This window comes from Crassostrea angulata, chromosome 9 (assembly GCF_025612915.1).
Source record: "Crassostrea angulata isolate pt1a10 chromosome 9, ASM2561291v2, whole genome shotgun sequence".
NCBI lineage: Eukaryota > Metazoa > Mollusca > Bivalvia > Ostreida > Ostreidae > Magallana > Magallana angulata.
Window position 1 is genome coordinate 6,394,104 of NC_069119.1, and position 144,179 is coordinate 6,538,282.

Below are 144,179 nucleotides of genomic sequence, written 5' to 3' on the forward strand. Positions count from 1 at the left end.
AATAACCATGCATCAGATTTATCAAAAAAGTTATAATTTGATTAGCTATGAACTATCACTGAGTATAGAAAAATTCCATAAATTTGAGCATTTAGATTTGGGTTTATTCCCATATATTTGAACAGGGCTCTTCTTCTAAAGGAGATTAATACAGTCTAAAAATGGCCCCAGCCATCCAGCCCTCTTAAAGATAGTAAACTTCATTTGGATATAATCCGAATTTTGTTTATTTCATAAAGATAAGTATGTATCTTGCATGTTTAATAAATTGTAAAGAGTAGTAAAAATTGCAATTTGAAAAAAGTACTGTATATTTCGAAATATTGCAATTACAGCGAACACGCTTTTCCAATCGAACACACTCTCTCTCTCTCTCTCTCTCTCTCTCTCTCTCTCTCTCTCTCTCTCTCTCTCTCTCTCTCTCTCTCTCTCTCTCTCTCTGTAGGCCAGCAAGTGTTGTTTTATCATGCTTTATCAACAGAGCTTTCGAAGGTTAGACGTGTATTAATGTCTAAGTTTTTATTCCCATCATCTAGATAGTTTCTCGAAATCTTTAAACATTATATTGAATTTCTAGTTATTTGGATAATCTAACCTTTGTGACTTGCAATCACGATATGCCAATTAAAAATAGAGTAAGACTTTGAAACAGACCATGCTTGTCAAATGTTTTGTTTCTCTTTCCGTTTATCGAAGATCCGATCTTGTGTTTATTTCTTTGCTTTTACGACTACTTATCATTTTGATATAGAAAAATATCCCAGCCCTAATTTTTCAATTTTCAAAATCTCCTGAATTTCGACCACAGGTGCTTGTGGACAAGAACGTGCACCCCCCCCCCCCAGGGGGGGGGGGGGGACGCATGTCAATATAAAATGCCACAGAGTTGTGATATTTCTGTTATTTTTCGACTTGAGACATATATAAGGGGTTGTTAATGATATTAAATTAAAAAAAAATTAAAAAAAATATAGAAAAAAACTAGAGCAAAGCTCGTTGCAAAGCAACGAGTGGGTCTTCCGTTAATGTCCGAGGTAAAGCTGGAAGTTCCTGTAAGAAGCAGATCTCTTAAACCAACAAGAAGAGTAACTAAAATAAAAAAATCGAATTATTCCTGGTACGACTTAACAAAATACGAATGATTTTAAGTACGACTTAACAAAAACTTTTCCGATTTCAAGAAAGACTTAACAAAAAAATCCGAATGTGTTACAGTACGACTTAACAATTATTTTTAGTACGAGTTAATTTTACTTTGAACATTACGCTATGTTTTAAACCAAGGACGCGGAATCAAAATTTCCGGAAAAATCAATTTTTAAACCCCGATATCTCTTTAATGCATCGTCCGATTTCCAAACGGATTTCAGATTTGAATTCACCATGGCAAGAACTATAAGATTGTAATATTGCCCTATTTTGTTCAAAAAAATGAAAATTTCCAAAAATTGGAACTGCTTCCGGTTTTGAGCAAAATTGATGAACAAAATTTTAAACCCCCCAGTACATTATAGAATTGATACATCTATCATCAGTGAAAATTTCAAAGCGATATCTTTAAAGTTTACGGAGATTTCTTCCGGACAAAATCACTTTTTTAAAATTTAAAAATGTCCGTCAAATTTGAACGGAAGTGACGTAAATGCTGAAACTTTAATATCTTTGAGGCACGGTTACTTTACAAAAGCTCTGAAAATTTCATTGAAATCGGATGAAAACTTTTTGAGATATAAAGCCGAGAAGGAGTCAGAAAAAAAATAAAAAATAAAATAATAATAAAAAGAAACCGAAGAAAAACAAGAGGGTCTTCCGTTGGAAACGGAAGACCCTAAAAATGGAAAAGAGGGGGGAGGGGTAGTACACGGTCCTATCCACAGGCACCTGTGATTTTGACGTGAAGGTGAAAGTAGTGTTATAGTGGAATATTACCTCGTCTGATCTGTGTTTAGTGTGGTCCGCGCTACGTTTTACTATACGGTAATAATAAAAAAGAGGTACGTGTAATAGAGAATCCGAGGAAACGAAAATCGACCAAAATAAAAGCGTGTCCAAAGTGTGTAAAAAGCGAGCAAATCGTTTCCTGCGATAATCGTTTCGTGTAAACCGTTCAGCGTTTCGTGTAAATCGCTTCAAAGCGTTTCGGACAAAGCGTGGAGCGTTTCGTGTAAACCGTTCAGCGCTAGCGTTTCGTGTGAACCGTTTAGCGAGCGTGTAGCGAGCGTGTGGTGTAGTAGTGCGTTTTAAATTTTAAATTTAAATTAAAGAGCGTTATTGTAAATATCATTAGTATTGTGTTAGGAGTTACTACCTGTCGGTCTATTGTCATTCTTCTAGATATCAGTTTAGATTCATTGGTATTGTTTATCAAAATTACAAATATTTGCAAGTTTCAAAATAATTTATTTAACGTTAACTAATTCAAAACCATAAAAATACATTTATAAAACCTCATTGATTTTTTTTTATCTTTCTCTGGACATGAAAATATTTGAAGAACTTGAATTACATAAGATATAATCTAATAATGGAATTCAGGTTCTTTTACTAGGAAAACATTTCATAATTTTGGTAAAATGATCGCATCGAACACCCATTCGTCTTATCTATGCTTCTTCAATTCTTTACTGGCATTTGATACACTGACATTATGATATGAGGTAAAATATGATCCACGAATTTGATTTTAGAGATTTATAGTTGAATATCCCTGAGCATGAAGGAATTTGTTGATATAATCAAATTATTTCCCTGATACTTTTTTTTCAGTTGATGATTTAGTTACTTGCACTTGGAATAACATATTACCATTAAGCCCAAGTGGTTCCTTCATTACCAAATCATTACCAACGGCCTGCGATCGATATTGTTTTAAAAGGCACCAGCCTTTTACAATTCGATCTTGATAGAAATCTAGTTTCGTTTAAATTCTTGAGATATGCTTTAGAAGATTTCCTTCGTGAATTTTTTTTAACCAGACATGTTCAACTTTACATGCAATAAATTTTTTATCCGCTTATCTTTTCTTCCTCAGATAGAGATAAGCTAAGAGTTCTTTTGGCATGTTTAAAGAGCCATAAAATCTAAATCGTATTTTGATGTAAAAAAAAAATTACTCATTAAATCAAAGTTCAGTGTTACACTGCAGTATTTGACCTTCGTTTCTAGTATCATTATTATACAAAATCTCTCATCAAGTATTTTGAAAATTTAAAGACAGATCTTTTTGAAATAAAAATTCTAAAAGCATTCATGATGGCATAAACTTATTTTCTGTTATCGTGTATAATATACGAAGCAACGTTCATGCGCGGATTTGGGGGAGGGGGTGTTTGGATCTAACCCCCCCCCCCCTGAAAATTTCAATTTTTTTTAAATGTAGATGGTAAAATTACCGAAAATATGCCTTGGACATCACTAATAACTAACTAATATATGTACATGTACCTCCATTATATATTTCACCCTGTCCTACCTTTGAAGTCAGTTTAGAGACTCGTAGTATTTTTTTTTTCTATATCACGTTAACTCCCACAGAAACTCAATGGGAGATTAAACCCAAAAGCTTTATAATATATCATTTTAAGAATGATAAGCTCTAAATAAAACCCTTCATCATTTTCCGGAAAAATACTTTGTCAAACTTAATGCAGGGTTACTTGAAAGAAAAATGTTTAAAATGTAAAATAGAAAAAGTAATGTATATATCTAAAGTCAAATTACTCTGTAAAAACTTTTATTAGTTTATGTACTAGATTTGTTTTTAAATTTACAAGCCATTTACAAAATTAACGGTAAAAGTGGAATTTTACTGCATTGATTTAGCTTAAGGTGTCAGTTGAATCATAAAGGTAGAACGAGAGAGAGAGAGAGAGAGAGAGAGAGAGAGAGAGAGAGAGAGAGAGAGAGAGAGAGAGAGAGAGAATAAATACATCAGTGGGGAATCTTTCCAAAAACATAAAACCCTTTCTGTATAATTGTACAGAAGATGGGGGAAGCTAGAAAAGTTTAAATTGAAACAATTAGCAAAAAGTCGACTCGTGAAGCTAGCTACTGGCAGCGTTAATTTGTTGGAATGGCAACCATTCAAATCAAAGTGCGATCCCAATTAAATATTATTGTTTTAATTGGATTCAGGTTTCCCTGACTTGGGCTGCGATGTTTCTTTCAATTATTGCCCCCTTTTCACCTAGATTTCATTGATTATTGAGTACTTATAACAGCGGGCTATATAACTAGAAATCATTTTTTTGTTATAATCTTGGCTTCACTCGGATTCAATAATACATCTCTACATTCTGTCGATATCTTATATGATAACCATTATGTACAGATATTATCATTACATTCCAGTGCATTTAATTTAAAACAGTCGAAAGCATCATCGCCATCTCTTCTTAAATGATTCTCTCTCTCTCTCTCTCTCTCTCTCTCTCTCTCTCTCTCTCTCTCTCTCTCACACACACACACACACACACACACACACACACACACACAGTCATTCAGTCCTCATTTGTTTATCATTTCGTGTATTGTGTTTTGCGTACTTGAAAACGATGCAATTCTACTTAATAACCATCGGTGGGCGTCTATTATATAGCCTTGTAGATATTGTCAGCTTTATCTTAAGCTGTACATCTGATGTGTGTGGGTGTGTGCCAGTTTTGATTTTATTGAATAGACGGTGTAAACAACATAATCTTATACAATATACGTATGTGTTCATCTGCGTGTACAGTCTATCTATACTGTTATAAGATTAAAAGGGAAGAAAATATCTACAACACGTACATAAACAAATCAATAGAATAGGCAATATAAAGTATATACAAATCAGTCAGTCAATATACAAATTACTAGTACATCGAATACTCAATGTATACATGTATCTATCAATTTTCCAATCTCTGGATATTGATTAATCAATCGATCAGTCAAAATATCGACCAATCGGCCAATTTATAGACAGATTAGTTAATACAATAAATCCACTAATCAAAAAATCGTTCTAATAAAATTGAAAACCAAATATCATTTTCATACTGATTTGAAACTAAATTTATTATCAGAAAACGGAGTCTGCATGCATTTTTGGGGGTTGTTTTCCCCATTTTATTAGATCCGCCGAGTTGGTTTTTTACAGGAGCCGTAGAATACGGCTCTCGTCTGTCGATACGTAAAGTACAGGGCTGATTTTATCATGTTTTATCAAACTTCCAATAGATACAAGCACCTGTTGCGTCCATCAGAATCTGTTTTATAAATAAAACTCCATCTCCATGGTTGAACTGAAGATTGATTCTCTCTCTCTCTCTCTCTCTCTCTCTCTCTCTCTCTCTCTCTCTGAAGATAAAAGCTGACATTCATTTCTGTACTATCTCAAGATAGTGATAGTAGCTTGCATTCTGGAAGATTAATTTGCCTAGCTAAATACAAGTGTCTTTCTTACGTATATTTAACAGCAAATCATATGCCATGTCGTAGTTCTAGAAGGTGTACCAAGCTGAAACAGAAAATTTAACCCAACCCTTAGACCCCACCCATTCAGATAGCGAAATATTTCATCTCTGTCACTGCAGTGACAACACAGAAAAACAAAGTGATCAAAATTTGCTATGGAAATACCCCTTAAACAATTTCCTCATTTTTTTTTAACTGACAGATAAACGCCACATAAAATTCAGAATACTTCTAAGTCTTCAAGTAAATAAACTATCAGCTACTTTGGTTCTGAATGTCATTATAGTATTTACCTTCTCCCATGCATACTGCAAAGTAAATGTCCAACATAAATAAATAAATAATTCGCAGCATCTTTCTATCCTCTCCTTCCACTGGAACCCACAGAAGATAAACACAATTTTCCAATAAACACTTGTTGATGTTGATAATTTTTGGAGTTGCGTGCTTATATATTTTTTCGGCTTCTACTTGCAGACGTTATTTTCGCATCACGTGACTTTAGTGTGAGCGATGAAATATGCATGCTTTTTTCTCCCTCTTCTCTATTTTAGCGCTGATCTTTACATAATCAGTGGGTTTATCTCAATAACACTTGTGGGGTTTTTAAGATATGGGGGAAACATTTTAAAGCAATGAATCTGAAGAATTTTGTACTGTGAATTTTCAGACAGCAATGTCCGGTTTAATTTTGAATCACATCAGCTTGCGGTTTTATCGCCGTTTTGGTTTATTGTCCGTTTCCGGAAATAGTTCTTGGGTGACAAAACTTTATTTTCTCATACAAGCCCCTAAATCCCGTCATGTCATGAAAGCATTCTCAGACAGTGTGACCATGCACAATGTATTCATTTGAGCCTATTGTGCACGATAAAAAATCGCCTTCAAATCCTGTTACATTTGATTCACAGGCACGTAGCATCGTTTTTGAAAGAGGGTAGGGGGCAGACTCATCCAAAAAATCTTGACAAGCAAAAAAAAAAAAAGGGAAAAAAGGTTAGTTAACAAAATCCTGAAAAGCCTAATCCGTGTGTGTGTGGGGGGGGGGGGGGGGGGTATACTTCAGCTAAAATTTATTTTATATGGTCCCATAAAAGTGGGGGGGGGGGCAACTTCATGTTAATTCATTTTTTTTTTTGTAAATTTAAGAAAAATCTTTGCTGCGCAAAAAAAAGGGGGGGGGCAGCCCACCTGCCCCCTCCTCCTGATACTACAATAAAATGGTAAAAATTTATTCTGTGCATGAGCTAGCCTGGTTCCTGTGCGTAATGGGTAGCTCAGGGAACCAGGCTAGCACCTAAGTTCAAAGGCGCTGTAATATGTAACGTTGTCGGTAAACAGTACCGAAACAATGAATTCCTTTTAAAGAAATGATCGGCATGTGATATGAACTATCAGTATTATGAAATAAGTTAATGTTACGCCGAAACTACAACAGGCATCAAATAGCATAATTTGCAATGTTTTGATGTTTTCCGAATACACAGTGGTCTGTCCTCCATGAGTTTCACTTTGTATAACTTTTCCTAACTCTATAACCTTTATATTAATATATGTTTACCTCTGACCAATTTATATGTATATTTTAATGTTATTAAATGTTTAATGTTATTTTTGTCCTCATGTACCATGTGCTTGAAATGGTTTTGAGCGAATAAATGAACTTGAACTTGAACTTGGTAGCTTAACTTTACTTTAATAGTTGGCGAGGCTAGAGTACTTCCCAATGAAAATTTTTGAGCATTTAAGTATGATTGAATAATTATGTGACTGTATATAATATATGATTGAATAATTATGTCACTGTATGAAAGTTAAAATCTCAAGAACAATGCATCAAAGTGTGAAATTAATTTACACAAAGCTGTCACTGCATAGTTAAACAAACTAGTGCGAAGCGTAATGTGTGCGCAAATAGTAGAATTCGCCGAATGCCTGATACTATACATGCCATCTTCATTAATATAGATCATAATCATTTTAGAAGTATGAACCCTTTAAATTCTGAGATAAAATGTCAGGGCTATACATATACGTAATACAACGCACAAATTTAGTGGTTAAAAACAGGGGCCTTGAGTCGGTGGAATCTCTGATAATTTTAAGGCTTTCACGTTTTCGTTGGAAACACATGCAAATGGTCCACGTATTGCAGTCCTTTTCTAATGACAATGAATAAATAATTTGTCAAAATCCCTAGTTCTTTGCATCGAACTTATTTCACTGATAAAAAACATATAATTGTAAAATTTGTATAGCCAGGGAATAAATACATTGCATAAACAGGGTGTATGCAACCCGGGGTTAACCCCCGTACAGTCTTGATTGGACCTGGATAACTAATAATATAAATAATATGTAATCTATTGACCGGTCCCAGATAACCAGGTAACGAATGATTAAATTATATGTTCCAAGTTTCTCCTTCTATCACATTTCATATGAATCATATGAATCGCAGGAGAGAGAGAGAGAGAGAGAGAGAGAGAGAGAGAGAGAGAGAGAATCAATACATAGCGAAAATTCCAATAATTCCTTTTTCACACTAGCTCTAACTTTTTCCATCTACGCGGAAATATCAAGTTTACAGGAACGAAGAAAATATTACAGAATTTTGTAACGGGAATCTGACATCTTTTATCCTTTTGAAAATTCTCAGAACCCTTCAACCATTTTTTAATCATCTGGGTACTTAACTGTGCTTTAAAACATGAATTTATAGAGTGGTCTTCCACACACCTGAGAAAAGTTCTGAATACAAGCCCATTCTTCTAAGTTTCTTAATGCTATATATGGATTTATAGCTTATTAAGATCGAGTATCCAAAATCCATCCATTCGTGGACCCTAAATTGATAAACAATACCTACAATAATTTATTCAGAGAAAAGGGGTTCTCTTTCTGCAATATTTTGCATTAAAAATGACGAAGTTCAACAGCTTTTATTTTTGGCATAAATTATAAAAAATCAAAATCCAAGTAATATGCACATCCCTGATATATGTACATGTACAACTGATTTGCACTGATCTGCAAAACAAAAATATTTTATCCTGAAAACTGTAGGAAGAGTTCCCGTACAATAGGGGTACCGGTACCCTATATGCAATATTCTGCCAAAACAATGTCTATAAGTTCAACAGTTATGTGAATATGCACACTCTCTTGAAAACGTTATACGTACAAAAAAGGGTACCCTATGTGCAGTATCATTTTTTAAATAAAAAGGGGGAGGCTTTAATTCGAGTGCGCATGACTGTGTGTCTTTCTTTTTTTTCGTGCACTCGTTGGTGCGAAGTTGCGTTTTTCTTTTGTATTGTGTTTTTTATTCTAAATCAACGAAAAAGAGATCCCTGTTGCCAAAATACAAAAATGTGTAAATTTGGCGCTTTCCCGGCAAATTCCAACTTTAAAAACTATAAAAATTGAAAAACTTTGAGACGACCCCAAATGGAATCGGGATGGTAATGAATGATTTTCTTATCCTAATCTAACTAGTTTATATGATAAGATAAAACTTCGTGCAGGAAATGTCATCAAAATATCTAGGGTATAAAAAATAATACTCGATCTCGTTTGACCAAAATGAGTTTTAGATAAATTACATGTAGGTTTTTAAAAATATTTGACTGCATGAGGAATCATAGATGACGTCATCATCACTGGACTTTGACCTATATATAACCTTGATCTACGATTTTAAAATTTAAAGTGGTTTAAAAAATGCATACTTGTAATGCATACTGATAACTATACATGTCCAAATCATATTCTTTACAGTAAAATTAAAACAGCTGCATATTCTTTAATGATTTATGAAGAGTATACCTATACTTCCAACTTAATTCCACAAATTTTTTTTCACAATCATGAATTTCTTAATCCGGGGGGGGGGGGGGGGGGGGGGGGGGCTAGTATGCTTCTGAATCCAACTTCTCAAACTTTCAAGGTAATTTTAGGAACAATAATCTTTCCTGCGAGAAAAAGTGGGTGGCTGAACCCTTTATCATGCTATGTTTCTATAATGGTTAGGTATAACTTTGCAAAAAAAGTGGGGGGGGGGGCTAAGCCCCCCCCCCCCCTAGCCCCCCGGTTCCGACGCCTATGCAGTGTGTTAGAGTTCAGATATACATGTATGTCATTCCTACTATATGTAGCTAGTGGGTTAACCCTTTAGTTCGATCGGTAGAGTGCTGGACTGGCGTGCCAGAGGACCCGGATTCAAATCACCAGCATAGGTAATAAGTGTCTATGTTACACTTATATTTATATAAAGATTACCATTAATTGCATGCATCCTGTACTTGATAAAAAATATTTTAAAAAAAAATAATTTTAGATATGTTTGTTACTGGTTTAATCGTTGATCGCTGTTTGTGAGGGACAATTTGTGCGCAGCATTATTTGTCAGAGATAAATTGGAAAAGAATGAGCATCATGACTATGAGCCCTCGGTTTACTATATAAATGTTCCAAAGTAAATGTATAAACATGTATATAAGCATTTCTAAACGATGACAAATATTTACAGATTTTGCGAAAAAATTTGACGTGAGTACTTGTGTTACATTAAAGTTTTAAAATTCAGAGAATTTAAAACTATCTATAACAAAAATTTATTGTTATAGATAGTTTTAAATTCTCTGAATTTTAAAACATTAATGTAACACTTGTATCAAAAATCCTCTACCTAAACCTTTCTCTCGTTATTGAAATGTTATTATTGATACTAACTTATTAGATTCTGTCTCGCACTATATTTGAAAAATTCTTATATATAGCTGGACAATGTTGGCAGCAGTCGCAGTTAACGGAGTGACCCAGGTAATCTAAAAAATGAAAGATGAAAAATTACTGACATCTAATTTTATTCACATTACACTTGTTCAGAAGAGAGCACCTTTCATTACACTGAATCGATTTGAAAGAGCATAACTTTGGCAAGGTTGAATGATTAATTTTTAGGAAATTCGAAATTTGACATTGCAGAAATAAACAAAAATCGGTAGGAGTTTTTTCTCTTGGTTTTTACGTATTATGTATAAACGAGTTGTCGTTCGTAGAACACAACTCCTCCTGGGAAAAATCGTGTGTGTGTGTGTGTGTATATATATATATATATATATATATATATATATATATATATATATATATATATATATATATATATATATATACCCCTTCCCCTTGCCATCGGAACCCCAGGGCTATCCTAGATCCACGCATCTACTTTAAGTTACTTCTAAAATCCTTGATAGAAAAATATAAAATAGGAACAACTTATAACTTTTATTCTTGTACAGTTTACGATTATAGTAACTCACATTTACCTATTTCGTACGTATTCTCTCTTGAGTCTAGGGTGATAGGTAGATATAATGATAGAAACATTTTGTTTTAATTGTTGGTACTTTGGGTGAATGCAGAGAAGGGAAGAGAGAAATAAAGAGAGGGAAAAGAGAGAGAGAGAAAATATATTATGATCTAGTTTCGGTGTATTGGAAACATTGATGAGATGAAGAGGGAGGGATGTGTGAAAAACCCAGGGAGTTCCTGATGTAGTACGTATTTAATTTGTTGGTAACGAGGCCGTGAATGGTGGGATCCACTTGATGTGGCACTGATTTGTGACCTTTATATATATATATATATATATATATATATATATATATATATATATATATATATATATATATATATATATATATATATATATATATATATATATATATATATATATACACACACATATATATATATATATATATATATATTTATATATACATGCAGTTATATTCATATAAAATAAAATCTCAGCCAATCTTGGCTAAGATTTACCTCAGTGTGTATGCATTTTGATAGACACTTTCAACGTTTATTTAGCCGAGGCAATCCTTTTTTTTTTCTTTTACAACTTATAGAATGTAGATTTGTCAATTCTTTTATAAGGGTACATGTATATTCTGAATTTTATTTCGTTTTTCGTCCAATTTTTGTCAAAAATCTTGGAACAAATTTAATAGTTTATCTTTCAAAATTTCATTTGATTCGATGCCAATTTATTTATCCTGATCTATTCAAAGTCTATTATTCGGCATATTCAATGCTTCGAATATAGCTTTTCTCTCAGCTTCATTTTCTATTTACATTTAAAAATAGACTCTTGAAGGAGTCACCCCCCTCGCCAACTTTTTGGATCATTTATAATAAAATTTACTGAAATTATCGACATTAACGTAAGATTAAAGATTTGGGGACTGAGCCCCCCCCCCCCCCCCCTTCTTCCCCACACATCCACACACAACGAATTTGGATTTTAAAAATTGCCAATTATGGGTGGTGTTTTTTTATTTTGTCTTGGTCAAGATTTCGGATTAGTCTGCTCCTTTCGATCAAAACCGATGCCAAGTGCCTGCCGAAAGTTGAAAAGCACCGTCCATACATGTATATCGGAAGACGCCTGGCCATACATCCAAAAAGTTCCACGACGCATTGGAGGAGAAAAAACCCACTCAACGATGCACCGTCACATCACGCCAACGCGCTAACGCAACAACTGTGTGTACACACAACACACCATTGCGCAATGACAACATTATACATCACGCCGTTGTGCTGTTGACAATTCAACCTCGTACAACGCGCAATCGCGCAAACACTGATAACTTTGCACAAAACGCCGTCGGGCTATCACACAACGCCTCACTTCTACTATGCTTGCTTTCGCGCTGTCGCGCAGTTATACGAGTTTTCACAACGCGCCGTTGCCACAATACGTAATCGCGTTATACAATACACAGCAACGACATGTTCGTTTTTTTAAGACGACGGGCACAATTCAAGATTTCGCACCTTTGCGCAGAAATCCGTGCATATGCTATGAATATGACTGTCATAACTACGTACATCAGAATAAGAGAAAATAATAAAATTTTCATTCCACTTAACATAATTTGTGATGTCGAAATATTTAAAGAGGAGAAAATTTAAGAGAAAAAATAGTCCTAATTTTCTCTGTTTGCGACAAGTTTATATTGTTATTATCTGGTAGATATTGAATTTATATCTTAACCTGGCAATATTTATGTATACAGAAGTTAATGTAACGTCAGGGAATAAATTATTATGTCCTTTTTCAATGATATTTCTAAAGAAAAATTAACCATGCAGCTTTGATACAACCCCTCAAAAATTTTAGGTCGATGGCCTACAATGTACATTTTTCTGTTCATCGGTAAGCTAAGTGACTTCTTAATATTACAAATTAATAAGAGTATAAAATCAATCGCAGAATTTCAAATATCAGTTTTTATACCACACCCCAGAAAATTCCCATTACTTTCTTTAATATCTGGATTTTCGTTCCCAAATTTTACATTCTTCCAGTAAAATAAGGAAGTCGATGATAATGTAATTTTTCATTGATTTTCACTCGCCATTAACTGATTAACATTATATAAAAATTTAAATAAAAAATCTATTGTGGAAATGAATTGGGTCTGCCGTCCTTAAAAGAAGTTGTCTTAGCGCGTTGGCGTGTTGTACGTGTCAAAAAGCGCGATGGCGAGTTAAATTGTGTGCAGTTGTGTTAGAACATTTGCGAGTTATGTGCAGTTGTGTTAGCGCAATAGCGAGTTATGTGATGTTAAGTAGTGCTATATTGAAAGTTCTGCTAAGCTGTGTCAGCGTAGTGATGAGTTGTGTTAAGTTTTAATAATAAGTACTGTGGCAGATTGAGTGATGTTGTGTTAGCGCAATGATAAGCAATGTTTAGCTGTGTAAGCCAAACGGCGAGTTATGTGAAGTGGAGTTGTGTGAGGTTGTGTTAATTAGCGCTATGGCTAGTCGCGTTAAGTTGTGCTAATTAGCGCTATTGCGAGTTCCGTGAAGTTTAACGCGTTGGCGTAATTTGTGAAGTTGTGTAAGTACACATAAAAATTTAATGCAAATATGTTATTGTACCTCACATGTCATCAACCATTGTAAGTTAATGGTTTGAGAGAATAAATTAATTTGAATTGTGAAGTTGTTTTAGCTTTGAGAGAATAAATTAATTTGAATTGTGAAGTTGTGTTAGCGCTATGGTGAGTTGTGTGAAGTATAAGTGCAATGGCAATTAAGTTGTGTAAATTAGTTGTGTTAGCGCGATGGCGTGTTGTGTAAATAAATGACGTCCTGTTTTGTGACAGGACTTTTTATTTTAACAGAATGCGCTGTTGGACTTCTACATTTGTCCTATCCAGGAATCATAAGAAACCGGGTCCGCTGCATGTTCGCAGGTTCCCGACAATGTATGCTGGTGCTCGTTATAGTCGAAGTCTAATATTGATACTATTTCAGGCTAGCACCGTTATACAATGCTTGCACGATCTGTCACTCTGGTCGGATTATTAAAATTAATTTCATGTAACAGTCTGCAATGTCCAATCAATTATCGCTTTGAAAAACGATACGTTTACAATATGATTAAACTACATCGGTAATATATCTGTACACGCAATCTGTCATTAGGTAGCTCAAATTACTCTCTTTTTCTCTCTCAATCACTTCGTTTAGTTAATATCTCTCCCTCTCTCTTTCTCTCTTTCTCTCTCTCTCTCTCTCTCTCTCTCTCTCTCTCTCTCTCTCTCTCTCTCTCTCTCTCTTGAATGCTAAATGTGCTAAAGGTGCTGATAATTTATTCGCAAATGTGACCAAATGGTTTCTACTTTATTTCAAATTGCTCTGCATGTCTATCATTAAGGCAGAAATTGTAAAAAGATCGAGAGAACGAGGACAGGTTGGGAGTGAAAGACGGGAAATGTTTTCTTACGTAATAAGAAAGTCGGCATTTTCTTAGACAATGAATATATCCAATGTTTATATTGGTTATGTAAAAGTTACTTCAGGGAATCGATTCTGTTGTTTATTAATTAGCCTAAAGAATTAAAATACCCAACCGTATTTTCGTTTTCAAATCTTGGCTCTAAAGGGGTAACAAAGTAGTTTTTTAAGTGTTTGTGTAAGATTGTTATATACATTTGTATGTACAATGTAAAATAATATTTTTTCAAAAATCATAATAAAGAATTAATTATATATCTTTGTAGATAGTGTTTTTTAATCATATATTTATGTATAGTGGGACTCTCGTTGAAAGAACCCACATCATTTAGAAATCGAATTTTGCACGCGCTTGAGACAACGCGTGAAAGAGAGAGAGAGAGAGAGAGAGAGAGAGAGAGAGAGAGAGAGAGAGAGAGGCTGTGGAGAGCAGCTCTATACATCGATCGGAAGTGGCTCTGTGTAGATCGATATCTCCCTTTACAAAACAAACCGCTGCTGTACAGGCGCGCTTCTATATGTAGCGACCTGGAAGTGATCAGACATTAAAATCATACGGCACCGACACCCACGGCTCTATCTCTCCCTCCCTCCCCCTCTGGCTCACCAGATGGAATAACGTGTCTCAATTCCCGCGAGAGAACCCCCGAGGGCGGTGAAAGCAGGGCCGATATTTGGAGGGGAAAAGTTGCAGTGGTGCATGCTTTGTATGGTTCGATTTTTTTCTTCCTCACATTTTTACATTTTGTAAACACGTTCGGATGATATTGTCAGCATCTTGACTTTCTTGTGAACGTGTGTGCGTGGGAGTGTGTACAAAAAACACGCGCGCTCTGGTCGTGATTTGTTAAAGAAGAAAAATATATATACATAATCCAAAATCTCGCTACCATGGGATAAAGAAAGACGTTCAACTGAGCTGCTGGATTCAGCGATTGCACCCTAGGAGCTTTCAGAATGCCTGTCAGGAGAGGGCATGTGGCCCCACCAAATATCTTCATTGACACCATAATCCGGAAATTTGACGGTCAAAGTAAGTGGGGTTTTGTCAAATAGAATAACACTTTCATTCAATGCTAAAAGTATCCCATGAACATGTGCATTGAATGATTGATTTAAAGTCAAAGAAGAAACTATAGTGTATCAATTTGTTTTTGGGCAGAGCCAGGTAACTTAACAAATATTAGTTAAGGAAGAATTTAGGGAGTTTTTAGAGTATGGAAGGTTGTTAAGTGGCTATGGCACTCCTACCCCCCCCCCCCCCCATTTCAAATAATTATTGAAGACATGTAACGTGAATTCTTTTCTGGTTAAACCCATGACTTGAAAAAAAATATATAGATAACACATTGACCTGATATCAAGGGCAATTCAGTTGTCACCGATAAAATGACCTAATGCACGGTTCAAGAATTTTTTTTTGGCCGGGGGGGGGGGGGGGGGATCAGTTTACCAGAGGATGCCCGATGTCATTTATGGAAATCTTAATATGTAACTTTAAATCAATTATTTTTTTGTGTGTGGTGGTGGTGGTGGGGAGGGGGGGGGGGGCGCTTAGACCAACCCAACAATCTTTGATCCATGCATGTAGTGTCCATGTCTATGTCTATACCTGATACCAATTAAAACATGCTTTACTTTTTTTAGAAGAACAATGAATGAATTTGCTGAGTCATTATTAGAAGGGACCGCTTTTAGATAGCTTGAAAAAATCTTTTTGATGATTAGCTGATTCTAATTATCCTCGTATAAAATTTTACCTTTTAATAAAATTTTCTTGGGCTTCAAAAATCAAAATGATTGAAAATGTGCTTTATTATAACGGTATATTGTCATGATTGATATTCGCCTGATTAAGATTCAAGGTATTTTATTGATTTATGTACATGATTGTTCTTTACCTGTTTTTATTTTGAATGGGGGTGATAATAAATTACTAGTAAAAAGTAATTTATAATTTACTGGTACAATCTTTTACACAAACTGTTAATATAATTGAAGATTGTGACTTTGTTTTAATAGAAAGATTTAGGGGGACGAGCAGAATTTATTTAGATTAAGCTGTTTTCATGTATTACCATCTTCCAATGCAAGAACCATTGATTTGCAAACAACAAAGAAAATTCTTTACTTGATTTGTTTTTTTTATACCATTATAAACTTCGTTACATAAAAGACAATAGATTAACCTAATTATTTGAGATAGTTAAATCATACTTGCACCATAGGAAAAGCTGCCTCTGAATGCCTTGAGTTGATCAAAGTTATTTGTAAGCTGTCTTAATTTACTATCATGTCAACAAATGACAGACTACATGTATGAAATTAATTGATCTATAACGATTCTACATGATTAGGTTAATTACTGTAAAACAGCTTTTACTTGCCACAACTTCATTTCACCATCAACCCAAGACAAACTCACTCAGGTTTGCAGCGACTAATTTTTGCAACCTTGCCACATATGTTTTGTCATTACAATCGTATGCTAAGGACTGGTTCGCAGCGAGATGATGATGAGACTCTTGCGAACCTCGCAAATATTTCTTCCAAGTGAATAAAAGTTTATTTACAGTACTGTAAACCAACTTTTATTCATGTGTGAAAATTTTCGCTAAGCTTTTATGAGCCATTGTCAAAAATATTTCTTGCCGCATTAAACCAGTTATTGTTGTATGGTTGAAATAACAAAATAGGTCAAAATAAGGCTGCAGGGTATCGAAAAGTTGCCACCAGCTTATCTCTGTAAATAGTTAAAAGGTTGGTTACTTTTTCCCTTTCAAATCAACTCTTTCAATTTGGATGCATTTTAGGCTGTCTTGATGGTTCTTTTGTTGTTAAAATTTAAACAAAAAAGTGTTAGCAGCCACGATTAAGATTTTTGTGCTTTTATTACGAACATGCATAATACCCCGTAAAAAAAGAATTTTGAAGATAAAGAGATTTTATAGATCTATGTATTCTACCAAAAACTAAGAATTGAGGGAGAATTGTAAAATGTGGCAATAAGGTCAATTATAATAGCTATAGATATTATATTCCCTTGATTTGTTCATGCAGACACCAATTTTTCAGAGGATGTTTGATAAAGATGATATTTTTAACTGTTTCCCAGCATAACCCCTTTGTTGAGGAAGTTGCAAAGGTTAATTTGATAACGCCAGACTTTGGCATGAATCATACTCTATTACTTACGAGGCCTTTCTTGTTTTCTTTGATCCAATTTCTTCTCTTTATACTAATGTCATTGATGGTATCATACAAGTATATCGATCATATTTACCCCCCCCCCCCCCCTCCCACCCCCTTCCCTTTGATATAAAATTGCACAAATATTAAACTGGATATTATAAGCAATTAAAGTGAGCATTAGAATTTAGGGTTTGATTGCTTAAATTTTGAAATTTTCGATAAAAAATATTAGACCAAAATAAAAAAAAGATGATAGAATTATATGTACAGCAATAAAGAGTTCAAAATGTGTGAAAATTCTGTAGTCTGTCATAATTGTACATGCAGCCAAACCAGTCAGTAAAATGACACCTCATGAAAATCTTAGGCAAATGTGTATTGGTTATAATTGTATTAACCAGTGAAATCTTTGTACTGTGGGAGTATTTGATACTTTGCAGTAATGCTGTATAAGGCCATCCTTAAATCAAAGTACTGAAGTACTGACGGGAGTTGATTTTATCAATTTTTATTTATTTTAAAATTAACAATATGCTATTTTGCAAAGCATGTAATTTCTAATCTGTATTTGAATTACGCACATTTTTATCATATGAATTCTTGGACTTTTCCGACAAGAATTAAAAAAAAACCCATGTGAATCATGTTGAGTAATATTTAGAGATAGAATTAATTCCAGCAAACTATGTATTAGAAATCGAAATATTTCTGGAAAATTGTATGGATCCAAACAATATTGAACTCTAGTCTTCTTCAACCCGACGCTAATGGCTGTCTCTGTAATCTTCAGCAACAAGAGAGACTCTCTGCTTGTCGGAGATTCACGGAGACAGTCGAGCTTTGGGTTGAATGAGACTTTATTAAACTCGGAGGTAGGAATGCATGAAAAATATCTAAATTGTTCGTACCATTAAAAATCTGACTATTTTCTAGGTATTCATAAATATGTGTTCTTGAAAAACAATGATTCAGCATACATTACATCAAAGAACTAGGTACGGTATATGCCAAAAATGGCCCTATCTCTAAATCGAACGATATTTTACTAAAAGGTAGACATTAATATGTAACTTCATAAAATAGAACAGTTTTGATAATTTCTTCATAATTTTTGTGTGTGCCACTGCTCAAATAGTGTGTCATTTTAGTCATGTTATAATGACGTCGCATTTAGCATCGTAACGTTATACACGTAAGCAACGGGATTCATATGAATCATCCCTCATAATAGTAACGTTAAATAAGACGTTAAGTTGTATTATGATCATTGTTATATTCAGTAGTATATTCTCACTATATAACTCTATATAAACGAATAGTCAATAATTGTAATATCAGCTCCTCCGAAAAATATTGACCGGTCAATATTTTTTAGATATTGACCGGCTAGGAATAATATCTAGAGAACATTCCCTCTATTTCAAATAATCGCCTCTGATTTGTTGATTCGTAAACGGTGACGTAAATAATTCTTCGCGACTCCAAAACAAGGTGACGTCATAATAGACAGTCAGTCAAGGCAAGTAAACAACGAACGCGCAATGCAACGGTTTGCTATCATAACGGATATAAGGATTTGCGAATTACTGTGAAGTAAAATCAGGTAGAACACCTGTCTGATAATTCTTACGATCGGCAGAATATCACAAGTGACCGTTTGATGCTGAGGATATTTTGGAAATGAACTTTGCACAAAATTGAATTCGTGAATTCTTTGTTGAGCTGAGAAAATTACGGCGATCTGTTTTCAATTAATTTCTTAAATTTTGGTTTGTTTCTTCATATAACAAAACAAATGTTGACTGTGTTTTCGGGCAACATTGATTATATTAGCCCCCTTGGGACAAAAATATTGCCCTCCGCTTCGCGTCGGGCAATATTTCGTCCCTCGGGGGCTAATATAATCAATGTTGCCCTCAACCCCAGTCAATATTTGTATATTATTATGTACATATAATTATTAACTTATATATATTCACGGTAAATGAAAAGTTCAATATCTCGTGTGCTTCTGGAAAGCTCAAATTATAGTGCTCCATATATAAATCAATGTTAACACATCTGCCTTTAGAATTACGTTACATCATTTATACATTCTCTTTTGAAATGGTTGATATCTTTTTTAAAAGAAATAAATATTGTAAATTATTATAGTCTTTAGCAATTAAACATAATCTGATTAATTTCCGTATTTCAATTTGCATCCAAACTAGTTATGTTAGGATTAGGGCTCGCAGTGTGGTTTCAAAATACGAAATCGGGATTTTCTTGATAAGGTAACAACTTATTTTTGTTATTGGGTGTTTGTGTCATCGCATTCGCCAGCATCAACGATGAGTTTTGATTGAGATATGCATGCCTGAAATCGTTGCGTATAAATACATTTATGCCATAAACAATCCGCTTGTTTTTTTCATCTTGTATTTTCCCATCATATTCCGAATTTTTGTGTCCCCTGAAAATATAAAGCGTTGCCGTAATCGATTTACCTTAACGGGTTTTTAAAGGTTTTTTTTTTGTTATTTCCGAAAGGCAAACAAAGTTGCGATCAGTAGTTACCGTTGGTATTTCTATATCATTTGAATTAACACTTACCTGCGGAAACCATTACACATATTTTAAAAACAAAGGGTTTTGGTAAAAAATTGAAAAATACATTTGCATGCAGATTTACATGTACCGAATATTTCGGGATTATCATTATATAACAAAACCTCAAAAGTCAGTAGCTAAATACTGTTTATTGTACCTTCATATTAAATACTTAAATCTGTATGGTTTAGACGCAGTTGATAATCCGTTCTATTACACTCAGCGTTGGCAACACACTTGGCAACGGGTAACACAACGAATTTTTACATGCGCGTAAATTATGTGCGTACAGTTCGCTGTAGAATTCACGTCATTTTTATATAAAAGTAGAAAAATGTTCTCTAAAATTAAGACATTCAGTATAATAAAAAAAAGTGCCTGTTTGGGAGGGTAACAGTTGAAATTGACACCCCTCGAACATCATTGTCAACCTCTGCATTGCGTTGACAATGGTTTTCTCGGGTGTCAATTTCATCTGTTACCCTCCTAAACAGGCGCTTTTAAAGGAATGTTCTTAATGAAACTCGAGGAATTAATTTCCGCGTAAAATCACAAAAAGCACATATCGCGGGTTTTAAAATCTCGCTTTTATTTTTCGGACATATGTCAACTAATTGAGACTATGATAAAAGTTTGGCGTTTGTGATTTTATATTCTCGCCATTTGATTCAAAACAGTTGAGTCGCGGAATGAAGTACTCACGTAAATAAGGAATATAAAGTATGTGACACAAAATGTAAGGAAAAACGGTACAATACATACTCTTGATTTATAAAAGTAGTACATTCAGTTTATTTATTCAATGAATTAACTGAATAGCGTTACCCTTTTGATAACATTTACCGTTATCAAAACTAAAGACATGATCACAGACAGTTGTTCTTTCTTCAAGAGAATGATATAAAGTTTCGTATATTTAGAATGAGTTTAAATATTTGTTTTCTTTATTACTTACATGTGATGTACAATTTTTACCGCGCGCCGTATAATATTTTAGGTTTCATTTGTCCAAGAAACAAACGAACGATTTCATTAGTTTTTGATAAATGATAGTCATTTTACTCTCAAAGGTGCAATACATTGATATGAAATACTTTTAAATCTTTATAATTAACCATAGATAATACACACTGTGGTTTAATCGATCCATCCAACAGTCAATCACCTGTCAATCAAATCAGTCTGCGAGCTGCATCATGTGCTCTTCCATTTTCGTTCAATTGTTTTTCATTTCAAGAAACATGCGTCTAACAATAACGTATTTTGCAGTATTTGTGATGTTTGATGTTATGATTTTAGTGCCTCTGTGAAGATTAATTCTTACATACACTACGTTGTTTAAACTCTCTCTCTCTCTCTCTCTCTCTCTCTCTCTCTCTCTCTCTCTCTTATGTTTGTGCAAACAATACAGAAGTAATAGTCTTGTTTGCATAAATTTTATTCATTTTTAATACTAATGGTAAGTATAGCGCTTTCAACGCATGAATATACATTTGTAGACTATCATCGGCTTTATCGGTAAAAATACTATTTGTACATATCAAAACATAAAGTAAATGAACCTGTGCTTGCAAAACAATTTATTCACTGATGCAGAAAAATAGTAAAACTAACAAAATGAAAAATATATACATGTACATTTGACTAAACGGCAAACGCACGACATGATCGCGGCAAGGTGTGAATATCAGACCGTAGGCCTATAGAACCTCTATATCGTTATCATCAATTACTTGTCCTCTTGAATTAATTTAAGCATTGAAGATTTGTCATGTAAACTTATTTTAAATATTTTATTGTATATCACGGTCTACATCAGCAACCTTTAGTTTGATGTCGGGAGTCCTCTAACAATGTCGAGTAAAAAAAAATCGCTAAGCTTAACGTTAATTTCTTTCACTTACGACCCACCTTACTCAGAGAATGTGACGTCAAGTAAACAAACTTGTTCTGTACATGCGTTTGAAATGTTTCAAATGAAATTTACTGATATTTTCTGAGTGAATGGATCATTCACCGAACACTTCTATAAAAATATGGGACTTATTGTAGAAGTAATGATGTTTTCTTGTGTTGTGTAAACAAATATGAATATTATGCGGTGGAAAAAAGTGCTACTTTGTTACCGAAGGCGTTTCAAGAGCTCGAGAATGAAGTATGGCGAATATATATATTTGATTTTAATCATTTGCCAAGTCGAAGAATCGTTTCAAGAAGCTCACAGTATGTAGTGTGAATGAGGAAAAAACTATACAAAACCTACAAGTACGTGGAAAACAAAGGAAACATGACTCAACAGTATACGGTAGGCCTTAAATACAGTTGACGGAAGACCTAAAGTGAAAACAAAAATGATCACGTTCTATATTCACTATCATGATAATAATTTATCAGAACTTATTATAGATACCATTTTTTTGTAATGAAAATTACTGAAGATAAATTCATCTTATATTGTCTGATTTTCGTCATCGATAATTGATTATACAGCGAATATAACCGCATCTGCCTGACTGAATCCACCACTAAAACTCGTCACAAAACGGGAAATTTAACTATCAGCGCAGGCCTCGAGCAAAATGTAATCATGTTTAAATATTTTCTCTTTTTAATCATATTTTAATAAATTATGTTTCGTTTTGCTCGAGGACTGCGCTCTATATACATTTTCAAATTTTATAGTAAAAATTGCCTTGAATATGTTAATTTCCGGTAAACATCGTGCATTTAGCGGATGCTAGTGTTGCTTAGCAACGCTTTGCACGATTTTTTTTACGGATTTATCGCTTACACTTGACATCATATTTGTAATTATGCATTTATTTACTTTTCATAAACAACTTGAAAAATGTTGGAATTTTAGGCATTAATACCTAGTTCTTTATCAATTATTTTCAAGTATGACGTCTTGTCAGCGGTGATGATTTGTGCTTAGGTCCGAACACTGTTTTATTTCAGTTTGCCAGAGTAACTGCATAAGAGAGTTGATTAAACTCAACTCCCAAAAATTTTGTTTGGAATTGCCGCCTGGGGGTTTCTAAGACCAGGAGAAAGGGAGGGAATTTTTTTTTCTAACTTGAATTTTAATTGATTAAAAACTGGTTTAAAAATCTATATTTAAGAAAATTAAGTTCATTATATTTTAATTGCTAATAAAAAAATTTTTAGCGAGGGTATTTCAGTGAGGCGGGAGGCTATTCCAAACAAACAATAATTTTATTTTGGCCCTACTGTGTAGGATTTGATTCTCAGCAGTAATGCTGTATAATCTGTCAAACTCTACAGTGTGACCTGAATAGCTAATGACACCCCAATGTAATATGTCTTTGCTGAGTAATGAATTAAACCTAAAATTCTATTTAGATACAGCTGCTTTATTTTGATATTAAATATGTATAGTAACGCAATAATCTGTCTTACTCTGCAAAGAAATATCTGTCTATAATGTGGTAATATATCATACTCCAATGAAATACTATAATCAGTCCAACTATTATAACAGTGTGACCTGGATAAGTTGACACCTCAATATCTGTCAATGTAGAGTCTTTAATTTGGCTCTATATATCCATTAAGATATTGATAGTGTATGTGATATTCAATACATACGGTACATATTACAATAATTCGTCTCAGCTTTTCATTGAAATCTGTCAAACTTGACACCTGTTTAATGCAAAATTGAGACCAATCTGACATTATCAGACATAAGTCTATTGAATTAGTCTCTCAGTTCAATGGATTATGCATGTCAGTTTTGTTGAAATTATGTTAGTACCAAAAACAAGGCATTGCATTGCAAATTGAGAGCTTGATTTGATAGAAACAAATAAAATTTAATGATAAAGAATTGAGAATTAATATACATTCCTTGTTCAGAATTCATAGTATCTTGTTCTTGTGTGGATTTCATTTGATAAGAGCGTAGGGTTTGTAAATTGTTATTGTGGCATGAACTTGTGTATTGTGTATGTGTATACTTAGGTTGTGAGCTCTAATTTGGTTGGATTTTCATGTAAGCAAAAAAAATAAGAGATTCTCTACAGTCATTTCAATTAGTTCATAAATGATCTCTATAAGTTCTTAAGCATAGAAGAGCTGTGTGGTTGGATCTTTGTTTTAGAGCAGGCCTCTGAATCTGGAGGTTGTGAGAAGTGTGTAACCTTTATCTGATCAGGGCGTGTAAGTAACATGGAATAGAAGTGTGTGACCTGATGTGACCTCAGGGAGGCATGTAGAGAGAGAGAGAGAGAGAGAAAAAGAGAGAGAGAGAGAGAGAGAGAGAGAGAGAGAGAGAGAGAGAGAGAGAGAGAGAGAGAGGGAGGGTGTGTAAGTAACATGGAATAGAAGTGTGTGACCTGATGTGACCTCAGAGAGGCATGTAGAGAGAGAGAGAGAGAGAGAGAGAGAGAGAGAGAGAGAAATGGAAAAGAAGAAAACATTATTGGAAGATCAGGCCTAAGTATCACACCGTTGGAGAGAGAGATTAAGAGGAAGAGACAGAAAGAACAATCGATCATGATTAAGACAGATGGTCCAGCTACTAGGAATGTTATTTAATGAGATAGCTAGGTAGAAAGAGACAGAAAAAAATCTTCAAAGAGAGAAACATACAGAGAAAAATGGGAGAAAGGAGCTAGAACAACCAATAAAAAGATGCAATATGAGAGTCTTAGACTCCATTAAGAACTGGGAGATCATAGCTATGTGAGATCAGAGTTCTATGTTATTTGTGACGAGGATATTTTGCTGAATGGGAGATATATTCTGTTTATCATCCGATACACATTGGAATAGGAATTACCATGGTGTAATACCTCAATTAAAAAAAATAAGGTTCCTCTTCTGCTAATTATAGATGCATATCAAAGGGAGTTGGGCGTTTGAGATAATGGGGAGGTCATAATGACGATGTTACCTGGTGCGATACCACTAGATATTGTGGAGTTATAATATTGCGTAGCATTTGTAAAGATAATATACTCTTTTTTTTTCTCTCAATCTCCAGTTTTTTTCCCTCTTTGCTCTGAAAACATGATTACTGCTTCTTACAGAATTAACCTTGCTGTTATCTTGTTTATCTTGACTGAGATTTTAAGAAACAGAATGTTGATCTGAATTATAATGAAAAGGCCCTGATATTATTATTTTCAATACACACATGTACAATTGCTATACATGTTACTATATACAGGGAAATATTCACCCCCGTTTTATTTTCGCCCCTATCACCCTCGGTGTCAGTGGACGAATTTACGACCTGGTTAATTCCAATGTCTCCTTTAACACAAATTGAGGGCGAATTCAAGTCTGGGCAAAACTGTTTGGAAGTGTATTAAGAAAGGCCAAAATTACACATGCAAAATAACCCTGTAAAAAGTATTCCAAAAAGAAAGCTTAAGTAAATTATTTTGATAATGTATTATGAGTGGCTCAGGGCTTGTAATCTATAGATTGATTAAGAAATCTGCAGTCACAATAGTCATGTAATACTGCTGATGATGAATTGAATTTCTTAATTTGCATGTCCTCTGAAATCAGATATGGTTATATAAATCTTCATGGACATTAAATTATCAATATGTTCACTTGAGTCAGTATTAAGGTTCTAAATCATAAAAACAACCAACTGTGCATGATAAAAAAAAAATTAGCTGATTTTTTTACTTTGGGAAAAGACTGAGAAAAATCTCTGACTGAGGTTTGTTGTATCTGAAACAATTATCAGGAAAGGTTGAGTGAGAGATATTTTTATTTCTGAAAGTCACACACTGATATCTTTTGCTGTAGATGGACAAATGACAGAGAGGGGCATTTTATACAATTTAAAATGGAAAAATTTATTTGGAGATCATAGGTCAAGGTCCCGAATTGGAACATTGTAATGTATGATGTTATTTAATTAAGAATGATATTGCAGGCTTCCTTCAAGCTCTTTTCAATTTAGTGATGTTCTCGATCTTTAATTTAGATAAGATCCCTTTTTGGTATTTTGGCTAAATGATCAAAGTCAAAGGTAAATAGTTCATACAAAATTCTATCAGATATTTTTTGGCAGTATTATTAAGCGCTTCATACTCAATTTTATCATTCTAGCTAGGTTATTTTCTACCATGAGTTATGTTTTTTCAAAGTCTTCTTCACATTATTGTCCTTAATTTCAATAAATTAGTTTGCTGTCTATTCTATTGAGTGGAGCTCATGGCTGACAGTGGTGACATAATTAGGCATTTAGACAGCTTAGGTACTGTAAACCAACTTTTATTTGCGTGCGAGAAATTTTCGCGAGAGCCTCCTCATCGCAAATATTTCGCTCCACGAACCAGTCTTTATCAAATAACAAAATACGGGTCTGGATAAGGCTTGGTTGCAAATATTTGTCGTCGCGAACCAGTTTATTGGAAGTAAATTGCGAAATAATTTCGCTGCGAATAAATGTTGGTTTACAGTATCCGAAAGGTCCCTGGTTCAAACCCTGCTGTGTTCACTTGATGTGTGTGTTGTGTTCTTAGGTATTAGGCTTTTTTCTTAAACTTTGTTTCCGTCCATCCAGCTGAAATTGGGTATCGGCTAAATACGCTGGGAGGTAACCTTCGATAGACTGCTACGTGTCCCATCCTGTGGGGGTATCAATGACTCTCATCTGCTTTAAGCACCACAGAAACTGGGAATGAGCACTGGCCTTATACACCTTCATGACAGAGAAGGATTTAACTTATTCTATTAAAAGATGCGTTATTGGCAATAACGATGATTCATACAAGTTTACAAACTAGTTTCTCAGGAAGTCGGTTATTGCACCAAAGTCTTCCAAGGTGCAACTTTCTAACTGTGATTTCATTACAAAGTTGAAAAATGATACGTGCATTTCACAAAATATTTCCAAAATGTGCTGCTTGGGGTACTTGCACCATAATTAAATATCTGCACCTTTTTTCATCAGTATATTGCATTGCGTGGTGCATTTACAAGCATGACCCTTTCCAAGGCGCTTCTAATAACATTACCAAATAACACTGTTCAAAGATTTCAGTTTGAGAAAGTTAATATAGAGGTAGGACGTATATATAAGCCCACCTAGTGAAAAATTAAAATTCAGCAGAGGATTTTCCAAGGACAAAATTAATTGCCTTGCATCTCCAGGTGTTGCTGATTGCTGTGAAAGCAATGAAAAGCAGCATAAAACCCAGCAACACACTTATAACCCAGTTGGAGAAAGCATTTACTCGGAATTTAAAAGAGCATGTTATGCACTTACTGTCCCTCTTTTACACCCACTCTAGAATTTGTCATCAGCATTTTGTTGGAAAGAGCTACTGGTTGGAAGATTGGGGTCTGGGGTGTTAGCAAGCAGTAAGAAGGGTGGTGGAGAAATGATTGAAATCTAAAACCATTCACATACATACACTGTATATTCATGCCTTAACATTACCCATTCACAATATCAATATTACCAGTAGAATTTCTCTGTTTGAACATTAATCGAAAATATGATGCTTTTCTTGTAATATTTTCTCCAAAAGACAAATTACCAAGCAGTAATGATCATATTGCGCATGATGCCTGTGAAATTGTTATTTTGTTTGGAACGGTTAATTATTCTAGAGGAGGAGGGGGAGAGACAGGAACAATTTTAAGATGAGGAATGGAGAAAGGGTAGGATGCAAGGATGTGTTATATGGGTGATGGAAATCAGATTTCAATGAAAAGTCCATGATGGTAAACACAAGTTGGTAATGTAGGAGTTATTTGCTCTGATAAGTGCAATGACCCGCAATAAAAGATTCTTTCGCATTATAAAGGATTGCTGTGGGCTTTCCCGTTCAGAGTTGAAGGTAACAAAATACATAGCACTGTTTACATTTCAACATCACAGTTGATGTATTTATCATCTTGTTTGTATTCTGCATAAAATCAGTTGGATTTGTAGATTCGACTCCTTGAAATTCGGAATCCTCAAACTCATGCCATGGTCATCTGCTTGCAGATTAGTTATTTTAGCTGATGGTAAATATACATGGTATACAAAGGATTCTCATTTCTCTGAATCAGACGGGCTTTGAATTAGAAGGCATGCTAGGCAGTTGTAATTGATACATGTACAGTTAAATTACTTACTCTCTCACTGTATATGTTAGATTTAAATGAAATCATGAATATACATGTAGGAATGAAAGTTCTGTGGAATCCCCTAGTTATAAAATCCTTTGCCAATCTTTGCTTTATTGTAAATATTGCAAACTCCAACAGAATGAATTTATGAAAGTAGCAAATTAATTTGATTTAGTCCTGAAGAATTATATAGGTACAATGTATAATGAGATTAACATATCTGAAAATTCTTTGATTATAACCATTTCTGTTAATAATTCTGATTTGCATTTTACTATATTGATTTAATTTTGTTGGAATACCAATTCTTATAAATAATTCCATGTACTTTTTGCATTCCAAAGAAGGATTTGAAGTTGTCGATACATGGTTTAATATTTTATTTCATCAAATAGCTTATCACAATGAATTAGGGATATAACAAATGGACTTAATAAAGTACAAGTATAGAATAAATACTATAACCAATATATTTTTTTGAAACATACTAAAACAGTAAATTTTCTTGCTTTCTTTTTTTTTTAATTTACAAAGCTCTGAAAATTTAAAATCTGTACAAAATACCTGAAATTACTTGTTTTCTTTGGGTTTGTCTCATATGACAGACATTGTGCTGTAAACCTCTTAGCAGCTTTGGAAAAGGAGCTGTCAGAGTGTGATCATCTTGGGGGGATAGAGCAGCAACTTGCTCTATTGGACTTATGGAATGAAGCAATACTAATTGAAGTGCTAAAAAGACTGATCCTTGTCTGACCACGAGAGTATTTGTTTCTTAGTTTGTTTTGATCAGACAGTAAGGATTGGGGACCTTTGATATTAAAGAGAGATGTTAGTTTTAAAGTTTTACGGTAATATTACAATGGTGTCAGTTTAGTTTAAGTGTTAATTAATAGCTGGAATGAATCTCAGTTTAGCAAGTGGTAGGTGGGGGGAGAGGGTGTCACAACTTTTAAGATTTTTAACAAACTTCTGATCTATTAAGAAACTTAAAATCTCTGCAAAATATCATGTATCAATTAGTAAGTCATGAGGTCTTATTAATGTTGGTCACTAAAATTTTCATTTAAAAAATGCAATTTTAATCCAAACATTAAACAGTTGCTGTGTCTTAAATAATTTGGATTGATTAAGAGACATATATGGTTTAACATGTTAAATAGCAAATGTTATGTGGTTCTGATTAATGTTAATGTATATTTGTTCTGTAATAATGCTATAATTGTACCGTGAATTTTAAAGGAAAAAACCACAATTTAATGTTACTTTTTTTTGCATGACCCTAATAGTAATGTAGGCCTTATTTTTCCTTAGTTAGCAAAAACGGTAAATAAATCCAATGAACAATAAATAATTTCTCAATATAATTGCAGGCTCAAATTCCTAATTAGTCAAAAAAAGGTCTGGTTATTGAAAGAAAGAAGTGTACTTATATTACTGCCAATACTGTGTTCTTAAGTCGCCACTCTATATATTTAAGACCTCCATATATAATTAAGGTATAAAGCACACACAGAGAGAACTCAGAAAGTAAAGAGTGACTTTTTAACGTTATGAATATAAACACACTCTATTCGCAGATTAATTTGCCGCACACAAAAGCAAAATAGACGAGTGCGTGTTTGTTTATTAGCTATGTAAACAGACTACGTAATTCTTTTTACTTTGTTAACTCTGTCATCTTTAAGTTTCCCAACACGCAAAACAGCTGTTGATTCCGATCCTAGTTCCCAAATAAAGATCTATTTTTATCTTTTCATAATTTGGTTTTTTTTCTTCGTTTAATAATTAAGAAAATTAAATCCATAGTTTGTATTGATTTTAGTTTTTTAAAGAAAAGAAATTTTGATGTACATTCAATGGTTTTTGTTGTTGAAATTTAAAAAACAAATTCATTGAGAAAATGCCAGTCAGCTTGATCGAGTTATTCTTGAAAGAATTTATTGACTTTTATTTTACATGTATATTGAAATGAAGTTTAATCATTATATATCAACTAGCTTTCTTCAATGAAATATTTATATTAAATGTATTCTTTAGAAATTACTTGAGAATGTTATTCTTATTTAATTTGTACATATTATAATGAAATATGCACTAACCTTTCAAAAATGAAATCTTCTGCCTTGAAAAGATTTCATCTTATAAGTAATTGAATGCATCTGTAAAAAAAATAATGCTTTGACATTTGATATTGATCAATTGATTCATCAGCTGCACAGTCATATTTGATCATTATTTTGTTTTTTAAATGTATCGTTTTTCATTTAAAAACTGCATGAATAGTAAATAACTAAATCGTTGAGTATTTGCATGGTTTGACAGTCCATTCAGTTCATTGGCATTTTTTTTTTCTTTTCGGGAATGTGAAAATTGAGAAGCAAACTTATCAAATAAAATAAGTCAGGTGCATTGAATTCAGAGCATACTGAAATGCTAATTATGAATGAGAATGTCAAGTTGAGTCGAGTTTGTTGAGATGCAGATTCGTACTCTGATTGAGTGATTCTCATTCATAATTAATCGAATATAAATGTCAAATAGATTTAATGTGCAAGACCAAAACCCTGTCGGGGACTCACTAAATAGAGATGCAAAATGTAGTACATGTATGATTACATTTAAAATACAGTCAAACTTCGTTATCTCGAACTAGATAAGACTGTTTAAAACCTTCAAGATTTCCGATTATTTGAGATATTTAGGGTAAAATACTTTAAAAATAAGTGGTTTAGACTTACAAATCACTTCGACTTATCCATTGTAATTGAGATATCAGTGTTCGAGATATCGAAGTTCAACTGTATCTGAAAATAAGATATAAATATATGGCATGGGTTAAATTAATTAGTAACATTCCAGTCTAACTGCTGCTGAAATAATAATTACCAAAAGGACCTTATGAGATTTTATTTTCATAGATTATATTGATGAATGAAACAAGGAATGAGATTGAGATATTTGAGGAAACTCAGAGATTAAGACTGTTTGCTCAATTAAGTTAACAATAGGGCATGTAATATTTGAGTCTAAGGAAGTATTAGATTGCTAGAGCTCTCTTATGCAGAAATTGAATAACTTGAGAGTGATAACAACATTGAGAAATAATTATTGGCATGCTCCCTTAAGGTAATATACATGCATATGATAATTACTGGATGTGGGGCTCGGGGATGAAGATATACTTTCTGAATATGCTGAATTATAATGTCTGCCTGGCTGTGAGTGATATTTGAAAGGTGCACATTGAACTAGAGCAGTGTGTGAGATTCTAGAAGCTAATTAGAAAATATAATATAAAATATACTCACATAGAATAAAAGATTTAAGTAATATTATGATAAATGACAAAGATTACTAATGTAATGTTCCCTGACCAATAATGTCTTAGAGATGGAGATTGTTAGCATAGTTTGAATCCTTACACAGACAATATTGTAATACAAGGAGACTATTGTAGATCACGATGGTAATTTATGTACTGTTAAAACTCAATCAGCATCATCATTCAAGCAACTCTGGCCAAAGGAATGGATGGATGAGTTCATGCAGATTTAAAGTTTTTTGTTTAAGATTACATAGATGTAAAAGTGGTCTAATCCTTAAACACGGGGTATATGACATGTCTGAAATAAACCGGTAATGCTATGCTAGTCAGAAGTCTTAATGATTGAATCCAGAGAGACCTGCATTGACAACTAAATATGCAATGGCAGGGCTAGAGACTGAGATTATCTTGCAAATTGAGGGCCACAAATTTTATACTGTACAGTCACCATTGGACAGGATTTGATTTTGTTTCGACCTTGTTAACTCTCTGGCCAAAATCCTGTAAAGTATTGAAGCTTGCACAGCATTCTAACACACTTTAAACAAACGCTGCCATGGAAATTGGTTTCTATTAATATCTCCTAGATTTGGGAGTGGTTGCCATGGAAACTGATTGAATTTTGTGTGATTAATTATTGTTTGAATGCAGCAAGAGACCTCTATTTGGGAGGGAGCTTAAATTAATTTGCAACGGTCAGACGGGAAATTGGCAGGCGGAATCTTTGTTCATGGTTCAATGTAAATTTGTTTAACCTTCAGTCTTGAAGGTTAGAACTTGGCACTATTGGTGCAATAAGCCATTAATTATGATTACTAGATGTATCTCTGTGAATTTTCGTTTTGTTTTGTCTTTTAAAAACGGATAGTCAAGATTTGCTGATATGTGTAGCTCACAATGGATCGGTTTTAACATTTGTTTGTAATGTTGTGTTTCATAGGGTCTGATCACGTGGTTTTTATATATAGGGATGATTTATTATTGACAGTATTGAATATAGTTGAAAAGTGTGTTGCACATATGTTGCAGTGCAAATGTAAATTGTTCCTAGCATGCTCATATATCCATGTTTTCTAGCACTTCATAGGAATCTGTGATAACATTGCACTGAAGCATCATGAAATTGTGTGCGTCCCTTTAAAGGGGCATGGACCGCATGGTCACTATTTTAGTCATTATTTCTGTTTTATTATTTACAGTGCTTGAGGAATACATTTCTAATGATTAAATAAAGTTTGAGAGTCAGTCATAGTCTGATTATAAGTAGAGTTTCTTTGTCATGTAAACAAGGCTCATGCCCTGTCTTTGTTTTCATTACAGGTTCAATAACACCAGTAAAAAAAAATTTTCAAGCTAATTTGTCTAATCTTCTTATTCATTTTAAAGGGGCATGGTCACGATTTTGGTCAAAAATTATTTTTCAAATTTTAATGTTTACAATGCTTTGGTAAGACATTTTTAATAAGCAACCAACATTTTAGTGTCATTTATTGAGTTATGAGCAAGTTACAGAGCTTACAATTCTCTGGAATGTAAACAAAACGTTTGTTTACATTTTGAATGTTAAAGTGAAAATTCCACATTTAGACCTTAAATGAATGTGTTAAACATTAAAAACTTTTTATTTATCCTAAAAATGAATAAGAAGATAGACAAATCAGCTTGAAAAAGATGTTTTACTTGTATTTTGATCCTATGTAAACAAAACAGCGCACGAGCCTTGTTTACATGACAAAGAATTGTAAGCTCTGTATCATGCTTATTATGTAACAACTGACTCTGAAATTTCATTTGATCATTAAAAATGCATCCGTAAAGCATTGTAAATAATAAAAACAGAAAAATAGAATTTCATCAAAATCCTGACAATTTAAGCATATTGAATATTCAGTTCCTAATTTAACATTTAAAGCGTTCATTTAATTTAGCTCAAAACTGGAATTTTTGACTAGATTCAACATTCAAAATGCAAACAATTTATCGAAGACATTGTTTACATTGCGAAGGATTATAAGCTCTGTAACTCGCTTATAGCCCAACAGAATTTTGGTGGCATATTAAAACTGCCTTACTGAAGCATTGCAAACATTAAAACCGGCAAAATGATTTTTCATTTTAATCATGTATTACCATGCCCCTTTAAATGAAATAATAGAGTTATAAAGAAAATTGACTATTTTTGTTAACCTATAAACAAACACTTCAGTTCGATCTTTATTTGTTCTGGTGTTTCTACAGAAGGTATGCCTGTATTGATTCCAGTATACAGGAAAATATTCGCCCCTTTTTATTTTCACCCCTTTCACCCTTTCACCTGAATTTAAGACTGGGCGAATTCCAAGGTCTTAAATTATCTCTTTTTAAACAAGAAACCTATGTCTGGGCGAATTCAAGACAGGGCAAAATTTTGCAAGCGAAAATAAAACAGGGCGAAAATAACCCTGTATATATACTGTAGTAATTTTGTTTGTATTGTGAGACCCATATGATTGTATATCTATTACAAATAATTCAACTGCAATACTCCGTAGAGCAAATTTATATTCAAAACTGAAGTATGATCAGAATTCTATTGTTACAGTATAACAAGTTTTTAACTCAACTGAACTGTCAATCATTTAAAGGTTCAATGAGCTTTTCTGACTACCTGAAAGGCTTCTACTTGAACTTTTTCAGTACTTTTTTATAAGTTGGTAGGAGTTGAAAAGGTTACTTTTTAAATTATTAAGTTAAATAATGTCTTCGCCAATAGTAGAATAAGGTGATTTGATAAATAAATAGTTAGATCTAAACTATTAACTAACAGAATAAGGTGAATGTAAAATGTATAATGTTAGAAAAAAAATATCTCTGTTTTTTGGAGCATCTTAATGTATTGCTCAACATTTTCATTCATTTTACTGCGTACATCACCTGTGGCTAAAATAGACTGTAGAATAATGTCATTGAGTGATCAGATCTATCTGCTAATTAATGGGAATGTCTGTAAATCACCTGTCACTGAAAGAATGGAATCGTGTGGAAAAATTGTGTACATCATCGGCATGTCAAAAACTTGTGTTGGAACCATTCATTCTCTATGCGTATTGATTGAATATAGTATACCACCGTCCTAACGGGTGTTATTTTACAGTTATGTCTACGACATACCATTCAATGACCCTGCTATATACCAGTGAAGACCTGAATTGAACTGCTGTATAAGGACTTATTTTATGCGAGTACTGTTAAGATTCCTCATTAAACGCAAGGAATTAATATCTGCGTAAATAATGACAAGAAGCTTCCCTGCCGTAATGCAGTGATCTCAAAATCTTGCTTTTATTTTCTTTTATAGCTGTATATACTGTATGGAATCATAACAAAAGTTCAATGCGTAGAATTTTATGATATTGTTGATATTGTGATTCGATACAAGATTCAGATGCAAAATTAACTATTCGCATAGAATTAGGAGTTATTTATAAATATATATAAATATATCATTGGTTTATATCAAATTGCAACATATAAAGACTTAGCGAGCATAAAACTTTTGTGATTGTTATATGCATCATAAAACATTAAATGTTTTTGAAGTTAAAATATATAATTTTTATACATAATTATATGTAATGTACAAAATTGAAAAAGGCAGAGCAATTACATTTTTAGATAAAATAACAATTTAAAAAAATTAAGATATTTCATGCAGAAAATAAACTCTGTTGGTCAGCTGAAGCCATTAGCTACATATATATTGACTTAATAGCCTGTAAATTATATTACTACTAGTACCCAAGAAGAAGAAAATATGAAAATTTGATCATTTTTATGCATTCAGATGATGATAGATGAAAACGATGATTAAAATAATGATGACGATAAATGATTAATAAATGATAGTGACATAAGAAATGATGATAATTTCGAGATAGCAGACAACAATATTGATGTCAGATCGATCATAGTGGTTGAATTATGTGAGATTAGGTGTAAATTTTACACCCATCTCTCTTTCTCTCTATCTCTCTCTCTCATGAAAAAAGCTATCATTGATCATATTGATTGTGGTAAAAAAAATTTAGTACATGGAAAATCTCTATTGCACTCGCAGCAAAAAGTAAAAAGAAAATGAGGTTATTACTTTTTTCATGTATAAGTTTCTTGCCAGTTGATTCAATCAATACGGATGAGATGAATCAGTGCACGCTTCTCCAACATTTGAGTCAGTGTGCATTGAAGAAAATAGACAACATAAATGCAGATTTTCCACGGGAAAAAACCATTTACTTCTTAATAAATCTGCACGTTATTGGTCTGTAACGAGATGGGAAGTTAGTCTCAGGGAGACTTATGGCTTCTGTAATGGACCATTTTGCATCATGGTGTATTAAACGTTTGTTTCTGTAGTGGGCTGAAGTTGCAGTTTTTTTGACAGCACTCAAACACTTGAGTGAGACAGATTTACGGCAAATTGATGCTTCAGATATTATCAGTGTTGTATGAAGGTATTGATTAGATGTAACTTTATTATATTGTCTAGAAAAAACTATCAACCCAAAACTCTCTGTCTTAAAAATGTTTTAGATTGTAGCTAGACTCTCCTGTATAAGTCGAGATTCAAATCATATATATGATTATTGATATGACTCATTTCTGTTGATGGGTTTCATTTTGCACTTTAAAGACTCCTAGTTTGTACAATTATGATAAATCAATTGATAAACTGTAAATCACCTTTTATTCATGCACAAGAAAATTTCATGAGAAATATAGGAACCTATATGTGTCATTGCAAATCTTTTGTATTTGTTATTTTTACCGAAAAAAGCTCAACTGTGAAAAATATTTGTTACAAACATTTTTATCACCATTAAATAGCTAAATAAAATTGCCTCAATAAAAATTTGATTAATTAAGTTGCGTGACAATTAAATAAAATCAAAGACAAAGTAAGATATTACCTTCAGTTGTTACCATGGTTACTCCAGGGAACCAGAATATTACACACTGATGATAATGAGGCCTGCAATCTATAGCTTGTATGGTCAGCAATAAAATAAGTTTACATTAAAAATCTGTTAATTCCACATTTTTTCAAAGGCATGTTCCTCTGAACGTTGAATAAATGAGACCTTTGCTTCCTTGATATTAAAATAATTTAAGCTAACGAAAATAAAGCTTGACCATTTATGATTCCAAGAAGAAAAAAATATGTGAAAAACTTTGTATTCATTTTCCATTTAGAACAATTACTGGTTTTTCAGAGTTCTATGGATACCCTGTAATTCAGACTTAAATCATTGTCTGGAACATGAACATTATTACAGTCTGAACAATTCTCACTTTCAGTACTTTGATTTTTAAATTTTTTTTATATTTTACAGATCGGAATTTTGTGATTGCCAATGCTCAAATCGAGACATATCCCATCATCTTTTGTAATGATGGTTTCTGTGAGCTCACCGGTTTTTCGCGGGCGGAAGTTATGCAGAAGTCGTGTTTGTGCGAGTTCCTCCATTGTTCATCTACCAGTACCTACTCAGTTCTACAAATTAAGGAGGCTCTGCAGGGGACGGAAGAAAAACAGGTGGAAATCATGTACAGTCGCAAAGATGGTAAGGGTTAGTTGTTGTTGAGTTTGCTTTAACCTCATCTATTTGATCGATAGAATGCTTTATTTGGTGTTTTATAAGGGTATAGCTATGAACGTAGAGAGCATATAATTAGCTTACAAAAAATATTTCACTTTTGTGATTAGGCTTATTTACATTTTTTTGGCTTTGATGGCTTCCTTCCATCTTTGCTAGCCAAGGGTGACAATCCATGGTGTTTCTCTATTTTATATGAATATTCACCGTGGATCATCATGCATCCTTGGCTACTGAAGATGGCTACCTTCCTTAAGTCTGCCTTACATGAAGTCTATTGTAATATCTATACCTTTCTCCTAATTTTTTTCAAATTATCTATAAGAATGAAGGAAAATACATTATTGTTTTGTTGATCAGCAGATAACACATATTGAACAGCCAATTCTTCCATTTGTGTAAAGGTTACCATGATGACTTCAAAGAGAGAAACATAAACAGTTGGGAAATGCTTTTTTTGGTCTTAATTTCTTAGTGGAGGTAGCAATCGATCAACAGTTCGATAAACAGTTTTGCTTTATTTTGAATCCTCAGATGTCCGTATTAAAAAGGGTAAACTGTTCATTTTTTAACCAAGTTAATATGAGTATAAGTTGGTTAACTAGGGAATTTATATCTTATAAATTAATTTTCTACCATTAATTGCAGGAAAAAGAAGGATTTTTCCTTTTAAAAATACAATGAATTGTTTAAAATTAAGTTATATAATATGATATGTGGAATGAAACGTTTTTGATGAAAACCATTTTGTGATAATTTGTGACGATTTGGCAAAGGTTTTTATACAAATCAAACAATTATTTCAGCCAATCAAACAGTGTGATATGGGACAGAATTGAATTACTGTCTTTCAGAAAGCAAAAACTATTTGATCACTGTAAATGCAACTTGCGTGCTTTGAGTTTTGATAAATGATTGACAGCTTCCAAGTTAAAAAGAATCGGTTGAAAGCAATTCCATAATCAAATTTAAACTGCATGCAGTGTTATTTTATCAACCTGCTTAATAAAAGCAGATTGAAAAGTACACAAAAAAGATCTGATTCTGAATGCTGCATTTGAAAGCTTCATTATTAGACCCTGTGTTTTAGATTTGTCAATAATGAATATCTCAGCCACTGGGTTTTTAACGGCCCTCTTTGCTCACTTTAATTCAGAAGTAGAATATGTAAAATATGTGAAGGTCATAAGTTTGAGAAATTGCTTCTAGAAAGACTCTAATTCTAAGCTTCTATTTATCTAACATTAAACACTGGTAATAAATTAAATCACACTAAATCTTGTGACTTATAATGGGCTATATAGATAATTTGATCTCTTTTTTTTTTTTACATTGGTACAATTTCATAAGTTTGTGTTTTGCTCAGATGTGATATATTTTTCACAGTTCTGATAATCACTTTAAAATGCAAGCAGTTTTGAGCACCAAGTGTTTTTTTTCTATTATTTCCAATTGATTGATTTATTGTTGTTTCATCTCCTTTCAAGAATATTGCACTTTTAGAGATAAAGTCAACTATCTAATTTTTTGGAGACCCTTAGGTTTGGTGGTTTTATTTGTCCTGGGCAAACCTTGATACTGTAGATTCCTAATTAAATGCAAGGAATTAATATCCGCATAAAATTAAGAGAACCACCCTTCGCCAATTTTAAAATCTCCCCATATTTTTTTGAGAGTTGAGAACTATAAGAAATAAGTTGAAAAGTTTCGCATTCGCGATTTTGTATTCTCGCGATTTGATTCAAAACAGCAGGATCGCGGAATTAAGTACTCGCATTTTATAAGGAATTTACAGTAATGGCACTAGTCAGTCACAGGCCTTAAAAGGAAATTTTAAAGACATGTAAATTTAAGAAACCAGTGACTGCATACTTGGGTGAAGAAAATTACTGCATGTAAACCAGGTTTTATTCACACACAAAATATCATGTGCAAAAATTTTTCGCAAGATTCACAGTGTTTCGTCATGAGTATTTCTTGCTGCAAACCTGTCAATAGTGAAATAAAGTCACCATGAATAAAAATTAGTTTACAGTAGTAATTTCCATGGCAACACTGCTGCTGTGAGGAACCACTGCTTCAGTGTTGTATGGATATCAATCATATCATTAACCTTGACACAAGGTTGTTATTGTCTGTATCCTTCCTGACAGCCTGCACTGTGGTTTTCTTGATTTCATATCTATAAACTGTGCTGTGATTCTGATGTTACATGTTAATGCTCCACCTCGAATTCACATGCTCTGATTATTGTCTTGATACTGCACATCATCAGAAACTTTTATCAAAACTTCACATGCACGTTCTGTCGCAATATAAATTAAAGGATAAACCTGAGAAATCAAATCGGAACAGAACGAATTGAACAGATAGAACAGCGCAGCGTTTTATTTGTATCAGAGTGACATTTAGTGCTCTGTTCATCAGTCTTTAGGGCTATAATGGTTCCTGCTCTTTGGACAATGAATGGCGCAGTGAAGTGGCATTTACGATGCAGCATTCACAGCTCTTTGACAAGCTCTGGTAGATTACTCAACATCACTAAAAGACATTCATTTCAAGAAGATGCATGGATTCTTTGATACAGATCAGCCTTTTACATGTTTAGGAGTTCCTTTTATTGGCTTAAGAAAGAAGAATGGGGTTTTGAATGTGCTGGGTTTTGAATGTGCGGTGTGGATTTTAATGTTTAGAATATAAAAATATTTCACTTCTATGGCTGATTAATGTTTTAATAAGAAAAGATAAAATTGTTTATTGTTAAGAGAGAGAAAGAGAGAGAGAGAGAGAGAGAGAGAGTGAGAGAGAGAGAGAGAGAGAGAGAGAGATGAATGGACAGAGGATGGATAGACAGATGGATGGATGGACACAAATATAAGTGATCAAAAATGAAAGAAGGAGGGTCATTGACACTACAAGTTTGGTTTTATGTGAAACATAGAAGCTGTTCCTTCTTCTTTGAGTGTTTTGGAGTGATTGACAATTAAGTCTGAGAGATCTCTATCGGCGGAAATATTGACGTGTTTACATTTTTCATAAAGAAGCCTCTATCAGATCATATTTTTGGTCGTAAAAAAACAAAACTGTCATTTCTCATGCATAAAAATCTGGGTCTGGGAGACATTTTATTATACATGGGTTAGTTGATTTCATAAAGAGGATAATATTTTTTAACATACAGTCTCGTCAGTTCAGTTCAGTTCTGCCGTCTGCTGCATGTCACAGAATTTGGTAACGACCTTATGACGTTACTGTAATCAAATAACCATTAGTTAAAAATGAGGTTACGATATTAACATGTAAAGTTTTGCCCATTAAATATCATAAGGTCACATACATTACAGCTGCATTGCAAGGTTTTCAAAAACTGATCTATGTAGGGGTCATAAATGTTTTTGACATTTACCATGAAGACAGACCTCATGCACTTATGATACAGATGATAAGAACCATGCAGGTCCCTTAATAACAAGACTTCAATCCTCAAATGTCATAGATGTCAATTATATAATTATAAAAGATGCCAAATATACTCAGTTCATTCCAACAAACTTGCACATTTTGTCATATTTAATGAAATAATTAATTGTGCAAATAAAACTCATGACCAAAATTATTCAATATTGCATTATCTTAATGTTTATTTTGCTAGTTAAATTACATAAAACATAAATTCAGCTACTGAATATAATACTGTTAATTTAACACGCTGTTTAAGTCAATAGATTATTACTGGGTATATTTAAACAATAAAATGCTTTCTTTGGTAATTCTTTCGGGATATGAAGGTGGCAACATTGCAGAAAAAATACATAATCTGCGTTAAATATGTTAGCTCTCCTGTGAGACTGAGTCTGACATCATCATGATTATTTCGTGCAGTCTGTGATTTTTCTTGGGTCACTGTAGGTTTCGACCAATCGATAGAGGGTCTGGCGTATCAATTTCAGTCCTGTTAGTTTCAGCCGCTGTAGATTTTGACCAATTGATAAACAGGGCGTGTAGATATCACTCTGTCTGACTGTTTCTATAGAGCTTTGTAATATGTTCTACGGTGCCACCATTGTGGCGGGCACAGCAAGAATTACACATACCTTGCATCATTGTCAACTTAGTTTTATTTAGTTATCAACATAAGTCAAAGAAGTTTTAGAGAGAGAGAGAGAGAGAGAGAGAGAGATTATTATATAATATTTCTAAGTTTAAAAAAAGATTCTTACAAAATACATAGACTTTTTCCCCCTAAAACTGTTCTTTACTTTTGGAGAGAATCGATCAGTCTGTAAAATAAATTCCTGTTTCATAATTTTTTTTTATTTGTTTATTTTTTGCATTCTTATTACATAGATTATCGGTGCCCCGGTCCCTGTTTGCATCGTAGATCATGTGCGTAAATACTGCATAAAGTACTATTTATGATATGGGCCTAAAATGGCCCCCTAAAATGAACATTGTCATTTTACTGTAATTCTTTGTTTTCTTTGTACAGATATATATGTGATGTATTTACATTATGTTCATTTTGATTCAAGTGCCCACAATTTAGAAATGTGATATCATATAGACAACATTTTCCTGCCGTTTTTGCTTTTTAGCATAAACAGCTTGTTTTCAAGCAGTTTTTCTGTCAGAAAACATAGAGCGCATGCTTGAACAAACAAAATATTTTAATCAGAGATGTAACTAGCCAAGACTAATAACTGACAAAAAAATTTTCCTTGTTCAAGCATGCACTCCATTTCCCATTCGTAAAAAGATTTAAAAAATGTCAATTTTCGACTTATTTTGATTGAGTTATAGAAATAGCGTCACTTCTGACGTCATGTACTGCAAGTAAATGCAAATCAAATAGGTTTTACAGGATAAAGCTTTTCCATTCAGTCAACTGAATGTGGACTGAAAGGTCTGGGAAGAGGGTCACTTAATGGAAGAGCTATGTCATTCATTTATCCTCCAGTTACCTTTCAGTCACATTTCAGTTTACTGAATGGCACAGTTTCATCCTGTGGTTGCATTTACCTTTGATATCTCGAATATTCGGATATCTCGAAGTTTTTTTAAACAGTCCCATCTAGTTCGAGATAACAAAGTTTGACTCTAGCATATGGTCCTTTATATAGTCTCAACATATAAAACTACAATTGAATTGGCATTTTATTGGCATGTTAGTAATTTCTAGAAAGGATATGTATCAACACTTTGATTAAGTTTTGATTGATAAAGTCAATTTTTATGACTAGTACCGGTACGTTCTAATATATATCTATATTTATCACAGGTAATTTTAGTAGTTATTGTAGGTAAATGCATTTGGATCTCAGTTTAATATGATTATGATCCTTTTTTCACAGGTAGCCGTTTCCTCTGTAGTGTGCTGTTTGCACCTGTAAAGAATGAGCAGGGAGAAATCATTATGTTCATTATTAACTATGAAGACATCACCGATGCTCCCCTGCGGAATGAACTGGCCAAAAATTTTAAAAATAGTAAGTATCATTAAACGTAGTCTGATTTAAACCACCCCCTTCTTCTTACACTTGTCAGGGTACGGAGAAGGGGGATGGTTTTTATCTAACTGATTCAAAAAAAAAAAACCCAATGAAAATGATAGAACATACAAAAAAAACCCCAATGTACACAAATAAAAATGATAAAAAAACAACCTTGTGAACCATTTGTAGAAGAAATACAAATGAACTCAGTAACTCGGTCAAACCTGATGTTTTGTATCATCTATAAACATCTGGTGCAATTCATTCTTAACACCAAATGTTTCAAAATCCAAGTAAATCTTATGATCTGTTGCAATGTCTTCCTAACAGAACCAGGCAGCAGAATCCGGCTATATACCTAGTTTATTCGAATCACTACGAAATGTTACAGAATTATAGTAAATGTCACACATGAACACTATATATAAGCTTCAATGTAAGAACCTTAAGAGAATTATACATGGCTTAGAACAATGCTAATTCCTCTCTCTCTCTCTCTCTCTCTCTCTCTCTCTCTCTCTCTCTCTCTCTCTCTCAGAATTATAAGAGACTGAGCAGTCAGCATTAGTAAAAGTCAGAAAGGATACATGCAGGGTTTAGTTTTCTCTCTGTCTCTGTCTTTCTCTGTCTCTCTCTCTCTGTCTGTCTCTCTCTCTCAATCAAAAGAGAGACTGAGCAGTCAGCATTAGTAAAAGTCAGAAAGGATACATGCAGGGTTTAGTCTCTCTCTCTCTCTCTCTCTCTCTCTCTCTCTCTCTCTCTCTCTGTCTCTCTCTCTCTCAATCAAAAGAGAGACTGAGCAGTCAGCATTAGTAAAAGTCAGAAAGGTTACATACAGGTTTTAGTTTTCTTTGTATATAATCAAGATCTTGAGCGTCTGTTGCATTAAGTGTAGAATTAGACACAGCCATGGTGAGATTTGTGTATTACAGTTCCGTGAGGCGATTGGCAGGCCAGACACCAGGGATAAATATTGTTAATGAAGTATGAACTGCAGGGATCGCGGTGTTTAGCAGGTGTTGATGGGTCTGTTAAATGGGTGTGAAGATTCTGGCCCAGTGTCAGGTTTCTACTGTTACAGTCAGACAAACTCAAACACAGAAGGTTAATGTTTTATGTTTAAATGTTTTCGTGGGCAAATTGTTTGTGTTCAAGAAAATATGGTTTTGTTTTTTTGTTTTCAAAAAGAGGGTAGTCTTGTGAAAACTACTGTATAAAGGGAAATATTTGCCCCTGTTTTATTTTCACCCCTTTCGCCCTCGTTGTCATTGGGTGAATTTAAGACTGGGCGAATTCCAATGTCTCAGATCATCTCATGGAAAACACAAATGTGTCTTGGTGAATTCAAGATGGGGCAAAACTGTTTGCAATGTGTTGAAGGGTAAAAAATTACACAGGCGAAAATAACCAAGTATACCGTATATTTGTTACAGATAAATGATATTGTTACAGATAAACGATATTGTTGTGCTGTTGTTTTCCATTTTTATATGTACATGTATGATGTAGACAAAATATTAACTTTTTGTGAACAGAGGATTTTTTTTGGTGTTTGCATTTAGAATATTGGGGTTATCAAAGAATTAGTATTGATTTTATAAACATTTGTTACAGTAAATAAATGTTTGGAAAAATTCAAAATTTATCCCTGATAAATAACTGGACACTTGGTTACAATACTGAAACTGTCTTTACCCCAATACAGAAACTGTCTTTACCCCAATACAGAAACTGTCTTTACCCCAATACAGAAATTGTTTTTACTCCAATACAGAAACTGTTTTTACTCAAAAACAATAACTTTCAACAATGAATAGGCTTATAAGTAATGTCACTCTGATTCAGGTATGCAAGTAATACTATGGGAACAACATTGAGAATCCTAATAAGGGACTCCAAAATTTAAAGCAGATCGATTCTCTTATAATATGGACACCTTGGTCCGTATTCAACCTGTGCAATATAATAAAGCATTAAAAATATTTGTTCTCACTAAAATTTGTTTGAAAAGAAAAGCATTTGAATTGTTAGCATTGCTGTACATCAAGGCATATGAGGCCAGTCCAGATTTTAGGACCCGCCGCTCCGTCTCTGCGGATTATCGGTGGATTGGTGTCTGGTGCAGGGAATCAAATCCGAGTGAATCAGACGGTGTAATGTACTGTTTTATCAGATCCGCTGTTCAGGTGTTTAATAAAGGGGCCGGCAATGGCACATAACTCAACCAGTGATGAGATTTGACCTCTTGACATTATTTTGAACAAAAGGCTCTCTGAAATCAATTCTGTGTTAGATGTTTCCAAAAAAATTAGAACTTTTAATTTAGTACAATATATATAATATTATCAAAACAAAAATTATATGGTTAAGTGAAGTTTGTTGAAGAGACATTTTATTGTCTTAATTGTTTATAAATAAAGAAAGTAATAAGATAAATAAAATGAAAAGTTATGAGATAAAAATCCAATTTGAAAGTATAAAAAATCACATAAAGGCAACCCTAGCTAATATCCTTTAATATATATTACAGAATATGGATTAAACATTTGCTGATTTTGTGAATTGAAATTTTAACAGATTGATTAAAAAAGAAAGGAGTTTATAAATTCCAATTTCTATGAAAACTATGGGCTAAGATTGATGTTAAACCTAAAATTAACTTTGGATAGCCTATTTGGTGAAGTAAAGATATTATGTTCATGCACGATGGCTAATGTTAAAACTTTGCAATTGTACTTGATGATTTTCTTTTGTAAGTGAATTTTGTTGTATAGGTAATTTAATATAATTTGAAAACATCCTTAGTTCTGTATGAATACAGTAAAACATGCTTATAACGAAGTCCCAGGGACAGGTAATTTTACTTCGTTATAATCGTAATTCGTTATATCGGTCAAGTTTACAACATGTAATAAAGTCACGGGGAATGAAAATCAGTTCGATGTAAGCGTCAATTCATTAAAAGTGTGTTCGCTATAACCATGTTTTACTGTACATGTGACTTGTTTCAGATTGCTGTGCTGGATCATCCTCTGGTAATACTTCGTCAATAATTTCCCACACTTAGTTATTAATCTCTGTGTCTACCATACGTCTGCCTTAATAATTCACAATGATCTAATTTTTAATATTTTGCAATCATTGTAATATCTTCCCCCAAAAAAGAGAAATTGTGTTGCTTATTGTGTTCTTTATTAAGATTTTCAAACAAACAAAAAACCAAAAAGTTGTGCTAACAATAAAATGACATTTTTGCCAAACTTACTTCATTTGAATAACAAAACAAACAACCAGGATACTGTATCAAAGCTTGTCTCTAAATCCTCTCTTTGAGACAGCTAGCCCATAACTTACCTATGCAATATGGGACTGAAGTTAAATTTACAGGTCAAATTCATTCATAAGAGTTTATGGTTAAATGCTTAAGAACTTAGTATTTCAATTAACATCCCCATCAAAAGCTGATGAATGAAGAAGATAATTGAATGTTTTTCACTTTTTTCATTGCTATCATTGGAGATGAGATAAAGGGGAAAAACTCTTGCTGAATAAGTTGCCTTTGGCTAAAATATAAGGGACTGCAGTGAGTTTTAGTATTCAACAGTCTCTTAATTAATTACTGGAAAATGTATACTAATTGTTACATGTATATTCATCAAGATATGCTTAGTTTATTACTTGTACAAATGTACATGAAGATATTTCCATAGAGCAAGAACAGAAGGCAGAGTATACTGAAGTAAAGCGGTGTGTTTATGTCTAGCAATTGATCATGGCAGACGTGAGGGTTTTATTGCCCTGACTGGGATTGTTATTGCCCTGACTGGGATTGTTACTGCAGCTTTAACACTGTGATACAATGTCAGTGTGTCAGCTCTGTTCAGTGTGGGGAACCATTATTGTTTCTTAATGAAATAGTACAGTTTAAGGTCCCTCACTAAATGAAATAGTACAGTTTAAGGTGCCTCACTAAATGAAATAGTACAGTTTAAGGTCCCTCACTAAATAATCATCCTTATACATCTGTTTGTACGATAGTCCTCACTAATAATTGTCTGTTAATGCATTTACTAGTATATGTGAATAAGACAGTATAATTTCACTAAAATCCTCACAGTCTTTCCTAATAGATCTTCATTAATGCTGTAAACGAGCTGTATTTAGTGCGACATACAATATTTGGCAGAAATTGATTCTTCAATAGTTATATTTAGTAAGCATGGATTTGATTTAGTGTATTTCTGAATGTACCTATTCTTAAACATATATTTATGACCTTTAGCAATGAATGTAGCTGATTTAGCAGAAGTTGCTTAATTAATTGTGTGACCAAAAACACTAAATAGCATACACAGCCAAAAGTAATACATTTACAATTACAGTAGTCCCCACATCTGACTATGAATCAATTCTCTACTATTTGTCTGCATTTTTCAGGTCGACATCGCAGCTTCAAACTTCGCCTGCCCTCCATTCGCCGCGACATCACGTGTAGAAATAAGTGTATCAATGGCAAGGATCCAGAGGATCCCAGGGAAAGGGAAGACCACTCAGGCTCCCAGCAGCCGACTCCAAGGAGCTCCCTACCCCCAAACTCACCCCTCACCTCAGCCCGGACTGGGGAGGGTCAGAAAGAGATGGGTATCCCCCGACGGGCCTCATCCATGGAGGCCCTGGATAAACAAGGGGTGGGGAAATCTGAGTCGCAGAACTCTGTGGGTAAGTATTAGAGGCTGTGTCATCTATCTACTGTGTGTGAGTTAGTCAAATACTGTAAATTCCTTATTTTACGCAAGTACTTAATTCTGTGATTCCACTTTTGTATCAAGTCGCAAGAAGATAAAATTGCGAGCAACAATTTTTTGTCATAATTTACTATAGTTCAAAACTGCCTAAAAATGAAAGCGAGAATTTAAAATCTGCGACTTGGGTTGCTCCTCGTGATTTTACGCAAATATTAATTCCTCACATGAATCTACAGTAGTTTTCATACTTTTACAGGTTATATTGTTTACTGATCAGTTGACCTGGAATGAGTAAATTATTTGGATAGATATCCCAGAAATCTTGTAGGAATACATCCAAGAATAGATATCCCAGTAATCTTGTAATATAATATCTGAGGATGGATATCCTAGAAATTTTTTAGTGAGACATCAAAGGATAGATATCCCTTATATAAATAATCAAGAACTCTTCTTTAAAGTGTCTCAAAACTTTGCAGTTACATTTTAGAACAATTCCAGAAAGACTGGGACACCATATATTAAGTACATATAATTCCACAATGCTAAAAGTAGTCCAGAATTTTATAATAGGGGGCTCACAAATTGTAAAGAGGTGTCCAGTTGTCACTGGGTAAGAACTGCAAAAATATGATAGATTAAGGATTCAACATAACAATAATGATGTCTGATTCAAATGCTTTAAATTTGAATTATGATCAAATTACAAAAATAATTTTGCTCATATTTATTAAAAGTACATGTAGGTTATGTGCATGAAATTAGATGCTGCTTTCTTTGGAGTCTTAGATAAGGCTTTTAGTGATAGCAAAGCTACAGTAGAATAGATTATGTAGGATTGGAAACTCTCCTAGTCTAAATATTTCCAGTTTCTATACTAACAATGTTACTGGACTGTAGGATTAAACTGGTTCTGGGCTGGCTTTTTGACTGGTTCCTCTTTCTGAATATTTATATAGTCTTTCAAAGAAGTATTTTGAGTTAAAGCAGTTAAAATTAAAAAAAAAAAAAAAAATTTCATTCTTTTATACTATATGTACCTAATTAGCATTTATGCAGTAGCCGTTAGAAAAACCTCAACAGGATATTTAACAACAAATCACCAATCAATTTCTGAATGAAGTCAATATTGCTGGTCAACTTTGCAGATGGACTTAGTATTGATTGAAAACCAGCAACCAAAACATTCAGGAACCAACTCCATTTCATTGCAGACACTTATGAAACCTAGTTGGGTTTTTTTTTAATAAATTCTATATATGAAGTCTAAACTTTTGGTACATTTGATAGGATTGTGAGTGAAGATGAGGTTGCTATGTTGATTTGGTTCTTGGTTCTAAACATGAAGAAGGACTTTGTACATAAACGTCAAGGAACCTTAACTTTAAGATGAAAAATATGAAAGTTTTGAAGGAAACAGCTGTGCAATTGTCCTGAAATTAGCATCAGAAGTACATATTTAGTTTGCAGGTCTTTTGGAGTAAGATTCCATAAAATGTTGGGCCAAGAAAGATCCACACAATGGCAGCATCCTTCAATAAGAAAGTAGAGACCTGTATTTGCATCAGTTGACATCTTGCTGACTTATGGAGGTTGAATAGTCAACAAATTAACCATCAGATCTTCCTATCATTTCAAGATAATGATTTGTTTAGCGATAAACTATTACTTAGTGAAGAAAAGATCCATATATTTTACCTTTTAAATTTGGGTATTTTAGTATATTTTTAGCTCTTCTTCTAGGGAGATCAATGGAGTCTAAAAATGGCCACAACCATCGAACCCTCTTAATTAATGTATCTTTTTCAAGGAAGTGATTGAATTTGAAAACCTAAAACTAATAGACATAATTCTGGATGGTCAGTAGTTTTTTGATATAATTAGTTTTGCAGTGTGTGATGTTGAAACAGGTTCAGAGTCTGAGACATGAAGTAAAGGGAATGTCCATTCTAAGGAATTAGCAAACCATAATTTGGCTGCTTTTTTGTGAAAATAAACATGTTTTTTTTGCAGATGGTAGTCGCCGAAAACTTCGCCGCCCTAGAGCTAATACAATTTGTTCATGTGAGTAAGGACAGACCCCCCCCCCCCCCCTTACCCGTACCCTCACCCAACATGTTGCCCCCCTAAAACCTAACTCCAGTGTTACACATTGCAGACACAGCCTGTTTTTTGACTCCTAGTTAAAAGAGTACCTGTTTTATAGAGAGTGCAAGGAGATTTGCAAAGAGTATTGAATATTATGAAGATTAAAGAAAGATAACTCTTGTTCAGCATATTTTAGAGTACACTAAATTCAGAGTTATAATCCTTGATTAAAATATGAATAATTTACATAAATTACTATTGGTTTTAATGATAATATTATTCTATAAAATGTAAATTAAAAACAAAACAATCTCATTTTACCTCTTATTTTTAAAAGATAAAAAATGTTATTTTATATTTCTTTGTATTTCTCCTAAATTATGCATTTTGATGCATCCATTGAATACATGCACAACTATATTACGACAACAGTACAGGTTAATTGACCATGGTTTCTATATCAACCAGGTATATTTAACTTTTACAGTTTGGTTTTCATGTTTTCTCTATAGCAATCAACAAAGTATGTATGCAAAATCTGATCTTGAGTGATTATATATATCAGATGAGGAAAATATTGCTATTTTGTGCATAATGTTCTAATACTACTCATATAGTTCTGTTTCATGGTGCATGGGTGCATTTGATTTACTGTCACTTGCATTAATTAATATATATGTAAGTAGTTTTACTTATACTCAACAACTTATTTTTCCATGCCTTGAATTTTTTCCTCAACACATGTTTAAAGTGAGGTAACTCTTGTAGGACAAATTTATACTTTATATTCAAACAAAAAAAAACAAACAAGAATTTTCTCAAGTTTGATATCGTTCCATCACTATTTTCTATTGTCCAACCAAGAAGGATTTAAACAATAGGATATGATTCACTCACAAAAGGATAATTACTTAAGCTTAATTAAGGATTAATGCACAATATATAACAGGATAATTAATGCATAATGCCACAAGATTGATTAATGATATGAAAGAACAAAATAATTTTCAGGATAAATGTAACTTTAATTCCTTTAACATGATACATACAACAAAAATTGCCCCCCCCCCCCTTTTCTGTAGTCGTCCCCCCCCCCCCCCCCCCCCCCCCCCAATTCCTATCTACTCTGAAGACCCACCAAATGGATGACTTCTATATCTCAATTTCCAAGATATCCAAAAATTGTGGACTTTTTTATTCCCCCTCAAAAAAGCAAAAAAACCTATGACTCAATCACCATGCATCTTCTTTCAGATCATTTAGTCGAAATGTTATGCCATCCTTGAAAAAAAGATGTTTGTTTGCCATTCTAGACCAACCCATGAAAATTTACCCATCACAAGATATTTTCTTTTTTAAAAGATTTAAATCAAATTATTTGCATGCAGTACTAATTAATTTTCGTTCAATTTTGTCAAACTGAATAGCAATTACTCTATACCTACCGAACTATGAACATTAAACAGGAAGGCAAACAAACAATTTTTTTTTCGAAGGTTGAATTTCTAGCTTCCAGAATTAATATGTGTTCTTCATTTCCTTTATGAGACTTTTCCTCTGTCCCAGGGTTTTCTTTTGAAATTAGGTGACTGAATTCTACATGCATTATTGCAGCATTGAACTAATTCTGTGATTTATGGAATAATGGGATATATATACGTAATATACATGTACATTTAAATTCTCTTCTTCAGGCTTTTGAATTGCATTTTGTATATCTCTCTGATCTTATATATTGCAATTAATTAATCCATATCTTAAAAATTTTTATTCCATAACGTAACTTAAGGTTTATGAAGTTTTTATTTGAAATGAACTCTCAGTATCTTGAAAATTATAACTATATCTATTGTATACTGAATAAGGAAAATTATATAATTATAGATAAGGGACATGCAATTTAATTGAATCTCATCTACTCAATGCTAAAATAATCTTTTAAATTGCAAAAATATAACTCATATTTCTTTACATTGAATTGCTTTAATAATTATTTTGGCAAAATATGCAATGCTAATAAATACCTGTATATAAATATAATTATATATATACAGTTGAACTTCCATATCTCCAACACCGATATCTCGAAGACAATGGATATGTCGAAAAGATTTTTAAGTCCCAACCACCTATTTTTTAAGTATTTTACCCTCGATATCTTGAATACTCTGATATCTTGACGTTCGAGATAACGAAGTTTGACTGTATATTATTAATTAGATATACTGAATGTACTTGTGGCAAAGTATAAGGATATTCAGATTACTTGGAGACTTAATGTAAGGACATAATTTTGTTAATACTGTAAAAGTGGTCATTTATGTTAGTGGCTATGTACTGTAAAAGTGGTCATTTATGTTAGTGGCTATGTACTCGTTTTCTATATGGTCTAACACATGGGAATTAAATACTGTAAACCAACTTTTATTCGCGACAACTTTATTTCACGATTTACTCATGCAAAAATGGTTCACATTGACTAATGTTCGCGATCAAGCCATATCCAGATCCGTTTTGTTATAACAACCAGACGACAATTCACGGCGAGAAATATTTGCGACGACGAGGCCCTCGCGAACCCCGCAAAAATTTCTGGCATGCGAATAAAAGTTGGTTAACAGTATTAAATACACTGATGTGTGATTTACCACACTAAAGTTTTGAGATTTTTACCATACGCATGGGGTTATTTTATGTGGTTCTAAGTTAATCGCTTAATTAGTGTAAATTTCTTCCACACATAAATGACCACTTTTACAGTAATAAGATGTCGCAGGGTCTTGTATGAATAAATAACGCTGGTACTGATTTCAGCTACATGTATTCACTGGTTCTTTATTTCGAGGATTGTATATTATCAAATAAAACCTATAAGTACAAACACACTCACACTCACAATTCATACGCAACATCGCACGGTAATTTAGAATATTTGAATAAAATGAATTAAAAGTAATTTACAATTAATATATTTCAATTACAAGGTAAACGGAAGCTTACCAGGTATCCAGAACTATGAGTTAACAAAATATATGAAATATCTTGTACAGGTAAGGTAAAGATACACTTCACTGTGTCTACCATGAAGGTAAAAGTCGTGGGGTTGGGGAATTGGCGGGATTTTTGCTATTTATAGTGAGTTAGTAAAGTCATGCATATTAATGAATTCAGTCGTAAACTTCTATTGGTCAGCTGTAGTATAGTAGTAAAGAATAAACACGTGGTCAACATACACCTGTAAACAAAATCCTCACGTGACTAACCCAAAACTCATTCATACGTTCACTCATTCATCTCTCATACACGCTCCATTGGCAATGCGCGCCAAATATAAATATGCAAAGTATGAAACTTTTATATGACAACTGCGACATTCTCCCCTGCTTGGGAAAATGGCTCCTGACATTTTAAACACAATACAAACACGAAAATTAAACAAGACCTTATTAAAACACTTCTATGACATTCTCCCCTGCAAAATTCAAACATAGTACACCTCTGATGTTACTTGATGAGAGACCCAGTCTCCATACCTGTCTGGGGGTTTTATCTGTCTCCGTGGTCGAACATAAGTACTATCAAATGATACATTCCTATTCAAGGATGATGGAGTACAAGTATCAGCAGGGCTGTAAAAAGTACTTTTCTCAAAATTATTGGCTGTACCATGTATAACACTGGAAGCTGAGTTTTGAACAGTGTCATGACCTACCCTTCTCTGTGGAATCACATATGCATGATCACTGTCAGAAGACTCAGAATCTGAAGATGAATCAGAATCATATAACACCATTTGGTTTGGACTAGGGGTCTCATCAGATTCATGTACCTGCTCTATACCTGGGTTGGGCTTAACACTTTTGTTGGACTGAGACTGCTCTACATCTGAGAAATTGGGGATGTATGAAATGGGTAATAACATATTTCTGTGGAGAACTTTTGTTTTCCCCTGACCATATTCTTTCTTAACTCTAAACACTGGAATTTCTGAATTGGGCTGACTGACAACTATGTACGGGTCTCTGGCCCACTTATCAGCCAGTTTTTGCTTACCTTTTAGACCTACGTTGCGTATTAATACTCGGTCTCCAACACGCACAGAAGTCTCGCGAACTTTTCTGTCGAAACGATGCTTATGCCGAACAGCACTATTGTCAGCTTCACGAGAAGCAATCTTATATGCAAATTCTAATCGTTTTTCAAGTTTCTTTGCATAATTGTCATAACTGTTGGATTTTTCAGTATTGTCGTTATCGAGACATAAATACGCGTCAATCGACAACCGCGGGTGTCTACCAAACATTAAATAGAAAGGGGTATAGCCGGTGCTGTCATGTTTGGTTGCATTGTATGCATGGACGAGACTACTTACATGGGATTTCCAATCCTCTTTCTGTTTGTTGTTTAAGGTACCGATCATATGGATAAGTGTCTGGTTAAACCGCTCAACCATACCATTTCCCATCGGATGGTAGGGAGTAGTGCGAGACTGCTGCACTCCAGCTAACTTGCATAGCTCTTTGATAACATGACTGGTGAAATTTCTGCCCTGGTCACTGTGAAGTCTAGTAGGAAAGCCATTGTGTACTATAAATTCTTCAAAAAGTATTTTAGCAGTAGTTTTAGCAGTTTGGTTTCTAGTAGGAAAAGCTTGAGCATACCTAGTGAAGTGATCTGTTATTACTAAAATATTTTCATAACCACCTTTGCTCTTTTCAAGTGACAAAAAATCAATGCATACTAAATCTAAAGCTTGATAAGATTTGATGTTGACAAGTTCTGATGAAAATTTTTCAGGAGTTTTAAACTTCACACATCTGTCACAATTTCTAATTCTTTCACCTATATCTTGTTCTAGACCAGGCCAGTAGAACCTCTCTCTGATGAGATGTAGAGTTCTATCTCTGCCAAAATGTCCCAAGTTGGTATGGAGGAGCTTGAAAACAATATCTCTGTAATGTACTGGTAAAACAAGTTGTTTGACATTATTATTATTCAACACAGATTTTCTATACAATACACCGTTCTGTAAATACAACTTGTCAGATTCCCTGAAATATTTACAAACATCTGCAGATTCAGATTTTAGTTCTGTGCTTGAGGGTAGATAATCTCCCTGTAACAGATCAATAACCCTTCTAATTGTTTTGTCTCTATGCTGTTCTTTGGCCCAATTGACATCAGATAGTAAACATGTATCTTCTATCTGAACTGTTTCATTATTTTGGACTAAAGAAGAAGGGGAATGTGCATTTCTGTCTGCATTGCTATGAACAAGTGCACTTACCGAATTACAAGTTGGTGTAAATGTTGGAAGAAATATGTTTTCCAGATAAGGACAATTGCTTCTGTCTATGGTGCAGGCACTACAGATGGAACTGACAACATCAGGAGTGACCTCCATTATGTCCTGTGGTCGTCTAGATAAACCATCAGCATCTGCATTGTGCGCACCTTTACGGTAGCGAAGAGAGAAGTTGTAGTTGCTCAATGAAGCTAACCATCTATGGCCGGTTGCGTCAAGTTTGGCTGAGGTGAGAACATATGTGAGTGGGTTGTTGTCGGTAACAACTTCAAATGAATTTCCATACAGGTATTCATGAAATTTTTCTGTCACTGCCCACTTCAGGGAAAGGAATTCCAATTTGTGTGCTGGATAGTTCCGCTCACTGTTCTTCAGTCCTCGACTGGCATAGGCGATGACTCTCTTCTGGCCATTCTGTAATTGGTAAAGGACAGCTCCAAGTCCTTGTGAAGAAGCATCTGTATGGAGAACAAATGGAACATCAAAGTCAGCGTAAGCTAAAATTGGTGGGGAAGACAGTCTCTCCTTAATAAGCTGAAAAGCTTCTTCTTCTTCCTGACCCCATTTCCAGTCTGGTGGCTTGCCTTTAGGCTTCCCTTTCTGTGTAGAGTGACCTTTCAAAAGGTCATTCAAAGGTTTGACTATCTTTGAGTAGTTTTGTACATACCTTCGATAATATCCTGCAAAGCCCAGAAAGGTCCTCAGAGTCTTAATGTTGTAGGGTACTGGCCAAGTTGTGATGGCCTTGGTCTTCTCAGGATCAGTAGCTACTCCTACATCACTTACCACATGACCAAGATAGGTAACACTTTTCTTTAAGAACTCACATTTCTTAGCTTTAAGTTTTAGACAATGTTTTTCAAGTCTTTCAAATACAGCTGTCAGTCTGTCAAGATGTTCGTCAAATGTCTTTGAAAAGATTAAGATGTCATCCAAAAATACTAAACAGTCTCTAAGGTTTAACTCACCCATACAGCGTTCCATAAGTCGTTGAAAAGTTGCTGGGGCATTGGTGAGGCCAAATCCCATTCTGTTACACTCAAAATGTCCAATACCACTTACTGAAAAGGCTGTCTTTTCTTTGTCTTCTTCCTCTAATTCTACCTGCCAATAAGAGCTGGTCAAATCTAACTTTGAAAAATATTTTGATCCAACAAGTCGGTCAATGGTGTCATCTATCCTAGGGAGATTGTAAGCATCTTTGATGGTCCTTGAATTGAGCTTTCTATAGTCAATGCAGAAGCGAAGGCTACCATCCTTCTTCCTTACCAAGACAATGTTGGAAGAATATGGACTCTGTGAGGGACGAATAGCCTCTACATCTAACATCTCTTGCACATGCTGACGTACCTCGGCAAACATTCCAGGTGGTATTCGTCTGTAAGGTTCCTTGAATGGAGTGTTGTCGGTCAGTTTGATGCTATGCTTCAGCAGATTGGTCTTCCCAATGTCTGTGGGGCCATCTGAAAACAAGTGCGTCCAGTGGGAAAGAAATTCCCTTGTTTTACTTACTTGATCTGGGGTAAGATGATCCTCTGCAATTGTGATGTCCAAATCCTTCAGTGACACTTTGGGCTTCTTTCCTGCTTCTGATGAGTCAGGAGTCCATGTATCTACTATTTTAACTCCATGTACAGAACATAATAATGATCTAGGAGGGATTCGCACAACAGAAGCAGACAAATTGCACACAAGAACAGGGATTGTAACTGAATTTCTACCCTTTCCAAGGGGAACAACTCTTGGACAGACTACAATACTTCCAGATAAAGTAGTATCTGTCTGTTCAGTTAAAGCATAGTCAATATTGTGAACATTTCTTACAATACCTCTGATCACCTTGGTCTCATTTGGAGCAATCTGAACAGTGTGATTGTTTGCTGCCTTAACTGGTGTTTCATCACACATACTGTCAAAAGCAAGCTTCCATTCATCTGGTACATCTATCTCGGGGAACTGCGAGTCGTCGTAAACATCCCTACAAATACGAATAAAATTAGTACCAATAATGACAGGAACACTTTTTGAATAGTTTGTTTGTGGTACCACAAGAGCAGGAATACAGTGTGTACCGTTATGTAGACATGGTACACATATGTCTAATTCAATGTATCCTCTGTAGGGTAATTCACCCCCATTAGCACTATGTACACTTAATCCAAATTCTGTAATACTGAAAAGTTCTGGCTTTGGGTGTAATGAATTATAAAATTCTTCTGATATACAAGTAACAACTGAGCCAGAGTCAATAAGTGCTTTTGTCTTTACTCCAGAAACAATGATGTCTGATTCGTTAGAACCACCAACTAGTCTGTCCAACAAATTTCCATTTTGTGGTTTTGTTGAGTAAGGGCTTTTCTTGAATTTATCTCCTGTTCGCCCTGCAACAGAAGATGAAACTAGTTTAAAGGTTTACCTCTTTGGTTGTTACTATAACCTCTGTTATTACCAGACTGTTGTCGGAAACTTCCTCTTCCTCGAAAACGCTGGTCACTTTTCCTGTAGCCATAGGAATTGCCCCTATTTCCACTAAAGGAATTCTGAGTTTGTGTCTGAAAAGAATCTCTATTAGCATTAGATAAATTCTCATGATCTTGTTCCAACCTACTCATTCGTGCATCAAGTTTTTTCATCTGACCAAGTAATTCAGTAAGTTGCTCTTTCAAATCAAAGTTTGACACATGATCTTCAATTTCAGTACACACAGTATTGCTCTGAACAGGCTTTGTGGTTTCTATTTTCAAGTTTTTCTCTTCATGTTCAATCTGTCTAATTTCTCTTAAAAGAGAATGAAAATCTTTCACAGTTTCATATTTGTTTCGTGTTGCATTTCTTAACTCATGATTTCTTAATCCTGACCAAAACTTTGATCGTAACATTGCATCCTTTGCAACCTCATCAATGTGTCCAAATCTAATTGCTCTAGAAACTGTTTGTTCTAATCTTGACCCAAAAGTAACAATACTCTCACCTTCTCTTTGGTAATCACTGTAGAAACTCTGCATAATGTTTTCTGCAGTGTAGACGTTTCCGTAAAAGTCATCAAGTTTCTGAAGAATGATGTCAACTGTCGCTGTTTCTCCGAGAGGAATCAGCATCTCCCTGGCAGTACCTTTCAAAGAGCTTCTAACAGACTGTAAAATAACACTTTCAGGATACTGAGTTTTTAAACATCTAACTTCATATGACCACACGTCAAAACTTACTTCACCCTTTTGAATTTGTTCTCCACTAAATGTAGGGAGTTTTACAGGGGTTGGGTTGGGGTTCTGGTATGTAGAGAGATTCACAGGGTTTGAATTGGGGTTCTGATATAGAGCAGATGTATTAAGTAACCCAGGGGTTGGTAAGGATACTCTAGGTGAAAAGGACTATGTGCGGTATGGTCAAATATCTGCCCCCGATTTCAACCAATTTTTAAATAGTATCGTATGAAAATGAAATCTTCACAAATCATTGTAAAGAGGATGCCTATAACTTTAATCTTGATTTTAGTCATCATTGCTCACTCGCTGTTTATCTATGACGTCACTTAAATGACCTAATTCCCGCAAATTTGCAAACAAATGAAAATATTCTCATTTTTGCACTATATTTTGCATTCGGAAATATAGAGCGCAGGTCTGCTCAAGTGCGATTTTAACATATGTTTTTCTTCAGATAGTTATACATATTATACTAAAAAATGGTACTTGAGCAAGCCTGCGCTCGATGTTTCCCAGTCGAAACACCATCGGAAAACACCCATATTTTTCTACAAAACATCAATTTATCAAAATAATGCAATATTCATGACGTCATTTCTACATTATGACGTCACTGTGGTGATAACCTTTTACACCTTTATTTCCAATATGATTTTAACTATCTTTCACCTTATTTTAAAGCTCTTTCTAAAACTTTGATTTTGGGGGGCAAAAATTGCATAAAACCGCACTTAGTCCTTTAGGCTTAGCACCAATACCTAAATGAGCAAAGGGAGCCCTAGGGGTACTTGTTATGGGAGGCTTAGTCGACATGTGACTGTTCTTAACTAACATCTCATACTCATCTTTCGGAATCACTCTGTAATGTGGTTCTGAGTTGATTTGATCAATGAGAACCTGTAGTTCTTTCCTACTTTCAGGATTTTCTCCCTTCCCTGCACCTTCTGCCATCTTACAACCACAATGATTCAAAAATTGAAAACAAATCGCAAGCCAAATAAAAGCAATTATCGCAAAGCGCATCTGTCGGGAATGAAACACATACACTCTCTATCAAACTTTGTCAAAATATCAATCAAACACATGCATACAATCTCATGATCAACCTGTACAACATTCAAATAATTGACCACAGTGCAAACTCTGATTAAAGAAAACAAACCTTAGCAACAACACAGTAAAGACCTGCTTGTCTGTCAATTTGTCTTTCAGTCCTGTTAGTAAAGCTGCAAATCAAAAGTGATAGCGCACAGGGACAGGGTGGGGTGGGCGAGGGGTATTTAAATCAAAACTGACTGTTCAAAACGAAAAATAAATGACATACAATACATAAGATGGCATATTTGCACACATAAATAGTATAAACAGTCCTTATTTCTGATGACAATGTCAAATTCAAACGAAACAAGGTAAATTGTACATCATAAACCACGTTTTTGAAATACCGGAAGTTATCACTATAAACAAACACTGACGTCAGAATTATATGATTATCGAGCCCGATCAAAATAATACAATTCTCGCACCTTGCACACCACCGGCAGGTATAACTCAAACTCTCACACACAAAGAAAATAACATATATACAACAGATACAAGTACACAGACATTTTTTTTAAACACAACACATTTGATATCATATGAAGTGCACAACAATTTTTTTTTTTTTTATGATTTTTAATTTTTAATTGAGCTCAATAAACGATCGACGTCGAGAAAGAATCACTCCTCACTGGTCCTCCGCGGCTGTGAATGAAAACTGAACTAATTCATTACGAAACACAGTAACGGATTTTTCTGATGAGTACTCACTATAAACTCGGTATGCGGCACTGGAAACAATAGACTGCACGCATCCGTGGGTTCCCAACCAGTTTAAGAGTAACGCTAAATACGGTTTTGGCGGTGTTTCAGAACAAAATACTGCACACTTTGGTGAAATTTTTACAAATCACTTTTTTCCGTATTAGTTTTGCCGGCAATGAATGGACTAACCTCGGGTGGAATTCCAAGTACCACTCCTGGTAGTATTTCTTGTATCGGTAGGCCTACCAAAATATAGAACGGTCGATCAGCAACCTCACTGGGCGTTGGTCTCCGTCCTCGTAATGGGTTCTGGATCCTGGTTCCTCAAAATTAACGTGGGCGCCATTGTCGCAGGGTCTTGTATGAATAAATAACGCTGGTACTGATTTCAGCTACATGTATTCACTGGTTCTTTATTTCGAGGATTGTATATTATCAAATAAAACCTATAAGTACAAACACACTCACACTCACAATTCATACGCAACATCGCACGGTAATTTAGAATATTTGAATAAAATGAATTAAAAGTAATTTACAATTAATATATTTCAATTACAAGGTAAACGGAAGCTTACCAGGTATCCAGAACTATGAGTTAACAAAATATATGAAATATCTTGTACAGGTAAGGTAAAGATACACTTCACTGTGTCTACCATGAAGGTAAAAGTCGTGGGGTTGGGGAATTGGCGGGATTTTTGCTATTTATAGTGAGTTAGTAAAGTCATGCATATTAATGAATTCAGTCGTAAACTTCTATTGGTCAGCTGTAGTATAGTAGTAAAGAATAAACACGTGGTCAACATACACCTGTAAACAAAATCCTCACGTGACTAACCCAAAACTCATTCATACGTTCACTCATTCATCTCTCATACACGCTCCATTGGCAATGCGCGCCAAATATAAATATGCAAAGTATGAAACTTTTATATGACAACTGCGACAATAAGATATAACAATATTTTATGTACTGGTATGACTATATTTGGGGCAAAGTATTGTGGATAAATTGAATTCTTGGAGACTATATATTGGTAATTTTGTTACAGAGGGAGCAGGAAGATTGTGTGGGTTACTGTAAACAGGCTTATTTTTGCCATGTGTTATTTTCACCTCTTTTCACTTGCAAATGGTTTCGTTCCATCTTGAATTTGCCATAACAAAGTTGTGTTTATCATAGATTTTTTTAGACTTTTCACCTAATCTTAAATTTGCCTGCTGACAACAAGAGCAAAAATAAAACGGGGCTGAATATTTTCCTGTATACAGTGTTACATGTGTATTTTAGACTATGGGCATTTAATCTCATTACAGGGGGCGTGGGGCACCTGTTCCGTGCCAATGTCATCAACCAAGCATCCAGTGACTCGCAGCTCGCCAAAAACCGCACCAAGTTCTCGGACAGCCTGAACGACATGGACTGGGAACCAGGCAATGACAGAGACGGACCAGCCAAGGATAACCGCGGACCCATCTTTCTGCCCAACGTGGCAAATATGAAACACAATGTGTCTGAGAAAGTGGCCCAGGTAAAATAGATCAATAGTTTTGAGAGTCTGTCTATTCTGGTATTTCACTTGTGTTATGTATAAAAGATATGTATGACGGTGGCATTTTGGATCTCTGTTTTATGAGGAAAGGGAGTAAATTTTGAGAGCCTTGGTTTATCAGAAGTTATTCCCCCTTTAATAACATATTGAAACTTAATGCTAATTTTTTTTTATCTATAATTAATCATTTTTGCATGAACATATAAACTGTAGACAAAGAAATGCAATCAAAAGCATTGTCTGATAATATTGAATGTATGTGAATGGATTTCCACTTTGATGGAAGATTAATATCCCTTGTATTATGTATCTGTATCTTTTTGAAAATTTTTTACTTTGTAAATTCCAGGAGCAGGTAAAATAGGAAAGAATTTTGCATGATTAAAAAATTTATACCAAAACATTTGATAAGTGATATAGCTTCTTTAAAGATCTGAAATCTCTCAGTGAATACACATGAATCTGAAGGCTGAAACGGAGACAAGATCATTCAGATAATGTTTACAGAAAGTAGTTAACGCTAGCTGAAATGAACATAAAACAACTGTATAGTGAAGTATCTAACTAATTATTATTGTTGAAAATATTTGTGTATGAAATTATCCAACTGCTCAGCTTTATGGGTTTACCTCAAGGACAATATAGTCAAGTTGACCATTTTAATTCATTTGCATAAAATGGATAATCATTGACAAGTTATTAATAATTAATACATGTACTCATTTATAAATGCAGTGCATGGAATTTTGATTAAAGTCATCCCATTGCTATATTTTGCATAAAAATAATTGATAAAGTTTTAAGATTTTCATAAGTAAACAGCATTTGATTTTGGAGAAGCGTATTTAAGGAAAAGGTGGAAAGATGAAAAAAGATGGGTGCATGCGTACTTTAATGTATAGATGATCCAGAGATCCCAACAGGGAATGTTTATTTTCTCTCTGTGTGAAGTTACTGAAATTTTTTCAAGATTTGATTTTAACAAGCTGCTGATGTGCTGCAAAGGAGGTTCTTTAAAAGATAATGTATGAATCTTGTGTCTGATTGCCCGACCACTCCAAGAAGACATTGGGAAGAATCATCATTTATTTCTATAACTCAGGGAGAGAAAGGAGAATTATAATGGGAATTTGAGTGCCTTTCTGTGAGACTTCCCTTCTACAGAGAATTTGAGCTCTAGGCTCACTGTTGTGTTTTGATGAATTTGAATTGCTTTTTCTGTATTGTTTTACGTGATTATGTGGTAGATGTTTGTCTCATAGACAAAACTTAACATACAACATGCAGAAACACTAGATTGCTAATGGAATAGATCTATGGTACATTTAATTATACTTTATTTCTGATTATCCTGTGTTGTCTGGAGGATAAATGGACCAAAAATTAAGTGATTCCTTTGAAGGAGAGGACAAAATAAATGCTATGATATTCTGTAAAATGTCAACAAAGAAAATGGTATGTAATCTTTATTTAAATGAACAAAAATGAATTTGCAAATCTGACACTTTAATGAAAAAAAAAATCAATTTTGCAACAGGTACTTTTTTGAGCTCTTTAATGAGAATACTTGAACTTATTATTTAATCTTTTCAAATTTTTTAGACTGCATATGCAACATTAATTTTTGCAAAAATTTTGCAGTAAAAATGCTTTGAATTCTCATGCAAAATTCGGTTTTGTATTAGTCATGCACAGTTTCTAATAATGAACTCGGTAATTGAGTTTGGAGGTTTTATGTCTTAGCTGAAGCTTGCTTTAATAACAGAATGTGCAAGATATAAATTAGTTTGATCGTAGAATGGAGGAGATTGCAGCAGCACTTATTAATGGAATATTAAAGCTCAGATCAGCATGGAAATTCATTGATATCGGGCAATCAAGATAAGATGGGGATGAACACGAAAAAAGCATTAATATGGTGAACATAATGTGCCCTATATATTTATGTATTGTATATAAGACAGAGTCTAGGATACTCTCGGTGGGGCAGAAAAATAAATGACGTATATTAACATGTTGTTGAATTATCATGTAGATTTGATAAGATTATAATAATTAGGTACATTGAAATAGAATGAATTTCTTTAACTGAATGGTTTTTAATGTGCTAGATTTATGAGATATTGTTTTATGGGAGGCTGATCTTTAGACAGATCAAGTTAATGGTTTATTTATTACCCCGTCTAAAGGTATCATTCAATTGTGTTCGGTTCATTTTATTGTTTTTCTCTATCTATATCTTTAACCACATGAACTGGAAATTAGCACAGGAAAATGTCTTAAATTGTTAAGAGCAGATCGACAGGATTGAGAACTATAGAATTATTTTGGAATGGTTTTGTAATGAGCAATTTCAGTTATTGTTTAGAAGTAAGGTTTGCGGTTACAGGGAGATAACTCACACATTTTCATTGTGACGTAACACCAACTACCCTTTATTTTAGTTATGACGTCAAAATTTATATGACGTCAAAATTGATTTCAGTTTTTTTTATTTCGCGGGTTTTTTTAGTTTCAATGAAAAAATAAGAGGACACAAGCATTTTATCAATTTCCACAAAACGAAATCCGCATCATATGGTTTTGAATAGTGTTTTAGAAACATCAGATTACACATATTCTAAGAAATGTTTTTCCTGAAATCAGTGGACTTGGAAAGGTTTCAAATAAGATGTTTTCATTTACATAATAGTAGTCCAAAATTAAGACTTTTGTTGCATTTTATTCTATTTTTAGATAGTTCATCAGAAATTAATAAAAGTGAATCATGATATTAATAGTGATATTATTTTCGAACATTTTAAGCATAAATAACCCCCATAATAGTCACATATAAAATGTACATATTTTCACGAAATTGTTTACATTTCATCAAAATGAACATTGGAAATCATTAACTTTGACCTTTTGTATTTATAAAACGGGATGGGCAAAATTCATTTGAATTTCATGAGAAAAAAGACTTTAGTATAGTAAACAAAATGGTATGTAACTTTGGTACAACCTCTAAAAAATGCAAGCCGCAAACCTTACCTTAAATTTATGTAAGTTACCGGTACAGTAAAACTTACTAATAATGATATACCTCAGGTACAAAAAAATATGATATATCTAGTAAGTTTATGAAAGTACATTTTAAAACTAGAGTAATGAAACTAACATGTATATAACTTCACTGTATGAGTGAAATCATTTTAAGCCTGTTTGCTGTAGCTGTGTCATGCTGTAGTAAAGCAGTTTGTATTGAATGGGTCATATTTTGCATGCATATTTCAATTGAAATAGGATTTAGGAAGCCTTGAAGTTTTTTCTGCGGAAAAGGGACCCCTGCAGCCACCACTTGAAGGTGGAGTTTATCCAGAGGGTGGAGATTTAAATGCAGGGATCGGAATGACTCCGGATGACAAATTTAGTCTTGTCCGCAAATTAAGCGACAATCCAGTCAAAATAATGAACGAAGCTATGACATTTTTGCGTGGACGTAAACCTACGGTATAATTCATCCATGTGTGAAGAGTCTCTCTAGATGTGCCGAGATTTTCTTGTAGCTGATTTTTCATATTTTTCCTACAAAATTCATCGAAGTGTGGCGAGTAACTTCGCTGACTCTCTAGAAGTTATCCTGATTTCATGTTCTGGGTTTTTATTCAATACATGCATAAATGTATATAATTCATTAAAAATCACAAGTTTACTTTGTAGTTTAACTATCACAAAATGCAGAGGTTTTCTCATAGTTTTTTTCTTTTGTAACAAGCGGACAATATTTATTATTGGATCATTTATATTTTATCTTATTATGACAACTCATAGCCTTGCCATGTAGATTTTTTCATCTATTAGTTTTTTGTAGCTAGATTTATCTATATTTATTATATCTCTGGGAATATTTTCTATATAAAATTATAGCAAATAAACATGCTTTTATATCTAATCGTGAAATAGTTTCTATGCTATCTGCCCATGGTGAACAGTCATCAAAACTATTCACCGGCAGCATTCCATTACCCTCTTCTTCTTTTTTTAACTCTGAACACCTCTGACATTATCCAATCACTACATTGAATTCAAAGTCTGATAACTCTAATTTGTTTATTCTCAAGAAATTCTGCATCGCTGACAAATAAAGTAATTCTTCAGTATAATAAAAAAAACCTATTACTGACTCTTCAGGCGATAACAATTTTATTGGCAATCTACTTGATTTAACAGAAGCCACATTCTGCAAAATGCGCTAAATAAAATACACAGCCAAATGTAGTAACCTGGGTACAGTAGTTGCTGTCTTGGGGGACAATAAATTTGCTATCGTCCTCATAGCCAGTCAATAGGTATATAATACATTATTTTTATCAAAAATAAAAATTGCAGAGACCTGTTGAGTATGACAATTATTGTTTCTGTTTGCAGGGTTACCCTTAGGGTATATAAAAATGAGTACATTGTAGTTATGATGGAGTGATTAACTCAGATTCCTGTAATTTAAATTGATAGAAATGTTACATTAAGTATTTATGTACAGAAATTTTAAAGAGTTTTGTTAATAAAGTGAGCACAGTTTGAAATTTTGAAAGCATTATTATAAGACTTTCCAATCTGTTAGTCAATTTTGTTTTTCACTTATTGAGTACCTTGATCTAGTAGACAGATTTACAAATGGAAACTAAGCCAAACTTTCTGCTTAATATTTATGCCATCTTAATATTGGGTTCTAATTAATTTTGCTTTTATTTAATCTTTATTCTGTGTGTAAATTATAATATATAAGACTTTAAATCATTATGGTAATTAAGTTACTGAAGTATGTATTGAATCAGATGTACTTTAATTTGTACAAGATTTTATAATCTATTAAATATGAAATATGGTCCAGACTGAATATTCATTCTTACAAATTACATTCATTCAAATTTGTACAAGATTTTGATATATTAAATATGAAATATGGTCCAGACTGAATGTTCATCTTACTATGAAATAGTGAAATAGTTAAATCTTAATACATCTGTCTTTAAAGATGGCAGTCCTTTCAGTCCTCTGATTTTAATTTTGTAGGTTCTCTCCCTTGGAGCTGATGTCCTGCCGGAGTATAAGCTGCAGTCTCCCAGGATACACAAATTCACCATTCTACATTACTCTCCTTTCAAGGTACAAATTAAATATGAAACAAGTGCTATTTGATTCTGTCATTATTTATCCCATCTTGTTGTGACATTTGGTGCAGAGACCAATCTCTGAGTAGAGATTAATTCAAGGGGCCCATGTTCAAATCCAGTTCTGGTCCATCATTATTTCTCCTAGCTGTTACATTTGTTTTTTTTCTATTATTTGTTACTAATTTAGGTTATAGTTTTTTTCTCTTTTCTAACTAAAGGCTGTCTGGGATTGGATAATTCTCCTACTGGTGATCTACACGGCCATTTTCACCCCGTACTCTGCTGCGTTTGTCCTGAGTGAGGAGAAGAAAAAACCGTCCAATCAGAGCATCCAAAGCCGCTACAGCGATCCCCTGACGGTCATCGACCTCATTGTGGATATCATGTTCATCGTCGACATCCTGATTAATTTCCGCACGACCTACGTAAATAAGAACGATGAGGTGGTCAGTGACCCTGGGAAGATAATGGTCCACTACTTCAAGGGGTGGTTCCTCATTGATGTGGTGGCTGCCATTCCATTTGATCTTTTACTGTTTGGATCAGAAACTGATGAGGTCAGTTTAGATCAAAATTTTTATTCAATTTTGTAGAATTGTCACGTTTTATTTTCTTACTTGTCTCAAAATGACAAGATTTTTTATTCACTTACATATTTTAACATATAAAGGTGGAAAATGTGTAGATTTTGTGGGTATACCCTTTACACACAAGTTCTATTTCCAAATTAATGTTTATTATAGTGGAATAGTTTTTGTGGTAATTTATTGAAGATTCTTAATGGTTAATAGTTTATGGTAATTTTTTCAAGAAAACCTGTCCCCGAAAAACCATTTACCGTAAAACATTTTAAGAATCTTGTATTGGCCGGTAACTTTTGAGCCCCACTCAGCAGTGTCGATGAAACAGTATACAGTACTGATGTCGTTTACATTACATAATTATAACTATCTCATTTTCAGACCACAACTCTTATTGGACTTCTAAAAACTGCTCGCCTTTTGAGATTGGTCAGGGTTGCTAGGAAGCTTGACCGCTACTCGGAGTATGGAGCAGCCGTTCTGATGCTTCTTATGTTGGTCTTTGCTCTCATCGCCCATTGGCTGGCTTGTATCTGGTACGCGATTGGGAACATGGAACGGCCCATGCTAGGGGATCTGAAGATCGGCTGGCTGGACGAACTGGCTGAACAGACTCACCAGAAATACGTCAACGGAACGGGAGGACCGACGATAAAGTCCAAATACGTCACTGCACTGTATTTCACATTTAGCAGTTTAACCAGCGTGGGTTTTGGGAATGTCTCGCCAAATACAAACTCCGAGAAGATTTTCTCCATTCTCATCATGTTAATTGGATGTAAGTAGGGGGTTAGTCTATGGGAGGGGCAAATTGTATAGGTTTATTGTATGAAATTGTAATATGATATTGGTATTAAACCCATGGCAAAAAATCTGTCAAAGATTCCTTGCTTACTTGTATCTATGAAGATTTATTAGAATTGAATGATTAATGGGTGAACTTGATGGAGAAAAGTTTAGGGCAACTTTTTGAGATTACATGAATTATTTGATCATGAATTCTATTCCTAGAGTCTCTCTTTGTTTGCTAGCCTTGATGTATGCCAGTATCTTTGGTAACGTTTCCGCCATCATCCAGCGCCTATACTCTGGTACCTCAAGATATCACGTCCACATGCTGCGGATTAAGGAGTTTATCAGATTCCACCAGATTCCCAATCCGCTGCGACAGAGACTGGAGGAGTACTTCCAACATTCCTGGTCCTATACGAATGGCATCGATATGAACATGGCAAGTTATTATATAGACTACCTGCTTAAACCAGAAACCTCTCTTATCCGAATCATTGTCCTTGATCTGACTGGCTTTTGTGTTCCAATATAGATTTTTATTCGTTTTTGAAATTCAGCGTGTTTTATCTTCTAAAAAACTCAATCCTTGTTAGTCATCTTGGTTTATGATATTCGGGTTTCATTGTATGAGGTTTTATTGCATGCATTTAATCTCGCAAAATTATTTTTAGGACATCTATTTGCTTTTCCCATTAACATGATAAGACACTACGTCTCAGCTTCTCAGACATCTGTTACATAAGATACAGCTTATATTTGAAATGTTTAATAGATGTTTATGATACCAAAAGATGGTATCTTCTGCCATGATGAGTGAAGCATTTACACATGTTGGCCTCCTAACTTATCCTTTGTATATACAGTAGATAAGACAAGATATTTTTTTAACTCTACTTCATCATTTTTTTTTTCATTTACCATGAACTGACAAAAAATAAAAAAGTGAGCAGTACGTGTGTTGACAACTAATTCTTATATCAGCAAGTTAAACTGTTTATAAGAGTTTTTTGAAATGAATTATCTTTTTCTTCCTTCAGGTGTTGAAGAGTTTCCCGGAATGTTTACAGGCAGATATCTGTTTACATCTGAATAAAAACCTCATCAATAATTGTCCTGCCTTTACAGGTGAGATATCAAAGCCATGCTGCTTTTTATAATGATGTATATGACATTGTATTAGATTGCCTCTGATATCTTACAGTGCATGGAGACAGTTTATAAGTACGATTGTCCATTTCCTGAACGTCATTTCTTAAATTAAGATTTATTTGTTAGTGCACGAAAACTATCAATTATTTTAAATTTGATTACAATTAATCGATCAAGTTGTGCTGTAAAATTCAAGGCGTTTTTGTCTGTCCTAAAATATTTTTAGTAAAAGTTACTGTTATATTTAGATTTACATAATTATCATGATTGAAAGCATGCAAAATTATATTTTTTTTAATGTGTATGTAATTATTTATAATTTACTTTTTTCAGGGGCTAGTCCTGGATGCCTTCGGGCTTTGTCAATGAAATTCAAGACGACACATGTTCCTCCTGGGGACACTTTGGTCCACCGGGGGGACGTACTAACGGCGCTGTACTTCATATCCCGGGGCTCAATAGAAATCCTGAGAGATGACATAGTCGTGGCAATATTAGGTAATACTCCAGAATTGATACAGTTCTATAGGGTTTGAAATAACTTAAGTTTAAATAAGTCTAAAATTTTCTGCAGTGTTATTAAAACTTTAACCAATAACAATTTAACAACAATAACAAGTGTGAAAATAACCTTGCATGTAGAATTTCTTGTAAAGATAACAGATGCGTGATAATTGTACTAACAAAATTAATGCCAAATTTTTAAATATATTAGTGTATGTTTTGTATCATTTTGCATTGTAAATTAAAATTTCACTCATTAGTATTAACAATCCTAACAATTTATATGTATTGCATGTTGGTCATTTCTCATACAGCCTGTTTTGTTTTTTTTGTGCTTACTATGTTGCAGGGAAGGATGATATATTTGGAGAGAATTTGTGTCGCTACGAGACAGTGGGAAAGTCGAGCTGTAATGTACGAGCTTTGACCTACTGCGACCTTCACAAGATTCACCGTGATGACCTTCTAGAGATCCTTGACATGTATCCAGAGTTCGCAGAACACTTTGTCAAAAATCTAGAAGTGACCTTTGACCTTCGTGATGTAAGTGACCTTGAGAATTCTGTTTGTGCTGTGAGGTATAGAGTTGAGTCAGAATTTAGCCTAACAGTGTTTTTACTTTAATTGTATAAATTTTTGAGTGAAATAATTTTCATTTTTCTCCTATGATATGTTATTTATTATGCCATATTCAAGTATCAGATCAATATGGTTTTTGCATGAATAAGCAATTCTAGAAAAGTTTGAATTTGTGGGTTTTCTTTACAAGGATAATTAAGTTACTATTATATGCTTGCAAAGAAAAGCTGACCTAAGTTTTATCATAAGTGTATACCAGTAAATAAGTATTTCTCTATGAAAGGTTGACTTGGATGGTCGTCAAGATGAGAGCTCCAATGCTCGGGCAAATGCTTTCTGGAAGAGGAAGAACATCCGATCCTATCATTCTGATTCTGCTAGTCTAGGTAATTTATGGTCTCCCAATTTTCCAGTCTTAAAGAGTGATGTTTAAATGCTATCAATTCTGACTTCCAAATTTAAAAAAAAGAGTTAAAATCTTATTTGTTTAAAAACCATCTTATCCAACGATTTTCCAATTCTGACACAAATCTTTGATCCCAATGCATTCTGATTTAAGTACAATGTATATGTAACCAGTGAGAAGAAGAATTATTTCAGCTCAAGAATTGTCAATTTGTTAATTTAGGGCGAGATGAGCAGCCCCATGAGTTTAATTTCCAGCCATCTCGGGCTCGTCGCCTACGTCGAGATAGACTTGCAGAGGATGGTCCAACTGTGTCAATGTCTTTTGACGACTCTTCAGACGAGGAGATTCGAGAAAGTGGGGCAGGGATCCTGGAGTTTTCCCCAGCCAAGGCAGGACTTGACGTCACTCCGGCAAAGTTTTCCGAGTTTAAAAGAAAAGAGGAAAGGAGACAACCATCAGGGTTTTCATCTTTTGCAGGTACATACACTGGTATACAAGCATGCATGTTTTAGTTTTCATTAAAAATAAGTTGGATGAAAGTATCGGGCAAATCATAAATCAAGGAAAATTGAGCAAGTACCACAATGCTAGTACATGTATAAATAATTATACAGAAGTATGATACAAAAACCTATTTTCATATGATACTTAAAAGATAACTTTTGTCACATTTAATACTTTTGCATCCAACATACGACCATTTTTGTTTATGATACAGAGAGGACTATCAACAAAGCAACCATCAATGAAATGAGAAAATCTCTAATGCTAGTATTCCTCTACAATAGTTTATGAATATGATTTACAGATAAAAACATTTTCTATAGAATTAATTTCTATCGAAATCAAGCATTAATTGACTGCTTTGTTATAGGAGCTTTTGCCAATGTCAACAACTTGGTCAGTGCTGTCACCGGTCGCTGTGATGCGGGAAAGTCCAGTGATCCGGATATGACCCCCCTCTTGGAGGACCACAAAGTTCAGGTAATGTTTAACGATATGAACACAGATTGTACAACAGGAAGTAAAAACTATGAACTAATCATTAAGAGTCATCTTATTTATCTTAAAATATTATAATCATCCTAGTAAATATCCATGTTACATGTAAGTGGATATGAATTGGCCTAAAAAGTTGATTTTAATTTTCTTCTGACCAGCAAAAAAAAAATCTAAAGATAAAGCAGGCGGGTATTTCATTTTCATGACTCATTTTTCATATTTGCACAGAGAATTGAAAAAACTAAGTACCCATGATAAACTTCCTCTTTAAATATGGTGATAAGGTTTAATCAATGCGACAGTATTTGAGTTGATGCAGTGCTGCAGTGGTGCTGGAGTAATAAAGCATTAAATCAATTTAAACGAATGATGTTTTATATGTACATTATATATTTTCTTAAAAGAATCCCTAATGTTTCAGCCTAAGACACAGTCCAGTTCCAGTGTGCCAAAGTCAACCTCCTCCATGACGATTCCCATCTCCAGCCCCTCCCCCCTCTCTGATGACCTCCCCCACCCCGGGGGCGACCACAGACCCCTCATTCCACGACCGTCTTTCACCCAATCAGAACATTCACAGCACTCCCAGGAAATGGAGAGGAGACTGGAGGATTTGACCAGGTAACTGGCTGTAATACTGAAGATACCTAACTGAATGCGAGAATAAATATCCACTAAAATTTGCAAGAAGCACCCATCGCAGATTTTAAAATCTTGCCATTATTTTCTAATTGTTTTGAGAACCATAGGAAATAGAGAAAAAAGTTTCATGTTCGGGATTTTATATTCACGCAATTTGATACAAACCAGTGGGGTCGCAGAATTAAGTACTCGCCTAATGTAAGGAATTTACAGTAATGGGCGGGAAAGAAGGTATAAATAAGCAGTGAGCAGCAAACGGGGGATTATAGCCAAGACTGAGACTGAATGATATAAAGGACACACCGGATGTCCCTCAGTTTTAGATAATTTTCCTCGATATAATATTTCTACATTATTTGCATTAAAACCTGTTTATGCTGAAAAACTTAGGATGCATAACCAGGGTATTTTCAGAGTCAGAATATTTCCAAATTGGAATTTTTCTTTTAATTGCATACAAAATGCAATTGAATGCTTATTAATAAATTCATAGTATATATTTTCAATTTAAACTATTTAATATGAAATTGCAAATACCACACTTCTAACATTGTTCAGAACAGTTCATGAAGATTTTTTGTTTGTTGACAGACAACTGACTCGCCTGGAGAACAAGATGAACTCTGACATCTCCATGATTCTCCACATCCTACAATCCCACAATGCAGGCCGCGGTTACCATGGTGATGGAGCTACCACACCTATGTCTGACCACCCACCCCCAAACTACAGCCATGTCAACAGTCCCTCGGACTCGGAGGAGAAATTCTCACACAGCCAGTCTCTCCACAGGCAAGACAGGGTTGTAAGTATTCAACTTTTTTAGATAGTCATTTATCAGAGTTTTACATTTGCAGTCTACTGTAAACATGTGTTAGATAAGTATTTGCAAGTTTCGCAGCCTTCTGCTTATGAATCAGTATTTTTGGCACCATGGGCTAATTAATGCACATCAGAAAATAATCAAAATGCTAAATCCTTCTGGATCAGTATTTAGCTGACCATCTGGAAACTAAAATTGACATGTTGAATTTCAGTATAATTTTGTATGGTAAGTTTTGTAAACAGAAAGTTTCAGGTACATGTATTACATACTGGTATATGTTTTTTGAATTAAGCAAGTCACATAATGATGTCTATTATTCATAGAATTATATAGAATAAATTTGAACACATGAAAAACCAGTAGTGGACTATCTAAATTCATTTTTAGCAAGAAGCAACTGATGAGTCACCATGGGAACAGCGCAGAGTGGCAAACCTACCGTTAACAGCTGGTCAGGTGACCTTATCCGAGAGGTCAAAGTCTGCCAGTTCTTCCCCAAATAAGGACAGTGTCGCAGACAATCAGCCAAATTTGGAGCGACTCCTTCCATCCCCTGACACAAACTTGGAGCAAAGTCCCAGCAGGGAAGTCAAAGCTCCTTTGGTGGAAGAAGAACTTTCACTCTTGGGACCAGAGTTGCCTGTCCCTGTTGTGGAGGAAGAGTTATCCTCCTTGGCTCAGGAGAGGACAGAATGTGGAGGAGGTGATAGAAACAATGAAGCTGCATGTGATATGGAAAAGAGTGAGGTCAAAAGTTCAGGGGTCACGGAGTCAGGGATTACACAATCAGGGGGAGATAATTCAGTGGACAATCAAACCAAGGACTCAAAACAGTCAGACTCGGCCAAACCATCAGGAATCACAGCCAGTGGTCAGCTGTATTCTGACCTTTCACCTCAAACCAGAAGGAGGCTGGGGATTCCCCTGGAGCTTGATCACAAGCAGACTTTTGTGTGAACTGAATTCATTATCAGAGTGTATTAAACAGTGGCCAAAATTTTTATTTGTCTTTTGTTGAAAGCTAGTATAAATATGGGTATTTTGTATACTGATTTCATACTTTTTCTGTGAACTGTTATTATCTTATTAAGTTTGAATTATGGGAAAAATGTTGATATGAACTAGCAATTAAAAAATCTCTCTGTTGCACTGCTTAACTATGTGTGGCTATAGAAAAAAATAATGATATGCAGGAACTAGGTAAATCTCTGTATGAGAATAACAACATTAACAATGGTAACATGTATATGAGGCTATGAATGTTGCATCCTGTATTTTGAAGTGTTAGATTTTTTAGTAGACCAAGAAAAAATAAAGCGAAATAAACCTCAATGATTTATGTTTATGTTCCTGAAACTAAAGAAAGGAGGACAGTGTCTCTATTTCTGCTTGTATCTGTCTGCTTGCGAGTTTACGTGTATCAAAGAGAAGACATAATATCCAATTCAATATCAGTGAAGGATCAAGGTCACTGCTTTGAGGCTCATAGAAGCATAACAGCACATCCAGATGTCAGCTTGAACTTCCCGATTCATAGCTTTTAAAATAGAACACCTCCAATAAAACGCATCTTCTAATTATCAGAAATATAGTATAACCATTGACGTCACAATTATTCAAAGCAGTACAGGAACAGTTAGTTTCCTCTGACCATCACAGAATGTTAATGAAGTTCCATCAGAAAACACAATTTCCAATTTACGGTGGCTTTCACGAACACATGACGTAACGTGTTCCTAGGAACAAAAAATGTTTTATTGACATCAAATCGGTGAAAGAGAAGGCCTAAACAAACAGTGTATGCTTCGTTCATGTGTGGTGTTTGCATGCCTCTTTGAATACCTACGGTCATTCTCGCTTAGTGCCTTTCCGCCAACTCGTTGGTTTTGTCTAATTTTCATGAATATCTTTTTAAAAATTTAATCCATGCACCGATTTAAAAGCGGTTTTTTTTTCAGTATGAAAACTAAGATCATGTTTTGAAAACACACTATTCATGTATTTGCATTCGTAGGCAATGACGTGATTGGTTAGATTTCCTTTATAAGAATGTGAAGGAGCCAATCAGATCGGACATGAATTATATAGTTAAAATAGGGGGGATTCAGCGAGTTTACCCATGCTTAAATATCCGAAATTATTTGCAGAGATAGAATATTTTACCGCGCATTCTAATCGAGCATGCGTGTCGCGCACAACGTTTGCATCACATTACATACCTAGGTAGCTGTCATACATGTGATAAGAAGGCAATAACTTTACCATTTGTTTGATTTAAGTGAAGTGGTCGATCTTGTAAATAATTTAATTTCTCAAAGCGCTATCTTTGGTTTAATTACCCACGGTTTAAGACGGCTGATCTTTTGTTTGTTGTTTTTAACCCGTCTATTTCATGTAGCATAAGCCAAATATCTGTCTGTCAGAAAATAAACCCAAAAATTGACCTACATATGCTACTGTGTGGTCATGTTAATAGGTTATTAAATCCCAGGTCAATTACATTTAAAAACACGTTAATAGTACCGATCACTTTGAGTAAGTCGATTGCACTAACTAATGGCAAGTTTATACGAAGGTAAATATATAAATACTCTATTTGTTTATTCTCTCTCTCTTTCTTTCTCTCTCTCTCTCTCTCTCTCTCTCTCTCTCTCTCTCTCTCTCTCTCTCTCTCTCTCTCTCTCTCTCTCTCTCTCCACCCACTAAAATGTTCTTCATTTTAAAGAATCCTCAGTCCATATTTGAAAATAAACAGGTAAGTTTAAATCATTCAACAAAATTACGGATAAGATTTCTATATTTGTTATTGAGAATAGGTGTATATTTGGATTTATTAGTAAATCTTCTATTAAAATTTAGTTTAAAAATGTGTGTGCGACATGTTCTGAACGTATACATGACCGTATATACGTGTTCCTCGAAGAAAACATTTAATCCTAGCTATCATAATAGGATTAAAACTAAAATGACCCGACACAATTTTCTCAATGCCTGTATGTTTTGACAATTTAATCGGTGTACTTTGTATTTACTGGTTGTACGCGGGTGGTGGGGGTCTAGTGCATATATACATGTACTTTAGTCCAATGTACATAACTCCCAGTGACTCGACAAAAAAAAAAGGGGGGGGGGTGCCAAGATTACATTTTGAGACAATATCTCTTTATTTTCATATAGACTAGGTAATGAAATAAAAGTTAAACATTCCCTAATACACTTTGTGTTAATAAGTAATTATAATATATAACGTCAGACTGTATATTTAGGCGAGACTGTTAATTTAGACAAAGTTGATCAGCGTATTTCTAGTTTCACTTTTACAAAGTGCTGTATTTGAAATGACGTACCAATATCTTTTTCAAAACATTGACGTTATGTTAGGTAATATAACGATAAAGTTCGAAATATCTTGGTCTGCGCTACTATATTTTCAACATAGCTGAAATTGAATTCTTCCTATACAAGATATACTATAAGTCTCTGAATATTTTAACTATTATTCACTCTTTTTATTATTTTAGAGAGTAAAGCCCTTTTCTCGATTGAGATAGTAAAGATTCGTAAAAGCGCTCTGAAGTGAGTAATATACATGTTCGTATCATGTGACCAGGGGCGACAATGAAATTTCCCCGTCGATTGGCCTCCCTCACCCTCCTAATTATAGGAGGGTTATACTTTCTGATTAACTCGCAGTGTCTGAGTAAGAAACGCAAGATTCTGGAAGGCGATGAAGTCTTTGGTAAAGTATTGACGAACGAGAATGGTGTTTGGTATGACGAGGAGGAAATCTGCAATTCACGTGACAATTTTGTTCGCACGCAACTCAAGATGGAGAATTCCCTAGATATTTTCGTTTATCCTACATCAATTGACAAATGGGTTTCGGGGAGGATCATTAGGGAAGGGAAGTGGGAGGAAGACCATATCCAGAAAATCTACCGAATCCTGAAGTCCGACCCTTCCATTATTTTTCTTGATATTGGGGCGAATGTGGGCGTGTTTGCATTGACAATGGCCAAGTTGGGTAACCAAGTGGTGGCGATAGATGCATTAGGTGATAATGTGGGAAGAATCTGTGCTTCCATGAGAACCAATAACCTACACAATAGAATGTCAATCATTTATAATGCGGTGTCTTATACTCGTCAAAAAGTGTCCCTGGGGAAATTTCATCTCAACGTAGGCGGCACCTTTATCAAAAAGATGGGCGTGTCAGCAAACAGTGACGTCATTGTGATTGACACCATATTGCTAGATGACCTCTTGGATTTGTACAAGTTCAAAGGTCGTCGTGTCGTCATTAAAATGGACGTGGAGACGTTTGAGGCGAATGTATTAAGAGGCGCGTTCGAATTCTTTAACAATGTTCGCGTGGAATTCGTGTTAATGGAATTCATGGCCCATAAAGGAAAGGAAAGTGGGGACTTCATTGTGCAATTTTTAAAGGATTTTGGACTGGAGCCCGATGTGTCAAATAGCAACCACAGTGCGTGGCCTATGGACGTTATGTTCAGAAAATCAAGTGCTGTCCACGGTAAACGTTAAGAGGACTGGGTGGCTGTGCATGACCATTTTTATACAATACACAGGGGGCCCGTCCCCCCTCCCCTTTTGAAGATTAAAATTTTAAAAATATGTACAGGACCTATATATATATAGAAAAAGAATGTCAAATCTGTTTTTGTTGTTATTTATCATTCTTATAATATGTCAAGTCTAACTATTAGAATAGCTCACAAAGGTGTCTTAAAACACCTTAAAACCCTTGAGGGCTTCCGGGGGCTTGTCCCTGGGCTCCTACTGGGGGGCCTCAAGTCAGCCCCCGGACCCTAAGTCACTTCGGGCCCCCTTTCAACATATCATGGATGCGCCATTGCAATATTAATCCCCTTTAGACGAAGATTTCTATATAAAGATATAGGAAAACATTCAATTTTTAGTCTAAAATATTTGAATTTTTCCTACTCTAAATAGTTATACATGTAGTTTTATAGTCAAAAATGTATTTAAATTTTCCAAGCAGATCTGATTGGCAATTTGTTGACCATCCAGCATCCTTTACGTATAACATTTAACTGTGCATTATTTATAAAACGTTTATTGGCGGGGAGCAACCTCATGCACTTAAAATCTACTAACATAGTATAGTACATGTACGTAGATTTGAATTTTCTTGAAAAATACAACCATAAGTGAATAAAAATTTCTTTGGTTGCAAGATACAGGATTTTTTAAAACAAAAAAACGTGTGGGTTTATTTTAAATTTTTGTCTAATTGTGCAGGTAAGCTAGCAAAGATAGAAAAATGCATTTTTGCTGAGCTTAATATATTTCATGTAAACTGAGAAGAAGTGCGTAAATTGTTTATTGTCGATCAGCACATTGCATAAAAGGAACGGTCAATTATTCCATATAAATCAGATTCCATTATAAAGTTGCCCCCTTCATACCTGCAGGAATTATTTGATATTTTAGGTTTGGCCACTTCAGGTTCCCCTTTTAAAAAACGATGCTTCATGCCTGGAACATACATGCATTATAAAACTTTGATTATGTAACCTTCGTCAGAACGCACACAGTGCACTGGTAATCAACAATAAGTTGTACACAGGTTTGGTTTTAATATATTTAATTGTACCTAAGGATTTATAACAAATAAACAACATAATACATACATGTACATGTATTATTCTGTTTAGTTTATGTACAAAACAATTTCCAATTGATCACACAATCAAAACAATACAGTTGTACATGTATAAGAATATGATAGATGGAATCGGAGGCAATTTGGTAAAAACGATACTGAAAACATAACAATATATCAAAATCCATATTATTACAGCTCTTGTAATTATGTAACTGTTTTAAAAATATTAAACAGTTATTTATTGGGAAGATGAATGGAACCTAGCCCATTCACGAATATATTCTGTGAAGTTTGTATCGTATAGTGTGGTGGTCCATTGAAAGAGAATGCAAGGTGCCCGAGGTTATCACGAGTATAGCAAATTCCGTGCACTGGTTACATGCACATGTTTTCACGCACGTTCGAATTTAGCTGCAGCTAGTTCGAATTCGGAGCTCTCAACAGTTAATTTACTTGCACGCGATATTGAAATGCAAAACTTTTCTTTAAAATTATCATTTACCTGTGTTAATAAATTAATTACCGTTTGGATTTGGGAATTACTTTATTTTTAACATATTTATTGCATAGTATAACATAATATGTAAGATACACAAATATTTCAACAGAAGTTCTAACAAGTGGTTTTCATCTTCAAAATATACAAAATGTTTATAACTGACAACAGCTGTAATTATATATACTACATCTATATATGTACAATTACTTTTCAAAAAGACTTATCAAATATGAATTATCAGTGCATCATTATGAACAAATTCAAATACTTTCAATGTAGTTCATGTTGATGTTAAAGAATTATGCAATCACTTTTTCTGCAATTATCGATTATCGCTACATTCAAATCCCTTATGAACCATTAAAGAAATCAATTTATCTCTGAATCTACATTTATTGTGCCATTTTCAATAAGTATGTTGACTGAGAAGCCAATTCTTTCATATATAGAAGGTAACCAGAATCTGTTAGGATGCCGAATGATGGAAGAAAGTTAATTAACTGGAAGTTTGACGTAAGTCCGTGATCATATTAACTGCAGCTATACAAGTTTCAATCAAAATAATTAACGCATAGTGATAAAAGTTGGCTCTAAAACATGACGCCACCTAACTTTGTAATTTAGGTTATTTATAACATGCACAGTACTTGAGTAAAAGTATTCTGTTTACAAAATACAGACTTTTCATAATGCATTTGAAGGCAGGTTTAAGAGTTTAAAGAATGCGTATATATTAATAATAAATAGAACAATACAATTTAAACTGGTAAGATTATGATTATATTTTTTATGTTGATATTTGCAGTCCATAAGATTTTGGGAAACTTAGGGAGAAATGTACATATTTATATAAATTTTTAAAAGTACAGCTGTCAAACTAGTCGTTTTATTGATTTTGAAACAGCAGCAAATTAAAGATACTGCTTTTCATATCATGTATGCTATGATTGAATTAAATTCACGTCAAATGGCCGAGACCCACAAATGTAATACATACATATTAGTAATGTAAATGTGTAACTCAATCAATTATAATATGCACGAGTTGTTTTATAAAAGCATTTATGGGAACTTCTATTATTACCAATATCTATGTTTATTTTATATGTATATTTTACTTGTTTTGAATATAAAACCCTTTTAATAGTTATTTTGGAATAAAAAATAAATATTGTTAGTACATGTACCGGTTCCAGGGGTTATCTTATTATGACTGTTGGGGTAATAAAGTTGATGAATATATTTGCACGAAAATGCAAATGCCTGTAATAAAATGCATGCAAAATGATTAAAATATATAATTTAAGCTTTCCTGTAATCTACCAGTACACACGTATTTTTCAACCGTCACAAAAACAGGTTAATTTTTAACAAACACAAAACAATTTCTACATTGTCCTGTTCTTGGGCAGGAAATGCAGCGACTTTGTGAGGGTGGAGGTGGTGTGGGGGACAGAGTAGCTCTGGCTGGGGCGTATCCCCTGCTCCTCCAGCTTACCCAGGTACAGCCGATTCACGTGGAAGATGACGTCGAAGATTTCCCCCGACCTTCGACCGTCTCGTAAGGGGTTATACAAGTGTTTCTGTAACGCCTCTTTCAGGCCTTCGATGTACCAGGATAAAGCACTGTCATCTTCATACCAGCCATATATGCCTATATAAATTTAAAAAAAAAAAATGAGAAATGAAAAACAGTTAATAGGAAAATGAAGTACAGTACAAATATGCTACTGGCTAGATTTTAGAAACTGTATCTACCATATTTTAAGCTCAAGTAGATTTGCATTACTTGACTTGTATATGGTTAGGATTTTTGGGCTAAATATAGGATTTCTATCTTTTTATACCAATATCTTTTCATTCCACATTAGACAGAAGAATTGCTCTATCATATTAAAACAGACACTACAAATATGTGTTAAACAAGAATGCATGTTAAAGATTTCTGGATTTAAGATATGATTTATAACAATACATAATATGTAAAACATTGATGATTATAATATGTGAAAAAGTTATACATATATTAATTAGAAGTTCTATTAGTTAACTTTTGGGATAAAAAAATACACCCCACATACCAGGGATTGTAGAAACTTGACAGAGAATATCCGCCTCTGTGGGGATACTCTGTATTTCTGGCTGTAATCGGGATGAGGATGAACCAGTGTCTTTTACACAGTCGGCAATGTTGTAGGTAAAGGCCGGACACAGCTGTAATTACAACATAAATAGGTCAAGGTTACGGCACTTGCATCAAAATTCATATAGCTAATGAAGTCCTTGGGAACATTGGGCAGACTACTAGTATACACTTGTATGGTAAAACCTATCAAATAAAACAGTCTCAATAATATCATAACAGTCACAAAATTAATAATCAAAGGCCTGAAGGGCCATAATGGCTTACGGGTTTGATATGACTATATTTACATGGATCGAGTATGATTCCCTCTATTTCTTACGGAAACTTTAGTTTATTTATAGCTCTATAGAAAGTATAACTAGCTACATGTAATTCATAGAACTATAGAAACTAACAGGACCGATATCAACATGCCCCATTTGTTGACTGGTCGAACCTTAGGGACCGAAACAGACAGGATTGAAATCTAGACGCCTCTTTTATCAATTGGTTGAAACCACCATTGCTTTTAGGAAAATCATAGACTGCATAAAATAATAATGATGATGTCAGACTCAAACTCCAATATGAGACAATTTGTTTCTTTCTTTTATCCAACGACTGAAGTACATTAACTGTAAATTCATTCAACTATATAGGACGAGAGTTGGTGCACGGTGCGAGATAACAGCGCCACAACCAGTGCGAAATCATCGCGCGTAAAAATAATATAACCAAATGATGAAATGTACTGAATGTTATGACTGTACTATAATCAATGAATTCTCATGAAATCTACACCAACAAGTATTATTCCATTATATTTGTATTTCATAAATGTATATTTATTCATATTTTTCTGGGTTTTTTCTACTTTTTAAGAGGCTGACCTTCACAAGCTTTATAAGAAATATAGATTCATAAGGCAGTTATAACACCTTCTATTTTATTTTTTTCCCTTTGTACAGAGATAAACTCTTTGGAAGGGGGGGGCAAGAAAAAGGCAGAACTATGCAATTACAGCAAACTTGTTTTGACACCAAATTTAATTAAAATTAATTACTGCACTATAACTTTGCAGCCAGTCTCTCTTCACATGACATGTGTACACAGTCATTTTCAGAGGCATACTATACGATGTCTCTATGTTATAGTAATGGCTTCCGTATATGACTTGCAATCAAGCTTAACTGTATATTGTTTTCTTATTTGAGTACATTTGGTCTCAAGTTTCCAATATTTTTACGACAAATAAACAGTTCAATCATAGCACAACCAAGGTAACTCCACCGAGGGAACATTGTGCTATTTTTAGAACTTGGAAAATCCCCAACATTCGATAATGGCGGAGGTGTCGAAGAAGGCACATTATATTAAAATAAGTAGTAATTGCCCCTCTATTAATCCATTTATTACCGATTTATAATCACAGTTTCAATATATCTCAATCATAAGTTCAGTTCTTTAACCGTTAAACACTTTGCCCCTTGCTGAGATCGATGTCGATCGAAGTTAGCGACGCTCTCTGTGGGTGCAAATGTTTCTTCTTCTTCTTCTTTCAGTACAGAGTCGGACTTCGTTTTTATGAAGATTGAACAAAATAACGACAACTTTACATTTACTTATCACTGTTAGGATCTGAAATAATTGGGAAAAGATTTTTTGCTTATAATACATGTAAGTATGCATAGCGGAAAGCATGACGGCACTGTGTGATGCATGGCGGGGGCCTATACCTCTATGCAAAACGGCCTAGGGAAAACACTGCAGTTAATATTCATTCGCGTTAGATTTCGAGTTTATTTAAATAAAGTCAATTCATATTGGTTACAATAACATAAGTGATAATAACATCTGGAAAATATAATCTTGCTTAAAGATATTTATTATGAACAACAAACAGTTAACTTTGCAACATTCGAATAGAACTATTTTTTGTCGCGCATGTTCAGATAACTGAACTCTTTGCCGTAAAGATTATCCGGCAACTAGATGGCCGTAAGCCATAAAAACATGTTTCTCTTTCTCTCTCTCTCCAAAAGTTTATGGTTACGTTCATACCTGCATAAAGAAAAGCTTTGGTTTCATGGCAAGTGAGGGGCATTTGTCAGCTTGGAACTGACTGATAATCTGTTCCACTGGAATCAGTTTGTCCGTCTCTCCTTCACAACACATGACAGCGCCATCTATCCCGTAACTAAGGATGACCATCACAAAGCAGTCACAATCACTGTAGTCATTCAGAGCCGGATCCGTGGCTGCAAAGTATAAATAGTAAATATAGCACATTCAGCAAAATTAATGATCAAGAAAGTTGATATATAAAGTTAAACACACTTGAAGATACAAATGTACGAGCCCCACTTCCTCAAAAGGTTACTGGAAGATATTGAGATTTGTAATAGTGCTACCTTGTCAATCAATACCATATGCCTGTAATATTGTCCAATAATAGCCTTCCTAACATGAAAAAAGATGCTGAATCATGGCTAGCCAGATCAACTTCTGTATAAGATATAATGCTAAATTTCTTTATGGGTTTGAAATAAAGTTTTAGTTTCAAAGAATAGCAATAACCTCTTCCATCCTTGATACAATGTAATAACAGAGACCCCTACCATCCTTGATGATATCCATCAGCTGTGATGACGAGACGTCATTGATCAGAATCTCTTTCTGACCCCCTGACCTCCGGGTCACAGTTTCAAACGACAGAGTTTCCAGCAGGTTAGTCATGGCCGATGCATCCTTGATGGAGTCTTCTCTCTCTGGCCGCTGCCGTCTGTCCGCGTAGCGCATGTTGTTAATCACTAGTGCTCTCCCTATTTTTCTGTGGTCCATTTTATATTCGGTTCCAAAGAAGACGGATTTAGCCATTGATATTGGTGCTGACACTTTTTCTCTGAAAAATCAGAAAACACATGTATGTTAGATATTAATTGGGAAAGTTTTATATGAACTGTAAATAACGTTGTTCCACATTGTTATGATTGGATATGAAACATAGAAGACCCTGACCCAGAAGTTTGTATTCATGTGCATTGAAAAATATGCTTAAAAGACAAATAAAATATATTTTCAAATCCTTAATCCCTCGTACAACATTTCAGGGCAGCGTTATACAAATGTTGTGAGGTTTTCCCTCTTTCTTTTAAACATGCAAAAAATTTTCATTCCAAATAATTTCTACCTCTGTTTAATTGTACAATTTTTATGGCATAATAAAGTGAAAACATTTTGTAGCTGATGAATAATAAAAATTGATAAATTGTTCTAGGTTTACAAGTTGCTCATAGGTCATAAGTTCCTTTGTAAAATGCAGCTCAGGCCATGGTAGCTGGTATAGTATCAGTACAACATAGAACTCAAAACTAGTTGTTTACCGGTTTGTACTTGAAGGATAGATGGCTTTGGTTCCTGACTGGTGCACAGCATCTTGTTTTTCTGGTTCCTGTGTCCTACTTGAGGAAGCTTTGATCCCCGAGAGAATTTCAGAGTGATCGTCAGAGACCATATCAATGTCATTGCTATCGTTATCCACAAACATATATGGAATTTGGAACTGATTCCTTGGGAGATGCTCTGTCTCCCCAAACGGTGACACCAAACTGGCATCAACCTTGGAAAAGGATTTCTTCCTCCCATCAAAAGGACCTATCAATCAAAATATACTAGACTAAGTCTCATTAGAATATAAATCACAAATTTGAGCTTTAAGAAAAATTGCAAATGCATAGAGAACACACATATTTTCTCTGCTGCATTATGAAAACACTAAACACGGTAATAACTTATTAAGAAAACAAATATTGTGGGTTTTTTAACATTACCTTAATATATATATTTCTACATTATAAAAATTGAAAAAAAATTCAACATAATAAATTCATATATCCCTTGACAGTCTCATGCTGCTTGCAGCTATCAGAAATATACATGTATACTATTAGAGAGTAACCAAGTCGGTGACAGTTGTAAATGTATAAATTTATTTTAAAACCATAATAGTTTAAAAAAAGAAAATTCTCAGTGCATCCGAAAAACAAATGAGTGAGCACTAATTAAACTCTTTTTTTCTATCATAATTTCCCATAGTCCTCTGTGGGTCCGCACATTCCGGTTCAAGTCTACATGACCTATTGACCCCTTCCCCGGCCCTTTAAGTTACATTTGCGAGGTTTGGAAGTTTGCATTTTCTACATGACAATTTTCCAGAGGTTGGGTCCTGGTACCAATTGACCCCCCCCCCCCTTTAACTTTAAGTTACACTGGTTACTGGTTAATTTTGGGGGAATCAAGTGAAGTCATACCCAAAATGACTCGTTTCGGACTCGTACCCAAACAAACTTGTATCGACCAATCCACACTTTAAAAAAGTTATGTCCCTTGGCCGATCCATTTCAGATGTGTAATTTGATTGCCCCAGGATATGGCAACCCACACATTGAAGAAATAAATTAAATTCAAGAGATTTTATCACAGATCGCTCAAATATTTGGTAGCATAAAGAAGAATAAAGATTGGTTTTTCCCTTTTGACCTTTCCGTTGACCCTGCAAAGGGAAACAACTTTTGCAAAGTGTGGATTGGACTATTCAAGTGGTCCTGTCCTACCAAAAACTGTGTGGGTAATGTTAATAAAGGAAGAACTGATTAAATATCTGCCTAAGCCAGTTATTAAGCCGACGGCTGTTTGGTGAATTGAAGATCTTAAAGGTCATATGAAACGATATCCTGACCATATTGAGTTATATACGGGAATGAGTTCACAAGTGCCTATTTAATAAGACTGACATTGTTTTTTGGATATTTTATGCAAAATGTGAGCGCCACAGTCGATCAAAATTACTTAATCGGGAAAAGGAACATTGACTTACGCGGCTTACCTCCCTTGCTTATGACGTCAGTAAGACCCAATCGCCTTATAAAGCTATGTTGTGAATACAAATATCCATGTCATTTTGCAGCATTTTAAAAGAAAAAAAATACTATTTTATATAAAAACTTGTATAAATATACAATAATCAACCACGTCAGTATTTTTTCTCTCAAGAAATGAAATCGTGTGCGTTTTTATTTACATGTAATAGCGTGTACATAATGATATTCAGTTTCGAGACTGCAGGGAGAATAAATGATTTTCTTAATAGATCCACATGCAAGTATAATATAATTTTAATATAAGCATATTTATATGTTTTATTTTTATCCTTTTAATGAAATTGACAAATTCAAAAATAAGTCTGATCGTTTTTTCCCATTTGCACGTTCATGCAATTCATTAAGATTTTTTCTCTAAACTCATTGTGCCTCATTCGCTTCACGATTATATTGTTTGTTTCACTTTCAAATTCACAAATATGCTACCTTTTAATTATTTTTAGTCTAAGAGAAATTTCTTCAAATGTTTTGTTTTTGAAACGTGTACTTGAATGTGCGGTGTTTTGATTTTAAAACGTGTATGTGTGGTGTTTACTCACAGATCCCTTTTATCTCACTTTCTTCCGCAATGTTTTCTTTCGTTTTTTTTATCATTATTGATGCTTGTTCTTAATAAAATCTGTTGATTATCTTCACATTCGTTCACAACTATTTTTATCAAACAACCGATTTATTTTACCGATACATTTCTAAATCCTTAAATGCCATATTTCCGAGATCTAATTTAATAAAACGTTAATACACGTGTACACAAAGTATTTTCTAAAGATATTGCTACATGTATATATCAATAAGTCAGAAATCAAGTTATATTATTTCGAAATAAAATTTAAGAATAATTTTGCGGCATTTTATAGCAGCTCTTAAATACAAACTATGTACACAATGCCTCAAACATTTTCATTGGCCTGCCTTATATACTTTTATATGTGACAAAACAAATCAAATCAATTTAAATGCTTTAATTCCCTTTAAATGTAGCTCAATCATTATACGTACCGAAGAAGAAAAGGATGTTTCTATTTCAAAAGGATAAGGATAATTCATTAATCAGCTGTAAATGTTGGAGCATTTCTTTCGTTAAATTTCCACTCCAGTACGGGATCTTCATCATGATTTTACTTTTGTGAGAAGCTGATATTAGATTTATTAATTAACAACCAATTAAAACTAAGTCATCTGTAGGCTACTACGAAATCAAATGATCTCATTTGAAAAGAAAGACACGTTCATATATGCAAAAATTACTAAAATTTAATCGATAAACTACTGTAAAATTACACTAGTTTTAATGCATTGTTTACATCGGTGGGTCTTTGTGACGTCATAAATCCACAAAATCAAGAACGATAAGCGGGCAAGAATTTTTTCAGGTGCTCAGTTTTCACGGTTATTTCTCAGTAATGCAAAGGCAAAAAAATCTTACATCATATATTTTAACATTTGTTTATACCAAGCTTTATATTCATGAAAGAAAATCGTAGTGTTAAAAATCGTTTCATATGACCTTTAAATTAAATTTTAACATTTAAGAATTAAGTCACAAAATATGAAAAAAGTATCTTAATATAAAATTTACAAAAATATTAAAACAACTTACTATTTGATCGTCCGAAGTTAGTGTATCTTGTAGTTGTACAACTACACGGGAGATTTGGACAGTCAACTTCTATGTCACCCATGATTAATAGCGATGAAATATTCGATAAATTCTGATGTACGGTTCTTTAGTTCAGATAATATTAATATATATTCAATACAAGAAACTGGCCAATGATTACATTTGAAAACAATTTTAGCATAGAAATTTTCAAAAACGTAACCAGGTAACGTTTGAAAGCGAAAGTAGAATTACCCGCATATACAATACGGCCCAACAACCCAATAGTTTCCCCCTTTAGTAGTTAAAACAGATCCACCTGAAGATTTTACATTATATTGATCAAAAACTTATCCAAATGCCCCTAAACAGACATACGTAGTTTCGTTTAATTTCGACATACGGAAGTTGTTCACGTCGGTACCAAGGCGTTTCGGCGCTAATACGTTTCGCCGCCCGCATCTTGATACGTAAACAACCGACGATGCGACAATCATACTTTTTTGAACGACTCTGTTCATTTGTTTATTTATACAAAATTCAAAACTTAAAAATACAGTCTGCGTTTAAATATTATATGAAGGGACTCCGGGCCGAGTAATTATATAAGATAAAAAATATTCAGAAATGAAAAGTAATTAATCAATCACGGACGAAAATCATTAGAGAATCATTGAGAATATCAAACTTCTATCATGGAGTGAAATTTGAGTTACTGTTATGTGTTCATAAATGTTCCTTTTCCTTTGTACAAGACACTGATTCACTTCAGTAATTATTTTATTAAATCTTACTCCTCACCTTTGATTTAATTGACCCACTCATATTGAAATTTTACTCTCGTGGTTAAGTGCTAATTTCCATTGTTTTCAATTCTTATTTATATTTTGTTATACGCCATTGTCGGGAGAGAGGAATTAGGTTTCAGATTGTTCGGGTGTAGTTTTTGGATTCCCAGAAATCTCCCGTAACCGACCTAAAGTTTAAATAAAGCGTCATTTTACCAACTAGAGCATTTAGTCTTATTGTCGCCGGATATACAGAAACACCTTTTTTTTCGGTGATACTTCTTCCCAACCTTAGTTTTAAATATATCAAAGTTAATTAATTAATTCAATTCAATTCATTTATTGACAATTGCCATGTCGGCATACAGTCATAAATACATGTACGAGTTACATAAAACAAAAACATTAAACATAGCATGCAAAAGTTAAACATTAACTAATAAAGCTACACTACAAATCTACAATGGACAAAACATTGGGTGAACAAAACTAGGTTTGTGCGAAGACTATTATTGGTATTCATGAAATTGTATAAGTGTTTGAACATTGTTGACTTTTCTTTCTAGCGTCGAAGCAGTTTTTTTTTTGTTTTTTTTTTTTTTTAGAAAACAACATATCCTTCTAGCAGCTGTAATGTTTTCGGATTGACAAGTTCCTTAATGGAATTGACATTTGTATATGTGTTCATATTAAAAACATCATTATAATTCAATCTACATTGGTAATATTTTGAACAATACAATACGAAGTGTTTCTCATCTTTAATAAACAATTTGCAAAAATTACACAGACACTTTTCTCTTGGAATAGGAGGTTTAAAATATCTACCAGTTTCAATAAATAATGAATGAACACTGATTCTTAGTTTTGTTAGATTTCTCTTCTCTTTTTATTAGTTTTCAACACTTCTTTTAGAAACTACCAGTAAAAAAAATTGAAATAAGCTTTCACTGACTAGCTGTAAGCTGCACAATAACAAAACCGTGGACAGTGGATTTAGGATTTGAGGGGAAAATTAAAAAAAAAATCCTTTTTTAAAGATTTATATCTACATCTACTAAAAGTAAGTAATAAATAATTAAAAAAATAAGTAATGTAGCACAAAATAAATCCACCCCAAAACAATAAGAACATGTCTTCAAAATATAATTTAAAAAATGACCTTAATTCATATATCCTACAATTGAATTACATGCAGGCGCGAATCAAGGAATTAATGTAGGGGTGGGTGGGTGAGGGCGGTTGGGCTTAAGATACCCCCTTTTAGGAAAAGTTCATCTTGAAATAAATGTACATTTACAAGTTAATTGATGAGCCATCCACTTTAAAAGAGTTTTTTTAAAACAATCGTAAAGAACGATTTGAAGGTCGATAATTATTATGATAGATACACGACCCAAAATGTCCCTCTTCCCTTTACTCCGGGTTCACTTATTAAGACTATTGAGGTTTGTCAAAGATATTGCTTGATCAGCAGCCATTGAATTGAGGTAATAGAAAGACTGTACTGTATAAAAAATAATTAATTTCATACTCTTTAGAAAAAAAAAACCAGTGCCGAGATTTTTATGAAATCATGATATAAACTTCGGATGGTCTTGCTTTTTGTTGTTCCTTTTTCTAGTAATAATCAAAGTACTGAAAGTACTGTTAGACGGTGGCGCCGTTTGAAAGTGGCATATTACATGTATGTCAATTATTGTTGTCGAAAATCCACAGCCAGCGCCTCATACATGTACTAGCACAACTGGTCGTGAGTTACTTACATGGATAATTCTGTGGAAGTCGTAGTTGTGTTCACAATCCATATTTTACAAATGTTGTGTCTCTTTATCGTCATCTTTTGGGGAAAATCTATAGATTTATATCAGTAGCCTTTGTAGTATAGAAGTTTGCATCTATATGCTTGTATCTATATGTTTGTATCTATATCAGTTGATATTAAATACATGTACTACACAAATGTATTTTGATTGCCCCAGAATGACTTTTTAAATATGTGGGTTGCCACCACATATTGAATGAATAAATCAAATCCAAAGCGATTTAATCACAGTACGCCAAACTATTTGATTGTATGAAGAAGGGGAATTTTGGTTATTTCCCTTTTGACCTTTGGGTTGACCCTGCAAAGGGGAACAACTTTTGAAAAGTGTGGATTGGACTTTTGTGCTTTAAAGATATTGTAGATTTCTCAAAGTAACGAGAACAAATAAAGCTTTAGTATGATAACATACTTATCAGGTTTTTACTAACTATTTGGGCATACATGTAGTTGTTTATTTTCCCTCAATTTCTTCACGTGGAAAAAGTTGCATCATCACACTTGCTTGTGGATCATCACACTTGCTTTTGTCCTCAAAGTCAGTTATAAATTTAGGTGTACAGAAAACGGAATGGTTTTCAAGAACCTGTTTGATAAAACTGGTTTTGCTTTTGGAATGCACGTCATCATGAAACAGAAGAGTCAATCAATATTTTATCTTCGACTGTAGTGGATTATTTCCATTTCCTCACAACGAAAGTTAATAAAAATTTGAGAAAAAAAATATCAAACAATTAATATTCAGTCGCGGCAGTTTCATTAATCAACGTTTGAAATTACATTTGTCTAATTGTATTTAGCTATAGATTTATTCAAATCATTTGAATGAATTTGGGAAAGTCACATGTATATTTTATCGCTTCTCAGTACACTTTAACACGCATAACTTACTTGCAACATTAAACTTTTCTAGTAAACTTACAAGAAATATAGATTCATTATTCAAAATAAGTTTTTAAAAACATCAAACAAAAAAATCCAAGTTAAACGCGTGTTTTTCTGATCGTACAGCTGTGTTTATTTATACATGTACATGTAAAATGGCGACTTGATTTGCACGTGAATTTTACAATCCGAGGTCGATCGATTAGCGTGTTTGAGAGAAAGTCAACAGCAAGTAAAGCGTCAACATCAGTAGTAAATATTGTCTGATGAATATTGAGGTGCCTGTAATAATATTAATGTTCCTACAGACTGAGTGGGTTACAAAATTAGGTAAATCACAGGATAGTCCAAAATTAAACACATTTGTATCGTAAATTTCAAGTTTTTTGTTTGTTAAAAGAACACATGAACACTTGTAGAAGAAAGTATGCCATTGATCGGTTGAAGTTCAATAAAATGTATTTTATCTAATATTCATTATCAGTATCTCTTGTGAATTCTTTAGAATAGCTACAAAAAAAATAAATATTCTTTCTCAACTAAAATCAATGCGTTGAAAATGAATGAATTTATCGATGAAGCAAGTATGTAATATGAAATGGCAAACCTTTTTAAATTGTGTGTGTTTCTGACAATTGTTTACATCATAAAAAAAACAAGAAGCGATTATTGAGAGATCTCTTAGCCAATTATCGCAGAGATTTAGTTTAGGCAGTCCTGATACAGAGTTTAACGTCACAACTAGCAGTTGGTGCATAAATTATCGATACCGCGTAAGCAGACAGGGTAACGGCTCATTTAAAATAAAACACAATTTCATAAATTATTTACATATATGTACAAAATGATTAGCAGCTATAATGCTTGAAATATCTGATAAGATAAAAATTAGTTATCAAACTGAAATCGACACATAGATAAAACATTGCGTGTAACACTGCATACCTAACAGAGTTATCGTTCGTTATCCGCTAGGGTCCCCGTGAGAAATACTCTTCCGGTCAGGACCGTAGCAATAGACCGTGGCTATTTATAGCCACCGTCTAAAAAAGGGGTGTGTGTATTTTTACATTCATGCTTAGGATCGAGTTACAAAACCGCATATAGATGTTACTTAGGAGTTACAACACCGTATATAGATGTTATTTAGGAGTTACATCATCGTATAAAGATGTTATTTATGACTCTGATCCACACATAGTAAACCGGAAAAATACGCAATAATAAAACGCATTCATTAAAATCAATGTGAGTTGTAGGCAGTTTTTAAAAGGTCCATCGAATACCAAAGTATGTTTTATTACACGAAAAAAAATGCTTTTACGTTGTTAGATCTATATTACTTTTGTAGCAGAAAGAGCAACAGTCGGTAGAAAATGCTCAATGTATGCACTGGTCGATGTGTTTAATTGTACCGTGAAATAGTTGTCACAAAAATAAATAGATGCTAGAAAATTTAAAATGATAACACTTAAGTCCATAGAGTCCTTGTAAATTAACAGTAAAACCATAATAACAATAGTGGAACAGGTTTGCTTGCCAATTCCTCTCCACAGTCTAGAAAGAAAAAAAACCCACCGGATACTTGAAGTACAGTTAAAAAAAATCTATAAAAATGCCGAAACATAGCGGTGCTGAAAAGCCATGGTACCGATACGGCCTTTGTTCTGAAGGCACACGGTAAATATAGTTTACATATGTTTACTTACGCCTACCCCCCTTCCCCCGTTTTATAATGATCAAATATTTATCCAGAAAATTCTCTTTATTTGATTATGCTTGCGTTTATTTTGAGACTTGTTTTTTATATGCTTTAAAGGGTTTAACAGAATATTTATTACTGTAGAGAGACTCGAGTTCTTATAGTTAAATACTAAATTTACCCTACCTCAGTCAATTTCCGGCAAGTTAATTCCCTTGTGCTGGTGACTTGCAAGAAAAGTTCACATCAAACATGGTATTTGATTATACATATATATTTTCATAGATTATTTAACAAGAACTTCATCGGTTGTTAGGCAATCACTTTGATTACTTCTTGTACTTTTTGATGTTTAAATCTTGTTTTTAAACTTGAATTTCGTGCAAGCCATCATGTATATTTTACCGGTCTCTCTCTCTCTCTCTCTCTCTCTCTCTCTGTTAGTTTAGCTTGTGGTATTGATAAAAGTTGAATACAAACAAAGCAGGGGAGAAACACACAAACCATTTTTAACATGATGATGAAGTCAAGAAATATTTATTTGAACGTCAACTTTTGTTTTACTAGAAATTGCCTATATTTCAATATGAAATTTTATCTTTTTCTAGTCTATATTAGAGTACAATGGTGCTGCCATCATAGCCATGAAAGGCCGTGATTGTGTGGCGATTGCCTCGGATCGTAGGTTTGGAATACAAGCACAAACTGTCAGTACTAATTTCCAGAAGATTTTTGAAATGGGACCTCGTCTCTACATTGGTTTGCCAGGTCTGGCTACAGATGTTCAGACAGTGTAAGTGTAATGATAAGTCATTGCTGGGTCGACAGTCACACTGTCACAGCAGATTTCTATAGAAAATAGTAATTCTAACCACATCTTAAAACTTGAGATTGTAGATTTGGGTATACCAAAGTTTTATGACACATTTTTTTTTTACCTCACAACTGAATTATTTCGCTTACTTTGCACTCCTTTTTGTCTCCATCAATTCAGGTTTTTGAACAATGAGGACAACAACAAAATCATGTGACCCATGAAATGATTAAGATTTGCTAAAAAAAAATTTAACAAAATCCAGATGCTATTTATTATCCAATTTTGGATAAAATTCATGAGTTAAAACTGCAAATGTAGACTGACTGCCACATGTGCCATTTTGTACAAATATATGTTGCATCAAACCGTATATATCATATTTTTCCTTTTTGTTGCAGACATCAGCGGTTACAATTCAGACTTAATCTCTATGAATTACGGGAGAATAGGAGAATTAAACCTAAGACATTTTTGAGTATGGTGTCCAATTTACTTTATGAAAGAAGGTTCGATATTTATTTTCTCCTGTATTAATCTTCTTTATAAACATTTATCACCTACATTACTATTTTTAACTGTGAAAAATTCATTCTGAGTTCTTATGATTTGATTGCTAGGGAATGTCAGTTAATTTGGTAAATGGCTAATTGTATGCATTATTTAGATAGTCTTCATATGTGACAGGTTTGGTCCTTACTTTGTGGAACCAGTTATAGCTGGCCTTGACCCTAAGACCTTTGAACCCTTCATAGCTTCAATGGATCTGATTGGTTGCCCTATGGTCACCGATGACTTTGTTGTTAGTGGCACCTGTTCAGAACAAATGTATGGCATGTGTGAGTCAGTATGGGAACCCAACATGGTAAGTTAATGCATATATAAGAAACATGTTGTGCAGCAATTGTGTCAAATAGTTAAATGTCATGTTGAAGAACCAAAGGTTTAGGATACATCTTTTCCAAAATGTCATATCATGTAAATGTTTAAACATGTATGAAATAAAGTCGGGGCTTAAAGTTTACTTTTGTGGCCAAAATGGGTCCAACGCCTAAATTTTAACTGCTGATTATTTCAACTGATCCTATGGCACATCATTCTGTTTAAAAATGTTAACTGTACCTAATTACTGATGTGAAATTTGTGAAGTGAAGGATAATATCATTGATTTTGATCAAATAATTTGTTTCAAATACATGTACTGTGTAATTAATGTAGATTCCTATATAAATACAAGGTACTAATAACTGCGTAACATTGCGAGAAGCACATCTTGCAAATTTTAAAATCTCGCTTTATTTTTAAGACATATGTAAACTATATGAAACTGATAAAAATTTTGCAATCACCATTTTGTTCTAGCTTTTTGATGGAAAACGGCTGAATCGTGGAATTAAGTACTTGCATTAAATAAGGAATATACAATATGTTAAAAAGTAATATACATTTGTATATACATTGTCTTGTTGTACATTTGTATGTATACCATTGTCTTGTTGAATAGGATCCCCAGGAATTGTTTGAGTCGATATCTCAGGCGTTACTGAATGCAGTGGACCGTGACGCCGTATCGGGTTGGGGAGGAATCGTCCATATCATGTAAGTTTAGCACAATTACTTTGTGGAACAATTAAAGGGACTTGGACACGATTTGAGATCAAAAATTTTATTTCTATTTTTAGCTCACCTGAGCTGAAAGCTCAAGTGAGCTATTCTGATCACATTTTGTCTGTCGTCCGTCTGTCCGTCCGTCTGTCCGTCCGTCTGTCCGTCCGTCTGTCCGTAAACTTTTCACATTTTCAACATCTTCTCAAGAACTACTGGGCCAATTTCAACCAAACTTGGCACAAATCATCCTTAGGCAAAGGGGATTCAAAGTTGTGAAAATTAAGGGCCACGCTCGTTTTCAAATGGAGATAATTAGAAATGAATGAAAATTTCGAGAAATTTTCAAAAATCTTCTTCTCAAGAACCAGAAAGCCAGGAAAGGGGTAGGGTGGGGCCACAATGGGGGGGTCGAAGTTTTACATAGGAATATACAGAGTATATTTTTGAAAATCTTCTTCTCAGAAACTAATCAGCCAGGAAAGCTGAAACTTGTGTGGAAGTATCCTCAGGTAGTGTAGATTCAAAGTTGTGAAAATCATGACCCCCGGGGGTAGGGTGGGGCCACAATGGGGTGGTTGAAGTTTTGCATAGGATTATATAGAGTAAATATTTAAAAATCTTCTTCTCAGAAACTAATCAGCCAGGAAAGCTGAGACTTGTGTGGAAGCATCCTCAGGCAGTGTAGATTCAAAGTTGTGAAAATCATGATCCCTGGGGGTAGGGTGAGGCCACATTGGGGGGGGGGGGGGGTGTTGAAGTTTTACATAGAAATATATAGAGTAAATCTTTTAAAATCTTCTTCTCAGAAACTAATCAGCCAGATGATTATTTATAATTGTTAAGACTTTGGCTCCAGGACAATTCTTTGGCCTCACAAGAAGGTTCAGAGTTTGATGTAGCTTAATATCCCATATATAAACAATTGTAAAGGATCTTTTTGAGGACTGCAATACTCAACATGTGATATGACTTTAAAATCATCCTGATAGAAAAGGGACTAATGATTATAAACATAAGAATATCCAGGGGGAAAAATGGATTTTATTTTTACAGGATCTACATGTATTATTGTACATTGTCCAGATTGTTTGTATTATGACTTCATTAAGCTGATTTTATCATACCCATTGTTCCTCAGGTGAGCGATGTGGCCCATGGGCCTCTTGTTTATGTATAAAATGGTTTACTGGTTAAATGATTGAACAAAATATTGAATGTTAAAGTCAAGTTACAAGTGAGATACAGAGGAAAGAATTGGTTGTTATGTAAACAAAGCTCGAGTCTTATAGTTGTTTACAAAATATGTAAAGTAGAGATTAACCATTTCTTAGACAAAATGACATGTAAAAAACAATTAAAACTAACTCAATATCTTCATAAATATGGTACATGTACTAGTATCACAAAAGAAAATTACGTTTGATTGAAACTTACCCAAATGCAACACATATGTAAAAATGACAACATTCGGGCTTTGTTTACAAAACAAAGAATTATGAACTCTGTATCTTGCTTATAACTTAAAATTTGACTTTCAAATTTTGACAAAGCATTATAAACTTTTATATTTATCAGTATAAACACTGAAAATGGAAAAATAAAATTTGAAAATCTTAAGTCAAATCATGTCCAAGTCCCTTTAATTAACGATGTAACAAAAGTAACCTACAATGATCTTTATGATATTTTGACAAATATTGTAATGTACATTACATTTATCTATCTACTTTATTTTATGCAATGCTTTCCAAATAAGAGCACTGCCAAGCAACTAAGGCATTTCCTCATGACAGGAAATGCTTTTTTTTTTTTAAAAGTCAGGTGAACTTGTTTATTTTTCTTGGTGCTATATCAAGATTAACTTGCACATTCAAGATGAAATTACTCAAAGGTACATTGTCTTGATCTAATCATGAGCGGAAAGTTTTTAGGTTTTTATTTTTTCCATTTCTGCTGATAATATATTGCTTCATTAGTGGGGGTAGTTCATTAAGGCGGGAGGCAATTACCAATAAACGATTATTTTATTTTGGCCCGACTTTAGTCCTTGGGCAGCATTATTTGTTAGCTGCAGGTCCGTAGCTCTCTGTCTGAAAAAATTTGGATGGACGAGCTGGGAGCTACAGTGCCTCACATAGTTAAAAAAAAGTTTACGGCGCACAAAAAATTGCATAGTTTTTTTTACTGATTTAACTTTTTTCCAAACATTTTCTATACAAATATTTGATTCCAAATAATACCAAGGACATTTTTAATACTGCAGGTATCATTACTTTACTTGCCACTGATATTCTTTCAAACACCATCACCAGCTAAAGTGAAGTGGTGCAATTTGTGTACCGTACATGTAAAAATGACGACTCTCAATCTTCTTATGAATTTTACATACTCCAATTTCCAAGGTCGGTTAGTGTGTTTCAGAGAAAGTTTGAGGCAAGTAATGTTTCGATATTTCCACAGAATTTGTGTAAAAATAACTCAGATTAACAAGTCCAAAACTAATGAACTAATGCAATTTTTGTGCACAATAAAATGCAGTTTTTGTTACAATCATACTGGGAGGCACTGTAGCTCCCTGGTCATTCATCCAAAATTTTCAAGACTGGAGGCTACATTTTTTTGTCTGCTATCTTTTACTGAAGAAAATCGAACAACTGTGTATATAGCAAACTGTTAATTAATGTGAAACGTTTTTATTTTACAGTGAGAAAGACCAAGTCACAACTACAGAACTCAAAGGAAGAATGGATTGATGCCCCATTAACCTAGCTACATTAGTGCTTCAAACTCTGTTCTGGGTCATGACAGTCAGAATTTCCTCTGACTTCAGGGCTAGTGCTGAAAACTTTTCTCAGTGTCATCATAATTGTTTGTGTCTACTTCATGTTTCATGTGCAGTTTTGAATAAACAACTTAAAATATACAACACAATATACCATTCCTTGTATTTTCACGTGAAAGAAGTCTGCAGAAAAAGCTTTTAATATATTGAAACCAGGCGTGTTTGACTTCATCCACCCTTGTATAAGCTGTGAGATATGGCAGTGAGCAGACGAGATGTTTTTCCAGTTAATCATTACATCCACATTTTAATATCTCGGTGGTCCTTTCCTCATAAATGAGATCTCGGAGTGGTAATAAAATGGCGACCAATTTAAAGGGGCCTGCCTAAATAACAAATGGATGAAAACATACGTCAGAGGAATTTGCTTTATCTTATGAAAATTTTTCCCGTTGGCATAGAACTTTAATTGAAGCTAATTCCTCCTTGCTGATAGGCATTCTTTTGGTTTAATCTGAGCAAGATTAAGCCAATGGAAAATAATTATATTCTAAAACTAGATTCTAAAGAGATCTGCCATGACCTTCACTTTTGACCATGACACTTGGTCACTGCATTCCCTATTTATTGATAAGTATGAGCCAGATAAGACAGGAGTAGAGTATACGCGGTGAAAGATTTTTAGGTGGTCTAATATGACCTTGACCTTTAAACTTCATTTAAGGTCACTGCACATCAATTGACCAAAGGCTGTGGAATATGACCAAAGGAAGAAAATATATGATTGAACAAGGTGTTTTCATATAATTCTGTTACGTCCTTAAACTTACACCACAAACTTGATTCAAGGTCACTGCATAGTCTTTAGTAAAGACACTCTTTAGATGTAGAATGAGCCAGATTGGATTAGGGGGAGTGAAGATATGCTCTAAGCAAGTGATCTTGGGTGGACAGATGGACAGACAGACATCACAACAGGCTGCAGAGCAAGGCCCTAATGAACATCAATTCACTCAATACAAGGCATTTCAAATTTATTAAATAAAATAATTCTGTACATGTAAAAAAAAATCAATAAACATCATTGAGAGAGTTTGAGAACTACTGCTCTAAAAGACAATGGAATTAGAGTTTCTCCATCAGTGCAATAGATATATATATACGTAATTATTCACATTCTAAAACATGGTCATCAAATCACTTGCTTTGTCATGTACATACGAGCCTCATTTTTCTTTTCGATAATTGTCCGTTTCTGAATATATTGGCACACACCCTCTTCTTTCTCCTTGTTATGGAAAAAATATATTAAACATCTTGTAAACATGATTTTTCATCAACACTTGACCACTGACGGACTAAAACATCAATAGCAACATAAAGCCAAGGCATAAAAAGCAGACAATTAATTCTCACTTGTACATGCATTCATACTGTTTGGACGATTTTCACGTCAAATTGTACATCTCCCTTACCCAGTTATAACGATCTATGAATTGGTTCTCAACGGAACTCAGCTGAATGGATTATCATATTAATTGGGCAAGTAAAAATTCAGGTCATGTCTGCACTTCTCAAGCAACAGAGATTGGAAAGTATGTAAATTGTACAATGCATCAAACATACAGCTGAAAAAAACCAAGTAAATACTTTTTAGCTATAAATAATAATACTATCAAAGTAACACCAGGACTTTGTATACAAATTTTAGCCCAACCCATGGGATATAGTTTCCTTGCCAAAAAATATTCTTTTTATCATATGTATATGTATTAAAAATAACAATTTTACAATGTGCACACATTGAATATTCTCTTCACTTCGATTAGCTGGTTTCAAAAACTGATTTTTACAATCAATCACAGCTTTTTCAGCCTTTCAGACAAGCGGAAAACGACCTAGAATGTAATAAGTAGGCATGCATGATAACAACCCCCCCCTTCTTAAAAAATAACCTGATATACAGTACATATATTGTATTATCTGTTGAAGTTTGAGCAAAACTTCATCAAATTCAATGATAAAGCCTCAATTATCATAGAAAAGACATACAAATATTGGGATATGTCTAGTTCATACTTAATTAAATGGATGGGATGTGACTCCATTTTGTCTGAATTATAACATCCTAGGGTGTAAATACATTTAAGGTGTCTTTCAAGCTCTGCCTGAAAGGCCCAAAAAGTTGCAATGATTTATTTCCTGAAAAAAGATTTTCCACAAGTCTCTGAGCTACATTTGATATATGAATAGAAAGACTTTATGTAAAATTTCTCCTTTGAAGCAGTGCTTGCTTATTTTGAAGCAAAACTGAGACTTTAAATAGCAGTGTCCTTAACCTCTTAATTGAAATATATGTAGAACAAACCAATCATGGTTTTTCTAATGACTTACAGCCAAAAACAAATATGTACTGTAAAACAAACCAGTCACGATCTGCTTAATAGTTGAAATAAGCTACCAATATTTACTGAACATTTGCAAGAAACTCCAAACTGGACCTAAGCACATGAACCTTCCAATTTTGTTGGCAGTTAGATCATGTTCACATAAATGCATGTACTGGTACATGTACTATATATATGAGTGTTTAAGAGACAAAAAATTCAATACCAGTTTCACAGTTTCCGTCATTATTTTGAAGTAAAATTGTGTTTTCCAACTCACTAAATTATCAAAATATTTCTTTCATAATCATCCTGAATCGTACAGATATATATGTATTATATATTGTCTTTCTGAAAAAAAAAGACTGCATTAGCAAACTCTTTTATCTCTCTCATTTTCTTTCAACATTTTAATAAACTGGTACAATCTTTCTTACAGCAATAATAAAAAAGAACTGTGCTTTTGCTCTACTAGCTGGCTACCACTCAATCAGTATCAATATTCCATCTTTCACTCATTCTTTTTCTCTCTTTCAGTATTAATCTCTTTGTATCATTCTTTAATATTTTGCAATGTCATAAACAGTTACACTTCATTGTTTCCAGTTTTTGTTTTGCTTACATCATTTTTTATGGGACATGAAATAATATAGCACTATCACATAATAATGAAATGACTCCTTTGTCAAAACCTTCCAACGATTCACACTTGCTGAATCAGTCAGTTTCAATGTTCCCATGGAAACAGAAATTGTCACCAGATCATCAGCTACAACTTACTATAGTTGGGAAAAAAGAAAAATGACCTTTTTTTAAGACTTAACTTGTCTGAAGAAAATAATTATGTCTTGATCTGGATTTCACCACTTGTTAATGTTGAAGATCCGCACACCGTGTAACTGAGGCAGTTTGGGTATAACGCTAAAACCGAGCGCGATCAGGTTTATACAGAAATGAGTTGTATCATACTTTGTGTAAAAACTCGCCAGGAAAAATCTGAAAGGGAAATAAAAATAAATGTTTGATTTAAAGATTTTTTAATGTAAATAAAAAATGAATATTAAGGATATGGACTATGACTAATATATAATTAAAGACCCATATTATATAACAACAGTCTGATTAAAATCAAACATTCCACTAGCTCCTTTTGATGGTCTCAAATTTGAATGTGGCCACACTTGAGTACCTCTTTGAAACTTTTAAAACTGTGAGATATTGCATAAATGCTTCTGCCTGCAAAATTTTGTAGAGGTACTCAAGTGTAGCCAAAATATAGGAACTAGTGGAATGTTTGATTTTAATCAGACTGATATAACAAAAACAAAACTTAGCTATAGTTCATTACAACTTTTTGGTACTACAGAGATATATAGCAAATTCATAGACATACATACTCACAACAAAGTTCTTTAAAGCTGCTTGGTCCGATTTTATATCAAATTTCATGCATGCTTTTAAACGATGGTTATGCTTAGTATATGTATTATAATAGACATTGCAGTACTTTTTTCTAGTCAAATAAGCCAAATTTCAACGAAGAAAAATACATACAAAATTTGCTAATAAACAAACGACATAAAAGGGCACCGCGTTATTTCGCCTCATGTTAAATTTCACCCCTGACGACGAGACGGGTATGGTTGTATTACGACTTTGACATCGCATTAAATAAAGGTCGACATAATCAGACAAATTACAAATAAACATGTGTGCGTTTTGTTCGCTAATATTTCTGACGTTTGCTCTCTTTACAATCGATGCATAGCATGCGGGTTGAAAAACCCCAATCATCCGGGGGACGAAACCAAACGGTTTCCTTTTCTAAAAACTCCCGTGATGCACTTTGGTTTGTTTTTTCGTTTGCCCGAAAAGAAATTATTTTTATTTACTTTGAATATTTCTAACTTTGAAAGGAGACTGATTCTGCTCGTGTAAATAGGAGAAAGTCTATAACTTTCTAAGATGATTGATTTGTATGAAAAAAAATTGATACTGTAATTTAACAAAAAAATCGGACCAAGCAGCTTTAATGGTCTCAAAAGCATTTATAATAATTCCTTACTGTAATCTATGGTTTTAACCAACTGGGATGTAATTCTGATGTTCCATGGAAAGGTTTAAATTATTTTCAGTTATGCTATTTCTTTTACAACATGTTTTAATCATCTTTTTTAATAACAAAATTTTGAAAGTTCAAATCATAAAATGTAATTAACATAATAAATTCAAAATAATTAGGCTTTTTATTTAAATTGGGTGATCTTCCGGTTGCATATAAGTAAGTAAATGACAATTATAAATATTTTCACAAGAAAAGTTAATTGATCCTAAAAAATTCTTTGTCACAACAAAAATGTTCAAAATGACAATACCGGTAAATAGCATATGAATAATTTATAGAGTTAAAATATTTTTCTGACCCATCTGTCGGAGGCAGCTAGAGGCCAACTTTATTAGCAGAACCTGAATCTTCATTGACTTGAGAATGCCCACGAGTTTTGTGTCCATTCTATTTCCACAAATGCACACAAAACCTGTGGCTTGCAACGATGACCACACTAAAGTAAAAGTAGTCCTGCTTACATTGCTACAGGTACGACAGTTAAAAATTTCTTGGTAGGAGTGAATTGTTGTCCAAAGTCGATTTGTTCCCATTGAGTTTGGGTCCTGGCTTTTCCCTGCTCAGGTGTTCCCCAAGGTGTTCCCTTGGTAACATGTAGCATGAAGTATGTAATCTAAAACCAAATTTTATAACATCAGAACAAGCAAAATTTTTTGAACAAGAGTATTTACTCCCTGATTTCAAATCAATGCAAATTTTGGTTTCACAAACAGAGGTATTTCACCAACAAACCTGGTGAGTTGGTTGCCTCATCCAGGCAATCAAATTAATGGTGTTTCATCCATGTATAAAAATAATACAAGCATTGAGCTAGTTTGACAAAATTTCATATAATAAATTAAAAATTACAACTGTAAAAATTGAATGATTTTTAGATACATGTACACTGTTAAGTTTTTGTGTTTAGAATGCACTTGTGTATTACATGTATACACACCCTCCAAAGTTGGGTACGAAATGTATAATATGCACCCAGAAATGGAGAATTTTTAAAAAATCACCAATGTGCATACTTTGATAATGTATTTCATGAATAACATTTACAGATCTAACCAAAAACAACAACAAAAGTAATGTCTTAATTAATATTTAGTCCAATATTCTTTGATAACTGTAAAATGGAAGACCAGCAGACAAAAAAAACCATGGATCCCTAATCAAATCCCAACTAAAATGCCCCCAACCTACTCTGCATTGTACATACCACACAATGGACGACATTAGTTAGGGTCCAAGCAACAGCTACCGAGAAAAACGGAATTGTCAGAAGCATAAAGTGTGTAATTAGTAAAATTAACACATATGTGATCCAGATTCCTCTTGAGCCCAGGTATGAATGGGTTGGATTTTCTTCACTCGTCGCAGTACCTATATTCATTGTGATCTGTAAAAATCAATAAAAAAAAATTAAATACTGGTATTAAACATAAGTGATCACTAATGATTGTTTTTAAAGGTAGTGTTGTATCTTAATTTTTAAAACATGTTATATATCCTATTCTCTATTGTGAAGTGGACAGGCATAGCCTTGTTTTGCCTGTCCCTTTTCTCAAAAGAGGAATATTCCTTGATAAATGCATAAGCAAGAAACCTATTATACATGGATCAAGGTTTATATATATATACTGACCTACCTCGCCAGTCGGTACCATATTTTACAGCTATTACTACACCAAAACAGATGAAATTCGATAAAAATCTGCAGATTTTCATTTAAAGTTTAAATAATGAAGTTTTAAAACAGCTCTATGCCAACAACTTCAGACAGATATGCAGACCTACAGTCAAATACATGGGGAATGTCAGATTATTTGCAATTCATTCACAGAGATTTTCGTGCATTTCATTCTATATTACTCTTTGACATAAAGATTAAGATACAGACAATGCTGACGAAAGTTCATGTATCATACTAAAATAATGTACACACCAAGGTATGGGAACTCTCAATAATACAAAAACGGAAATTCGTAATCAATGATAATGGCTTCTATCAATGACGTTGCAAAATTAAAACCAATACGGACAAAACTACAACACCCCGAATTTATAGACGCCTTAGGTCTAACCAATAATGAAAAAAAATTAACACAATGATTAATTTGTTTCTGTTCTCAAAGCCTCTGGTTCTTTTATTTTAAGTCAGAGCTCAAACAAGATAAAATAATTCGGATTTATCTAGCCTGCTAAATATATCTTTCTTTAGTTGGGTACGGGATGTTTCGCACCCCACCTAAACATGTTTATAGTTTAGGATGCGAAAGTAAATTCCGGTGAAAATAAAACAGGTGACCTTAACCAAAATCTCATCACAATTTACTATATTTTAGCAAGAAACGCCTTAAAGTTGGCCAGATAAGACACAAAATAATCGAATGGATACGTTTGCTGATGGCCTACACAAGCAGTTATGAGAAAGAAGCTACCTAACCCTTTCCCGTATTACCTGAAGCGAGCATTAATTGTGGCAGCTGTGCCTTACTTCATTTACTCTAACTACAAAATATACGAAGCGTATACCGTTGTACAACAGAGGAAAATTGATAAAAAGAAAAACGTTGAAAGTGGTAAGTAAAATGATTGTTATTGTTTCAAAGCTTATTGCGATATAGTAAAAAAAGAATGCTGGAGAAAACGTACCCAGGAGAAAACGTACCCAGGAGAAAACGTACCCAATTCATCGGGTACGTTTTCTCCAAGAGAAAACGTACCCTATGAAAATAATAAATAATGGTTTTCACAGATACAAAATAAAATATACCATGAACATTTGTATCATTTGTTGCTGTTGCATGTTGTTCTTAAATGCATACAATAATTTATAACATACACATACACGAACATGACCTGAGCATTTTAATTAGTCGACAATCAATCCACCATAAACGGAACCGTTAGATAATTAGTTTATATTGCAATCTCATTTGGAGAACTAAATGATGAGTATCTGAAGAAGTCGATATCACGTTTTTTAAAACATTTTTTTAATTATCTATAAAACAAGGTTGCTTTAATAAAACCAAGTCCAAGTCTTTTAAATATTTGTTTGATTCATATATATGGAAAGTACTACGAGATGTTACATTGAACAGCCAATTTGCTACCGACGCCACTGACATGTATAATGTGTGGAGAGTGAATAATTTTACCTCATGCGCGGGGAGACAATACATAATATTACATAATAATAACTGCTCAGGTATTTAATTGATTATCACTATACAGGGGTTCAAAATTCCTCAAGCCTGACGTCCCGGACTAACAAATTCCGGATCCGGACTCGGCATTTAGAATCGCCGAAGTCCAGGGACTTGGCATTGTGTCTTGCTCATCTTTTTTTAAATTAAAAAAAAAGTTCATACAATTAAAAATAAATCAAATTCCATCATGGGTTTAATAAAAATGTGTTATTTTTTGGCATAAATGAACACATAAGCATTACGAACATTTCGAAAATACAATCCGTCTTTTTATTTTCCGTAACAGTGTGACGTGCTTTTACACATTTTCTCATGTTTCTCCGCTATGACAAACGGCAGTAAGTTTGTTGAATTTTGGATTTACGAGTAGTAATATACGCAAAGGAACGACAAATGAAAGACCCTGTGAGGAACATGAAGCCGGGGGTGACTTGAGGTGTGATAAAAATAATAGTTCCTCAGACAAAACTTATGAAAAGAAAAGAATTCGCGAATTCCAAAAGCCACTGGCGTGACGATAGGCCGTGGCTTTAATACAATGATATAAAATAAAACATAATTTCAAACATATAGTTTTATTCATTGCAAAAAATTAAAATAAATAGTTTTAGTGATGTTTAGGTTGATATAATTTTATCTATCAATCATGACAATGTGGACTTGGGAATTTCTTCCTCGGACTTGCCTAAAATTTACTCTCTAAGTCCTGGACTTGACCATCATAAAAAAAATTTTGAACCCCTGCTATAATTAAAACCAGGGGATCTCGCATAAAAACACTCAAATCAGTAAGGCTACCGATAAATGGATAATAAGAAGAAGTAGACTGATAACACTTTATGACAGGTCATGCATTCGTACTAAAATAAAAGTTGCTACAATTATTATAAAGATATTATTCATAAAATGAATATATTTCTATACATCTATGCATTGAAATATGCATAAAAGTAGCATTTGAAAATTATTTAAAAATATTAAAAACTATTAATTAGTATAATTATGATTTTCATAGGGTACGTTTTCTCTTGGAGAAAACGAACCCTAGAGATTGGGTACGTTTTCTCCTGGGTACGTTTTCTCCCGGGTACGTTTTCTCCTGATACCAAAAAAAAACATGTCATTGATGAACTTCACGAACAGAGCGCATATTTGTTTTGATTTTGTTTCCTTTTCATTATTCTACAGAAGCTAGACATATTTGATGTGCAGAATTTTATGTTGATTAATGATGTAACATTAATCACTCTAAAAAAGTTGCTTAGCAAAGTCAAGCATAGATCCAGAATTTTTTTCCAGAGGTGGTCTGATGGTTATTTGAGTTTGTCAGTGGCATATTTTTGTTTTTTTTCTAATGCAATTTAAAGAAATTTGAATTTTGAATTGGGGTCTGGACCTTCCTGACTCCCCCCCCCCCCCCCCCCTACATGTAGATTCTTAGATGAAAGTACACAAAATTATATCTAAATTAAAATCAAACACACAGAGACTACACTAGAATTTAAATTGTTGGAGTAAACTTTGTTACTAGTATGTAAATGATGAAGTACATGTTTAACCTGCAGAATTGATTTGGGTGAAAATGGTTGGCAACTTGCTGAAGAAGCATAGATATCCTAATAGACACACCATGACACGTGCCTACAGTTTGGGTCAAACTTCTATACTCTGTCCCAAGATATCCTTGATTCAGTTTTTGCTTAGTTAATTGATACCGTAATTTATAAATACTCATGAATGTTCATTGATATTCATCCAAAGTATGTTTGTTCAACAGTATGAAAATTTTCTAAGATTCCTTTAATTGAAACACCCTTTCTCCATGTAGCTTATCAGGTTTAAATACATGGCTAAAAAAAAAGGTTTTGCATTGCAACAGACCCAGATGATTTTGTTGAGAAATTGTGCGAGGTAGCCATATTCTGAGTGACTTCTGAATAGAGAAAATATGTCAGCTTTTCCCATTATAATTAAATACCCATAAGAAATCTGTTTTTGTCCATGTGAATTTTTCTGTGTGAAAAATGATAATGGCTCAAAACTGTCAATGCAGTTATCTTTCATATATTTTTCCTTTCATCTGTTTTGATTGCACTTCTTTCAATGGTATGTGTATTTTTATTAAATATCACCCAGGTGTGTTTCATGAATATCTTAAGGCAGACTATAGACATAAAAAGAAATGACTGTCCTAATTAAGTTTTAGTAATGGCTTTAGTCAAAATATCAAGTCAAGTCAAATCATAGCAGAGGCAATCTACCTAAAAGCCTGTGTGATTAAATAATAGCATCTGAAGGTCGATATTCATTCTAGGCCCAGTCGATACTTTTTTTTACAACTAAAATTCTCTTAAATGTTTTTAGAAAAGAAAACAGCAACAGAGAATGAAGAAAAGAGCAGTGAGTATTTTGCATTTGAGAAATTATTTAATTTTTTAAAGCATTCATTAAAGCTTTAGCATTTTTTTGTCTTCAGATTTTAACATCCATTTTTTTTTTACCTGTAGTTTTTAAAAAAAAAAAAATCGGAGAGGGCTACATTATTGCAGCTAGGTATAGGTTACAAGTGCCTACAGGGAATTTTGGTGCACATCTGTATTAACACAATTTGTCAGGTTGTTTTTTTTATTTCTATTTATAGGAACAGGCAGCATCACAACCCCTGGCAGTCCAACAGCTGGAAAAAGCAGTAAGTTTTATCAGATTTTTTTTAAGGCCATTGAAAAATTGAGAAACATCATACATAAATACCTTCCTCTGTTTGGTCCCAAAATTAATCTTAAGATTTTCAGCCCAGAAGTTTGAAAAATAAAATCTGACAATCAATGATTTTATTTTACTTGTATTTTTATTGCAAGATTTAAAAAAGGAATATAACTCAATTATCAAATTTTTTTTAGCTTATAAATGATTTTTTTCTTCATTTTATTGAGTAATTTCATGTAAATTTCAATATATGGAAATAAAATAACAAATGCTGCAGCATTTGACATATTGTAACAGTGTAGTAGTAACTTCTAAAATTAAACATTACTATTTTCATTGGCCCATAGCTTTCAACATTTAGGGATATTTTTGAATTTAATATTTTATCACTCATGTTAATCATACACTCGTTTTGTTTTATCCAAAAAATGAGTAAAGTTATAACTTTCAGTTGAAATTTGAACTCAAAAACCGTGCAGTGCTATGCTACATATATGTATAATATTATCTACAGAAGGGACACATAGAATATGAAACCAAAAAGTACACACTTAATTGACTAAAAGAACCAAACAATTGATGGCTAACAAAAATATGTTGCTTCCTGTATATTTTACTCCTTTGCCTCTTTGGCTATTTGTTATTGGATAAAATGCAACCTGATTAAAATTAGATCTTTGATCCACTCCTAATAGATCACTACACAAAGATCTAATTTTAATTAGATTGGATAAAATGTGTCAAATGATTACCTTCTAAATGTCTGTAGACAGCACGGGACAACATATGGCATCTTCATGCACTGTATTCTTAGTTACTCACCTTCAATGGACTGTAAAAATAATTGTTGGCACTAAGGATATGCTGATTAATGATTATGTCCCTGAAAAGGTTTTTTTTTTCTAAATGTATGATATTTATATCTCGATCAATGCCAAATGGGATTTTGAATCAGTTGATTATTTAATGAGTTGTTCATATATTTGTTAGTTGAATTTATGTGTTAAAAGTTTATTTATTTTAAATTCATTTACATTTAGGTTCAGCAGCAGAAAATATTAGAGTCAGAGTTAGTCAGCTTGAAGAAAGAAGCAGTATGTATATGTTCTTTGAAAGTTATAACTGATTGATACAGTTTACATAATGATATGAAAAGTAAAAAAAAAAAAGAATAAAAATTTAAAAAAACCCACATAAATTTGTTTTAATGTAACGTTATTTGGATTTGGAAATTTAGGGCGAGGGCTAAATATTAAGCTTTAGAACTTGTGCCCAATCCCATTGTAACCATATTACAGAAAAATAAGTTCAAACCAGTCAGGTATCAAAATATCAATTATCATTGAAGAGTTTAAAAAAAATATTATGGGAATAACAAAGATTACTTATTCGAAAGGATGACTGATTAGAATTTAATGTTATTTCATCATTTTTTTTTTCAGAGAGTCTACCAGCAACAACAAAACAGTAATGTTTTCTTCCAATCAAAGAAAGAGGACATTCTGAGAGAATGTCAAGGTATGTAAATTCAGTAACACCCAGTACCACTGATAATGTATCAGGGGGACAATTTTTTTATTTTGCCTGCATGTCTAGGAGTGATTGGAATTACTAATGGTATATACAGGGAAATAATTGCCCCATATAATTCTGTCCCTTCTGCCCTTGTTGGGTCTCAAAAACGATCTTAAATTACTGTTTTAATTAGAAGTTGAAAATATCTATCATATAAGCCAATGTTTGGGTGAATTCAAGCACGAAAGGATGAAACACAGGGGCCAAGCCCGTTTTAGCATTAATTTCAATGTAACAAAAAATAAATAAAGGTCTTTATTTATGGTTACATTGAAATTAATGTTAAAACGGCCTTGGCCCCTGTGGGATGAAAATAAAATGGGGCGAAAATAACTCCATACGCAGTAGTTATTGATTACTTTAATTTTTGTTGCTTTTGCTGTTAAAGAAAAATGACGATATTAAAAAAATTATGATATGTGCATCTGAAAGAAAAGTACCGAATATGACGCCATCTTGATAAAACCTAAACTAGCAAAACATCAAATGTATTTCCTATTTCTTTTGCAGAAACATTAAAGAGCTTATGTAAGGAATATGGCTCTTTAGAAAAGACTGAAACTGAAAAGACAACAGATGACACTCAATAATTAAACAGGAAGTTGCCAAACAGTCTCGGCAGACCTATGTTGTGTGATCAAATAGCCGAAAAATGTACCAAATTATAAGTAGGAAACTCACTGAAAGTGAAAGAAGTGGTATTTTTGTGTCTAATGTTGTGGAACTGTTAACCTGTGTTATTTTAAATTTTAGACCTGGTTAGGTCAATAAAAGGGAACTGTGGTTTTTTAAAGAGAATGTTGCTGAGATACATTACAATTTTTACTCTATGATGACTGAATTTTAAAATCATTGAAATATGAGTTTAGATTTGTTTCTTGTTGAATATTGTGAGTGTATAAGAATCTAAATTATTTTAGATCCATGCATCAGAAAAGCAATTAAATATATATTTCGAACATTGATAGAAATGGACTTGTTGCACATATTTTGTAACCTTATGTACCGTGAAAGTCACATTTTTATTTTTGAGATTTGACTTTCGCTGTATATTTAGAATTGCACAATTGTCAACGACCCATTTTAATATTGAAATACATTTATTTTCTTGTTGATACATTGTAAGACATTTGTTAATAATTCTGTTTGGAAAGAAATCAAAATTATGATCGTAATGCAAACATGGACAGCTTTTGAAGGAAATTGTGATAACATTTTATAAAAAAAATTGTCGGTTAAATTTGTTAGAGTCAAGTCTCTCATCAGGTTGACAAATATTTTCATTCACTTATCAACCTCTTTTATTCCTAAAAAATAAGGGTAAAAAGAATAATTTAACCATCATTTGTAACTGGCATGTAATATACTGTAGACGTGGAAAACATTACAGTGTTTTTAATTTCACTATGTTCACGGTCAGACAATTTTCCGTGAACATTTAGCCACCGTGAATATTGTACTGTGCATTCACCATCTCCGTGTTGGCTTTTATGAAATCATGTCTTCAGTCGATTATATCACATTAAGAAAACTGTGTTTCTTTATTTCAAAAATTAATCATATTGTTCGTTCACCCCACTTACTTTCTTGAACTTTACAACTATATTGTATATATGTAAATATGTTTGTTCTTCTTATGTACCTCTTGTACCATTATATGGTGTTGAGTGAAAATAAACTGAACTGAACTGAACTGCCATTACAGATGCATGTGTGCTTGAGCGGGGCCAAAGTTAATATCGTAATCGTAGCATATTTTAGAATTCGTTAAAAATAGCAAGTACGAGTATTACGTTAATTTAATACAATTAATATCATCATTAAATGTTTACAACGGAATATTCGTTTCACATTTATCTCTGCGACCCTATTGAGGCCATTGTGAATAGGGGTGCTAATTAATTGTCACTTATTATCTCGGACATCTTAGGGCAAAGACTCCTGTACAACCATGGCTTTGTCAGCGATTGGCATTCATACTGAGCAGTTCATTTTAAGATTGATTGATTGATTATAAAGGTGTATTTCTTTCTAACAGATTACATGTAAGTTTCCCCCTTAATTTTCATGCCCAAAATATCAAATGCGCATTTTACAGCAATGCTTATTACATTCGACACAAACATGTTTTATTATTTTCATAGCAGTTAACGTATATTAGGCTTTAATTTTACACTATTCAAAAGTTGTGACACGACTTGGTAACTTTTACTATAAGATTTGTTTGTGTTGTATCTGTGATACAGAACACCTTTGATGGGCGTTTCTTATGCAAATGAGGCAAAAGTGTTCTCTATCTGAGAAACATCACTGATAAAACATTGGTAATCTTTGGATTGCTGCCAACCTTAAGAAGAAAAAAAACATGAATACTTTAATATTGCTGTTTGGCAAAAACCAAATCCTGAAAAAAACACATTTCATGCAATTTTTTTAATTTAATTTCCAATGCTGAAATTGAAGTTGCAATTAGCAAACACGGCTTTGTTTGAATTTGTAAGATCCTGCAAAATGTTTTCCAGATTTAATTTTCTTTTTCGGGGAATCGGTATCACACGCTGGTTCGTTCATAGGTGGATTAGTCTAGCCCCCCCCCCCCCCCCCCCCCCATTTTCAATTTGCTTCCGACGCCAGTGCAATCTACGTCCATTGCTCCGGTTTTTATTCCATCAACATCCATTGCTCCACGTGTCGGGAGTTAAAGATAGCTCCAACAGTCCCTCAAATGCGGCGTTTTCACATTCCTTGCGATAGGGTAATGCCATCTATTTCGCGTTGACCAGAAATTCGTCAATCGGCGCCAGTTCGGCGAGCAAATCAAAATCAAACTTTAGATCAAATTCTCCGTCCATCTTCTTCAAAGTTTCGGCGCATTATGTCAAAATTAAAGTCTGATAGCATGATCAACTAAATAAAACATATCTGATTGGTCATTTGATTGCGTGATCTGTGGAATGATAATTTATGATTGGTCATTTTATTACGGAAAGTGTTATAACCTTTTTTCTTATATTTGGGGTCGAGTCACAAGTCATTAAGGTCTTCCGTTTCCAACGGAAGACCTTACTATTATTCTGAAAAATTTTCAAATTTCTTATTAGGGTCTTCCGTTTCCAACGGAAGACCCTCTTGTTATTCTATTGTTTCTTTTTATTATTATTATTATTATTCTTTTTCTTTTCTTCTGACTCCTTTTTTGCTTCATAACTCAAAAGGTTTTTTACCGATTTTGATGAAATTTTCAGAGATTTTTGCAAGTTGGCGTCCCTCAAAAATGTAAAAGTTTTAAAGAGAACGTCACCTCCGTTTTGACGTGACGTCATTTTTAAAAATTTCAAAAAGTCATTTTGTCCCGGACTTTTCTCAAAAACGCTTTAAGATAGAGGCTTGAAATTTTCAATGGTTATGATTTGGTCGATTTACCTCTGTAATAAGGCTCGAAATGAAAATCTGTCACTTCCGGTCGAAACCGGAAGTGAAACAAATTTTTCGAAAAAATGAATTTTCTGATCAAATCAAAAATGAATATGTGTTTTGTAGAGCTTATTAAGCTGAATCTAACACTGAAAGCCGTTTTAAAATCGGACGATGCATTACAGAGATATCGGGGTTTAAAAATTGATTTTTCCGGAAATTTTGATTCCGCGTCCTTGGTTTAAAAAATAGCATAATGTTAATCGTAAAATTAACTCGTACCAAAAATAATTGTTAAGTCGTACTTAAACACATTCGGATTTTTTTTGTTAAGTCGTTCTTAAAATCAAAAAGGTTTTTGTTAATTCGTACTTAAAATCATTCGGATTTTGTTAAGTCGTACCAGGAATAATTCGATTTTTTTCATCTTTTTCTTTTTATTACTCTTATTATTGGTTTAAGAGCTCTGCTTCTTTAAGGAACTTCCAGCTTTACTTCTGACATTAACGGAAGACCCACTCGTTGCTTTGCAACGAGCTTTGCTCTAGTTATTTTTTTTTTTCTTCTAGACGCCAACTTTGATCCTTAATATCTCGCTCGTTTGTTCACCGATTGTTTTGAAATTTTCAGGACTGATAACATGCCGCGTGATGTTGTCGTTGCATATTTTAGTTGAGGAAAATCCCCATTCGGTTTTGAGTTATTCCCCTTTTAGTAAAATTTAACGACTTCTTTTGTCCAGGGGGGTTTAGCTATAACGATGACTGGCAGAGTCTCAAAGATGGGCTGGATTGGAAGCTAATACATTGAATTTGTGCGAGATATATTTTATTTATTATTTAAATGCAAATAAAAGGGGTGGTATAGCTGTTGAAACAAAGGCAAGAAAAAAATTCAAAAAAATTCGCGTATTTTCCGTGTTAGTTTCCTACCTGATAAAAATTTGTTATAACATGTATTTTAAAAGATCTTGGTCTTACCAAGACCTTTCATTCGGTATACAGAAAAAGGGGCTGGCCCCTATAATTAAGGAGTTAGATGCGTCAAAAGTTTCTTGTCAATAACTTGTAAAGGAATAAAAATTTCTAATGCATTATTGAAGCAAAGTTGTAAAGAAATTAATTTTGAATCCTTCCGTGGTATTCAATTTAATGTTTTCGTAATTTATAGCCAGTATTTGCAGAAACAATTGTTGTCAGTTCGGTCGATTTTTGTGGGGGTGCGCACGTTTAGGAGGTTATGAAAGGGCTTTTTGTAATGCACTAACTGATACATGCAGCGCGCAAAAATAATTCTACATAAAATTCCCAAATGTTTTTATTCATATGTACATATTCATTTCATAAAGATGAACGTCTTTGACCTTATTTTTGTTGTTTGTTTCATAACTGTGCCCCTTTCTATATTTAGATGCATTACGAGACTCAGGTAACCGATCGATAGAAGAGTCGCTAGCTGTATTCAGGCCGTCGCCTTGACGACAGTGCATATGCTTGTAGAGCTGGACGTACACATGTTTAACGCCCCGCTGTGTTACTGTAACAGAGACATTTTGAATTGTTTCAGTACTGGGAGATGTGTTAATTAAATGGTTCGAATGCATGGTAATTAAACTCAACTTTTCTACAGTACGTATACACGGCCGTCATATAAAGCACAATGTGTATTACTGACATGACAAATGTACGCTGGCAATTTAAACGAACGCGGGATTGCTCAAGATAGAACATTTCTTTTAAAGCAAAACAAAATACTGATATCCGATGGATATAATATTATCATCGTGGAGATGATTTTAAAAAGTGAACTTAATATTCGTATACGATAATATTTGAATCCAAAGCCGCTATTTTTAAGTAACGGTTATTAGGGATATTAATTATGACTTGCCCCGCGTTTCACGTTTTTTACTTGCAATGCATCTACAAACGAAAAACACAACCTTCGGCAGCAATTTATAAATAATTTATTACATACTAGTACACAATATTAAAGAGATAATTAAATAAATTGTGCTTTATAATTGTACTCGCTATCTTCCGTATAAATAATGGCATGGAAAAAATGTTGTTCAATATTCATCAAAAACGATGTAGCCTTAGCAATCGAAAATAATTAACAAACTGTATATTGATAGATTGACACATTAACAACCATTCAGACCCGCAATGTATTTTTTGCAAATTCTATAAAATGTAGACTCAATAAGTGAATTTTTCCGTTTGGGGTATTTTGAATCACATGTGTACGCTATGTGTACATGTACATATAGATTAATAGCCATATAGATAAACACTTTCAGTGTTGAATTTTTAAAAGATATTTTGTACATGCAAAGCAATCCAATGCAAGGGCTATTAAATTCGAACAATGTACATACGGTAGGGATCGAACTGATACTGGTTCTGCTTGTTCTACAAACAGCGAATGAAATGCGAAGTATTAGGGTGTTATTTTTAAACAAATAAGTATTGCTCTCTTAAAACCTTGCATTACTAAACAAAGTATTTCATCGGAAGCATTATTAGTTACCTTAGCTGCATATATGTAGCTCTCCGTTTGGAAAAATTAAGTACCATCCGAAATTTTGCATACAAGTGCTATACAGACTTGCAGCTAACATTAACTTAGAATTGCCGCTGTTCATAATTTCATTAAAAGACGCGCAGATTCAAGTGGTTATATGTCGTTTGATATGGGATTTATGATGTCTATTTATATTATTTTAATTAAGGACAGACGAAACGTTCCTCAATTTTATATAATTTTCCTTGATATTTCATTCCTTATTTATTAACATTTAAACCTGTTAATTCCAAAAAAATTAGAGTACATTACCAGGCTCGTTTTGGAGCTAGAATATTTCGAACTTCCCTTAAAATAGCACGCAAAATGCATTTGAATGCTTATAAGTAAAGTCATACTAAATATTTTAATTTGAACACTTTATATTCAAACCAAAACAATCATATTACATAAAAATTTAATTATGAAATAACAAAGTGGAAATCTTAAATCACATTGTGGAGATAGGAAAAAATGGAAGACACATGAAGGTCGCGTTTGACCTTAATATTATACAAGCAATAGCTTTCCAAAAAGCTTGCTTGACTACCCAAATTTATTCAATGGAAGCATGCATGTATCAATTAGGCTATCTTATAAGAAATGAAATTTAATTTTCGCTGCGGATCATAAATTATTAAACTGAACGCGCAGAGTTTAGAAGCAATTTCAATCTTTTTCTTCGATCGAGTGCATGTACCTGTATATCACTGGAAATTAAATCATTTCATTATTTTAAATCATTTTAGGAATGTACATGTATCGAATAATCTCAAACAGCTAAATTGAAAATTGAGTTTGTTATATATTAGATGCAAAATCAAAGACATTTTGTTATTTCTAACCATATAGGAAAGGATATTCAAACACGTACATGTAGCATCGTTATTTGAAAGTGTGTGTGTGTGGGGGGGGGGGGGGGGGGGGTTTAGGTGGGCAGCTTCATCAAAAAAAAAATCTTGACAAGGAATTTAAAAAATGGGGAATTTTGAAAATCCTAATCCGTAGGTGGGAGGGGGTATTTACATTTTAACTTCAATTTAATTCAATTAGAATTACTTTATTTTTTGGTTCCATTTATTACATGCTCCGACAAAAGTGAAAGATCCATGATATCTCTATTTATTATATGACCAGTTAAGAAAATAGAGTGGGTAAGACCATCTACACATCATGTGCTCTGGCCTAACTTGGACTCGCCCACTAATCGGCGAGCCAAAATTATGAATGAGACGTATTATGGCGCGAAGTCTTTCTTTACCATTCACGCAACAGCTGAGATCTCAGATAGATCCATCGGCATAGATCCACTGAGAGGGTGTCAACTAATAACTACATATATTATACTTTGGATTGAATGTTTTAGAAGAAATCTATCGAATTAACATACACACTTAATTGACTAGCAATTGTTAGATGTACATTTACATTTGTACACGCGAGTGAAACCCTTTTCCAGATGAATGAAATCGCCCAATTGATCGAAAATCGGGTCACACGTACCCCACTTCGGCGAATTACTTGTACGTAGCCCCTCCAGTAAATATTCCAATTATATGAATTTATATTTGTTTTAATTAATCCAAACTGATGATTCTTTGTTAATGATGATAATCCAACACCAACTACATGTATTACTTACATTGTACTACTTAGACAATGTGTATCATCTTGTTGCGATGACACCTCCCTCTCTTTTTTTTTTTTGACCTTTCAAATATGGCAATCTATTTTTAAATCAGGATTACACACGTGCAATGTGAAATGCCCTTTTAATTGAACACTCTTGCTCATTGTGCTTATTACATCCCATATAACGTTTTCATCAATTATGAATATAAATGTTGACACATTAAAGATGCATCCTCAGGCAATTATTAATTCAAGCTTGTGGGTGCCCCCCCCCCCCCCCCCCCCCACTTTTTCTCACAGCAACTAATTTTTTTAAAATTTACTTATAAAAAATTGAATTATCAAGGATGTAAAAAATTTATATAAAAATAAGGAAATTAGGATTGAAATTGAAGTTATATACATACTACGCCAGACCCCCCCCCCCCCCGGATTAGGATTTTTTTTTTTTTTTTTTTTTGCTTGTCAAGATTTTTTGGATGAGTCTGCCCCCCCTCCCCCCCACTTTCAAAAAGGATGCTACGTGCCTGCATAAAGATAACAACATTCAAGGGCCTTCCGTCATTTTCAAGCCATGATAAACATGATAAAAAGGACTCTCAAAATAAGTAAATAGACGCAAAGTAAACTGCATTCATGGCATATGTTCACATTGTATGATGTGTCTCAAAATTCCTATTTTGGACTCGTCCACTATAACTACGAAAAAATTAATGAATGAGACATTCTGATTCTGGCGCGGAGTCTTGTAAATGAAATTTCCATTGAATTGAATGGATTTTTCCGTGAGGGTCGGGGTACTAGGTATAAAAACAAATTTAATCGTTCAAAGTTTTGAATTGTTAACAACGATTTATCAGATCGAATGTTTTAGAACGATTTATAAATCCAAAATACAGTCATTTTTAATCTGTTGACGCGTGAGCATATGTATTAAGTAGGCGGGCATCCCTACACTCTATTAATTGAAGACAAATGAAATCGCGTCCAGCAGAACTCCCTGGCATTTTAGTGTTTGTTATTATAAATTTATGATTTTGTTTGTTAATAACAATTCAACATCAATTATTAATTAACAATGTACACTCTAGTACGCTTATACACAATTTTGTTGCGATGACCCCCCCCCCCTCCCCGGACATTATACCTATTTTCTAAATCAGGATTACACACGTGCTTGCATGTGCAGAAGACAATCTGGAACTTAACTGATAACTATATCATCTCTTTGGAAATTTATTTCTCCGTAAGCAAATACGTGTAGTAACTGATACATGCAATTGTGAAAACCATAGAGGAATGCATGATCTGCGCATAATACGGTAACTAACTGCTTGATGCAATATTTCTTTTTTCCAACATGTTTTAAGTCAATGATAATATGAAAATATATGCTTGACTTCATATCGGAAATTACACATTTTCTTTATTCCCCTTTTCAATAAACAAAACAAACCAACAGACCAAATTGATCCAGATAAATATAATTATCAAAAATAAACCTAAAAAACAAAGTACACTTTCATCCTTCACCCACAATATTGCCTTTTCGATATTTGCCATCGTGGTAGATCCGTGTAACAATCTATTAAGTAGGTGCTTGCACGACATAGAACCGGCCCTTGCTGATCAACGTTTTCATTAACACATATAAAGGGAAAAAAAATATTTAGATTTTTTCTTGGATTTATTTTGATGTAAATAAAAAAGAGAAGAAATTAGTTCTATAATATATATGCGATGTAAATCTTTTTTCCACGCAATATTTCGTATAAAACAACGAAGAGTAGTATCTTGAAACTTCATTCAAAATTTGATTAGACCTTTAAATTGTAAAATGCTAACATTGAAAATTGTGCCCGATTTCTTTTTTTTTAAAATAAAACTTTATTAAAAAAACTGATTCTTTGAGACAAAATAAATTGACATAATCAGTTTGACATTCTCTAAGTGCAGTTCTGTAGCTCTTAGTCTGAAAAAGAATCGGATGGACGACCTAGGACCCAGATCGTCCATCCAAATTTCTTGAATATTGCCATTTCTTTCGTACGCGGACGCATGTTGGCCGAATACTCACCGAGACTAAATGGTTCGTATTTTAAGTTTTAACTGCGTTTAAAGGTAACATTGGAATTCCGATAATTTTGAAAATGATTAATTAAATAAAAATGGTTAAAATTACCGTTAAATTACCGGCATCGGCCTTCCCCATGCGCGAATCTAGAAGAGTAGGGTGAGGGTTCCAGACCCCACCCCAACCCCCGCAAAATTTCTTTCCATTACATGTACAATATAGAATTACAAAAATATGCCTCGGACATCCCCAGGCAAACTCAAATAACCGTCAGACACTCAACCCCCACCCCAGGAAAATTTTTCTTATCCGCGCATGCCCCCTCCCCCCCCCCCCCCCCTCAAAAAACAAAATTATTCTTCAGAACCCCCTGTAAAATTTCCAGGATCTCCGCATACATTCTAAAAGATTCATTGGCCCTTGCTTTCGATAAAAAATGCGAGTAAAATGTTTGGTCTTTTTACGTTCATACCGGGCATACCCGCTGTGTGATTATAATCGTCGTCCATATTCTGTGTATATTGAGTCAATTATGATGATTCGATAAGTTTCTCAAAATAAAATGCACATGCAAAAAAACAACATGCGGCGAATCAAACTTCAGACAACTTTTAAAGATCTGTATTTGCTTATATACATGTACTTTGTTTCTTTTACACAGTGTTTATACATCTAATATTGCACCATGGTCAGGTATCAATTTTTATATTACGTCACAAGTATGACGCAGCTACGACGGAAGACCTAATCGTTGCTTGCAACGAGCTCGTCTCTAGTTTAGAATACTCGTTCTTATTTTATCTGAGATATAGGGCGGGCCCGGCTCGAGCTGTCGCTCTCGCCTTAAGCCACGCCCTGTATCTCTGATAGAATAGGAAACTCGTACTCTAAATATAACATATATATATATATTTACATTCGGTCATACTAAAACACGCCTGCCGACGCCTGCCGGGGAAAACACGCCTGCCGAGAGAAAACCACACGCCTGCCGTTTACCTGATGGATTATTTTAATATTTTCTTTGATATTTTATTTAACTTAACTAAATTTAGTATCATAATAACAAAAAGTTGACTTTATATTGATTATTTAGCACAAAATTAGCAAAAATGTTCAATTTTGGTAAAGATAGATAACTCTTACGTAGAATTCATACGCCTGCCGAGGAAATCTAGACGCCTGCCGTTTATTTAATGGATTATTTTACTTTTTTCTTTGATATTTTATTTCTTTTAACTAAATAGGTGATAATAGAAATCAAAAGTTGATTTTATATTAATTAATTAACACAAAATAAGTAAAAATCGGGTAAGCTGATAGCTCTTACGAAGAAATCATAAGCCTGCCAAGAAAATGTATACGCCTGCCGTTTATTTCAGGCACGTAGCATCGTTTTTGAAAGGGGGGGGACCCATCCAAAAAACCTTGACAAGCAACCAAAAAAAAAGTATATAGTATATAACTTCAATTTCACTCCTTATTTCCTTATTTTTATATCAATTTTTTACATACTCCCAAAAAAGTGTGTGGGGGGGGGGGCAACTGCATGATAGTTCATTTTTTATATGTAACTTTTAAAGAATTTGTTAAAGAAGTTGCTGCGAGAAAAAGTGGGGGGGGGGGGGGGGGGGGCAGGCCCCCCCTGGTCCCCCCTGATGCTACGTGCCTGTATTTGATGGAATATTCTAATTATTTCTTTGATATTTTAGTTTACTTAGCTTAATAAACGATAATAGAAATAAAAACTTGACTTTAAATTCGTTAATTAAGACAGAATTAGTAAAAATCGGTAAAATAGATAACTCTTACGCAGAATGCATACGCCTGCCGAGAAAATCTATACGCCTGCCGTTAATCATCGTCGGATACCCACGGGTGATCGCGTGGGTGATAAGTAAAAGACGCGATCACCCGTGGGTATCCGACGATGGCCGTTAATCTGATAGATAATTTTTATTTATTGGATATTTTATGTGTCCTAACTAAATACATGATCAAAGAAATAAAAGGTTATTTTGTAATCGCTGTTTAATGAAAAATATTATTAAAAATGTTCAAAGTCTGTAAAGAAGACAGAGTTCTTACCCTGCTTACGCCTGCCAAGACACTGAGTTGTACGCCTGCTGATTTAAACATTTATCCATGTCTTTTATTTTTATATATTTACATTATCCAGTGTCTTTGTCTGTGATAACACTACGTATCGATTTTGTACTATATAATAATGATAATAATAGTTTATTTCCAATTTTGGGCCCAGAGGGCATACAAGATTACAGATAATAGATAGAAGTGCCTAAAAGAGAGATTCTACATATAAAAATAGTCCATACACATACATGAACTTGTAACAGCCGGGCAGATGTACATCAGTATGTCAAAACATATTCAGTGTGCATATAATATATAGTCATAAAAGTAGTTTATACAAATATAAAGATAATAGATATGGCCAGAAATTAGTCCTGACTTTTACCCCATTTCATTTGTAACCAGTAACAAGGCACAGTTTTCTGGTGACAAAAGTAACATATATGACAAAACTGATTATTTTCTTTCCGCTGGATGGTTTGATTTCATCCAGTAACAATGGTTACAGCTATATTCTATTGGTGACAAAAGGTAACAGAGGAGACGAGCCTTTTTCTGTTTAGCAGGGGGTCTTATTTTATGTGGTTACAATGGTTACAATGGTTACAGCTATATTCTATTGGTGACAAAAGGTAACAGAGGAGACGAGCCTTTTTCTGTTTAGCAGGGGGTCTTATTTTATGTGGTTACAATGGTTACAGCTATATTCTATTGGTGACAAAAGGTAACAGAGGTTACGAGCCTTTTTCTGTTAAGCAGGGGGTCTTATTTTATCTGGTTACAATGGTTACAATGGTTACAGCTTTATTCTATTGGTGACCAGAGGTAACAGAGGTGACAAGCCTTTTTCTGTTTAGCAGGGGGTCTTATTTTATTTGGTTACAATGGTAACAGCTATATTCTCTTTGTGACATAGGGTAACAGTGGTGACAGTCATTTTCATGATTTACAGAGGGTCTTTTTTAAATTGGTTACATTGGTAACATTGGTTACAATGGTTACCTAACCCTAATCCTAACCCTAAACTAACCCTAACCTTAAACTAACCCTAATCCTAACCCTAACCCCTAACCCTAATCCTAACCCTAACCCCTAACCCTAATCCTAACCAACCTAACTCTGTCTTGTAACCAATGTTACCAGTAACCATTGTAACCTGTCACAGATACATTAAAGTTTGAAAATCATTCATAATTAAACACTATTACCGATGTAACCAATGTTACTGGTTACAAATAGAAAGGGGTAAAAGTCAGGACTAATTTCTGGCCATATATGAAAGATAGTATCATGATTTGTATAAGTAATTAAACGATCATTTAGATCTCAAAGTATTCTGTCTTTTTTTGAAAGCATTGATCAGAAATTCACTTAACTTTGTAAGTATTGTTTTGTCTTCATTCGACATTATAAATAGATAAATTTGTCTTTCTTTGTTAAAAGTATAAAATTTTTGTTGAATATTGAGACATAATGGAAAAATGAATTTCTTTCTTCTTTATATAATAGACATTCAGTAAGAAAGTGACTTTCATCTTCTACACAATTTTGGTTACATAATAAACATGTCCTTTTGTTTCTTTCTAAAGGAATTCTTTGACCAGTATTATTTTTTGCAAATTCATCTACCTCTTTCAACTCGTAAGTCGTGCGCACTTATTCTGAATCTACAAAGTATTTTTCTTATATTATGAGATTGGATAAACATATATGATTCCATTGTAAAATTTTCTTTATACAAAAAATAAGTATAATACAAATGACGCCAAATTGAGTCGCCGGCGGGGTTTGCTTATTCATATTTAAAGATTTAATCGTGCGATGGCCTAAAATTATGTAAATATAAGTAATAAGGAATCATTCTTTGAATATTATGAGGTGATAATTTCGGTCGTGGCGTGATCAAATCTATCATAAAGCCCTTCAGGCTTTATTGGATTTGATCACGCCCCGACCGAAATTATCAGCTCATAATACTCAAAGAATGATTCCTTATTCCTTATTTAATCTTGAAAAACTTCAGCTTTTTACATAGTTATCATTATACTGTATTAGTGTTTTCATACCCTTATTCTTTTGTTGCAATTAATTAAAGATATATTACAAACTCGAATCAGGGACATATGTACTCAGTGTTATATACATGTACATGACTTTTGTATGTCTCTGCTCGAATTTTAAGATTAAAGATGGTCTCTAGTTTTTCGAAGAACCCTTAAAATATGCATGTATTTTACGTAAAATCAAAATATTTTATGTTATATATTCATACGATCTAAAAGTGGTGTCTGAAATGAGAAGGAAAGTATACTGATGTGAATATATATTTAATGCACTGTTATACTAAGTTCAGAAATACGTATGGAGTCAAACTGTAAATACTGTGTTGGGTGAACACGTAAATACAAAATTCAAGACATGCTGCGTAATGGAAATTAATATTTATAACAACTCAGATGCAATTCGACAATTTCATTTCTTTAGAGAAGTGGACTGGCATAACCTTTATCCGTGTATGAAGGCTATATAATGTATTTCTTAAACAAACAGGCTAGCGTACTTAAATTGTGTAAGCATTCCAGATTTTATAAATATTTATGCTCCTAAATTATTAATTCTAGTAAATGTATATGGGGAAAGGTTAGACTTTTTCAGCAAAGTTCATTTACATTTTCGTACACAATTAGTTCTGTACAATGTTTGTAACTATTTACATCTTGAAAAACTTTTTCATCTCAAGACTTTCACTGCCTAGTTCACCAAACTATATCTAAATCTCTGGATTCTGATACTGTATCGCTGCGTTTTTAAAATCAAATATTACACAGGACATTCATAAGCCTGTAGCAAAATTTTACATTGCATGATATCAGTGTAGCGGATAATTATTCCATTCAAAGGAAAGAGGGGTGGGGGGGGGGGTATCAGTTTGAATATTTAAAAAAAACCCCAGCTTTTTCTGTTCGTAGAAGAAAAAAAGCAGACTTATAGAGCATGCAATCACCAAATCAAAGCGACCTTTGTAGGTTGATTCAATATTCAACACAATCAATATACTGGTATATAATTATTGCAGCTACATGTTCAGTATATGCTTTATTTTGAGGTTATCATTCAGTATTAAGTTCGTTTAATTTTTCCAAGCTGATGAAAATGTGACCGGCTTAAAATTTTACGATTTATGGTCTCAGTTTTTATTGGAGAAAAAAAAGATCCCTGGTTTAATGATTAACGTTGAAAAGTGATTCAAATCATGTCAATATTCTTGGTTATAAGCCTGGACTGTCTCGTAAATAATAATGAATGATATTTTCCCCAACAAAATAAGTTTTGTTTTTCTGTACATATTTTATAAGCTTCTCGAAGATATATAGTAACACCGATGTTTCAATGTTTACGGTTATAAATGGACTATACACGTTTTATGAAGAGACGTAAGTCTGACCAATTAAAAACTGATGGCTTATTAATCAGAAATTTTTTTTTTTATTAAGTGCTTGTACATGATATATACATATATATAAGGATAAAATGGTATTATTTTTCAATTTCATATAGATACATAAAAAATACAAATATAAGAGACAGAAACCATGATAATTATGCATTCATGTCCAATGCATATTTCTTTTTCGATATCGTCAACATCGCGATGTATTCAATATTGATACTATATCGAGTTTTCATTGTCAACATTGCCGACATTTCTTTGCCGTTAACATCGTCGACATTGTCGACATCGCAACGTTGACAATGTTGAACCGATATCGAGTTTTCATTGTCAACATTGCCGAAATTTCTTTGCCGTTAACATCGTCGACATTGTCGACATCGCAACGTCGACAATGTTGAACCGATATCGAGTTTACATCGTCAACATTGCCGATATTTTTTTGTTCTGTTAACAACGTCAACATCGTCGACATCGCAATCATAATTCATACAATTGACGGTCGGTAATACTAGGGAAATTAAAGGGACACACCCAGCGCCTGGCCATGATAATGCAAGCGGCTTTTAATGCGACAGAAATTTTAGAATTGATTGGAGAATGTTTGTCTCTTCCATTATCTCCGGAGTTAAAAACGCTTTAACCAAATCCGAAGATGATGAAAACAAATGCTATGTGAACTTGCACAGCACAGAGAAATCAATCTGCCTTGCAAACTACCTTATGCAGCATAAGAAATACCTATCCGGATACACACCAGGGGTGTTCTTCAACATACCAGTCTTCAAATTCCGCAAATTTCAAAGAAAATCCTTTTATACCCGGGTCCTATTGTCCCTTGCAATGCAATTACTAAAAACACGAGCAATACTGCGGAGCAGGTCAAAGATGAAATGAGATCATTGTGCCTTCTCGGCTTAGGGGAAACCAAACATGAAAAACCACAGGGAGGGGGGCAATTGGTCTTTACATTCATCAAGCAATCGACTAAAGATATGCCTCTGGAAAACATTGTTCAGATGACAAATTCCATTAGTAGGTTGGGTATAGATTATTAAAGACTACGAGGAGTCATTCATCAGCAACTCAGAAAATGTCCCTCCAACTAAGATGATACTTCAAGTTGTCAATAGCATTCCAAACAGATCGTAGATTTGTAAAGTGAACATGTTTCTTTATTTATGATGTTTATTGTACATGACCTTTCATGATTAACTTTCATGTAAAATACAACATTATTGGTAACGCGATCTAGTTTCTAAATGTCGAGTTTACATAATAGATTAAAAATATATCTCTCCTAAATTATAGTAAGTGTTTAGTGTTGTTTTTATTCAAGCATTGGATCATAAATGTTTCTTGAATATAGTTTCATAAATGCAACGTTCGTGCTCACATATTTAGTAATGCAAAGGTTTTTGCAGAAATGAGATAAAACAATCAATGTCGTCAACTTTATTTGTCATAAAAGGGGTAAAATAAAGGGGTTGATGGTGCTATCTAGATTGAAGGGGTAAAATATGAAAGTTAATTACATACATATAGATATCAACACTAATAATGCAAAGTGGACAATGTCGTCAGCTTGTGAATAAGATAGCTGATATGCTCTGTAAACATCATTAAAACTTTATATCAACTACTATTGTAATCTTAACGATGTAAACCATGCTAGCAAGACTAATTAATGTAGAATTATTCATAATTTAAATGTTGCGATAGTGAAATTCCACCGACGGGACAAGATTAACGGTCTCGGACAGAACTCTGCCCTACTTTATGTTTATCACTCCGCTGGTGGTTACAAACAATGCAAGTAAAGCAGAGCATCAGATACTTTTCTCAATGACAAAATGATAACTTGCAGTCAGTTAAGCAGAACACTTAGCTACAGATTGGATTATTCCTTTATTTATCATTACCTAACATTATACGATGTTTGTTAAATAACTACAACAGGGTAGAAATGTCCAATGTAAGACAGATAGAATATAACCATGTTGGCCATAATTGCGATATTGACAACGTCGACGATGTGGACACAATGTTTACGTGATGCCGATCAACATTGCGATGTTGAATCGATGTTGGTCAACATTGCAATATCGACAATGTCGACGATGTTAACAGGAAAGAAGGAACACGATGTAGACACGATGTCGACTCGATGTTGGTCAACATTGCAATATCTACAATGTCGACGATGTAAACAGAAAAGAAGGAACACGATGTAGACACGATGTCGACTCGATGTTGGTCAACATTGCGATATCTACAATGTCGACGATGTAAACAGAAAAGAAAGAACACGATGTAGACACGATGTCGATTCGATGTTGGTCAACATTGCGATATCTACAATGTCGACGATGTAAACAGAAAGGAAGGAACACAATGTAGACACGATGTCGACTCGATGTTGGTCAACATTGCGATATCGACGATGCTAACAGGAAAGAAGGAACACGATGTAGACACGATGTCGACTCGATGTTGATCAACAATGCGATGTCGACGATGTCAACGGTGTAAACAGGAAAGAATGAACACGATGTAGACACGATGTCGACTCGATGTTGGTCAACATTGCAATTTTGAAAATGTACAAAGGTTATAAATGGTACGCTGCAAATGCAATTTCATGCTATTAACACAATGCTCATTCGATATTGGTCAGCATTGCGATGTCGACAATATTGATAAAACATCGTGCATTGGACATACCTCTAATTATGGCGACCTAGCTTGCTCTATCAATTGGAATAATTAAAGTGGACTGCAAGGTTTTAATAATACTTTTGGGTTAATAATTAGTTGTAAGTTCAAAGGCTATACATAGTATCTTAAGACATACTTAGGTAGATCGACTCCTTCATAACTATTTTTCTCAGTCACCTAAAAACAAATGAGAGAGAGAGAGAGAGAGAGAGAGAGAGAGAGAGAGAGAGAGAGAGAGAGAGAGGGGGGGGCTTGTGTACAAGGTGTGTGCTTCACGGTCGTCTTCCAATACACAGGTAGGTAAGGTCTATTGTTTCTTAAGAGACAAAAAACCGTTCAATTCACACAGAATACACAAGAAACTAACACATGTATGTATACACGTGTATCGGTAGAGCAACGATCACTAGATATCTTTGGACATGTAGCCCCAACCCCGATTCGCCCAAAATATTATAGCAAAGAACATAATGAGTAAATTATTTTGTTATTAGCACATGATTTGTAATAAAATGAGATAAAAATACATTAATCTGTATGTGCATGTTCTGATTGTGGTCCCTTTTTTATTTACAAAACTGTGAGTGTAACCGTTTGAGGGATAGTGAAGTGAATGGTATTGTAAGCCGTATGGTATGATTATATACATTGAAGAATCAATAATTACGAATGCATGCATTATTCTTTTTTTTTTTTATCAAAACCTCCACGACCTACGATTAATTATTGTCAGTATGGTTGATTAATATAAAAATTGTCGGGAAAATATTTTACGTTCATTAAGTTCAAAGACAACCGATCTGCATAGAATATTTCGTTCATTTTTTGACTCAGAAAATGTTTATTCATGAAATAAATTAAAACCGAAAAAACCACCACGTTCAGATGTCGAACATTTGGATTGTGAAAGTCTTACGTGTACCGACTCGCTGCAGTTTTCTCCATATTTTTTTTGAATTTTTTTTTTATTGAAAAATACATGTACTAGAACAGTTGAACGCAGGTGCAACTACATTTATTAGTATTTTTTCTCTTGATATTTGAATTGTTTCCGTTAATGAAGAGAGAAAGAAAGAGAGGGCAGTGGATGGAAAAGACGGAGAGAGGAGAGAGAGATGAAGTGAAAGGAGAGGAGACAAAGATAGAGGGAGAGAGATAGAGATGCAAGAAAACAGCTTAATTTCTTGCTTTAATACGCAAACAACTATATACACGTATGTACACGCCACGTTCCTAAAGCCCCCTCCTTTCTCATTAGGGTTTCCATATATAGCAGTGGCGTCGGAAGCAAATTGAAAAGTGGGGGGGGGGGGGGGCTTAACTAATCCTCTGAAATCTTAACAATGAAGGGAAACCCCCCCCCCCCAAAACCGATTTCCCTTAATCATGAAAATCGTAAACCCCGGGGGGGGGGGGGACGGGGGGCGGGGGGGGGGGGCGGGGGGGGGGGGGCTATTGTTCCCCCCCCCAAAAAAATTCTTACCTACCAAATTTTTTTCCTCACAAATCTTGAAATTCCTAATCCGTGCGGGGGGGGGGGGGGGGGGGGGGGAGCTATTATACCGGTGACTCCAACATCTCAATATTTTAATATTTCCCTCTTTTCATTGTAAATTTCGCAAAAATTATCTTTCTTGCGAGAAAAAAAGGGGAGGGGGGCTGAACCCTCTTTGATGCTATGTGCCCACTGGTTAGTCTAACTTTGCAAAAAAAAGTGGGGGGGGATCAGCCCCCCCCCCCCCCCCCCCCCCTAGCCCCCCCCCCCCCCCCGGTTCCGACGCCTTTGTTTAGGAAACCACTGGTATCACGATTTCTGTTGGTTTACATTTTTAAAACACGATTTTTTATCCAGTATTTAGAAAAACTTTAAAACAGGATTGGTCTATAGACCATAAGATCGATCGTGGAACAGTATTATAGATCGACCCTTGTGATCAGTAAACTGTCGTAGATTAGGATATTTCAATATCAATGATCTTGCTAACAATAACAACGTTAGTATAACTCATTAACGTCCATCAGTCACCATTCAGTAATTTTTTGGGGGTAGATCTAAGAATTTTTGCTTTGGCTTTATAACTGATTTTCACTCATTCTTTTCATGAGTTGATCTATACGGGGGGAGGTGGGTAGAGTTACCCCCCCCCCCGGTAAAACTCAAATTTCTTACGGATGTGGGGGTGATGGAGTTCCCACCTTCCTTGGAAAATATTTTTTTTTACATACTAGTAAATTCACCAAAAATTTGCCTCGACACCCCCCCCCCGGACAAACCGAAATACTACCCCCCCTGAAAAAATATACTGGATGCACACGTTTCGTGTTACGTTTTTATATCATTGAAATCTAATTGTTATATCTTTATTCGTTTACTTGGTAAAGTTAAATGAAATATTGTTTGAAAATACAAGATTATCAATTTTTGCGTTAGGCGAAAAGTTATGATATTGATTAATAGTATCCCTCTTTACAACACAGAACGTTTTATTTCATTCTTATTCTATGATCATGTACACAGGTGACTGAAGAAAAAAATTAATGAAAAAAATCATATCATGCAATAATATAGGTATTCGACAAGCGTAAAAGCGTACACATGTATATTCCTTGGGCGTTTCGTATCTATAGACGTGTTGATAAATTTTACCCTTTATTTCTATTATATAAAGCTTCAGTGACAGGGGTAATCATCAAAACAAAACTTTGTCAAACTTAAAAGGGATGACATACATATTATATCATACTCGTATCACCCGACTTCATATAATATGATGAATCAATAGCAGCAATAAGTAAAGTTCTGAACATAATTATAAGGCAAAATGTTAAGTCTATATATAGCAATCTTAAGTAATTCATAAATTAGTTTATACAAATAAAAATGACATAAATAAAATGACAACCGTGCATGTCAAATCGACAGTCTAAAGATTTCTACATAAGAATTTTCCCTTTATTTTTAAGCCCTTCGCAATTTTTTTCCTTCTTATCTATGCTTGCTTTTTAGTAGGCCTACAGTAAAATAAAATACTAACGTAAGAAAAATATTAAATCATCTTCAGGTAAACGGCAGGCGTGTGGATTCCGAGTATATTTAACCATGGTTTTTTCTCATGTTGTGTTAATTAAAAATGTGGTAAATTTTTAATTAATCTGATCATTTATCAAGTTAGAAAACATAAAATATAGATAAATAGATTTAATATCATCCACCAGGTAAGCGGCAGGCGTGTACTCTTCTCGGCTGGCGTATGCATTCTGCGTAAGAGTTATCTACTTTCCCGATTTTCACTAATTTGTGTTAATGAACGAATTTAAAGTCAAGTTTTTATTTCTATTATCGTTTATTAAGCTAAGTAAACTAAAATATCAAAGAAATAATTAGAATATTCCATCAAATAAACGGCAGGCGTATACATTTTCTTGGCAGGCGTATGATTTCTTCGTAAGAGCTATCAGCTTACCCGATTTTTACTTATTTTGTGTTAATTAATTGATATATAATCAATTTTTGATTTCTATTATTATCTATTTAGTTAAAAGAAATAAAATATCAAAGAAAAAAGTAAAATAATCCATCAAATAAACGGCAGGCGTCTAGATTTCCTCGGCAGGCGTATGAATTCTACGTAAGAGTTATCTATCTTTACCAACATTGAACATTTTTGCTAATTTTGTGCTAAATAGTCAATATAAAGTCAACTTTTTGTTATTATGATACTTAATTTAGTTAAGTTAAATAAAATATCAAAGAAAATATTAAAATAATCCATCAGGTAAACGGCAGGCGTGTGGTTTTCTCTCGGCAGGCGTGTTTTCCCCGGCAGGCGTCGGCAGGCGTGTTTTAGTATGAACCTATTTACATCTACCAAGCATAATTTCCTCTATTTCTTACTGAAAGTTATAGTTAATTCATAACTCTATAGATACAGCCATACTGAAATCTACACGCCCCATTTTTCGATTGGTCGAAATCTACATGCAGCGGCTGAAAGGGACAGGACTGAAATTGACACGCCCTGTTTATCGATTGGTCTGAACCTACAGCGACCTTAGTAAAATTCCGGACTGCACGAAATAATCATGATGATGCCAGACTCAAAGTCTCACAGGAGACGGTTTGGCTGTTTCTTTTAGCTAACGTACTAAGTCTTATGTACATTAACAGTGAATTAGTTTATTAATTAGTTAAAGAAAGATGTTAATATAATCAATAAAATGCTTTCTTTGATGATTCATGCGGGTTATGAAGGTAGCGATCATTGCAGGAAAAATTTACATAACCCGCTAACGCGGGTTATGTTTTTTTCCTGCAATGTCGCTACCTTCATATCCCGAATGAATCACCAAAGAAAGCATTTTCTTGTTTAAGTAATGTAAATTCCACGATGCAGGTTTATCTCCCATCAGATTTTTTTACAATCAGGATATACTTTTGTAGGATTTCTAAAGAAATCGATTATTCGTGAATTTAAAAACACCGTGAAAGGTACTTACATAGGAAATCGTGAAATATTAGACACGTGGAATAAAAGACGTTTACAATAATAGGTTAATGCATGGCTATATAAGAAAAGTTTGGTTTGCTCTAGAATTTTAAATTATCAGAGGTAAAATTGTATTTAGTGTAATCATTAACACAGCCACTGATTAAATCGTTGATAATCAGAAACCCATTACATTTGCTGTAAGGCCATCGTTAAAAATATCTTTGTTTCCCTTAACCTGACTCTAAATTTTGAAGTTCGGTAGGTAGTTAGGTAGATAATTTTTTTCCGCCAGGGCATAATTGAAAATACATCATAAAAATGAAAAAAAATCAATCAATTCTTTAATTAAATACAAAACTGAAAAAAAAATGACCAGTTCAAATGTAAAATGTTTATGATCAATATCTCATACATTAAAAGGCAAAGATTTTATTCATATGGCACACTTGTTTTTATACGATCATATACATGTTTATGTATCCAATGATGTTAATTTTTTTTTGTTGGTTATTCTTTCATCACTGCAAAAAATGAATATAAATATTTTTTTTTATTTAACCAACACATAACATATTCTTGTGTGTAGTATAACGTAATGTTTTTGGACAAAATATAATGCATAATATACATGTATATTAGATATTTCATTCTATTGTGAGGGCCAAACTATTCAGAAACTATGAATGATTCAAAAAGGCATAATTTAATGAGAGGTAAAGGAAGTCAAATAATAAAACTTTACACAAATAGTTCAATCGTAGGATGTCTCCTGCTATGATTCTACATAATCTACATATAAATTTTGTCCCCCAAAATTTTCCTCAGGGCCTCTCTAAGTTCCTCAATATTCCTTTGCTTTTTATCGTTTTTCTCCCTCCTCTCCTTAAGTTCATCCTCAAGATCTTCATCCAGGTTTACATCAGTGACATCGTTTGTTTCCTTTTCCTCCACATTCTCTTCTTCTTCGTCGTCGTCGTCGCCACCCACCATCTTGTTCTTCGTTTCGCTTTTCCCGCTATCTTTTTCTAATTCTCGTCTTCTAGAAGACCAAGTGCAAAATTTGAGATTCGCATCGAAGACGAGATTCCCGGGGCATGACATCAGATGGGCTGTCCCATAAACGCAGTTGTAGTATTTTCCAGGGTCCGTCGAATGGGGAACTGTAATGATCTTCTCGGGCGGGCAGACAGTATTACTGGTACAGATTTGTCGGGGAGCGTTGAATTCTGTTCCTGGAGCACAAGGCATGACTGTAGACCCTCCATACTCGTCACATTGAATGTACTTTGCATTGTCCTCTGGGTAAGGTATATGGTATACGTGGCCCTTGGGTACACACACCGAGGGCGCCGATGTCCCGGATGCATCTGGAACCGATGGAGTTGGGTTTTCAGGAGTTTGGCTTCCAGAATTTTCACTGCCGGAATATGCTCCTAGAGAATGAAAGAAATTAACATGCTCAGAAACTTGACGCGCACTTATTTGTTGAGGTTCATCGTTTGCTGATAAGAAAGTTCATACTCAATAAAAAAATATATTTTGTTTTTCCTATTAAAATTACATGTATTTGAAATTTAAATTTTTTTTTCGTATGAAAACAGAAATGTAATTAAAGTAAAATGTTAAATGAATGAGCAAGGAAATCCAATGAAAATTGACAAACACGTGAGAAAAAAGTATTGTATTACCTGTACAGAAATGATCAGCAAACCCCGTTTTCTGTAGGTCTTCAAAAGTGCACTCTTTTTCCACAGATCCAATCCGACAAATGACTTGTGTAGCCTCTGTTAATATATGAAAATTAACTCCTACACAATGCAAGATTGGTATTCAAATAAACTAATAAGATTTTATTGTTATTGTTATGAAACTATCAATTGATTATTCAATTTTGGAGATAAAATTAAACCTATTTTGGAATTTGCAAGTGTCTCGATAAGTGAACTACATGTATATCCATTGATTATATTCAAATTCGGAGATAAAATTGAATGAACTGTATCACAACACTTGTAGGTCTTACCACTTTCGCAATTCTTCCCTGTATATCCGCTTTGGCAGTCACAGGAGTAGCCACTGACAGAGTTGACACAGGTCCCAGTGTTCCGACAAGGGGATGTCTGACAATGGTCAATTATGACCTCACATTCTTTCCCAGTATAACCACTCGAGCACGAGCACCGGAAGTCATTCACGAGATCACCACACGAGCCGCCATTTTTGCATGGGTTTGGGGTACAGTCATCAATATCGACGTTGCACGTTTTCCCGCTAAAACCAGGCATGCATTGACAGGTGAAATCGTTGACCAGGTCCTTGCACAGGCCCCCATTTAAGCACACCGACGATTGGCAATCGTCGATGTTAATTTCACAGGACTTCCCTCGAAATCCCTGACTACAACTGCAAACGAAATCGTTGTTGACATTTGAACAAGAGCCTCCATTCTGGCATGGCGAACTCGCGCACTTGTTCATGTTGATTTCACAGGAACTTCCGGAATATCCCGAGACACACACGCACATGTATCCGTTGACCATGTCCACGCAGCTTCCGCCGTTTGCGCACGGATTATTTTGGCATTCGTCGATGTTGTTTTGACATCTGTTTCCATCGAATCCTGTTATACAGTTACAGGTAAACCCCGTCAACTGATCCACACATGTGCCTCCGTTTTCACAAGGACTGCTTTTACATGAATCTGTAATAATTATTTTTAAAGATGAATAAGGCGATTTTTATTTTTATTAAAAAAATGTTTCTTTATTTACTAACTTCTCGAAAGATATACATTGCCTTTAATGTTTTAGATATTCAACTATTATTTTTTTTACTATCAATGAAATTCCAGATAATCAAAGCAGAACGATACAAGATAATTTGTAGAGTTTATAAAAATTGTTAACAATTTTTTGTTTGGTGTACATAATACATATTTAACTATGTAATATTCTATGGATATAAAATACCATTTAATGCAACTTATTTTTAAGTACACTAAACACAAAATTATCACTTCTCATAGAAATAAAATGTCCTGATTTTTATCAAAGGCCTATTAGTTAAAAAAGTTAATCTAAGACTAAACGTAAAACTCAATTACGCTTGGATAGGGATATATTTGTAATGTATATTGTATGCCCATTCATATACCATTTAAAAGAATTGTTACAAGTACAAGCAAATGTACGCAGATTTTATACTAGCTTTCTGCAGTATACTAAATGTTTGTGAAATTATATTTAAACTTTCAATACTTTATTCGCCTACTAAAAGTTTGATAATTTGAAAAACTGTAAAATTATCAACAAACGTGTACATGTATGTATATCTGAAAACAGTTTTCTTTTATCTGTACATTCAAATGTTTACTTTAAATACGTTTGTTCCTATAATATGTTCTTGAACGTGAAACGCATACATCATCAGAATGAATTTAGACTTTACATCTATAAAAGAAAGAACCGAAAACATACTGACACATATTGCTAAAAAGGGACTCGATACATTGATTCGAAGTCGTCCTATTATTAAAACGTATTTTTGTCTACATGTTTCCATAAAAGTCACGTGTATCTCATTTGACTGAAACTTTTTTGAACTAAAATTCAACCACTCGAATGTAAATAATTCCACAGTAGTTTAAACTAACAAATACCATTATGTTTGGAAATTGTATCTAACAGACTCGACGGAAAAATACGCAATAATGACATAAAAAGCAACCAAACAGTACCTGAAGCTTGAGTAAAACTGATGCTAAATGTCTTGTTTCTATTTCTGCAGTCTTCTGTTACGGATACAATCTTTCCTTTGTAGTACACGTAGACAGTTTGACCACCATTTTGAATTGAAAAAGAGGCTGGTTGATGGTCACGTGCTAGCCCTTTGACTTCATACAAAGCCTCACTTGGGGAGGTTGTTGTAGAAGATGCAAAAAGCTCAACTTCTCCACAAACGACCTCTGTCTGTAGGTAAAATACATGGACTAGTTTTGAATTCTTTGAATTACAAATTAAATATAAATGTGAAACATCCATTAAATTTTCATCAAAAGACTGTCAAAACAAGTACGTAGCTGACAGAAAAAAATAATTTGGAATACAGTGTTGGATAACTGTCATATACATGTATGTAAGACTTTAGAGGCAATTTGCACGTCCTCTGAGGTACAAATTTGAAAATTCCAAATATATGTCATAAACACAAGAGAAAGGGAGGAGAGATATTTAGTTACAGTGATTTTAGTTGATGGAGTCTTTGAGTCTATCTCCACTGTGTCCTCAACCGTTCTGTTCGGCAATAATTCCCCAACCACTTTTGCCTCTTCCTCGTTAACTATTTCTACTTTTGTTGGTGCTGCATTAAAGACAACGCAAAGAAACATTGAAATGATCATATCAAAAAAACATGTACACATATATATCCATATACAACTGCCCCCAAAAAAGAGTTGATTTTGTATCACTAAAATGTCAGAAGTACGTGACGATTTCAAGGACGATTTTAGCAAAAGCTCAATTATTTTCAATATATATGTAGCTTTATTACGACAATTAGATAAATACAATGTCGGTTATTGTGACTATTTTTAAATGGTATGGTACACCTGTCGGTATCAATGTGAATAAAAGTCAATAAATTTTACAATATTTTACCAAAAGTTTTTTTTGAGGGATAAAAATCATAAATGCTTCAATGGGATTTATCAGATTTATCAGATTTATAGTAAACGGTCTTTAAACTAACCAACTGCGCTACAAAATTAGGTAACAGTTTTGGGAAAGAAAAAATATAAAATTATACATGCATGACTTTATGGTTTATTTCGATAGATCGTCACGATATGAATGTATCACATACCACCTTAATATAATAAGATCCATTTTAACAAGATCTTGGATTTCGGGAGGTTGTGTCAAACAGCAATGTGACGTAGGGCCGTCTATTTCATTGCTGGCCACTCAGACTTGGCACTTTGAAATGAACAAGGTTTGTTTGACTTTTAAGCAAAGACTACGAAATCAATTGATATTTTACTCGGAACCAGCGTCATTTTTTACTTGTTTTGATGCCAGATGTAGATAATTACGTTATTCCGAAAGTCTTGTTAAAATGGTTCTAGATTAATCAATTACATGACTGTACCTTTACAAGACCGTCTTCTGACTTCATACATGATGTTGTCAATACTTGAGAATTGCTGCAACAGGAAGACGTGAACACACGTTGGTTGGGACGCAGTAGAGGTTATCTCTTGCGGATCAACATTTCCGATACCGATAACGAAAATAGTCATGCCTTCCGCCCTGACAAAAATGGAGACCGTATCAGAGACAACTTCTGTTATAAAGGTACGTGAAATTGAGAACAAATGTACTTTGATTCACAATACTTTTTAATAAAAGTTCAGTCATTGTGGAAATAGTTTAATTTACTTTGCCCTTTGGGCCTCCCGGGCCGTTTCTGTTCTATCCGAGGAACGTCCATCTGTCAACAATATCATTACCTTAGTAGAATTTCTCCTATATTAAAATAACAAGAAAAGTAAAATTTTGAGCAAGTATTATAACTTAACAGACAGTTTATATATATATATATATCGACAAATGGTGTTTTTCTTATGACATGTAATTATGTGTTTTAAAAACAAGACTATGCAGTTTGGACACATTTAACATGCGCGTGAATTTCAAAGTTTACAAAGCATTTTTATTTGGGTGCACATCGAGGAAACGGGGACTTGATTGATTATCGCTTGTTTTAAAATTTGAATGTTCACTTGATTTTTTTTATACTTAACATACATTTTCGTTAAATGCCGATAAAGAAATTTAGTCGCTCTCTTACACTTTGCCGATATTAAAAGTGTGTGTGTGTGTGTGTGTGTGTGTGTGTGTGTGTGTGTGTGTGTGTGTGTGTGCGTGCGTGCGTGCGTGCGTGCGTGCGTGCGTGCGTGCGTGTGTGCGTGCGTGCGTGTGTGTGTTTGTGTGTGAGAGAGAGAGAGAGAGAGAGATATGGCCTCTTTACTACACAATAAATACATAATGACACACCTAAAGAGCCCGGCTTTCAATACTTTAGTGTACGTCAAGTACTTTTGAAGCTGTTTATGATAACATTGGTGATTTGGCTACCTAATGCCGTCCAGCAAATCCGGAGTAAATATCAGTACTTATTTTAGTTTTTTACCCATCAACATAAAAAAGTCATCAAATTAATTGACGCATTAAAATATATGAATTCGATAAACATTGTATGAATCATATATGCTTGTACTTTCGAAATTTTTCGACATTGCTCTTTATGCGGGTTTCACCCCTTATAAAAAATCCTGCGAAATTTTCTAGTTTTTAATATCAAATTTATGTATAACGTACAAAAATGACAATTCCAAAAACAAACCTTGAACTACTGGCGAACAATGTACTTCCGGTCCTTATCCCAGCAGCGATTCGTGTACTCCCCTTATTATAGGTCATGCTTTTAATAGCGGACTGAAAATTCAGATGTTTTTAAGATACATTTTTTCAAGTGTTCATATACATCAAAGTGTTTGCTAAATATCAAGCGTTTCATCGTAAAGTTCATTAATATTCACACCGTAACAAAAATCATAACTATTTTTATAGACTCTCCAAGGTTACTGTTTCCGTCACATTTTGAAGAATTTTAACAAGAATACACATGCCTGATTGCAAAGTAGTAGAATTGAAATCTATATAATGAAAAATAAATATAAGAATTCTTTATTGACACCTTATCTATTTTAACCCATATGGCAATTTTTAATGGAAAGTTTTTACATTTTTCTCAGCTTGGAAGTACTCGGGACACATCGCACTGTTTTTTGACACTCTTATCCTAGTACTTTTAACCGGGTTATCTAACGGAAAATCCGCTTATTAAAATGGTGAAAATGGCGGGCGGGCGGCTGTCAAAAGGGTACCCTCATTGTACGGATAACTCCTCCTACAGTTTTCAAGATAGGAAGTTGTTGTTCTTTTGCATATCAATTGTACATGTATCAGAGGTGTGCATATTGCTAGGATTTTGATTTCTGATAATTTATGAAAAAAATACTAGCTTTTGAACTTAATTATTTTTTGACAAAATATTGCATATAGGGTCCCTTATTGTACGGATAACTCCTCCTTCAGTTTGTTGTTCTTTTGCAGATCAATTGTACATATATCAGAGGTGTGCATATTGCTAGGATTTTGATTTCGGATAATTTATGAAAATAATACCAGCTTTTGAACTTAGTCATTTTTTGACAAAATATTGAATATAGGGTACACTCATTGTACAGATAACTCCTCCTACAGTTTTCAAGATCAGAAGTTGTACATATGTCTTTTATTAATTTTCAATCTAAAGTTGAGAGTGATTGCATGACAAGGGTAATTTGTCATGTAATCATTTTCAACTTAAGATTGAAAATTAATAAAAGACATATATATTGGAGGTGTGCATATTGTTAGGATTTTGATTTCTGATAATTTATGAAAAAAAAAATACCAGCTTTTGAACTTCGTCATTTTTTGGCAAAATATTGCATATAGGGTACTCAATTTCACTGGATACGGTTGGTAGTGTTTATCAATTCAGGGTTGACATGGATTATGGATACAGTTCAAATAAAAGAAAACCCGGTTTGCTGTCACATTGACAGCTTTTCACTTGTTCATGTCTCTTGCAATGCGAACTCCCCTTAAACTTTTTATTTTGTGTTGTGTATTGAAACCTAAAGCGGTAGAGGGTTTGCTTCAAAAAAGAAAATCTAGACTTATTTTTGATTTAGTATTTGAATGTATAGTTTGGGCACAAAAGTATATAAAATTATCGAGATGTTGGACAAAAAGTGGTGGAAGAAGACACTTGGGACAGACAATAATAAATAATCAAGATCTGAATATAATTTGAGCATATATTATATATCAATTCTGATATTGGCCGATTATGAATAATATATATTAGAATATTCTAGCAAATGCAGTGTAATGCATTTGATTTTGTCATCATCGTACCAATCCAATGGCAAGTCTCGCCTATGCTGACTGACTGTGGGTCATCTCGCAGAATTTGTCCCGTTCTTATGAATAAATAACGTAATGTCAATAAAACACTAAGACCGGAAATCACTTACATACACACTAACGAGTAATATTTTATCACAAATATCGATTGCGCGAAATATAAGCGGGTAATTATCACCATTGGTCATGTCAGATGTTTAAAACAAGAAGGGCAAAGGGCAAATGAGACTATAAACTAGGTTTGGATAATGTTTGACCAATATTTATTGCGTTCCGTTTCATAAATCAAGCAATCTTTCACAGAATTATAACAGCACGCGTACGTTGAAATTGCAGGAATTTAACTATTCCAATACCATTACCTTTATATAATATTTTTGACTGTATTGGTCCAGATGGAATTCCGTTATTGCCCTTTTGTTGAATTTGACCAGCCCTACATGGAAGGCGGTGCTCGTTATGGTCAGCTGATCCACCAAGTCGCTCAGGAAATCTTTAATTCGGTCGAAATTCGAGCTTCCTATACTTCCAGACTCGTCCACAACAAACACAAGATCCACAGCTTTCATATCACAAGATACTGCAAACAGTGCAATATGGGTAATTTAGATTTATATTACTTTTGAATTCGAAGATTAAACGTGTAAATAGTATTCTGTATCACTTAAAGCATGAACTTTTTCTGTTTTGAATTTTAAAAAAATCCAATAATAAATCCACTTCTGGTTTCTTTTGCATTGAGTTAGAATGGAGATTGCTTGTTGCAATAACCTTTTAAAGCCTCACAAAAACCTTTAAATTTTAATGGTCTTTTAAATGAGACAACATCACCAGAGAGGTACTAGACTGGAACCTACAAGGCCAGAGAAAAACAAGGGAGACCACTGCACAGTTGGAAAAGAACAAGATTGAGAGAACTTGAAAATATTGGGAGGACGTGGAATTAGGCCACAGAAAGAACAGCCCAAAACAGAGTGAGCGACTGTAGTAGCCTTATGCTCCACAAGGAATGAAGAGGACTAAGTAAGTAATTTTTAAATGAGATAACACTATGATTGTAATGTACCCATTCAACAACAATATGGCACATTAATTTATTAAAAATATGATAAAGATCCTGACCACTGTCATAAAGAATTATTTTCATGAATTACTCTCTTTTATATATGATGTTTTCGATGATAGGAACCAACTGAATTAGCAACCTCTAGCTCGTTAGCTGCTTTATGTATACCTTCTTGTAAATTCTGCACCGCTAAAAAGTCGTTGAGCTGACCGTTGAATCGATCTACCCAGAATTTGGCCTGGGCGTTGATGGAGGTTGGTATAGTCGTGGCGTACATTCGTTCTATGTACTGCAAGTACAGCGCAGCTGCAATGCCTGAGTACAGCGGCTTCCGGAGATCAGACCACGTGACGCTGGACCAGTCAATGCTAAAATTCCCCTGAATTCCCCTCCGTTGATTTCCAAGAACTTTGGAAGTCTGGGTGATGGTAAACTTCTGTTTGTCAATCTAAGGCAGATAAAAGTCAATATATCAAAGAACTAGAGTCACAGTTACGATTTTAGCTGATTTTTTCTTATCTTCTTTTTTTTCTTTTTCTTTCTTTTTTGATGTACAGAATGCTTTTTAAGTACTTTCAATCAACCATTATTTTCAAACGTCGATGCAGAATCGAGAAACAGAACCTTCGACACATATTTATGCAAACAAAGCTCTCACCATGTTGTTGTTTACAAATGGAATGCTGAATAGAATAAACAAGGTTTTCAAATTTTAAATGTGAAAACCACTATTAACATTTTATTGTGTGTGGTTATTATAAATTAGTAAAGAGAAAAATAATCTGATTGAAACAAAAAAATTCTACTAGTAAAACAAAATCAAGCAAGAGGCTTCAATTAACAACTAATTGTGAGCTCTGTACCTTACATATATTACTCGAAAACCAACATTTTAGCTGACAATTATTTAGCAATAACTCAAAGAATTATAATACAGTAAAGATAAAAAAAATTGAAAACATAAGACCTGAAAATCTTTAGCTCAAATTGTGACCATGTCCCTTTAAATCATCAGTACAAATAAAATATATCATAATAAATATTCACTAAATAATAAAATATTGTTTTAAATGGTTCAACTGAAATATTTAAACGTCGATTTCATTCTTAGCAATTCATTATTTTTTCTTTTCTCTAATCTTGGAATATTTATTAATTCTAATTATACATAAATTAGATCATCAGAAAGTTATCTCATTTGTTCCGAACAGCATTTTAAAGCAATGAAACAACTGTAAATTTTCACACCATGTATTTTCTACTAATCACATGGGAGAGGAAGTGCACAACTCGTAGACTGTTAAGTATAATTTAACTCTGTATATACATGTATGTAGTCTTCCGAGGAATACGGTAGTTATTTTATTTCCTCAAATTTTATTTCCCAAATAAATAGTCATGTACTTGATATCATTGGATAAAATGAAATTCAGTAAAAATATATTACAAGGCAAAAGTTATACCAATAAACCAATATATACCAATAAACACTGTTAAACAATTTCATTTTTTTTTTTGGTATTTAAATATGATCTTGATGTCTTATACAAGTTACTTTGGCATTAAAGAAAATGGCAGCATATAGAGACGTATTAATTTTCATTTAAGAATCTTCTGTCTAACCGCGATCTCATAACGAAGGTTCAATAATCTTACTAAAGGTAATAACAAAATCGTGTAAAGCGATATACTGTGGCGTCGTCATTATTCGTTGAATGAATGTTTATTTCGCTCAAACCAAATCAATGGTACATAAGGTACAAAAAAAATATTTACATAATTATGTACAAATACAGAGTCAAGTTAGGAAGAGCACAGAGTAAAATAAATCGAGCTAATGTTTTTAGCTCACCTGAGCTGAAAGCTCAAATGAGCTACTCTGATCACATTTTGTCCGTCGTCCGTCCGTGTAAACTTTTTACATTTTGAATTTTTTCTCTAAAACTGCTTGGCCAATTTCAACTAAATTTGGAACAAAGCATCCTTATGGAAAGGCAAATATAAATTGCAAAAATGAAAAACAGATCTATATTCAAAGCGGAGAAAACCTCGAAACTGTAGAAAAAAGGGGTGTCTCAGACAGAGACAGTCTATTTGAAAAACGATGTTTAATACTTTTAATCCTGATATTACAGTTAGTTGATAAACTGTTAATACTAGTAGTAGAGTATAATTCGGCAATAAATGTTAAAAAATTATTATGAAAATGTTTGTCTAAACAGATCCTCTACAAAACTGTAGTAAGTGGGTCAGAGGGTTGGACTAACACCCCAAATACACAGAAGTACAGAGACTGATTTTTATAAATATAGTCATTCAGCTTACACAATAAGAAACTTATTATTTGTAAATTGTATAAATACAAAAATATATTGAATTTTACATTAATACAAATAAGATAACTTTTTTGAAATTCCGATAAACTGCTTCATTTTTTCTTTGCCATTTGACAT

The 144,179-nt window shown here is 33.9% G+C and overlaps 8 protein-coding genes across 17 annotated transcripts in view; 4 read left to right on the forward strand and 4 right to left on the reverse strand.

The window, feature by feature from the left end:
• Positions 1 to 6,040, reverse strand: part of LOC128162114 (uncharacterized) — a 20,620-nt gene extending 14,580 nt beyond the window's left edge. Inside the window, exon 1 of the mRNA XM_052825312.1 lies at positions 5,751 to 6,040. Coding sequence (XP_052681272.1) covers positions 5,751 to 5,811 — 61 coding nt within the window. The 5' untranslated portion in view covers positions 5,812 to 6,040. The remainder of the gene's footprint in view (positions 1 to 5,750) is intronic.
• Positions 6,041 to 14,781: 8,741 nt separating this feature from the next.
• LOC128162703 (potassium voltage-gated channel unc-103-like) lies at positions 14,782 to 74,304 on the forward strand. Of its 9 annotated transcripts, none has more exons than XM_052825978.1 (21): positions 14,782 to 15,313; positions 36,871 to 37,101; positions 42,486 to 42,620; positions 45,638 to 45,661; positions 47,064 to 47,345; positions 49,385 to 49,435; positions 61,097 to 61,311; positions 64,618 to 64,824; positions 66,388 to 66,480; positions 66,707 to 67,045; positions 67,451 to 67,847; positions 68,101 to 68,300; positions 68,899 to 68,986; positions 69,344 to 69,508; positions 69,864 to 70,057; positions 70,377 to 70,479; positions 70,722 to 70,979; positions 71,377 to 71,486; positions 71,926 to 72,125; positions 72,738 to 72,951; positions 73,360 to 74,304. In XM_052825978.1, exons 1-21 carry the CDS (start codon positions 15,238 to 15,240, stop codon positions 73,927 to 73,929), a joined length of 4,152 nt encoding a protein of 1,383 aa, XP_052681938.1. In that variant the 5' UTR covers positions 14,782 to 15,237; the 3' UTR covers positions 73,930 to 74,304. The 9 variants fall into 9 exon arrangements, with proteins under 9 accessions (XP_052681938.1, XP_052681937.1, XP_052681943.1 ...); XM_052825977.1 differs by having other exon boundaries at positions 69,344 to 69,507; positions 69,857 to 70,057; XM_052825982.1 differs by lacking the exon at positions 14,782 to 15,313 and adding an exon at positions 15,357 to 15,448 and having other exon boundaries at positions 69,344 to 69,507; positions 69,857 to 70,057.
• Positions 74,305 to 75,467: 1,163 nt separating this feature from the next.
• LOC128162664 (uncharacterized) lies at positions 75,468 to 77,657 on the forward strand. The gene is made up of 2 exons (XM_052825918.1): positions 75,468 to 75,547; positions 76,494 to 77,657. Exon 2 carries the CDS (start codon positions 76,591 to 76,593, stop codon positions 77,515 to 77,517), a length of 927 nt encoding a protein of 308 aa, XP_052681878.1. The 5' UTR covers positions 75,468 to 75,547; positions 76,494 to 76,590; the 3' UTR covers positions 77,518 to 77,657.
• A 1,841-nt stretch (positions 77,658 to 79,498) lies between these two features.
• LOC128162675 (caspase-7-like) lies at positions 79,499 to 88,180 on the reverse strand. 2 transcript variants are annotated; one of them, XM_052825928.1, is made up of 7 exons: positions 88,042 to 88,180; positions 87,787 to 87,911; positions 84,630 to 84,900; positions 83,865 to 84,148; positions 83,308 to 83,504; positions 81,203 to 81,335; positions 79,499 to 80,775 (listed from the first exon to the last, which is right to left on the reverse strand). In XM_052825928.1, the coding sequence occupies exons 2-7, from the start codon at positions 87,866 to 87,868 to the stop codon at positions 80,510 to 80,512; spliced, it is 1,233 nt and encodes a 410-aa protein (XP_052681888.1). In that variant the 5' UTR covers positions 87,869 to 87,911; positions 88,042 to 88,180; the 3' UTR covers positions 79,499 to 80,509. The 2 variants fall into 2 exon arrangements, with proteins under 2 accessions (XP_052681888.1, XP_052681887.1); XM_052825927.1 differs by having other exon boundaries at positions 87,787 to 88,114.
• A 4,953-nt stretch (positions 88,181 to 93,133) lies between these two features.
• On the forward strand, positions 93,134 to 98,339 carry LOC128162684 (proteasome subunit beta type-3-like). Its single transcript, XM_052825945.1, has 6 exons — positions 93,134 to 93,241; positions 93,595 to 93,779; positions 94,202 to 94,309; positions 94,488 to 94,665; positions 95,305 to 95,399; positions 98,113 to 98,339. The coding sequence occupies exons 1-6, from the start codon at positions 93,239 to 93,241 to the stop codon at positions 98,159 to 98,161; spliced, it is 618 nt and encodes a 205-aa protein (XP_052681905.1). The 5' UTR covers positions 93,134 to 93,238; the 3' UTR covers positions 98,162 to 98,339.
• Positions 98,340 to 99,209: 870 nt separating this feature from the next.
• Positions 99,210 to 104,738, reverse strand: LOC128162685 (ORM1-like protein 1). Its single transcript, XM_052825946.1, has 4 exons — positions 104,633 to 104,738; positions 103,907 to 104,086; positions 103,164 to 103,315; positions 99,210 to 101,573 (listed from the first exon to the last, which is right to left on the reverse strand). Exons 2-4 carry the CDS (start codon positions 104,078 to 104,080, stop codon positions 101,438 to 101,440), a joined length of 462 nt encoding a protein of 153 aa, XP_052681906.1. The 5' UTR covers positions 104,081 to 104,086; positions 104,633 to 104,738; the 3' UTR covers positions 99,210 to 101,437.
• A 208-nt stretch (positions 104,739 to 104,946) lies between these two features.
• Positions 104,947 to 111,046, forward strand: LOC128162688 (uncharacterized). Its single transcript, XM_052825949.1, has 6 exons — positions 104,947 to 105,269; positions 108,267 to 108,302; positions 108,544 to 108,591; positions 109,649 to 109,702; positions 110,051 to 110,126; positions 110,694 to 111,046. The coding sequence occupies exons 1-5, from the start codon at positions 105,113 to 105,115 to the stop codon at positions 110,077 to 110,079; spliced, it is 324 nt and encodes a 107-aa protein (XP_052681909.1). The 5' UTR covers positions 104,947 to 105,112; the 3' UTR covers positions 110,080 to 110,126; positions 110,694 to 111,046.
• A 21,903-nt stretch (positions 111,047 to 132,949) lies between these two features.
• Positions 132,950 to 144,179, reverse strand: part of LOC128162665 (matrilin-2-like) — a 13,089-nt gene continuing 1,859 nt past the window's right edge. The window contains exons 2-11 of the mRNA XM_052825919.1: positions 141,895 to 142,174; positions 141,023 to 141,240; positions 139,027 to 139,118; positions 138,060 to 138,146; positions 137,770 to 137,930; positions 136,859 to 136,980; positions 136,358 to 136,589; positions 134,645 to 135,322; positions 134,310 to 134,405; positions 132,950 to 134,054 (exon numbers count right to left, since the gene is read on the reverse strand). Coding sequence (XP_052681879.1) covers positions 133,411 to 134,054; positions 134,310 to 134,405; positions 134,645 to 135,322; positions 136,358 to 136,589; positions 136,859 to 136,980; positions 137,770 to 137,930; positions 138,060 to 138,146; positions 139,027 to 139,118; positions 141,023 to 141,240; positions 141,895 to 142,174 — 2,610 coding nt within the window. The 3' untranslated portion in view covers positions 132,950 to 133,410. The remainder of the gene's footprint in view (positions 134,055 to 134,309; positions 134,406 to 134,644; positions 135,323 to 136,357; positions 136,590 to 136,858; positions 136,981 to 137,769; positions 137,931 to 138,059; positions 138,147 to 139,026; positions 139,119 to 141,022; positions 141,241 to 141,894; positions 142,175 to 144,179) is intronic.

Excerpts from the sequence above, each read along its gene's own strand:
- LOC128162703 (XM_052825977.1), top strand. The coding sequence starts at position 15,238 with ATGCCTGTCAGGAGAGGGCATGTGGCCCCACCAAATATCTTCATTGAC. Across the intron at positions 66,481-66,706 it reads TACATTACTCTCCTTTCAAG|GCTGTCTGGGATTGGATAAT; the intron begins GTACAAATTAAA and ends TTCTAACTAAAG. Across the intron at positions 68,301-68,898 it reads ATGGCATCGATATGAACATG|GTGTTGAAGAGTTTCCCGGA; the intron begins GCAAGTTATTAT and ends TTCTTCCTTCAG.
- LOC128162664 (XM_052825918.1), top strand. The coding sequence starts at position 76,591 with ATGAAATTTCCCCGTCGATTGGCCTCCCTCACCCTCCTAATTATAGGA.
- LOC128162675 (XM_052825928.1), bottom strand. The coding sequence starts at position 87,868 with ATGGGTGACATAGAAGTTGACTGTCCAAATCTCCCGTGTAGTTGTACA. Across the intron at positions 84,149-84,629 it reads TATCCTTCAAGTACAAACCG|AGAAAAAGTGTCAGCACCAA; the intron begins GTAAACAACTAG and ends CTGATTTTTCAG. Across the intron at positions 80,776-81,202 it reads TCAAGTTTCTACAATCCCTG|GCATATATGGCTGGTATGAA; the intron begins GTATGTGGGGTG and ends AAATTTATATAG.
- LOC128162684 (XM_052825945.1), top strand. Across the intron at positions 93,780-94,201 it reads GCTACAGATGTTCAGACAGT|ACATCAGCGGTTACAATTCA; the intron begins GTAAGTGTAATG and ends TTTTTGTTGCAG. Across the intron at positions 94,310-94,487 it reads AATTTACTTTATGAAAGAAG|GTTTGGTCCTTACTTTGTGG; the intron begins GTTCGATATTTA and ends CATATGTGACAG.
- LOC128162685 (XM_052825946.1), bottom strand. The coding sequence starts at position 104,080 with ATGAATATAGGTACTGCGACGAGTGAAGAAAATCCAACCCATTCATAC. Across the intron at positions 103,316-103,906 it reads CTAATGTCGTCCATTGTGTG|ATTACATACTTCATGCTACA; the intron begins GTATGTACAATG and ends ATTTGGTTTTAG. Across the intron at positions 101,574-103,163 it reads ACTGTCGTACCTGTAGCAAT|ATTTTTCCTGGCGAGTTTTT; the intron begins GTAAGCAGGACT and ends TTTCCCTTTCAG.
- LOC128162688 (XM_052825949.1), top strand. The coding sequence starts at position 105,113 with ATGAGAAAGAAGCTACCTAACCCTTTCCCGTATTACCTGAAGCGAGCA. Across the intron at positions 105,270-108,266 it reads AAAGAAAAACGTTGAAAGTG|AAAAGAAAACAGCAACAGAG; the intron begins GTAAGTAAAATG and ends AAATGTTTTTAG. Across the intron at positions 108,303-108,543 it reads AGAGAATGAAGAAAAGAGCA|GAACAGGCAGCATCACAACC; the intron begins GTGAGTATTTTG and ends TTCTATTTATAG.